The 143,335-nt window shown below is 44.1% G+C and overlaps 7 protein-coding genes and 1 pseudogene across 23 annotated transcripts; 3 read left to right on the top strand and 5 right to left on the bottom strand.

The window, feature by feature from the left end:
- Positions 1 to 24,912: 24,912 nt before the first annotated feature.
- On the bottom strand, positions 24,913 to 58,902 carry LOC110488365 (poliovirus receptor). The gene is made up of 7 exons (XM_090228460.1): positions 58,444 to 58,902; positions 35,306 to 35,415; positions 34,746 to 34,989; positions 34,113 to 34,412; positions 33,612 to 33,729; positions 32,834 to 32,982; positions 24,913 to 25,643 (listed from the first exon to the last, which is right to left on the bottom strand). The coding sequence occupies exons 1-7, from the start codon at positions 58,529 to 58,531 to the stop codon at positions 25,093 to 25,095; spliced, it is 1,560 nt and encodes a 519-aa protein (XP_090084586.1). The 5' UTR covers positions 58,532 to 58,902; the 3' UTR covers positions 24,913 to 25,092.
- Positions 58,903 to 65,179: 6,277 nt separating this feature from the next.
- Positions 65,180 to 70,199, bottom strand: LOC110488364 (transcription factor 19). The gene is made up of 4 exons (XM_021560592.3): positions 69,969 to 70,199; positions 68,468 to 69,093; positions 67,310 to 68,294; positions 65,180 to 67,098 (listed from the first exon to the last, which is right to left on the bottom strand). The coding sequence occupies exons 2-4, from the start codon at positions 68,724 to 68,726 to the stop codon at positions 66,777 to 66,779; spliced, it is 1,566 nt and encodes a 521-aa protein (XP_021416267.1). The 5' UTR covers positions 68,727 to 69,093; positions 69,969 to 70,199; the 3' UTR covers positions 65,180 to 66,776.
- Positions 70,200 to 71,119: 920 nt separating this feature from the next.
- LOC110488362 (uncharacterized) lies at positions 71,120 to 86,816 on the bottom strand. The gene is made up of 9 exons (XM_036970907.2): positions 86,597 to 86,816; positions 82,104 to 82,162; positions 81,707 to 81,727; positions 81,274 to 81,546; positions 80,630 to 80,929; positions 80,130 to 80,417; positions 79,653 to 79,831; positions 76,650 to 76,748; positions 71,120 to 76,395 (listed from the first exon to the last, which is right to left on the bottom strand). Exons 2-9 carry the CDS (start codon positions 82,147 to 82,149, stop codon positions 75,973 to 75,975), a joined length of 1,629 nt encoding a protein of 542 aa, XP_036826802.2. The 5' UTR covers positions 82,150 to 82,162; positions 86,597 to 86,816; the 3' UTR covers positions 71,120 to 75,972.
- Positions 86,817 to 87,634: 818 nt separating this feature from the next.
- Positions 87,635 to 93,166, bottom strand: LOC110488363 (tubulin beta chain). The gene is made up of 4 exons (XM_021560590.3): positions 92,908 to 93,166; positions 89,879 to 89,987; positions 89,428 to 89,538; positions 87,635 to 89,256 (listed from the first exon to the last, which is right to left on the bottom strand). The coding sequence occupies exons 1-4, from the start codon at positions 92,962 to 92,964 to the stop codon at positions 88,199 to 88,201; spliced, it is 1,335 nt and encodes a 444-aa protein (XP_021416265.1). The 5' UTR covers positions 92,965 to 93,166; the 3' UTR covers positions 87,635 to 88,198.
- A 1,160-nt stretch (positions 93,167 to 94,326) lies between these two features.
- Positions 94,327 to 103,853, top strand: LOC110488361 (flotillin-1). Its single transcript, XM_021560588.3, is given in 13 exon segments — positions 94,327 to 94,515; positions 95,155 to 95,217; positions 95,461 to 95,536; positions 95,674 to 95,764; positions 96,329 to 96,472; positions 100,507 to 100,626; positions 100,771 to 100,866; positions 102,141 to 102,293; positions 102,536 to 102,717; positions 102,979 to 103,024; positions 103,334 to 103,471; positions 103,692 to 103,763; positions 103,765 to 103,853. Coding segments are annotated over 12 exon segments (1,194 nt in total). The 5' UTR covers positions 94,327 to 94,515; positions 95,155 to 95,174; the 3' UTR covers positions 103,798 to 103,853.
- Positions 103,854 to 107,266: 3,413 nt separating this feature from the next.
- Positions 107,267 to 124,465, bottom strand: LOC110488359 (zinc finger protein 384). 15 transcript variants are annotated; one of them, XR_016493724.1, is made up of 13 exons: positions 124,295 to 124,465; positions 122,935 to 123,002; positions 122,382 to 122,631; positions 122,050 to 122,172; positions 121,594 to 121,632; positions 116,811 to 116,962; positions 116,532 to 116,608; positions 116,128 to 116,352; positions 114,356 to 114,573; positions 112,837 to 113,004; positions 112,232 to 112,310; positions 111,842 to 112,000; positions 107,751 to 109,619 (listed from the first exon to the last, which is right to left on the bottom strand). XR_016493724.1 is itself a non-coding variant. In XM_036970899.2 (12 exons), the coding sequence occupies exons 2-12, from the start codon at positions 122,995 to 122,997 to the stop codon at positions 109,221 to 109,223; spliced, it is 1,734 nt and encodes a 577-aa protein (XP_036826794.1). In that variant the 5' UTR covers positions 122,998 to 123,002; positions 124,295 to 124,465; the 3' UTR covers positions 107,751 to 109,220. The 15 variants fall into 15 exon arrangements, 13 of the variants coding, with proteins under 13 accessions (XP_036826800.1, XP_090084580.1, XP_036826794.1 ...); XM_036970899.2 differs by lacking the exon at positions 114,356 to 114,573; XM_036970900.2 differs by lacking the exons at positions 114,356 to 114,573; positions 124,295 to 124,465 and adding an exon at positions 123,673 to 124,190.
- A 1,853-nt stretch (positions 124,466 to 126,318) lies between these two features.
- LOC110488358 (carboxy-terminal kinesin 2-like) lies at positions 126,319 to 132,449 on the top strand (annotated as a pseudogene). Its single transcript, XR_016493726.1, has 7 exons — positions 126,319 to 126,375; positions 126,802 to 126,834; positions 130,327 to 130,493; positions 130,961 to 131,131; positions 131,334 to 131,445; positions 131,604 to 131,865; positions 132,105 to 132,449. The product of XR_016493726.1 is annotated as a carboxy-terminal kinesin 2-like (transcript).
- Positions 132,450 to 135,963: 3,514 nt separating this feature from the next.
- LOC110488357 (zinc finger and BTB domain-containing protein 22) lies at positions 135,964 to 142,526 on the top strand. 2 transcript variants are annotated; one of them, XM_021560580.3, is made up of 5 exons: positions 135,967 to 136,164; positions 136,791 to 136,840; positions 136,931 to 137,163; positions 137,555 to 138,460; positions 138,621 to 142,526. In XM_021560580.3, exons 3-5 carry the CDS (start codon positions 136,936 to 136,938, stop codon positions 139,581 to 139,583), a joined length of 2,097 nt encoding a protein of 698 aa, XP_021416255.2. In that variant the 5' UTR covers positions 135,967 to 136,164; positions 136,791 to 136,840; positions 136,931 to 136,935; the 3' UTR covers positions 139,584 to 142,526. The 2 variants fall into 2 exon arrangements, with proteins under 2 accessions (XP_021416256.2, XP_021416255.2); XM_021560581.3 differs by lacking the exon at positions 136,791 to 136,840 and having other exon boundaries at positions 135,964 to 136,164.
- Positions 142,527 to 143,335: the final 809 nt, after the last annotated feature.

Genomic DNA, 143,335 nt, shown 5'->3' with positions numbered 1-143,335 from the left:
TCATTTGTTAATTGACCTGCCGGACAAAATAAAGGTAAAACGTTATTTTAAAAAAAAGTGAAATACATTGTCGGTACAGACAGAAGAGGACTGTCCAGCCCTCGGAGCCTGGTTCCCCTCTCTAAGCATCTTACCGATCACTGTACCTGTACACAGCCAATCTGTAAACAGCACACCAAACTACCTCATCCCCATATTGTTATTTATCTTCTTGCTCTTTTGCACCCCCAGTATCTCTACTTGCACATCATCTGCACACCTATCACTCGTGTTAATGCTACATTGTAATTATTCTGCCTCTATGGCCTATTTATTGCCTTACCTCCCCTACTCTTCTACATTTGCACACACTGTACATAGATTTTTTTTTCTATTGTGTTATTGACTGTACGTTTGTTTATGTGTAACTCTGTGCTGTTGTTTTTGTCGCACTGCTTTGCTTTATCTTGGCCAGGTTGCAGATGTAAATGAGAACTTGTTCTCAACTGGCCTACCTGGTTAAATAAAAAGGTGAAATAAATAGGTGAAATAAATAAAATAGGTTGCTTCCTTCTAGACAGTTTTTCCTAGCCACTCTGCTGCTGCTGCCTCTGCATTGCTTGCTCTTTGAGGTTTGAGGCTGGGTATCTGTATAGCACTTTGTGGCAATTGCTGATGTAAAAACGGCTTTCTAAAATACATTTGATGGATGGATTCTGGAACACATCTGCAGACTAGCTAACACTGCCGTTGGACATTTCACAGCGCTCCTCATACCGTTTGGCACTCTCGGTCTGACTAAGAGCAATGGATACGAAGGATGAGCGTTTCTGAGGAAGCCATCCAATTCATTCAGACACACTAGTTCTGTCAGAAGTCTCTCCGGAGAGCAGTAAACCATGGAATCATTGGGCCATTTAAAAATCTACTACTGTATGTACAACGTTCGTCGTCATCAGAGTCTTGGGGTCAAAGGTCACAGCTCTTGTTAATCGGAGCGCTGACGCTTGGTTTATGAGCAGTGCTTGATGCTAATGGTTACTAATGATACGGCCTAATTACTGTGGTGGCTAGGCTAGCGTGAAGGAAGATGAGCCCCAGACAGAAACACACAAACACTACTGGCGTGGTAAAATGGAAGCCGTTTGAAATACTCTAGTCGGAGTCAGAGATAGTTACACTAGTGGAAGTAACACGTGGACGTCTATGGGCTCTGACAGATACTTAGAGGCTGCTCTCGCTATCACACACAACCAGGAGTATACCACACACACACAGACAATTCTGTTAATCAACAAAAAATGTCAGGCCACATGCAATCATTGTCGCACCTAATTATGCATTCAAGCACATGGTATCTGTCACAGAGCACTTGCAGGCCACACACCAGATCTGGGATAACTATAGTTTTAACTATGCTTTATGGAAAGTAACTACACTGCTCAAAAAATTAAAGGGAACACTAAAATAACACATCCTAGATCTGAATGAATGAAATGTTTTTATTAAATACTTTTTTCTTTACATAGTTGAATGTGCTGACAACAAAATCACACAAACATTATCAATGGAAATCAAATTTATCAACCCATGGAGGTCTGGATTTGGAGTCACACTCAAAATTAAAGTGGAAAACCACACAACAGGCTGATCCAGGCTGACCTGATCCAGGTCATGAGGTCTAGCATTGTCTTGCATTAGGAGGAACCCAGGGCCAACCACACCAGCATTTAGTCTCACAAGGGGTCTGAGGATCTCATCTCGGTACCTAATGGCAGTCAGGCTACCTCTGGCGAGCACATGGAGGGCTGTGCGGCCCCCCAAAGAAATGCCACCCCACACCATGACTGACCCCCGCCAAACCGGTCATCGGAGGATGTTGCAGCCAGCAGAACGTTCTCCACGGCCTCTCCAGACTGTCACGTCTTTCACATGTGCTCAGTGTGAACCTGCTTTCATCTGTGAAGAGCACAGGGCGCCAGTGGCGAATTTGCCAATCTTGGTGTTCTCTGGCAAATGCCAAACGTCCTGCACGGTGTTGGGCTGTAAGCACAACCCCCACCTGTGGACGTCGGGCCCTCATTACCACCCTCATGGAGTCTGTTTCTGACCGTTTGAGCAGACACATGCACATGTGTGGCCTGCTGGAGGTCATTTTGCAGGGCTCTGGCAGTGCTCCTCCTGCTCCTCCATGCACAAAGGCGGAGGTAGCGGTCCTGCAGCTGAGGTTGTTGTCCTCCTACGGCCTCCTCCACGTCTCCTGATGTACTGGCCTGTCTCCTGGTAGCGCCTCCATGCTCTGGATACTACGCTGACAGACACAGCAAACCTTCTTGCCACAGCTCGCATTGATGTGCCATCCTGGATGAGCTGCACTACCTGAGCCACTTGTGTGGGTTGTAGACTCCGTCTCATGCTACCACTAGAGTGAAAGCACCGCCAGCATTCAAAAGTGACCAAAACATCAGCCAGGAAGCATAGGAACTGAGAAGTGGTCTGTAGTCACCACCTGCAGAACCACTCCTTTATTGGGGGTGTCTTGCTAATTGCCTATAATTTCCACCTGTTGTCTATTCCATTTGCACAACAGCATGTGGAATTTATTGTCAATCAGTGTTGCTTCCTAAGTGGACAGTTTGATTTCACAGAAGTGTGATTGACTTGGAGTTACATTGTGTTGTTTAAGTGTTCCCTTTATTTTTTTGAGCAGTGTATTTTGGGTGGGGGGACAAATATTTACTTTGGAGGTGACAGCAACTATTTCAATACATTCCCCCCAAAATTAATACTCCTTTAAAACTATTTGAATACAGATCTCAGGAAGTGACTATTTTCAGAAACCATTAGATTTTCTGCTTTCAACGAATGGCAGGGCTGTATCTGGAACTCTGTTGAAGGTATAAATATAATGAATAGCAAACGCCATATCTCCTATACTATTCCAATCTGACAGTCATTTCTGATCTACACTATACATTTCTATCTGAACATTCTGTAAATATCCATTCTTCTGAATGTTCATTGTCCCAGGTTTACATAATCAAGTCAAACGAAATAACCAATTATATTTTTTACAGATACAGTAAAAAGTTGTGATGCTCAACGACTGTACGCCACTGAAGATGTTGAAAGCAGCAATTAATTTAATGATACCTGAAAATACTGCAGAGAAATTCCAAAGCCATTTGCAAACAGCAAGTTGGATGCTTAGGAAAAACAACTGCAAACTTCTGTCCATGGTAGGGAAAGTGTTTCAAACACACACTATACCATCTTTAAAGGGATAGCTTACTCAAACCACAACTAACATGATTTTCTTCCAACCCTTGGCTGTGGTAAAGAACACTGTTTTGGGATTTTTAGTTTCCTTTAGACACTTAAAAGCAGTATTTTGTATGTGTTAGCATTCTCAGTAACATTTAACATTAAACTGTTCTTGTGCCTGTGTAATAAAATAATATATAACACTTGGTAAATGCATTTTAATTGCTTAATGACCTGAGAGTTTTTATAAGTACTGTACACAAGAGGATGTGACTTCCTTATTCCACTTCCTTATTCAACAATTATAAAAGCAATTTCCAAAGTCCTATGTAACAACAATGTTGCTATTGTAATAATCACAAAATTACAACACATAAGAATTTGATGTCACGTGTCAGTGTATTACGTTGTGTCTCACTCATTCGGAAAATATATTTGTTAGTCATTTGGAATCTGCAACAGTGGTTCACTCTAACGTTTTGGTGATTCCATGTTCCTCATGCATTTCATTCTAGGCTATAGGCAATTAAGATTCATATCTGAGAGAGCCCTCCAAACCAAGTGCTATTGGTCATATATTTACACTAATTTATGTAACTACTGTAGTGTTTGGTTCTTCATAAAATATTTTGTCAGCCATCAAATATATGTATTTTGTTTTCAAATAACTTGCATATATTCAAATACCTTCAAGTATTATTTGGTTTTCTGAGACCTGTATTTGAATATCAAAGAACATGTGTGTATTTGAGTTGAAACTCTATATAAACTATATTCACTACCTCGAGTATGATCCTTTTTTCATTTTCTTTCAAATAAACTACAAAATACAACTATTTTCTTCCCAGGTCTGCCACACACACCTATGCATATGGTGCACACACACACACACACACACACACACACCTTAAATCAACAGGGTCATTAACACAATAAACTGTGCTGTCCAGTGTCACCGTGCCTAATTAAAGTAGCTTTATACACCGTCACTTTCTCGTGTCACTAAAGTAGGAAGATAAAAGCATTCAAGACTGCAAAGACAAAGATGTTGCTCAAAACAGCAGGGGGGGGGGGGGGGTTCCAAAGAGGAAAAGGAAGACATCCTGTGTGTGTAGGTGTAATTCACTGGAAATACACCTTTAACGTAGAACCTGCCTCAACTGCCAAGCCTTGTGTGCTAAAAATCTAGAAATTGCAATCCTCTCCTGTCTATGCACATGGGAAAACACACAACGCATTTTAATGGGTCTTGTCATTTGGGGGGGGGGGGGGGGGGGAGATTATGCATAAGGGGGCGCAAAACTATCTCCCTGACATCTTGGCAGGTTAGCGCAACCCTGGCATTCCAAAGCGAGGATTTTGAAGCATGTCAAACCCGGTTACCTGTGGATACCGGAGGCAAGCGGAGTGCTAACGCTGGGGAGACGACACACAAACACCTACACAGGTGCACACACCCACACAAACATACGCTCAGATACACAGCCTCGGGGCTACGTAGCACGTTGGTAACAAGCGTGCAATGCCAGCCACTGGGCTGCAGCCCTAAACATCAAGACTGCAACAGAAGACCCATACAGGACCATACACAGCACACTTCTCCAGTGAATATCATACATTTACAACAACAAAAAACACACTGGCGCAGGGAAACCTCACGTTTCCTACCATACACTGTAATACCGTTGACCTAAATAGTTTGACTGGTTGTGTGTAACAAACACATTACTGTAGCTTACATTCTGACAGTGCAAAAAAAAAAACACTAAAAAAACATGGGGATATTACCAAAAAAATGACAATACTTAAGTGCACTGCACTTAAATAGGAATGAATTTGGAATGCACCAGATGGCATTTGCATTGCGTGCCTTGCATATATAGTGCATAACTGCTACGTTTGAATGGGTTTTAACCCACGTAAACGATCACAGGCTCTTCATAGCCCTCTTTTACAGTTTGTGAAATAAAATCTGGCACAAGTGCTGTATAATGAGTCATACAGTCTTTATAGAATAATCTCTGTATGCAATTTCTGTGCCTTAGCATAATTGGGGCCAAAAGTCATGAAAGAATCCTGCACATTCCTCTCACCATCGCTCTCTTCCCAGCTCAATGGTAATACAATGTGCTCCAACACCCTTACAACAAACACAACCGAGGTCTTCTTGAATAAAATGGTCCTCTCTACATAATAAAAATACTATTGATTTTCTACCATGTGGCTAATGTGCCAAATAAAACAAGTTTTATTGCCTGGTTGGAGGAATGTGAGCTGGTGTCAAGCGGCCGTATGACAACTGGGCTTAGAAGGAATGTGATGTTAAGGCATCCGACATGAAACAAACAGTGATTTATATTCAAGGCCATGTTAGCGGTAGCCTCCGTGCTCAGGCAGCCTAGCTAAGCTAACGCTAACGCTAAGGCCTAGGAGGAGACTGGAGCCTTTCAGGGGCAGCCAATGGCGGGAGGAGAGGAGGGAGAGGAGCGGACACCAGAAACCCTTTGACGGAGGTGAGATGGAACACACACACACACACAGTGAGAGAGAGAGATACGGCTACACACACAAGCACACCATCTCCACCTCTACTCAACAAAGCAGAGGGGAGATGGAATAGACACAAAAACAATTAAATATCTACAGTTTACACACAGACACACAAGCCCTATTCAACAGAGCATAACTCTGCAGCTCCACAGCCCTTCAACAGAGTTGAAATATACACATCCCCTTCTTCCTCCACAGCCCTTGGGCAGAGGGTAGGAAGCCTCCCCAGAGACGGAGCATGTTTCCACTGCTAGAAAGTGACTACAGGAGAGAGGGCTACTCAGTCAGGAGCACAGAGGGGGGTGGAGAGGGAGGGGAATCAGGAGAAATGTGGAGAGGGATGGGGGGGGGGGGGGGGTTGATAACTCACCAACTGGGGAAATGTGAGCAGCAGCCCACACCGGACCCCAATGGCCCCTCAGGTCACACCAAGCGCTCTGTAGTCCTCCACCGATCTCTCTCCATTTCTCTTACTCTCTCCATCTGGCCTTCTCAGCTGTACGGGTGCTCTGAACGTCTCCATCCTCCTCTTTTTCTCACTCTCCTCCGATCTATGTCTCTCTTTCCCATCTGCCGTGTGTGGAATGTGTGGAATGTGTGTGGATCTGTGTGTATATTCCACCAATGTCATGTCGGTCTCCTTCCACACAGATGATGATGGGGTACTGGCATGGTGCACTGGGGGGGGGGGACTGGTTACACCCCCATCTTTACACCCCATGACACTCAGTCACTCAGTCCCCCCCCCCACCACTGAATATTAACATGGATTCTGATTAACATGGCAAGGTGTGTGAGATGCATGCAGAACCGTGGGACACACACGGACAGACGTAGGCATGGATCCAGAATGTACAATAGATCCCATGCACACAGCAAGGGGTTGCATTGGTCATTCCTCACACAGCAGAGCGCACACAGAATTATTACACGCTGTAGACACACACAGCCTCTGCATGAAAAGAAAACTAGTCCATCCTGAATCCTCAACACACAGCAGAAACAGACACAGTGCTGTTCAACTGTCAAAAACGCGCACACAGGGGCGCACGCAACATACAAATTAAGTTGGTTGTTCGGCAGCACGCAGACACGACAGCGCACGTTGCTTACTGTACATACAGCAGCAGACACGTACACAGAATAAAGCGAGCTGGAGCTCACAGCCTCCTCCGTCCTCCCAGTGAACACGGCACATCAACACACTGACTGAACCAGGCTCCCAAAAGCATTAACACTCTTGGGCTTTTTGCTATTTCATGGCAAGCAGCAGGTTGTTCTATTATTCATAGTAGGAGAGAGAAAGAATGAAGAGGAGTGGGAGAGACACAGAGAGAGGGGGAGGACAGAAGGAGAAAGAGAGAGAGAGCGCGCAAGAGAATGGGAAAACACTGAAACGGGCTTTTTGAATTCTGGGCCTATAATCATATGCGGCACATTGCATTTGGCTAAAGTGCCTGAACACATGGGAAATCCAAACCAACACACACGGCGGCGGCGCGCCCCGTTGAATAAACGTAAGAGCTTTAATGTGCACAACACGCAACAAACACTGAGCACACACCGCAAATGATTATCGTCGGCATGGAGAGCATATGCGCGTTAATAAAACGTGCTCACACACTGCGTATGGAAATGCCTTTATGCGCTGAACAAACTGAAGACGCTCTGAGCACACAACGCAAGTTCAGGCGTGTGTTGTGAACATACCCGAATGCACAGAGGACCCGTGTTAAATAAACAGAATTGGGGGAGTTCCAAATGTCACATAAGCTATATACAGAGCGCTAGGATTGACCGTTGTGGACTCTGCTTTCCCCCAGAACAAACACTCTCTCACACACACACACAGTGATGCGAATCCCAGCAGGCACTACAGTAATCATCTCCGTGCCGTTAAGTGCATAGGGCAAGACGCCAATGACCCGAAGGCGAATCTTCTTGGTCCAAGACATGATCCGGACAAACAAGCACTCCACGGAATACAGCAACACACAGCTAAATAAAGGTGTACTTCCTTTACAACAACGGGTATGACATAGGGAAACCCAGGGGGCAGAGGATACAGAGACCCATAGACCCACATGGCAGTTTGAATATGTGTGGTAATTCACTGACTTGCCCATTGGGTAACGTGTCGCCTCATATGGCCTTGCAGACAACGCTCAAATCAGTCAGTCTGTGCGAGAAAACTACATTTTTACTGTGCTGCCAAAACAATGTAACTAGAAAAAAATATGAACTGGTGATAACGTTAAGACTTTTTAAATGTCGTAATTTCTGCACAAGGTCTGTTTTCTTCAGTATGCAGCCCCAGGGTAGAGTGTCAAACTCATTACAAGGAGTGTCCGCTGGTTTTGGGGTTTCCCCTTTCAATTAGGCCCTAGACAACCAGGTGAGGGGAGTTCTTTGTAATCAGTGACCTTAATTCCTCAATCAAGTCCAGGGGAGCAGCACAAACCTGCAGACGCTCGGCCCTCAGGGAAATGAGTTTGACACTGATCTGTATTATTGTGCTGATCTCGATGATTTTCCACAGTACTTAAATTTTTTTTTAAAAAGAGTCACCTGTTAAACAGTGAACATTGACAATAGTCCATTTTGAGTTGAGCCCTTTTCTCATGTTCTATGCTACAGGAATCGTGTTATTCTACTGTATAGGATTCATGCACTGCAGGCTACATTGAATTTGATTGAATAGATTGATGAGCTTTGAATTTAATTAAAGCTAGTATTGTATAGTACTGCTATTCTAACTATGGGACAGCACACTTCGTATTAACCAGATCCTGATCACACTCCCTAGTCATATTGAATAGATTGGGCCTCGAATTGAATTAAAGCATTTTGTACGATATTGTATAGCTTTAACTGAGTATAGCATTAACATAGTGATAAAGATCCCCCGTTGCACTCGTCGCACCATTTAAAATTCCCTCTGGCCTGAAGGTCGTTCTCCCGCCTCCTCTTTATGGGTGACACACAGCAAACGGCGAGACGCGCTCTGCCAGGCGAGTGGCGACCCAGTGGGAGAGAGACAACCAGACTGCCAGCCCGTTCAGATGGCATTCCCACGACAGACAGAAGCCAGGGCACATATCACAACACTGACGCCAGTACAGCGGGAAATGGGTCGTGGGGCGTAATAACGAGGGTACAAGGCAGGCACAACGGAAAGGGTAGAAATGACAGTAAAATATAGGGGTTTTACAGTGCTGCCACCCAGTGATGGGGACAACAGGTCATTAATTGTGGATAGAGGCATGGTTTGACTTCCCTATTAGTTACTGTTTCCGTGGGGGAGACTGTATAGTCTGCTGTTGCTCTCAGTAACAACTGTCATGACATATAGATCAGTGGCGGGGTGAGAGAGAGAGAGAGAGGGTGAAGAATGATAGAAAGACAGAAAAAGATGTAAGAGAGATACAATGCATGTGCGTTTGTGTACCTAAAACAAAGACAAAGCAATAACCCCATTCCTCCTCAAAGGAATTGACAATGAAACCGAGATACAAAAGGTCCGACAATTCTTCTAATGGATATTCGCCTGGGTGCGCGGCTCCACATGGGTGCCCATTACCCAGCAGTCAGTGCTTTGAGACCGCGGGGCCGAACCCGCCCACTCAGGATTTCGTGTGTAATCAGGCCGAGCAGGTGAGCCACGCTCGGCTCGCCGTCTCTACTCGTCAGGCTAACGCAAGCGGATGGATGGATGGATGGATGGATGGAGTCTTGGACGGGTGATAGAATGAAGGAGTGACAGCTGGGTCAACGGCAGGGAGGGAAGAATAGAGAGATGGGAGTCATAGGATGGACTCGTTTACTAAGATGGTAAAGACGGTGAGAGGTAGTGGCAAGATGTCTCCATGTGTGCTGAGGGAAGAGGCCTTGAGAAGCGTAGACATGATGAACTGGATTCTGTTAGTGATGCTGCTGTGTGAGAGGGGGAGACAGCGTGGGCGTATGTGTCCGCGAGACAGAGCGATGGGGAAAACCGAGGAAGAAAGGTAATGAAATGGAGAAGGGGAAGAGTAAGAGGGAATGTGTGTATGAATATTTATGTGTTTTACTGTACATACGTGCGTGTACACTCCAACAATCACGTGTACCGTGAGTTAACCACATAAAGATAGACGATGTGGATTGAGTGATGTGAAAGCGGATACGAGACTCCATTATATCACCCTGACGTTTGTCGAGGCAGTGGCTAGACGAAGATGGAGGGAGGGATGAAAGACAAATTAAACTGATCTCCCGGGTGAAGATCCTGACAACGAGATATGATCCGTCGGCTGGATGAGAGATGCAGAGGGGATAGACTGACATGACAATACCTCAATTTCCCCAGTCTTCAAGATGAGAACGTGAGTGAGCGTGTTCAAGAGGTCGACGGATGGATGGATGGAGAAAATGAGAGAGAGCAAGACAAGATATGAAGCAATACGGTGATCTGCACAATGACGAGTGTGAGAGTGACTGATAACGCAGAGAAAGGTGACAGGGAGAGGCGGTGAAGGGAGCGAGAGAAAGACAGGTGAAAAGATGGATGATAGAGAGAGATGAGAGATGAGAATGGACAGAGGGGTTGAGTGGCTCTTCACCACGCACTGAATTGGTAGGTACATATTTAAGGAATGGAAAAGCTCTCTCTCTCTCTTGATGCTCCCTCTGATGGAAAGGTATAGGATAAACAATCCAAGCTGTTTTTGTTCAAACTCGTCCTCACATTCTCTAGAAGCTGATAAGATGTTGAACAAACAAATTCAAAGGCATTCCCACAAAACTGTAGAAACGTTCTGTTCAGTACAACGCATACATAGAATGGGACAAAACACACACCCTATACACACACGCCCAATCATCCACCCACGCACACAAACACACACAAATCTACAAACAGACCTACACACATCAATCAGCAACCCCCCCCTCCACACACACACACTCCCTAGTCAACCCATCTTTGATTCCCTCTGCAGAGATGATGATTAGAAGAAAAAAACCTACAATGGAAAATCAACCCAGAACGTACAGAAGCGAGTCATTTTTTTCCTCTCCATCTCTCCTCCTGGTTATGATCTAGCGCAACTCTGGAGTGGGAGCTGCCTGTTGGGAATCATTGCTGGCGGGGAAAGTGCTGGATTAAACACGGAATTATCTGCAGAATGCCTGGAGCCACACACACACAATCGCGCACACACCCTCCACTTCGCATCAAAATCATTTCCGTCTCACAGATCTATTCTTAGGCGCAAGAATATCCCCTTCCTCACACATACTAAAACTCATACAGGACTAGCGGAATGTTGGAGAACCAGTGGCGCTGTTGTATAGCGCTCCTTCCGTGGAGCGAGGCGCCAATCTCTGTTACCAACCACTCTAAGAACACCAATTAACCATGACTGGATTGAAGAGACGCCACGGAAACAGGGTTATTGTGGTCTGTCGGATGGAGCAATGGGCCGATGACCCAGGAGGCTTGCGAGGGACATAAACTTAAGTGGAGGGAATGGAGTTCGGCACTATTGTGCCTCTGGAGAATCGGTTTGAAACTAAACTCTGTACATAGCTTGGTGAATAAATAATGAAAGTTAATTGGGGGACAGAATATAAATGTAATGGTACTCTAAATATAGTGTTCTGGATGGGGGAGAAAACATCATGGCGGTGGATTTAAAGGGGCACTCAACAGTTCTAACAATAAAGTGGCACCTCACCACTGTTTTGGGAAACAGCTAAGGGATAGGGTGGGTTTACAATGACATTGTTAACAAACAGGAGAGTATAACAGGCTTATAATTCAAATTCTGATTGGTTAAGACAGTTGAACTAATCTCATGAGGCATATATAAAAAATAAAAAAAAACACTAAAAATCTCTGCCTCGCTCAAAACAGGGCTGCCAGACAAGCTCTTCATTGCTCTACACGAATTAGCGTCAACCAAAAATGCACCAGAATCTCTCATAGCTTCCCGTTTAACATTTACTATCCAGTTTTCTTTAGGAGTGTTATATTTTTCAGAGAAACTACAGTATTTCTCAGTATACTAGCAACAAGCATAACCACCAAACCAGACAGGCAAATTCAAGGCATCTGATACCACCAAGGACACATCTACAGTTTTATACAGAGCCATCACTGAACTCACATTTCTTAGGCACAAAGTAAATCCACCTTCAAGAAAACAATAAAAGTACATCTACTGGATCAACCATATGACTGGGAAGATACTAGTGTTACTCGAAATTCTACTGAATATTAAATGTATTACCTGTCAGCTTTTTAATTCTCTAATGTCTACTTGTTAAACGATTGTTATGTCTTTTTTGTAAATGGTAATCGTTTGCAATCTCTTTTTAGTTCTGTGTTGGGACCCCAGGAAGATTTGCTGACATTATGGCATCAGCTAATGTGGATCCTAATAAAGTTATGTTCTTCAAAAATAAATGGATATACAGTGAGGGAAAAAAGTACTTGATCCCCTGCTGATTTTGTACGTTTGCCCACTGACAAAGAAATGAGCAGTCTATAATTGTGATGGTTGATTTATTTGAACAGTGAGAGACAGATTAACAACAACAAAACATCCAGAAAAACACGTCAAAAATGTTATAAATTGATTTGCATTTTAATGAGGGAAATAATTATTTGACCCCCCCCTCAATCAGAAAGATTTCTGGCTCCGAGGTGTCTTTTATACAGGTAACGAGCTGAGATAAGGAGCACACTTTTAAAGGAAGTGCTCCTAATCTCAGCTTGTTACCTGTATAAAAGACACCGGTCCACAGAAGCAATCAATCAATCAGATTCCAAACTCTCCACCATGGCCAAGACCAAAGAGCTCTCCAAGGATGTCAGGGACAAGATTGTAGACCTACACAAGGATGGAATGGGCTACAAGACCATCGCCAAGCAGCTTGGTGAGAAGGTGACAACAGTTGGTGTGATTATTCGCAAATGGAAGAAACACAAGAACTGTCAATCTCCCTCGGCCTGGGGCTCCATGCAAGATCTCACCTTGTGGAGTTGCAATGATCATGAGAACGGTGAGGAATCAGCCCTGAACTACACGGGAGGATCTTGTCAATGGGGTACAACTTCACCGCATCAAAGGGATGATGGACAGGGCCATGTACCATCAAATCTTGGGTGAGAACCTCTTTCCCTCAGCCAGGGCATTGAAAATGGGTCATGGATGGGTATTCCAGCATGACAATGACCCAAAACACACAGCCAAGGCAACAAAGGAATGGCTCAAGAAGAAGCACAATAAGGTCCTGGAGTGTCCTAGCCAGTCTCCAGACCTTAATACCATAGAAAATCTGTGGAGGGAACTGAAGGTTCGAGTTGCCAAATGTCAGCCTCGAAACCTTAATGGCTTGGAGAAGATCTGCAAAGAGGAGTGGGACAAAATCCCTCCTGAGATGTGTGCAAACCTGGTGGCCAACTACAAGAAACATCTGACCTCTGATTGCCAACAAGGGTTTTGCTACCAAGTACTAAGTCATGTTTTGCAGAGGGGTCAAATACTTATTTCCCTCATTCAAATGCAAATCAATTTATAACATTTTTGACATGCGTTTTTCTGGATTTCTTTGTCAGTGGGCAAACGTACAAAATCAGCAGGGGATCAAATACTTTTTTCCCCCTCACTGTATGTATCATCCATTTCAAAGTACAAAAATGGATAAACGGTGCCTTCAGAAAGTATTCATACCCATTGACTTATTCCACATTGTTGTTACAGCCTGAATTCCAAATGTATTAAAATGTATTTTTTGAACTTTTTGCATATGTATTGAAAATGAAATACTGAAATATCTAAATTTACATACACCCACCGTTCAAAAGTTTGGGGTCACTTAGAAACGTCCTTTTGTCCATTAAAATAACATTCAAATGGATCAGAAATACAGTGTAGACATTGTTGTTGTTGTAAATGACTATTGTAGCTGGGAACGGCAGGTTTTTAATGGAATATCTACATTGGCGTACAGAGGCCCATTTTCAGCATCCATCACTTCTGTGTTCCAATGGCACGTTGTGTTAGCTAATCCAAGATTATCATTTTAAAAAAGGCTAATTGATCATTAGAAAACCCTTTTGCAATTATGTTAGCACAGCTGAAAACTGTTGTTCTGATTAAAAAGTAATAAAACTGGCCTTCTTTAGACTAATTGAGTATCTGGAGCATCAGCATTTGTGGGTTTGATTACAGGCTCAAAATGGCCAAAAACAAAGACCTTTCTTCTGAAACTCATCAGTCGATTCTTGTTCTGACAAATGAAGGCTATTCCATGCGAGAAATTGCCAAGAAACTGAAGATCTCGTACAACGCTGTGTAGTACTCCCTTCACAGAACAGCGCAAACGGGCTCTAAGCAGAATAGAAAGAGTGGGAGGCCCCGGGGCACAACTGAGCAAGAGGACAAGTACATTGGTGTCTAGTTTGAGAAACAGACGCCTCACAATTCCTCAACTGGCAGCTTCATTAATAAATAGTACCCGCAAAACATCAGTCTCAACGTCAACAGTGAAGAGGCGACTCCAGGATAATGGCGTTCGAGGCCATTCTCTGTCCAGTGTCTGTGTTATTTTGCTCATCTTCTTTTTATTGAACAGTCTGAGATATGGCTTTTTCTTTGCAACGCTGCCTAGAGTTTTCTTTAAAAAACAAGTACATTTCTAAGTGACCCCAAACTTTTAGCGTACACTACCAGTCAAACGTTTTAGAACACCTACTCATTCAAGGGTTTTTCTTTACTTTTACTATTTTCTACATTGTAGAATAATAGTGAAGACATCACAACTATGAAATAACACATATGGAATCATGTAGTTACCAAAACAAAGTGTTAAACAAATCAATATATTTTAGTCTTCAAATAGCCACCCTTTGCCTTGATGACAGTTTTGCACACGCTTGGCATTCTCTCAACCATCTTCATGCGGTAGTCACCTGGAATGCATTTCAATTAACAGGTGTGCCTTGTTAAAAGTTCATTTGTGGCATGTCTTTCCTTCTTAATGCGTTGGATCCAATCAGTTGTGTTGTGACAAGGTAAGGGGTATACAGAAGATAACCCTATTTGGTAAAAGACTAAGTCCATATCATGGCAAGAACAGCTCAAATAAGAAAGAGAAACAACAGTCCATCATTACTTTAAGATATGAAGGTCAGTCAATACAGAACATGTCAAGAACTGTAACTTTTTTTTCAAGTGCAGTCGCAAAAACCATCAAGCGCTACGATGAAACTGGCTCTCATGAGGACCGCCACAGGAATGGAAGACCCAGAGTTACCTCTGCTGCAGAGAATAAGTTCATTAGTTACCAGCCTTAGAAATTGCAGCCCAAATAAATGGGCTAAAAAGGACCGTAACCTCACAGTCTTCAAATAGCCACCCTTTGCCTTGATGACACTACTAAAGGACACCAATAAGAAGAAGAGAGACTTGGGCCAAGAAACACATGGACATTAGACTGGTGGAAATGTGGTCCTTTGGTCTGTAGTCTAAATTGGACATTTTTGGTTCCAACCGCAGTGTTTTTTGAGACGCGGTGTGGGTGAACGGATGATCTCCGCATGTGTATTTCCCACCATAAAGCATGGAGGAGGAGGTGTGATGGTGTGGGGGTGATTTGCTGGCGACACCGTCTGTGATTTATTTAGAATTCAAGGCAAACCAGCATGGCTACCACAGCATTCTGCAGTGATACACCATCCCATCTGGTTTGGGCTTAGTGGGACTATCATTTGTTTTTCAACAGGACAATGACCCAACACCTTCAGGCTGTGTAAGGGCTATTTGACCAAGAAGGAGAGTGATGGAGTGCTGCATCTGTTATTTTAATAAATTACCAAAAATGTATAATAAAAAAAAACTGGTTTTGCTTTGTCATTATGGGGTATTGTGTTTAGAACAAAAATATTTAAACAATTCTAGAATAAGACTAAGGTAACAAAATGTGGAAAAGGTGATGGCGTCTGAATACGTTCCGAAGGCACTGTAAACGCCTCATCACAATTCTCTCTCTCAGCGATCTACAGACCGTTCCTTGGAATTCATGGTATAGGTTCTGCTCTGACATACTGTACACTGTCAACTGTGGGACCTTATATACACAGGTGTGTTTCTTTCTAAAAATCATGTCCAAACAATTGAAATTGGCCAGAGTCCAATCAAGTCGGCATTTTCAATAAACATGACAAAAAAAAAACAAAAAAAAATACATTTTGAATTCCGGCCGCAGCACAACATGTGGAATAAGGTATGAATACTTTCTGAAGATATCCGCAAAAGCAGATTGCCCCCTTTAAATAATATAAAATTCAATCGTGAGCTTAAGATAGTGTACTGGACGGAGGAGAAAACATATATGAAATGGTAGTGAGTTTAAAGCCCTCTAGACATTATATTGCTGTGAGCATTGGTGCAGCACTGAGCATGACTATCACTTCGCAGCCAACATAAAAAGGTTTCGATAACTGGTGCTCTGAACATCATTTCGCAGGGAACGATGGGCACCAGAGAAGCGATGGTGCAGTGGTGCGTTTCAGGGGTGTCGGTCTTATCTTTTCAAGCCAGAGAGGGAAGAGAAAGAGAGCAGCCGTTTGGTATCTCTCACCCTTTGGCTTTTGTCACCGCTGTGCAGAGAGCCGAACCAAAAATGACATGTCCAGTCTCCAAGTGCCCACGGTCAACTTCCTCTCCCTGTCTCAGTGTCACTTCCTTGCTTCTCTGTTCCGAACCATGTCATTGTAGCTAGCGAGCCAGTGCTACCCATTACCCACTGCCTTGGGATCAGTTAGGATTAGCTACTGTAGACCGCATAACACCACATACCGACAGGTGACCACTTTGTGGGTGGTTGGTAAATGCTGATTCCAGATCAGCTGGAAAGCTATCACTGGACTGTCCATTACCCACGGTCCTAGGATCAATTAGCTTCACCCACATCACCTCAGATACTGACAGGTAACCACTGTGAGAGGTTAGTGGAGGCTGATTCCAGGTCAGATGGTAAGCCATAGCACCTCAGAAAACACATTGAATCCTGTTGCTACATTTGCCTTATCAAAAGGTGCTTCACCGAGGTAAGCTCCCTCTGAGTTTTCCCTCATGCGCAGGTTCACGCGTAAGATGCCACACCTGCGAAATGTGAAATCCACTGCTGATGAAGTCACAAGTCTTATTTTAAGTAACGCATGTTCTAATTTCACAAAAACAGCGAGGGACATGTGATCTTTCACACAGGTATCACACATTACTGTAGGCTTTTCCTGGCAGCTGCTGTTTTTAGAATTACCTCGTACCCCTGCACATCGACTTGGTACTGGTACTCCCTGTATAGGGCAGCAGGAAGCCTAGCGGTTAAGAATGTTGGGCCAGTAACCCAAAAGGGTCGCTGGTTTGAATCCCCAAGCCAACTAGGTGAAAAAAATCTGCCGATGTGCCCTTGATCAAGGACCGTAACCTTACTTGCGCCTGTAAGTCGATTTGGATAAAACTTCTGCAAAAAATACTGAGTGTACAAAACATTAGGAACACTTTCCATGACACTGACCAGGTGAAAGCTATGAGCCCTTATTCATGTCACCAGTTAAATCCACTTCAAATCAGTGTAGATTTTTCAAGCCTTGAAACAATTGAGACATGGATTGCAAAATGTGTACCATGTGTACCATTCAAAGGGTGAATGGGGAAGACAAAGTATTTAAGTGCTTTTGAACGGGGTATGGTAGTAGGTACCAGGCGCACCGGTTAGTGTGTCTGCTGGGTTTTTCCCGCTCCACAGTTTCCCCCGTGTATCTAGAAAAGTCCACCACCCAAAGGACAACTTGACAACTGTGGGAAGCATTGGAGTCACCATGGGCCAGGAACTCTTGACACCTTGTGGAGACCGTGCCCCGACGAATTGAGGCTGTTCTAAGGGCCAAAGGGGTGCAACTCAATATTAGGAAGGTGTTCCTAATGTTTTGTACACTCAGTGTATATAGCCATGTTATTTTTACTCGTTATTGGTTTTCACTGTGTATTTATTCCTCGTGTCACCATATATTTACTGCATTGTTGGAAAAGGACCCGAAAGTAAGCATTTCACTGTTCGTCTACACCTGTTGTAGCATGTTACAAAGCATGTTACAAATAAAATGTTACTTGATTTTGATTTGAGCTCTCAGGTGCTGTGACATCTGACAGCAAAACTTGCCAGACAGACACAAATGTGACCGTTTCTGATGAGAAACTGAGAGAACATTCAGGAGGCGGCGAACTAGTCAACCAGTGAGCAAATCCTGTCCATCTGTCCATCCCGCTGAGAGACTGACCTGGAGAAAAGACGCTTTAGGCCATTTATCTGACAATCTATGTCAATCCATTCAGCCTGAGTGGCGCGGGAAAGGTAAGAGAGCAGAGCAGCTAGGCTCCAGGGCGGTCCACACAGGGCTCAATGAAAGCCCTGCCGGTCCATTAATACTGGCCAGCCAGAGTCATTAGTGGCCTGTCGATATATTGTAGGCAGGCAAGCTGCCGGCAGACCCGAACTTAGTAGACTGTCAAGCGTTTCTGCTAGCCCTGCCATCCTCTGGCTAAGGTCCCAAACCCAAAGGTAAACAAAGAGATACAGGTCATGTGGGCGAGACACTTATTGGCGAGTCAAGGAAAATGATTTCAAATATTCCCGGCATTCCAGTGCAATTTTATGGTCTACTTAATATAAACAATGACATTCCACAAGTAATGCCATGGGAGAATGTGTTAGGCTGTTTATTTTACAGTTTTAGTATCTCAGTTTCAATTTAATTTATAATTCATTTCTAATTTGGCATGGAATTTTTACATGCCTGGGAATTCAGACATGCCTGTCTTCCATTCATACCGGGGGATAAAGGGCCTTTTCTAATGAAGAAAATAATTAGCATAGACAGTGACCTACAAAATCCATAACAATTCACATTCTCTAACACATAGGTCTCGTGAGGAAAGAAGTTCAATCTCAGTCACTGTTCAAAACAACCTGGAACTAATTGAATAATATGCAAACACATTTTTTTGTGCGTGTCAGCTCTACCTGATTACACAATTTTGAAAAACTACATTCCATTACTTTAAAAAAATAAAACGAGGTCTAGTTCAATCGTTATGCGCCCTGGTGCATTATTTAACATTCAGCCTGTGTGCCCCGCCAAAAACAATTGCTATCCTTCCACCTTGTCAGTTGACACCCAAAGATTGTAGATTGTCTGAGGTAATTGTTTGTTGCTTGTCATTCACAATGTCTAACCTTTCAAAGCCTTTACATGCCAGCAGACTTGAGGTAGGTTGACTTTCGGAAACTATTATTCCACACCATGTACAGCAGGGATCATCAGCTAGATTCAGCCACGGGGTGATTTTTTGTTGAGCGGATGGTCGTGGGCCAGACCATAATTAATTACAAATCATTTGCAGACTGCAAAAAGACCAAAGAGATCAATTATGTTATAGTCAAATATTCTAAAACCTTGCTTACGTTTGCATATGATCACATGAGTCTTTCTATTTTGGGGCCAAATTGGAGAACCCTGGGGCAAGTTGGAGAACCCTGATGTCCAGAGATCTTCAAAAAGGTTATTTTTTTCACTACCGTTCCCTTAACTGAAACTATGCCATTCATGTCACAATCGCCTGCATTAGATCAACAAGGTTAAAAGGTCCGAATGAAGAAAGGGTTTGACAGAGTCCCGCAAAGAGGCGTAGTCAAGGCGACAGACGAGGACCAAAAAGTGGCCTCAGGAGGACCATAAACGATCTCTCTCAGACTACAGTCAAGGATGTTGTGGCAATGTAGTACCACAGGTTTGTCTGAATAAGACACATTATTTAAGTCCATCAATATCATTTGGAACTGTAGCCAACATTAAAAATAACACCATCCAGCCCACTTGTTGTAAACAACTCATTCAGGGAACCCATCAATGCATCTACTTGAGAAACTGCTCGTTGTCATCAGTAGTCTTGGCATGATGGTTACGCTACGTTTATTATAGCATTGTTACACATCAATAACCCTTTGGTATCTCTAGCACTCTGGGTAATTACACTGGTCTAGATAGGGATGTTGTGGAACAATGTGATAAATGTAACATAAAGAACAGACAGTTCTCTGTGTAATACAGTGGCGGTTGGTGCCGTTTAAGATGAGGGAGGATGATTATTTTTTTTATGAACATGGCCTTATTACTATTACAGCATATTGGATGACTTTTCATACTCCATTCACCCAGCTCAATGTAACATTGATAGGTTTAGGCTATTACATGACTCTCATTTTCCCTGTGCCCATCATGAGGTCGCTACAAACTAGCCCAACGTAGGTGCTCAGGTCGAGAGAATTTTGAGTAATAATGGTGACAGTGACACATTCAATACCACCTTGCACAGTCTTGCCTGCATCTAGCTGATCTAGGGTGTATTCATTAGTCCAACGGTTGCAAACAAGAGTTTCTATTGGACAAATGCAGGTATGTTTATCCCCGTTTTGTTCGCTACCGTTTAAGAAACTTTTTTTTTTTCCCAACAGAATCAGCACAATGAATACACCGCTGATCACACACAAACAGTTCACTTTCATACCAGACACACACAAACAGCTCATTGTGTAATATCTATAGATAATTCCTTCTCTCATCTGTGCTCTCCTCCTCTCACCTTTTCCCTTCGCTTGTGGACTTCAGTGCAGAACACATCCACTGGTCTGTGACCAGGCAAAAATTAAGCTTTTAAGCCAAATCTTCATACCATGACTGCTACACACAGCCTACATCGTTGTCGGGTTATAGTCAACATAGGCATAGCTACTAGAACTAAGGCGTTAGTAAACCCGCTACAATCATGCAGAACAGTGTGGTCAGCAACAATCAGTTTAGCAGTTACACCAGCGAGCCCAGGTGGCTATAAATGAATAAAGCCAAAAGCTTACCTTTACTTGGGAGAGTTCCAGTGTCGAACAGCCATAGCCAGCTAGCTAACATAGCATCCCTCTCGGTTAGAGCCGGGTGTTTGAGTAGGCTAAACGATCTAGCTGCATTTGACACTAGCTAAGTAAGTGAAAGTGAAAAGAATATATACTATGAAATATAGCTAGCTCTCTCTCCCTCTCTCGTTCAAAACTGTTCAACTAGTATTTCTCTCAGAGTCGACTACTCACCACATGTAATGCACTGCAGTGCTAGTTAGCTGTAGCTTTCAGTACTCAATTCATTCTCTGATCCTTTGATTGGGTGGACAACATGCCAGTTCATACAGCAAGAGGTCTGATCGGTTGGAGGACGTCCTCTGGAAGTCGTCATAATTACTGTGTAAGTCTATGGAAGGAGGTGAGAACCATGAGCCTCCTAGGTTTTGTATTGAAGTCCATGTACCCAGAGGAGGACGGAAGCTAGCTGTCCTCTGGCTAAACCATGGTGCTACCCTGCAGAGTGCTGCTGAGGCTACTGTAGAGCTTCATTGCAAAACTGTGTGTTTTAATAAATTATTTGGTCACGTGAATATATTTAGTTTAATCTAAAAAGGAAAACTTTTGTTTCACTATTTTGTTTTTCTGAAATTCACTGAGGATGATCCTTCTCTCCTTCCTCCGAGGACCCTCCACCAGTGTAGTAATGAGAATCGTTTCAGTTCTATATCGAGGCAGACCTAATAACCGCAAGGGCTAAAGCAAAACATTGTCGATATGCATGCTACATACACAATCAAATTCACAGACGGACCACTACGCTGTCGGAACGTCACACACAAGACTCAAATCATATTTAGAAATCCATCATACTTTAATAACACCAGAATACAAAAATAAATGTGACAGGACAAACTGGAACGAAACACCCACAATGTCAGATGGCGATACAGAGAACATCGTTATACTAGCAGCTTGTAGTGAGAGACAAACATCTGGGAATATAGGAGCATTTTAATATTAGTCATATTCTCCAGGTCATAATCCTGTCAATATTGTGCTCAAGTAAAAAAAAAGAAAATGAAAAAAAAAACCCCACTGTAGAATTTAGCCGAAAAAATGGAATATCTTATTATGCTAGCAACTGGGCTAACATGACCACATCAATTAGTCATGCTTGTTGCACGTTATGTACGATTTATTTATACTATGTACACGAGGGACACGGGGAATACTGCATGTGGTGGAATTGTGAATTTAAGGCTTTGTTTGGTTGTCTTGAGATTAGAGTCGAGCGTGAATTGTAGGCTGTCGTGACCCATTAGGCTTTTTAAAATGACCACCACCACTGCCCTTAGACAGGGAGAGTAATTTCATCCCAGAAACGTAGCTTTTTATTCCATGTGAAATTGGTGAAATTGGTGCTGGGTTTACTTCTTAAAAACAGGGAAATGGGGAATTAAAGGTTTTAAGCCTCTGTAGAGAGAGATGTTCTCTCTCTCTGTTCATCTTAATAGCAAGATGGAGAATGATGATGGAGCCCAACGAGGAACAATCTTGCCCCTGCTAATGGGAGGCATTGCACTCAAGGTGTGTGTCAGGTCAGGGAAAGATATTTGTGTGTGTGTGTGTGTGTGCGCATTCTATGGGTGAAACAGATCTTGAGAGAGGGTGATTATATGCTCTCATGTGAGTTTATCTGTGGAAGAAAGAGAGAGAGAGAGAGAGTGTTTGTGTGGAGAAGATGGTGAGAGCAGCTTAGAGTTCAAGGCCCTCGATAATATAATGTACCTCTATGTACCAGTAGGCTACAAGATACTGTAATTACATGTGTGTCAATGCATGTAAGGTCATTTGTTTTCATTGGTTATTTTGCAACCAATTCCCATAATAGTAGTCTGTGTTAATGGACCAATAACATTTCTTATCGGAAGCCTCGAAGATAAATACACACTTACTTCATTAAATTGATTTTTTTACATCAACAAATACACAACCAAACACTTCACATAAGACTGTTAAAATGCTTATATCCATTCGCACAAAACATCATCAGGAAAACAAACCGTTAATTTGGACACAGTGGTGAGGATCTGATTATGTGATATGAATCTGTGATAAAAAAAAGGCAAAGGAGGAGTCGTCGAACACAATATTTTCAGAGCAGCGGCCCGGATACCAATACCCAATCAAGTTTTCATCTGTCAAGGGGTGGCACAGGAGACCACTCCAAAGGCCCTTTGAGTCACTCCAACTCCGCCAGTGAAATATTCATGTCCATGCGGGTCCTCGTGCTAAGCAGTTTCCTATCACCGTCCCCCAACCCCTTCATCAGTGAGGTTACTGTGCATGAAATGAGTGATGAATGACTCCGAGATAAAATCAGGATAGGCTTAGCAATCCATATGTATGAAATTATGCAAAAACAACTCCTGCATAATATTGAGCTATTACGCGGTGAATCAGCGTGTGGGATATACACACACACACAACTCAAAATATACTCGCCGACACAAATCTGTTCAATCACGCTACACACACCCTTGCACAATTGACACACTCGTCAGCATACCCACGCGCGGCCGCTGCTTTAACGTGTACGCCGCTAATCCGACAGTGGAACATACTGCGGGTGGGGTTAGCTCCTTACCCTCGTTCCAGGTCTGGCAGAGAATCAAATTCAGTCCACTCAGAACTCGAAAACACATATGCCGGTCAGGCTTAGAACTAATGGGCCTTGCACATGGTCAGAAATACCCCCACACACAGTCACAGGCATATTTAATGTGTTACTGCCCCCTTAGAAGGCCAGAAGAGATTACACAGAGACGCAGCAAAAAAATGACAAATATAAATACTCTACTAAGTATTCCGCCCTGCTAAAAAAAAAAGAGAGAATATTTCTAAGACTAAGTAGATAATTGATCATAGACAGTCTACCTCATACCACCTCATAATTCCTACTGTATTCGGGAGCAAAATATTGTAATTTCAGCCTTATGTGCAGCTTGGTTTAACTGGATTAAATCGCACAAGTACTCAATACCAGCCTCTCTCTCTATCCCTCCGCACAAGGTAACGCGCAACACTTTTATGCTTCTTCCACTCCTGAATTAAACATGCGGGGAAGGAACAGCTTGTTCTGGTAAAAACAGAGAGGGAAATATTCCGCCTCTGCCTCTGATCCTCGAGCGTCGGCAGCGAAATATCTCGTTGCCATTAAAAAAACGGCGCATTGATCGACTTGCCGGGGAAATGGAGGGTGCTCCCGTCTAATTGGTCAAACTGACAGGCAGAGCAGGAGGCCCAGTTAGAGATGGGTGTGCCTGTCCATCTGTCAGTGGGTCTGTTATCTGTCCCTAGGCAAACTAGACAAGCTGGTTTTGGACCCTAAGCATGGTAGGCTAGCACACCTCGGACGGTGCCAGCTGACCCGCTGACCCCTGCTTAGCGGTGAAATTCCACCAACATGAACAGAGCCAACATTCAGGTGGAATTTTTTTTTTTTACGGATCTGGTCGCTCCACTTCTCTCGTTCAAACCCCACCCCCAGCTTTGTCTACCATGTCGCTGGTCTCCCAAATGTAAAAGAAAAGAATCACAAAGCCATTAGAAAGAAGGAAAAGTGCATTGAAAATAAAGTTGGAAACTAAGTTGGTGAGACGAACCTCTGCCTAATAGTCATTAAAACCAAACGTGCTTCAACGAGGCCCTTAAGGCCCAAACATCTTGACAATACAAAGACCATTACATAACGCTGTGTATGAATGCCTGTGATGATGCACATTAAGCAAGACACAGCTTTGTTCCTTGCCCTCCACACCGCGGTTCACCGGAGAACATCTTGAAGCTGTAGCAGTGGTTATAGAACTAGTGTGACCATCTACGAATGCGTCTAAAGTTTTCCCATGAAGGTGACATTGAACGGTACGTTTCCTTACCAAGAAAAAGTCTTTACGGTGTTCGCAGTTCCGTGGATTAGTTGGCTACTAAATGCGGTCACCCGGTCACGTTTCACTTGCTAAGCTGAAATGGAGTGGTAAGCAGCATTGAAGAGGAGATACAGCGTTTGATTTTTGGGGTAGACTGACTGACTGACTTCAAGACGTCTAGTCATTCAGCAGCGCCCTCAAGTCATCACTGCTTGTCCATCAGTTACAGAACAGTTTCGACTCCTTGTTTTGTTTCTGTGGTGGTTTCTTTTAATAGAAAATAATCATAAGCGAAGCATGTCTCTAGAGTAAGCAGGGGAAGGGTGGTTGATGGGATCATTCCAGACAGGTGGTTGGAGGTTGGTGGTGAACTCTCCTCCCTGTCCTCAGCTCTCCCTCCTGGACCCTGTTGGTTGACCGTCCCTCTCTAGACGTAGATGGCAGTCCGGGAGATGACCGACCCGTCCCGCTGTGACTCCATGTCGTCATCCAGGTAAATGCTGACCCCTCCCATCTCGTCGTCGCGCCGGTGGATGTGATAGGCTGGCGCCATGCCCACGCTGAAGCTGTCGTAGCGCTCCTCTTCCTCCTCCAGGCTGCCGTCGAGTGCGTCGAACTTCCTGCGCTCCGCCTCATCCATTTCGCTGCTCAGCAGGATGTCGTGGGCGGTGGGGTTGGAGCCTGGCGGGCTGTGGAAGTCGTTAACCTTGGCCAGTGCTCCGGGGTCACTCTCGCGGTACGTATAGATGGGCCCATTGATGTTGAGCCCAGTGCCTCCATTCTTGTTGCCAGCTCCGCCGAAGAGGCGGGCTTTGTTCCCGTAGGCCCCTGGCTCTCCGTTGCCGGGGTAGCCGCGCCGTTGCCGGCGACTGCGGGTCACCAGGACGGCAATCAGCGCGCTGACCAGCAGAAGGGCCAGCAGGCTGCCGATGATAGCCCCCGCCACCACGCCCGCGTTGGACGGGTCCACTATGGCCTCTGCAGAGGGGGGAGGAGGGGAGCAAAAGGTAGAGGGAGAGAAAGAAATGGAGGGAGGAAAGGGAGGGGGGTTGGTTGGTTTTTAAATGGGCCTCTTTCCGTAGGAGTAGTACTGTTGTTCTGGTGCTCTCCTGGTGAGATGCGGTCAGTGAGGTGGTGGTGTCTCGATCAGTGCTGTAGCGATTTGACTGGGATTGATTCCTCCCCTTTAGCTGCAGTTTTTTTGCAGCCCCCCGTTGCCCATTTCTACGGTCCTACGGTTGGTGTGAGCCAAGTTTGAGCCGGTCCAACTCTTGTTTCGGTAGAGAAACAAAAAAATGAGGAACACATTTTGTGACACACGATGTGACGAATCCCGGGTCTGAGATTTTGACCGAGGCGTACATCGGGCACAACAACGCAGGGACAAGAGAGAGGGACAGGGACAGAGATAGGGAAGTGAAAAGGGAGTACAGAAGTGGTAATGACTGGCACTGTGGTCATGCATGATGAAATACATCAACATACTGCTGCCCCCCCCCCAGCACCAAATGGGTCAGTTAGTTTAACCCCAGGCTATGAGCGCTCCCCCACTGTAAACCAGGAACCAGTCCAATGGAGGAAGTCAACTCAGAGCCACATAACGCTATAAGAGGCTGAAGCCCACCTGCAGTTTGATCCATTCCAAACTCCGACCTCATACAGGGCAGCTTGGAATGCCCTGCCAAGACAGAGGGCTTAGGAGATGCTTGGCCTTGATGTCTATATCTAATTCTGGGTATGGGGAGGCGAAAGCATCAAAGCCATGGCACAGGGAGAAATAGGACAGGGGTAGTTGGGAGTCGGGACTAAATCAACCGGAAAGGGGTCAAAATGATCACATCGAGCTTATATCACCGCCTATATTACTGTCGCGACAGAGAGATTAGGGGAAGAGGAGCACAACAGCAGATACCACCTGAACAATATTTTCCTGTTTAGGAGAATCACAAAAAGTCAAACAGGAAAGAGATTCTCCGAACAGGAAAGAGGCAGGGAAAATAGCATGGATGTGGGATGATATTGAAAATAATGATGAGTACGATTTCAGGTTCTAGCTGTACAGTACAGGTAAAGTACCCATATGTATAGAATTGTATATATCCAATAATAACCTACGGTTGACACACTCTTGGTGCACTTAACTCTTGTCTATTAAAATCCCTCCAGGTAATGTGTGGAGCGTGAATGTACAGAGTCGTGCTGCCAGTGTGAACTCTGTCAATGGGGGGGGGGGGGGGGGGGGGGGGGTCAGAGCACCTTCCAACCTCTGCATGCACATTCACCTCAAATCTCCTGTCCCATCAACCCCAAATTCTCCCTTTCGCTGAAAGTCTCCTGTGTTTCCATGACAATCTCAATCATTTCACATTCAAGGAGACGACTCGGAAGCGCGCCAGGCATTTCCTCAATCACTCCAATTCCCTCGCTTTCTTTTCAGCCATACGGGAGCGGACACAAAGTCTCTCACACGCAAAATGTATTTTTTACTCCTCCATTTTAGTCCACAGCCAATTTAATCCCCGGTCTCTCTTCGGATATTGAGTTTCTAAATGATTTATTTCTGAGAACGCCAGGCAGATGTGCTGAAACTAAAGCAGAGAAAAGATGCCTTACTGAATGACAGCCACTACCTCACCCTCGTTTCATCTGGAACCTTTACGTGTCCTTTCAGTAGTACATTCTCTCTCTCTCACACACACACACACACACACGTCTCTGCCTCGCTCTCACACACACACTGTGTTGTCTCTTTAATTCTCTCTCTCTCACACACACACACACACACACACGTCTCTGCCTCGCTCACGCACACACACACACAGCAGTCTCTGCCTCGCTCACACACACACTGTGTTGTCTCTTTAATTCTCTTTCTCACACCACACACACACACAGCTGTCTCTTCTCTGAATTTAATTGAGCTGCTCCCTCGCCCCCCTACAGAGGTGAGGAACGCTAGGAGGTATCCCCCCCCTCGGTGACATCCCCCCTTAGTCACTCTGCTTCCTCATCCACCACGCCTTCTTACCAGCTGCAGTCTCTATGCAGCAGTAAGACTGTATTCACCCAGTTGGCAAGTACTCTTAAATGGACTTGCTGGCTGATTTTAGGATGTGTCGATACACACAACAAGGGAAGGGTGAACTAGTGTAGCTCCGAGAGGGCCCCTCCCACTCAGACACACCACCACAACGTCAGCTCGGAGGAAATGAGCCTCTGCTAGGAGTTACTGAAAAGAAATGACTGCATCGTAAAAACAAAGAGATGCTGTGAGCAGAGATGGGTGAATCTGGATCGGGTATTGATTCTCACCGTGCCTGGTGGTATGTGGCTAGATGTAAACGCACCGCAAAAGGCTAAAACACCCTGTTGATGTGTATACTCTGCATACTGGATAATATAAACCTTCAGCAGTCCGTCAAATATTATGGGGTTACCGTCTAAACACATCTGATTGGTTTAGCTTAAAGCTTATTTTTTGACATTTAATTTGAACATTTATTTAACTAGGCAAGTCAGTTAAGAACAAATTCTTATTTACAATGACGGACTACACTGGCCAAAACCGGACACCGCTTGGCCAATTGTGAGTCGCCCTATGGGACCCCCAATCACAGCCGGTTGTGATACAACCTGGATTCGAACCAGGGTGTCTGGAGTAACACCTCTAGCACTGAGTTGCAGTGCCTTAGACTGCTGTGCCACTCGGGAGCCCCCCACCAGGCTTATTTAGACACCAATTCCACAGCGCATACATAATGTACACATGTTAGCATCTGCTTGTCTTAAGACTCAATAAATTCATAACATGAACGTCTCTATTTTTAGATAAAGGACTGATTCTCAATCAGCTCTGTGACTACTGTGCTAAGACTGCACTATAACACAGGCACATTTATTTTGAGACCCATTTTAAGTTGGACAAATCTGCTGCGATGATTGAATCCAGACCTCGGCTGTTGATAGAGATCAACAAACAGACACAGTTAATAGCAATGTAGCAATCTGCCTCAAAATGAGGTATTCTGTGTTTCCGTGAGTCATTCATGGGGAAGCTGAAGAGCGAGAGAGAGAGCGAGAGAGAGAGAGAGGAAGGAAGGAAGGAAGGAAGGAAGGAAGGAAGGAAGGAAGGAAGGAAGGAAGGAAGGAAGGAAGGTAGAGAAATAAGTGTGTGGTTTCAACTTCATTCTCTCAGAACAGAGTGAAGAGGCAGCAAAGCTGGGGTAGAGGGGGAAAAGCAATCCCCAGTACTAGTCCTGAAGGATTTAGGGCACTCTATCTTCCATTGGCTTCCCATTGATTAATGATGGGGGATTATTGAGACAGATAGTCATCTGCTGTGCCATAGAGCTAACCCTCTGGCTAATTGAAAGGTAGCTTCATGACCCTGGAGGATTACAGAGCTGCGCTCCTCCAGCCTGAGGCTATGCAGATAGGGGAGCTTGTTTGTGCTGGGTCAGGGCAGTTGCATTTATAAGCCAGGAAAAATGAGGAAAATGACAAAGGCACAAAATGGCAGCGTGTGAGCGGTTACGGCAACGGCAAAGCATTCGGGATTAGACTTTATCATTCAAATTGAAATGCAGCCGCTCACAGGCAAGGCAATCATTGCCCTTTGCTTGGGTCTTTAGACGCCTGGCACGAGAATGCCAAAGCAGGCGTATCGTTCGGTCGTCCTTCGACGTCAAACGGCTGAGGCAGAGTGGAATTGGGGAGGGGGTCTCTCCTGAGAGTCAGGTTGCTACTGGAGGTAGGGTTGGTGGAGGACCTGATTGAGAACATGGCCCCAGTTCAGAAGGAAGCACAGGGTGGTTGTTGACATTTGAATGAAAGTCAAACAAAGTCTTCCTGACAAGTAAGTAATGCACTGAACCACACACATTGCTATCAGAAATATATACTCAGATTCTTAGTCAGATGCTCCACGCCTCAGGCTTCATTCAATCATTCATTGTGTTTTGGCAAGGAGGTAAAATATATATTTTTTATATACATCTTTAAAATTGACCAACCTTGGACCTCAGCACTCCACCTGACTGGGTTAACTTGCAGAGCTTAAAAGGGATAGTGCAACATTTTGGCGACGAAGCCCTTTTTCTACTTACCCAGAGTCACATAAACTTGATGTGCATGCTAGCTGTTCCAATATACTTCTAGTCATTGTGCTAGTTAGCTAAACTACCTTCAACTTCCTCTGCACGCAGACATATAAAAATGGCATCCATGAGTTCATCTGACTCTGGTTAGGTTAAACAAGGGCTTTTCCTCGAATCGCAAAAAAATAAAAAAAACTCACACTATCCCTTTAAGCTCTGCAAGATAACCCAGGCAGCTGGAGGGCTGGTGTCCAAGGTTTGTACATTTTGCAAGTTATTTGGGGCTAGTTCTTTGGGGTTAGTTCTTTGTAACACACGTCTTCAGGCAAGGTTACTGGGTCACATTGGACTAGCTCTGCAAATGGGCAGATGTTCATGGTAGATATTCTCCAACTTGTTCATTTGTACCTTCCCGCCAGGTTCTCCATGGGGGCAGACTTAGCCTCTCTCTTGGTGCCACGAGGCAGTCTCTGATAAGCCACCGTGGCCATGTGCCTGCTCTCTCCTTATCTCCCTCACAGAGATGAAACCTCACGGTCTGGCAATTCTCACTGCACCCCCTGCACTGTTCTTGGTGACAGGGGTATTGAGTAGCTTGGATGAATAGGGTGCCCAGAGTAAACTGCCTGCTACTCGGTCCCAGATGCTAATATATGCTTATTATTAGTAGTAAAAGCTTTTTGGAAATCTGACACAGCGGTTGCATTAAGAACAAGTTTATCTTTAATTCTATGAAAAAACATGTATCTTTCATCAAAGTTTATGATGAGTATTTCTGTTATTTGATGTGGCTCTCTGCAATTTCTCCGGATGTTTTGGAGGCATTTCTGAACATGGCGCCAATGTAAACTAAGGTTTTTGGAAATAAATATGAACTTGATCGAACAAAACATACATGTATTGTGTAACATTGAGTCCTGGGAGTGTCATCTGATGAAGATCGTCAAAGGTTAGTGATTAATTTGATCTAAATTTCTGCTTTTTGTGACACCTCTCGTCGGTTGGACAATGGCAATGCTTTCTGTGACTAGTTGCTGACCTAACATAATGATATGTTCTGCTTTCGCCGAAAAGCCTTTCTGAAATCGGACACTGTGGTTGGATTCATGAGAATCGTATCTTTAAAATGCTGTAAAATACTTATATTGTTGAGGAATTTTAATTATGAGATTTCTATTTTGAATTTGGCGCCCTGCACTTTCACTGGCTGTTGGCGAGGTAGGACGCTAGCGTCCCGTACGATCCCAAAGAGGTTCTTGGCCACAACTGAGGTGGGAAACAAAATCTGCTCAATGGAGATGGATTAATCTAGATATGACAATTTATTAAAAGGGGAACAGTGGCCTCCAGCCAGCCCAGCCCCGAGGAGGACGTCACCGGAACGAAGGCTACAATACAGTAGGCTACTAGCCCCGGGTTTATGTAAGCAGACATTTCAGTGCCAGGATATCCTCGGTCTAGCTTCGTTTATTATTCTGTCCCTGCGGAGGCTTGTGTGTGGGTCCAGCGGATGGCTTGCCTGAGGAAGTGGTGTGTGTGTTCTTCTGATCCCTTCAGAAGCGTTCCCAGTGAACAACGACAATAACGCCATGCACCGAGTCAGCTGGACCACCCACTAAGGAGGGGGAGGGGGGGGGGGGGGGGGACTTGGAGAGAAAAGAGGTCGCGACACCCTGCCAGGCCATTGAAAGTTTAGCAGGAGTCATCTCAGAGTTCTATGGGACTTTTCTGTTATTGTTTTCCCCGGCTCTCCCTCCCTACACGGACAGATCCAGCTGGCGCCTTGTCGACACTAACGCGCCAATCTCTGACACGTGCCCGCTGAGCAAGTGTCAAGCGAGAGAGTGGTGCTTTTTCCTTTCATCAGCAGAACTCTAGTTATTGTGTTCACTCGGAGGACGTGGGTCACGTGACCGAGCGCGCCTCTTTAAAAACGCAGAGAAGGGACTTTGTGCTCGCCACCCTCGTTACAAACCGAACCTTAAAGGGGTGTTATAAAAGCCCCCCCCCCCCCCCATCAGAAGTTAAAGGGAACACAGAGAGAGCTTTTAACAGGATTCATGAGTCAACATTTACAAAAAAGGTAACTGATTGTGTGTGTGCTACAAAGTGGTTTCATTTCAAAGTTGCTTCGTTTCAACTGTGTTCCTGCGCACAAAACTCATCCTGCCATGGGATGAAACAGGGTTCAAAGCCAAGGACAAAGTCAATGGAGGTTGGACCAGGTTGTTTTCCTGGGTACTTGCAAAGATGTGGGGCTGGTGGGAGTGCCAGCCAGTCCTGATACCGTAGTCACAAGGCAACGCTGCCAGCATCAGAGCCTTACTTCTACCCCACCTCCCACACGTTTCAGCAGAGTGCGCCTACAAAGCACCTTTGTTCTCAAAGGCAGACAATTCAAAATCTCTAAAAGAATTCCCACGGATTCTAAATGTAGCTTTCGCGTCGTCTTTGGCGAGAACAAGCTCTAACTGCGTTGGTTCCACTGATCTAAAAAGGCGGCGCCCATTTTGACCAGGCAGAATCCACAATGTAACAAAGTCAAAGCTCGCCAACGGAAGGCTGCTCCGTGTTAATTGGATCAATGTGGGAACGCATGGGCACAGAGAGAGGAGAAACCGCAGCATCTCTCAGAATACATCCATTTGAAAAGGAGGAAAGATCTGTTGAAAGTGCATGCAGAGGAAGAGCGGACTCTTTAATTGAAGGGGGGAAAGACCTACACTCAGGATGTTAGGGGGGAGAAAAGAATACCCGACAAACTGGCTCACACCAACTGATTTCCCCGCATGAATAAAATAACCCTTCTCAGAACCCCTACGAGCCACACCTTCACCCAGTTACCTGCCCAGCAGATGACAGAGTAAACGTTCATCTCTGACAGTGTAAATGATGGAAAAGACCAGCCTGCAGGAGTTTAGCTCTGATCCCAGTGTGTGTGTGTGTGTGTGTGTCCACAAATGTTTGTCTGTGTTGCACATATGCTCGTGGGTGGGATTGTATCATTGTGTGTATGTATCATTAAGTAGGAGTAGGGAGGCAGCTGTCACATGCTCAGTGGGTTTGACTCACCGATGACCGCTGTGGTGACCTGGTGCTTGCTCACTCCCAGCCGGTTCTTCACCTCGCAGACGAAGGTGGTGTTCACAGCCTCGTCCACCTTCCGCACGATCAGCTTGTTGGCGTTGATCTGCACCGTGTCAGGCATAGGACCTGACATGCTGTGTGTGGGAGGGAGAGGGGGAGTGAGAGAGAGAGAGAGAGAGGAGAGAGATAAACCATTTTGGAAGAACCACAGCCATATAACCCATTCCTGTTCCATATTTCCCTTCCTAACTCAGAACTTCTACTGGAGGAGCAGGCTGTCGGCTGCAACAACAGTCTATCTATCTAACAGCCATCTGTCTAGCGCCACGAGACGAAACAAAGACCATGTGGTAATAATCAACAAGAGGAGAAAAACAAATTAAATATGGTTTTCTTTTCCATTTAACTGCTGCAGAGATACTTGTGTTCCCCATTAAGAGATAAAAGCAAGCTGCTGGGCCCCAGAGGACAAGCAATATTGGTAATCTAGCAGATCAGAATAGAATTGTTAATTGATTGTTTATGCCCGACTGACTCCTCCTGTTGTCTGGGATAGACAGGGGAGACTTTGTCTCAAGTCACTCTTCCATCTCCGGGTGAATTAAGACCAAAATGGGGAAGGATACTCCAAAAGTCTGGGACAGTCATTAGACGGATACTCCAAAAGTCTGGGACAGTCATAAGACGGCTACTTCGTAAATCTGGGACAGTCATAAGATGGATACTCCAAAGGTCTGGGACAGCTATGGGAAGGGATACTCACACTGTCCAAGTGACGGTGGTGGGGGCAGGGTTGCCAGTGGCCTGGCAGGTCAGGACAGCGTCGGTTCGGCCGACGTACCAGTTGTTATCATAGCCCACTATGGACACAGTCGGGGGATCTGAGAAAGGGGAGAGAGAGAGGGGAGAGAGAGGGGAGAGAAAGCGGTTACTGCAAGTGAACACTGATTACCTACTGGGGTGCAGGAGTGGAAGAGGTTCTCACAACAAGAGTTGAGATGACTAGGGACTGATGTCTCACGCTAGGTTAAAACAAACACAGACCAGCCCTAACGTGCTTCTGAAATGCAGGTTGTGAACCATGCTTGTGTGATGAATAACCCAACCTTGTCTGAGACCTGAAACCTACTGCCTATATTTTTTTAAGTGTTTTTTTTTTTATAAGATGGTTATTCAAACAGTTATTTGAGTAATGCCTAGGCTTCGGCTCAGAGGGTTAACACTCTTGTGCCGTGGGTTTCGAAAACCAGTCGTTCACGCTTACACTCGACGGCCAACTTCATGGGGAAGGTCTGGGGCTTGTCCTGGGTGCGCTGGCTGATTATGCAGGTGACCTCCTTGCCGTTGTCCTCTGGCGTGGGCACTATGAGGTACTTGCTCCTCACCGTCACCGTGCCGTCCGGCCCTTTTACGGAGGTGGTGTTTTCAGTGCCACCGACCGCTCCCATCCACTTGATGGTGGCCGCTGGCTTGCTGTCGGCAGCCTCGCACTGGGCCACGACCACTGGTTCACCGCTGGTGCTGGCTTGGACGACAACGGGAGATGCCGAATTCTTGGGTTTAGCTGAGAGAGAGAGAGAGAGAGAGAGAGGAGAGAGGAGAGATGGGGAGCGAATGCATGAGTGAGTTTTTATTTGTTGTGCACATACAGGAAGTGTGATCCCTCTGAGAGTTGGATAGAAGACAGAGTGCAAGAGAAAGGCAGGGGCGATTCAGCTGGCGAGGATGGAAAGCGGGGCGATCGATGCGGCGGCTTAACAAGGTGGGCGCATTGGAACTGATGCGTTTCGTGACACCGCATTCATTTGAGGACACCATTAGTCATCGCACCGGAGCCCTCTCTTCGCCGAGTGCAATTAGGGCACAGACTGACAGAAAACAAACACCAGCTGCTCACCAAGCATGACCAGATTGGTGGTGCCTTGCTCATTGCCGCTGGGGTAGGTGGCGTACTCGCAGGTGTACCGCCCGGCGTCGGCCATCTTCAGGCTGGTAATGGTAATGGAGGGGCTTGTCAAGGTGCCTTTGATGAAGCGGACACGCCCAGTGAAGGGAGATTCGGGGAAGCTCTCGCCGTATGTGGGGTGAAAGACGGCAATGTTGTCCCGCTGGCCTTCCGTGGGCTCCCATATCCACGACACCTGCATCCAAGAGGAATGACAAGGAATTAGAGGGTTGCAGGACGGCAGTCAATGCACATTGTGTCTATCCACATGTCCAGTCGATTTCACATATCCAGAGGTATGATATAGCATACAAAGAGAAAGGACACACTGACAACAATTTCAATGCAGAAATGTGTTCAACATTGTTGCAACATTAAAAAAAAAAAACTCTAGACAACATCTTCACAGTACTGTTCTCCCTTTGAGGAAATTTCGGAGGGCAATGTTTGTCTTTCTCCGCGCCAAGGCTGACGTGCGCGGCGGGCTCTCTCATCAAGTGAGATCTGGCTACCTGTGTGAGCTTGGTGTTTCCTCCGTCGACAAACTGACAGCGGAGGTCGACCGACTCGGTGGGGTACGCCTCCACCTCCGTCTCCACCCTCACCCGCTGACACGAAGCAGCTGTGGATGGATAGAGAGAGAGATAGAGAGAGAGAGAGAGACAGAGAGAGAGAAATAAGCATTATCAGCCTCTCATTTTCTGGTTTACAGGTTTACAGAACCACCTCCCCTTTCACTACCAGTGTATAGTACAGATTGATCAGTACAGTATGTCGCCAGTCAGCTCGACAAGGGTGGGCAAATAGGGTGACTGAGTCTTAGCGGGTGTGCATCTAACTGTGCCAGCGCTGTGATTGTGAGGAGTGGCTGGGAACAACTCATACTAATACTGAGTGTAGAGTGATTGAGCAATGCATACGTAAGTGACTATGCCTGCCTGCCTGCCTGTCCGCCCGCCCCCCACCCCCCCTCCCGCAGGGAGACAATGGGGCCGGGGCTGTCAAACTGATTCGTCTGGACCGAGAGAAAAAAACAGCAATCAGCTCAATTTAGAGACTTTCTTTCTCAGGATCTATTTGGATTGCACCTCATCGCCGCCCCCCTCCCCATCGACATCTTAAATCACTGGGATCAAAATGAACCATCCAGTTTCAGGATATTATTCACAGTGGTGAAAAGCTCTCTCTGTCGCAGGTATAAGTGCCAAACTGGCCACATTGCTGAACGAGAAACAGCCTTTCCAGTTTGGCACTTACAGTGCATTCACAAAGTATTCAAACCCCTTGACTTTTTCCGCATTTTGTTACGTTACAGCCGTATTCTGAAATTGATTAAAAATAAATTTAAAAAATTCTGTTTCCATTGATCGTCTTTAAGATGTTTCTACAACTTGATTGGAGACCACCTGTGGTAAATTAAATTGATTGGACATGATTTGGAAAGGCACACACCTGTCTATATAAAATGTCAAAGTTGACAGTGCATGTCAGAGCAAAAAACCAAGCCATGAGGTTGAACAAATTGTCCGTAGAGCTCCGAGACAGGATTGTGTCGAGGCACAGATCTGGGGAAGTGTACCAAAACATTTCTGCAGCATTGAAGGTGCATGAACACAGTGGTCTCCATCATTCTTAAATGAAAGAAGTTTGGAAACACCAAGACTCTTCCTAGACCTGGCCGCGCGGCCAAACTGAGCAATCTGGGGAGAAGGGCCTTGGTTAGGGAGGTGACCAAGAACCCGATGGTCACTCTGACAGAGCTCCAGAGTTCCTCTGTAGAGATGTGAGAAACTTCCAGAAGGACAACCTTCTCTGCAGCACTCCACCAATCAGGCCTTTATGAAGCCACTCCTCAGTAAAAAAAAGGCACATGACAGCCCGCTTGGAGTTTGCCAAAAGGCACCTAAAGGACTCTGACCACGAGAAACAAGATGCACCGAACGCACTGTATACCTGCATCATCACACCAGACTATTGTTTATAAGTATCGAAATAGAAGCCTCTGACTCACACAATTACCACCCAGCTCATTTCCTGTTAATGGCTTTCTATGATTTCCAGTAAACTGATGTCCTTGTACGTCAGCCTTTTAGATAAACAAGGTATAACTACTGTGAATCTTTAAAAATATATATATAAAAAAAATTAAAAAAGGTCAACCCAGCGAGATGACGTTGCAGGCAAGTAAACACAGTGGGTCCATTTCGACAACGACTACGAGCGTTGAAGTGCGAGGCTCAACTTCTCAGCCGTTTTGATCCTGTAGCTACCACACTGTAGCAGCGTGGAGTGCAGCCGTGTACGTGCGCAGATACTCTGTGCGACAGTGTGAGAGCCAAGTCTTGCATTGTGCTCATCTCAATATCTGCGGTGCCGCTCGTTGCAACGTCATCTCGCCGAGTCTACCTTTGAGCATGCTCAGCGGTGCTGTGCATGAAAGACCCGGCATGGGCATCGCCTTGAACCGGTGCCTTCTGCAGGCTAAGCTAAGATGAATACGTGGAGGCAGGTTAAGATTCTCTACGTCTTTCGTTCAAAAGCACTTCAGTGTGAGCTTGGAGATGGCAACCACAGGAGTTCCTTTGAAAAACAATGACTTCCAGCGTCAACAGAAAGCGGGTATTAGATCTGAGTGAGCGCACTGTCACGAAGGAGAGCTGTGCTTCAGTTCAATACGGGCTGACAGACATATGTAGAAGACCAGAGAAACCCCAAATCATTAGGCCCGGCTTCTTACTGGGCAGTATTGACCGTCATATCATGGAAAAGGTGTTATTCTATAGTCCTGTTATCAAGTCTACTGCGTTCATGTAGACATTCTTTCTCAGAAATATTCCTTGATCATTCCTGCATTAGTCAGGAATCATTAGGGATCATTAACATCACTAGGCAAACGGGAGTGAGCGATAGCCTATTGTCACATGGTTCATTTAACAGGCAGACTTGAGCCTATGGAATACACGCAGAGCCAACGTCACATGCATCTTCCGGCTTGTAAAGCAGCAGTGAGCAGGAAAGAAAAAATAATTACCACCTCAACCATAATCAGTCGTGTTATCCACACTGGGCCAATTACAGATTTCACGCATGTATGTCTCCCCTGCTGCCTGATGGCTTTTACTAACGCTCACCTCGTATGTACAGTATTTGGCAATGTTGGCCAAAGTGAAATGTGGTTAAGAGAAAAGGCTGTGGAAATGAGAAATTATTAGAGGAAGCTTCACGACCTGGAGTCCGCCTCATTTAAAAGGCTTGGTCGGTTCTGTACGCGGAGCACCCTTGACATTTAACAACCCGAACAAGCAAAAATATAGTTAGTCAAGCGCATAGGCGTAATTACCGATATTTCTGCCAGAACGATGTGAAAATGGCAAGTGGGAAATGCATACAAATTAATAACAAGGGTTCAGGGAGGAGGCGCTCTGCTGGAAGCACTTGAAGAGCCGTGTTATTTCAGGCTGGATTGGAGACAGAAGAACAGGTACGGGTTCTGGCTGAGTTGTCAGGCAGCCAAAATGAAGAGGGAGAGAGAGAGAGAGAGAAGAAGAGAAGAAAGATGGAAAGGGAGGGAGAACGAGGGAAAGAGGGAGAACGAGGGAAAGGGGAAGAAAGACAAAGGGAGGGAGGGAGGGAGGGAGCAACAGAATGAGGGAGAGAGAGAGAGAGAAATAGAGATTGAGGGAGGGAAAGAGAGAGGGGGGGAGGAGAGAGAGAAGGGGGGAGGAGAGAGAGAGGGGGGGAGGAGAGAGAGAGAGAGGGGGGGAGGAGAGAGAGAGAGGGGGGAGAGAGAGAGGGGGAGGAGAGAGAGGGGGGGAGGAGAGAGAGAGAGGGGGGGAGAGAGAGGGGGGGTAAGAGAGAGAGGGGGAGAGAGAGAGGGGGTAAGAGAGAGAGGGGGAGAGAGAGAGGGGGTAAGAGAGAGAGGGGGTAAGAGAGAGAGAGGGGGGGAGAGAGGAGGGGAGAGGGAGAGGGGGAGAGAGAGGAGGGGGAGAGAGGAGGGGGAGAGGGGAGAGAGGGGGTGGGGGAGAGAGAGAAAGAAATGGAGATGAGGAGAGAGAGACAGCCAAGGCCTGCAGAGGCGGTACTAGAGGAGGGTGGAGGGCATAGGCGCAGATAAACTACAGAGTGAGCTGAGAGAATGGGTGAGTTGCATGTGGGCACTGTTATTTTTCTTCTCTTTTTTTTTTTTTTTAAACACCAAAATAGATGAAAAAAGAAAGCAGGAAAGAGGATAGAGTGCTGCTGTGTACTTTAGCCCAGAATATGTCGAACACGAAATGAGTCGAAAGCAAAGGCACTTTTCCCACCCGCCACTCTTTATGTGACTGACCCCTGTGATGAGCATTGGTGCAGTGATGCCATCTCTGCCATATTAAAGCAGACCTCCGGTGAGCCGGCCCCCATTCACCCCCCCATCTGAAACCATTAGCTTTGCAGGTACACTGATCACAGCCAAATGGGCCACGCTAGAGGATTAGGCCCTGGCAGCTAGGGTCTCCCTCACTCTCTGCCACTCACCTTGGTATCCCTCTCTTCTATACAAACACACAAGGCACACCTTAACATGGGCAGAGCACAAACTCAACACACAACGTGCAGGGACAAAGACACACCTCGCAAAGATAGACACGGACACGCACGCACTCAGAGGGACACGCACTCAGAGTGCCTCCAGCTGTTTCCCCCGGACTCTCCTGTCGATCGGACAGACACTAAGCAGACTGATCCTCTCAACTCTACTGCCGGCGAGCTCTCTCGCTCTCCAATTCTCCCTTTCTCTCCCGCTCTACCTCCCTTCTGTTCAGCCCCTCCGCTCCCCCTCGTTCTCTCTTCATCTCAAGGTCAAAGTAGCGCTCTCTTCTTTGCATTCCCCAATCCCTCAGTCCCCATCTCTCTCTCTCTCTCATCTCCACCACTTTGCTCCATGTCAGTGTGCCCCTCTTCATCCTCCGCGTTTCTTCCTTTTATCTCCCAGGGTCTCAAGTCGTCTCCCTTTACCTCCAATGCCCCGTCAAGTCGTTCATTCCCTCTTAAGCCTCTCTCCTGCTTGTACACACCGACTCACTTTCTCCCCTCTCTTTGTGGCGTTCTGCTACCTTGTTAATTGTTTTATTCCGCCCGACTGTCCTTGTAAAAGGGAGGATGGTGATATGTATGGAGTGTGTGCACAAGCTATATAAAGAGAAAATGAAAAAGATTCAATGTGTGTGTGTGTGTGTGTGTGTGTGTGTGTGTGTGAGAGAGAGAACTGGCGATTGCAAGATCTGCATAGCATACAGTGTGTTCCACTCGGAGTCAATCCTCCTCCCAGAGGACCCAGAGTGGTTCAGTAGCCATGCATCACGTCTGTGGAACGTCTCTCCAACCAACACGGCTACAGCTCTACTCCCCAGCCCTCCTGTGATAAATGTATGTGGGCCCTCAGCGCTCCCTCTCACAAACCTGCTAACATACCCCCCCCAAACACAGCCTATCTACATACAGACAGGAAACAAGAGATAGTCATTTGGCTAGAGAGACACGCTTATCAAACATGCATGAATGTGGACGTAGGATATGTACGTCTTCGTACTTCTATATACAATTATTTGATCATTCCTCTTCACAAAAGCCCAAAACACAGCCCTGCAGCCTTGGCGCTCCATTCTGCCCAGTTAATAATTCATCTGTCTGGTTAAGAGGAGAGAGCGCTCCCTCTTAAATTATTGACAAGCAACATCTACACTGCACCTGACCAAGGGGAGGAGGACTAAACAGATGGGGAGGAGGAGAGGGTGAGGGTGCGGCAGGAATGAAATGAGAGAGGGGGGGGGGGGGGGGGGGGGGGGAGTATGCCGAGTTTCCCTATTATTTCAAAGCCTCGTCGATGCCTTGTTGCCACGGACTCCACTGCTTCGGTCACCGGGGGCCGCAATATTAATTTGAGAGCCATTAGAGTCAGTGGCTTGTCTGCCGGCACACCGCACTGGAAGTTAATGAGTGAATGGAACAGAGGCAGCGCAGGGTGAACGTCAGCTGACAGAGAAAAGCACTTAAGGCGAATTAAGTCCAGTTGCACAGCGTTGCGCCAGGTGACTTTGTCACACGTCAACGATCGTCTCTATTAAGAGTGGTCAACGACAAGCCCGACCCCGCCCACGTAAATGTCTTTGATCGAGGTCTGTTGAAAGAATGGACGTCACGCCTTCCTTATGTCCTTGCAACAAATACGAAAGGGAAAAGATATGTAGGAGCTGGAGAAATGGGAAGGGAGAAGTCCTTTGTGCACATTTGACATTGTTTGGACAATGCCTTTTTTCCCCTGTGGTGGGATGAACCCAGATATTCCCTATTACCACATGGCAAAGCCATAAACAAAAGCCACACCACCACAATTACAGGGCACCCACACCGGTTCCTTTGCCAGAAATCCCAGACTATGGGCTCCAAGTCCCACAATCCATCCAAAAATGACACTTCCCAGAATTCCACCTTGGCTTTACATGATTTTCAATTAAGAAAAAGAAGAGAGAAAAAAAGACATTGTATTGTCACATACACTGGATAGGTGCAGTGAAATGTGTTGTTTTAACGAGTGTTTGTCAACTACGGCAGTGTTTCCCAAACTCGGTCCTGGGGACCCCAAAGGGTGCACGTTTTGGGTTCTCATCAAGCGTTGATGATTTGAAAATCAGCCGTGTAGCTCTAGGGCAAAAACAAAAACCTGTACCCCTTGGGGACCGAGTTTACGACATGTTTCTCTACAAGGCTGCCGTGAAATATATATCTGTGTATGTATATCTGTGTATGTATACGTGTAATGTATATCTGTGTATGTATACGTGTAATGTATATCTGTGTATGTATACGTGTATGTATACGTGAAATGTATATCTGTGTATGTATACTTGTATGTATACGTGAAATGTATATCTGTGTATGTATACTTGTATGTATACGTGAAATGTATATCTGTGTATGTATATCTGTGTATGTATACGTGTAATGTATATCTGTCTATGTATACGTGAAATGTATATCTGTCACGTGCCGGAGCAAAGAACTATCTGGATAGGGATTAAAGTCAGCGTTTCAGAAGGGCATTTATTCCTGAATCTACATTTAATCTTATAACTAGAAATATGGTGAATAATAAACTCGCTTTGCGAGGGTGAGAAATAGAACAGGGTAGGGGAAGGTTGGGTGGGGGTTGGGCTCCATTTACAGTCAATCATCACATTAAGAAAACCACCCAGGAGGAGAAACGTTGAACTACATTAAGGGCAAGAGACTTATCCACTAGAATGAAAATAGGCAGCTTAACCCAAGTACAGTTGAAGTTGGAAGTTTACATACACCTTAGCCAAATACATTTAAACTCAGTTTTACCACAATTCCTGACATTTAATCCAGGTAAAAATTCCCTGTTTTAGGTCAGTTAGGATCACCACTTTATTGTAAGAAAGTGAAATGTCAGAATAATAATAGTAGAGATTATTTATTTCAGCTTTTATTTCTTTCATCACATTCCCAGTGGGTCAGAAGTTTAAATACACTCAATTATGTATTTGGTAGCATTGCTTTTAAATTGTTTAACTTGGGTCAAATGTTTCAGGTAGCCTTCCACAAGCTTCCCACAATAAGCTGGGTGAATTTTGGCCCATTCCTCCTAACAGAGCTGGTGTAACGGAGTCAGGCTTGAAGGCCCCCTTGCTCACACACGCTTTTTCAGTTCTGCCCACACATTTTCTATAGGATTGAGGTCAGGGCTTTGTGATGGCCACTCCAACACCTTGACTTTGTTGTCCTTAAGCCATTTTGCCACAATTTTGGAAGTATGCTTGGGGTCATCGTCCATTTGGAAGACCCATTTGTGACCAAGCTTTATCTTCCTGTTTTGAGATGTTGCTTCAATATATCCACAATTTCCAGCCTCGTGATGCCATCTATTTTGTGATGTGCACCAATCCCTTCTGCAGCAAAGCAGCCCCACAACATGATGCTGCCACCCCCTCCAATTGACTCAAATTATGTCAATTAGCCTATCAGAAGCTTCTAAAGCCATGACATCATTTTCTGTCATTTTCCAAGCTGTTTAAAGGCACAGTCAACTTATGTATGTAAACTTCTGACTCACTGAAATTGTGATAAATGAAATAATCTGTTTGTAAACAATTATTGGAACAATTACTTGCGTCATGCACAAAGTAACCGACTTGCCAAAAGTTTGGCAAGTCGGTTAGTTTGTTAACAAGAAATTTGTGGAGTGGTAGAAAAATGAGTTTTAATGACTCCAACCTAAATGTATGTAAACTTCCGACTTCAACTGTATATATTACAGACCGATCACTCTTCTGAACACAGATGAAAAGATCCTGGGAAAGGTTCATGTAAATACATTTGAGGAATAATGGAGGAATAATTAGTCCTGCTCAGACTGGGTTTATTTCATACTGCATTGTTACAGTTCAGCCAGTAAGCCATTAAAAACGGGTGATTAACATACTGCGGGTTGTTCTAGACTCATCCGCTCAATTGCCTGGTTATTGATTTTGTACAGTGGTCTTATCTGATAGCCTCTAGTACTCCTGTAGTACTCCATCGGGGGGGGGGTCTTATTTTACCTTTATTTATTTTACCTTTATTTAACTAGGCAAGTCAGTTAAGAACAAATTCTTATTTTCAATGACGGCCTAGAAACAGTGAACTAGAAACAGTTCAGGGGCAGAATGACAGATTTGTGCCTTGTCAGCTCGGGGGTTTGAACTTGCAACCTTCCGGTTACTAGTCCAACACTCTAACCACTAGGCTACCCTGCCACCCCAATAACAGCGAGGAATAACAGCGTGAACCACCGAGGACAGAATACCCCGCACCGCAGATGTTGGCCTACGTCGGTTGCGTTTTCTTTTAGGTAAGCGGGCACAAAATGCAGCTCAAATATTGCGCAATTGCTTTCTTTCTCCTCCCCCCACCCCACCCCAACCTAGCATAGTAGTGGGTGGTAGGCCATCAACGGCTTGTAAACGATGTGGATTCAAATAGCAGCTGATTCACTCCAGGCACTGGGCTAGCCCTAATGAAGATACTTTCCCTGTTTTGCTCCAGTCAACCCTCAACTGCTTGAAATGATGATGATACCATCGGTTAGCTAGCTGAACACCAGGAAACTACTGTATTGGCACACTACGACCCTGAATGGGAGGCAACATGCAGCGAGTGCACTACTCAACGGAAACGACCTCCGTTTCAACTCCAGACGGCAGTCAACGGCCGCACACCATTTTCTGCCAATACAGCAAACCTGACATGCACTGCCCAGTGTTTTCATCCACGCGCCTTAGGTATAGATTTGGTGACGTTAGATATTTAGAACCGCAGCAAGGACATTGTTGTGAGGGTAAAACAGCGGTTCAGGAGTTCAGTTGCGTCAGAGCCAACCTGGTAGAGGTTTCTCTCGGCCGCGTGTCAGGAGTTTTCACTCTGGGCCGGTAAATCACAAACACGCGGGCCGTGAAATAATGCCGGCTTTGTGATTTAAGTCCTCAAATTAGGGGTCTTACTGCTTTTAGCCCTATTTGGCGATTCACACCGATTAAAAAAATAAAATAAAAAAAAAATCCTCTGGCTCCTGGGCTGGGGCCGGGCTGCTCTCTCTCCCGTTGATGACATTCATATCTGGCTATGCTCTGATCCCTGGATTTCCCGGATCGGGGGCACAATCTGTCAGGTTGGGGAAAAAAAACATAACAGGAGAAATCTAATTAAATAGCATCAGTTCCTTGGGCTAAAATATACTCCTCGTGTCGAGCACCTGTGAACGAGACGGTAGAAGTGTCCTTTTCACCTCGACTCCAATAAAACAGACGCGACTGGCAGGTCATAAAGCTGCAGTCACTTCTTCCTCAATAAAAGGACAGATACGATTGCTTAGATCACCGTGGCCAAGGTCCCTGGATGTCACAGTCCAGCTGATCACACTATGCACCTAAATGAGGTGGGGCGTCAATAGTCCATAAATTCAGTTTTGGTTTCTGGTGACTCTCTGGCCACAACAAACGTCTTAACTTTCGTCTCAGTTCCATCTGTATAGCAATCCTAAACTATCTCTCTCTCACACACACACACACACAGACGAGATATTGTACCAGTGCCCTTCAATCAAAACATATCAAAATGTCCTTGGGGGAGATTAGTCTGGACGAGAGACTGTTCAAATCCCTCCCCTCTCTCGGCAACAATATCAATATTTTCATGACTCAATCAAGCCAACCGTAAACAAGTCGTAAACAGAAGGTAATTGGATCCCCAACCCAGATCCTGATTTCCAGGAACCCGTGGTCGTCAGGGAGATGTGATGGAGTCAGTGTGGACGAGGAGAAGCAGCTGTGAAGCTGAACAACAGCTGTTCTTTCTCAGTCACACATCTGGTGACAGCCCGCTCATCACAGAGCAGACAGACTGCCATGGGTGGGTGGATGGGGGGGGACAGACTCTAGGCATGTAGGCCTATACAAGGATGGATAATCGCATATTAAATTTAACATATTTGCAAAGCTATTATTCTATCCTCAACAGCAATGACGAAGATATGCCTTCACATACAGATGATCACGTGTGAGTACAGAATCCGAGGTAGGGCAGTTTGACAGTGTCGATATGCCGACCAGTGAAACTAGCGTACGAGGATGAAGAACGACTCTTAAAATGTACAAGACTACAGGTTTGAATGGAGAGCTGGTAGGTATGCTTCGACAACATTCTAATTCTAAACAGGCTTCTCCCCAGGAAACCTTATCACTTGCTAAGCCCTCCCGTCTCTCTTCACTCCGCCTCCCTTCAGTCCCATCCACTGCGTCTTTCAGTCTGTCCTTCCTCTCGGTCACTTGCTTTCGTGTTTCCCCCTCTCTCGACACCACATCAGTCTCCACCTCAAAAGACAAAACAGGAAATACCCCGCCAAGTCTGGAGAATAGCCATCCATCTGCATTTCCTTTAACACCTTGCCAAGCCTCTGTCACAGCACAGATAAGGCATGCAAAGCGATCATAAACGTGACAGACGCACACACAAACAGAATAACAAGGTTATATGGTTGCTCAAACCATATACTCACTGGACAGTTTATTAGGTACACCCCGTTCAACGAAAATGAATCGCTCCTACAGACAGTGAGTCACGTGGCTGTGGCTTGCTATATAAAGCAGGCAGACAGGCCTGTTTACTGTTTAACTTTAACGTTAGAATGGGCAAAACAAGTGACCTAAACGACTGAATGTGGTATGATCGTTGGTGCCAGGCATGCAGGATCCAGTACCTCCGAAACGGACAACCCTCCTGGGTTTTTTACGCACGACAGTGTCTAGGGTTTACAGAGAATGATGGGACAAACAGAACATCCAGTCAATGGCAGTCCTGTGGGCAAAAACAGCTCGTTGATGAGAGGTCGAGGGAGAATGGCAAGAATTGTGCTAGATAAGAGGCAGGCCACAGACAGACAAATAACGGCACAGTACAACAGTGGTGTGCAGAACGGCATCTCAGAACGCACAACTCGTCGGTCCTTGTCACGGATAGGCTATTGCAGCAGACAACACCGGGTTCCACTCCTATCAGCTACAAAACAAGAAGAAGCGGCTCCAGTGGGCACGCAATCACCAACACTGGACAACTGAGGAGTAGGAAAACGTTGCCTGGTCCAACAAATCCCAGTCCATGTTGCGTCATGCTGATGGCAGAGTCAGGATTTGGCGTAAGCAGCATGAGTCCATGGCCCCATCCTGCCTGGTGTCAACAGTACAGGCGGTCGGCGGTGGTGTAGCGCCGTCCAATCTGCAGCAACTGCGTGATGCCATCACGTCAGCATGGACCAACATCCCTGTGGATCGTTTCCGACCTATAATACATTCCCCGTACCCGGCACTAGATGGGTGTACCTAATAAACTGGCCGGTGAGTGTACTCAGTCACTGTGGTCTACCAAGGTCTTTACCCTGTCTGATTTTAAACATAAACATCCTCCTATAAAAATACCGGTGAAGCGGTGCTCTCCACATTCACCCACCTTTTTTTGGGTAAATGCGCCCTGCGTGGGTATCAGTTTACAGAGTCAATGGAACTTGACCCCTTTTCATGAAGCAGCATGTTTCACCACTATGACGGTGGGACTGATTCCTCACATTCATCAAAAACCCGGGCAGAAAGAAAAAGACCACTAAAACAAACTGGTCAGGAAACTCAGGCGGGTCTATTTTCTGTGTGGTCTAACATGCTAGTCTGGCCAAGGTCTGTGAGCTGAGCAAATGGCCGCACGCCGCGGGGTGGTCTTCACCAGAGGAAATGCCCCTGAAACGAAAAATAGTGTTTTGTTATTCTCCCGGTTTTATCTTGGTGTGTTTATTTGGTAACCGAGGTCCACGCCGAACAACTGAGCCGTCCCTCTACCCACTCAGCACTCTACCCTAACTCAATGGGCAGCTGCACAGAATCCTTGCGTCACCTGACTCACGGATAGAGATGCACAGGGTGTGTGGAGTCTATCCATTTCACTGTCAGCTGGATCAGTAGCTCTGCACCGATACAGCTCAATTCAATTCTAACCAATGAGGGCTGTAGAAGAACCCTTGCATCATTTTAATTTACTGATGTCGATTCACAGGGCGTTTGAGTCCATCCGTTTCAGTGTCAGATCAGTACATCTGAACAGATTGCCGCTCAGTTCCGACGATGCGAAACAGCCTCCGACTCTCCCCACTGGCTTCTGTGGAAATCTCCCACGCCAGGCCTCCCCATTCATCATCACCCCAGTCTCGCCCCTCTCTGATGTGCTCTCCCAGAGTACAGACCTTCATCACTTCAGCTCATTAAGGAGAACCGAAGACACCTTCCCTGTCAGCTTAGCACTCCCCCCTCCCCCGGTCTTCGATTACATTACTTATGAGGCCACCCCACCTCTCTGCCTTCTGTTCCGTCCTCCGTCTCAGTGACAGATCATCTCCTCTGTTAAGGCAGTACAATTCCCTCCATTATCTCTCCCTTCTCCGACTACTTCCTTCCGTCTGCTGCGGTCGTTTCGCTCTTTCCTGCTGTTCTTACTCGCTGTTAGCATTCACCCCATTCTGGTTCTTCACACAGCTCCCTCCACCTCTTTCTTTTCCCTCCATTTCCTCTCCTCTGATTTCTTCCTGTCAGATCTCCCTATTCATCAACACCTGTGTGTCGTTATCCCAGTGGGTAAAAAGAGGCAGATTGCCCGACTGTTTTCCCTATGCACAGTTTCGAATTCAGCCGAGCATCCTCCGAGCCAAACCTGCACCCCAGTATGAAGCGCCGTACTTCTGATTCCGGGTCAGCTGTTATGGACACCTCGTCAGGAGGATGCCTGCGTGGCGAAACAAGGCCTCCGCTCGGGCTCCCGGTGTGATTGCTAATTAGGCGCACGCCAGCGTCAGCCTGTTCCTGTTCCTGTTAACTCCAGCACGGTCCCCCCCTACAGTGTCCCCGGAGTGTAGGTACTGTCTAATGAAGTCCTGTAGCCATCACGGCTAATGGAGCCGTCACAATGCTTATTCCAACAGTGCCGGAGCATGGACCCTCTCCAGCATTCGCTGCCTTAGCCGATGGGAGGCGGCACCGCGGCACAGCTTATCTGGCAGACGACTAGAGTGACAAAGATCCAGAGTGACAGTCTGTGTGCGAGTGTGTCTGTCGGGGTCAATGGCAGCGGTGTCACAGGAGATTCGTAGCGATATGATGACACATTAGCCCACATTTGTTCTGGAAGGAAGGAGTGTCCGCTGAGCAATACTACACTAGCACTGAGACGGTGGCCCAGGATAGAGTGACTGTTCCATTCACAGTCATTCAAAGTGTCTGCCCCGAGACGCCAAATTGGCTCCCTTGTTCCACTACTACCCCAATGGCAATGAGCTTGGCGGAGGCGGTGTGCCATTCACTGAGGTTTAACTCATTGTTGACTTTACGTTGAACTTAATCTGTAATCTCTTAACCATTTTATCTGCAGGCTGACCGCACTAACGAAGAATGGAATGCCAGAAATGGTCACTTCATGTTGGTCGCGCTGATGGAGGGCCCATTGCATTCCCTCCCTCACATTTGCTCTCCTTCACTTCCCTCCCGTTCACATCTGAATAAATAAACATGGGGTGGAGGTGTGGGAAAGTAGGGCACTTCAACCTGGATGTGATGTACCAGCCTCTCTCATTTGCAGAGAGAGGACAAGGAAAGACAGTGTACGTACACACAGAGAGAGAGAGAGAGACAGAGAGAGACAGAGAGAGAGGTGTTACTGCGAATTGGAGCAACTATGTGAACACTAATTACCTACTGAGGTGCAGGAGAGGCTTCAACACAGGGGGAAGGAGAGATTGAGAGCATGTCTGCTAAAGAGGGGAATGGTTTGAAAAAGGCAAATAATCCGGCAGTCTGTGCTAGAGTGAGCTAAAGAATACAATATAACATAAGACATGGAGGGCTGGGTTTAAGAGGTAAACTGACAGTCACTGAGTCAAGGGAAGTGAAGAGGTGCCCTGAGAGGGGAGGTGTAGAGACAGAGAGAACACGGGAGGTGTAGAGAGAGAGCGAGGGAGAGAACAGGGGAGGTGTAGAGAGAGAGGGAGAGAGAGAGAACAGGGGAGGTGGGGGGCGAGAGAGAGAACAGGGGAGGTGGGGGGCGAGAGAGAGAAAGCGGAAGGGGAGCGTTTCGACATGAAGACAGGGGGTACAGAAGGGCCACATTTCCACAAAGTACATTAATCTATGCCGGCTTAAGTAATTCATTTGAGGGCAAAAACATTCCTGTGGGCATGACATGCAGGCACCGTCCCCCTCCTCCTTTACTCTTCTGCTCCCTCCCAAGGCGGTGTCTATTTAAATCGGGGAGTGTCATAGCTCTAATCGCGGCTGGCGTCACAGTCTCCTCTTCCCCTCACTCTCCTCATCCCTCTGTCTGCTCACAGCCTGCAGCATGTTTAGCCCGTCTCTGGGAGAGAGCAGGAGAAAAGAGAGGGAGAACAGAGTGGGAATAAAGTAGTCCCTCTGCCCCGGAGCGTCGGGCCTAGTGATGATGATGAATTAATGAAAATCGCTGACAAACTCTTGGGCTGCAAACGAGAGTAAGCACACGCAGAGGGGACGTGACGAAGGGCAAAAAAAGCAAAAAGCATTGCGTCTGGATATAGGAATGAATAGAGTTGGGCCGCAGCCAACCGGGCGGCGCCTGAGGGGGTTTGGGGGATACTCCGGGGAGATGATTCCAGAGGCAGAACGTGGACGCATGCCCAGAATACTCCCCCTTCAGCTCCCCAAAATACTGGCACGCGCTGCACCCATGCACACAGAGTAATCATAAACACAGCTCGGTTGCACCGCGAGGCCCCAATAAAGGGGGGAACCGGGGAAGGAAAAGGCCCTCGGGGGCCCGCGGGGTGGTTTTTAGTTCAGGGGAGGTCTTCAGCAACACGCACTAATGCTCTCCACAGGCAGAATGTGCAGCGATACGGCAAATAGCAAAGCTGGACAGAATTTTTTTTTTTTTTTCCATAGGTCTTCACTCATCCGGTTTCTTCAGCGACAACTCCAAGGCACAAACCCCCTCAGAGTCTTCTGCATCACATTCTCCTCAGGTTTCTCCTGTCATCGTCCTTTCTCTGTCCAAGGGAGATACCGGCGCCCACTCCACCGTTACCTTATCCTGTCTGACCTCTATCTGGTATGTGTCACCGTCTTCTCTTCCCACACATGGAGAGCGGTCTGATTCGACCCCACAGCTCAATACTGTCAAGGCTCCATTAAGACTGGAAACCATTCGGATTTAGCACCAGGTTCCTCACAGAGAGGAGAGAAAAAAAACATGGTCGGCTCTTCTAATCTGGTGGCAATTCTCATCCTGGGTATATAATTAGCAACTGAGTGGAAAAGGTCACGAAATTCAGGGCCTTTTACCAGACGCAAGGAAATAAAACCAACGATAGTTGGACGACTGCGCGGGTTTGGGAAGTCCCTGGGGATTGCGTTGTCGGCCTCGACTTCGTCGGTGCGCTATCATTAGCAGCATTGTTATTTCCATACATTAACAGGGCGGCTTAAATATGGTTTTTTTCCTCCCACCCAGATGAATAACATTTCATTCTCCACAGTCGTGCTGGCCTTGAGAGTTCAATTAGTGCTACGTTGCTCTTACAGAACTGTCCTTATAAAAAGAAAGTGAAGTACTACGCATCCTGTCTCTCTTACCTATTGACGATACCGCTTCACAAACATGGTTTCTACTAAACCAGGTCCAGCCCGAGCTCCTGTCGCTACAGTACATTCTAGATATAGATGTTCCGTGCCACAAGGACCATTGTTGGAAACTGAATCTCATCGGAGTGAAGCCCACTTGTCTTTCACGCCATAATGGAAGAACATTTAAACAAGGTCTAATGATGGCGGCGACAGGCTGTGTGTGTGGGGGGGGTGGGGGGGGGGCACGCAACAAACAGCGACTGTCTAATGGGGTCAAAACCCCAGCAAAGTAGCTATTCACCTCCATTCATGAGCGGGAACAAAAAAAACAACAAAAAACAGGCGCCTCCTCTCTGGAGTGCCGTTTCGCAGGATAAAACACAAAAGAGAGCCACTTAAAGGTTGATCTGGATCCAGATTTGTTTTTTTGTATTCATCATCAATGAATCCCACGGGCTACAGTTCGGGGCAGAGGAGAACAGATCCCAGAACAGCAGGAGAGCTCGTCTCGTACAGGTTCAACACTCAGGCTTCAAAAGCGACTCTCTCTCTCTCAATGCTCTGTCACAGTGATGGTGGGAGGGAGAACATTCGCAATCTATTCCGTCTGGAGAGGCCAGGGCTCCATTTTTCCAGATAGACTACATGATGAATAGGACAGCAGATGACCTGTCACACAGTCCACGGCGCAGGGCTTTGTGGACTTCTGAAGGCAGGAGGGCAAAGGGCACCAGGCAGGAAGTCGTACCTGCAGGACAGGTCAGTCTAGGTCCGCCGGGTCATCTTTTAAAAATGTCCGCTCAGTGCAGACACACCCTATATGCACAGTGCAATATACCCCTCCCCCCTACTAAAGTCTGCAGTCTGAGTCAGGCAGCAGTAGGGGTTCTGAGAAGCTCTGACACGCCACGTTAATTAATCATCAAACGCGACACTGCAATTAGTCTGTGCTACATTGTTCTGATTTATGGTGCAAAGACAATGTTTGAGCTGGCATACGTTTTCAGGCAGAAGAAATACTTTTTTTTTTTTTTTTTAATATATATATCTTCATTCATTATGAATGGGGAGACGCGTCATCTTGGCTACGGGTCTAAGTGCTGAAAAGAGGCACGCTATTGAAAATCCTTTTTTGTGTTGTTTAAAATAAATATTAATTGTACGAGGAAATAAATTAGATTAGCACACACAGACCAGTGAGAACAGCGAATGAACAAACAATACTAACTGTAATCATCTTTGGTCGTTATGGGGTGTCAACTGCAGGGGCCTTTTCTCAGTGAACTCTCTCTCCCTGAGCACACACAAACACAGCATTGAGAGGGAACAGCGAGGACAATGTAGAGCGAGACAGCTGCAACATCACAGATGGGGGGGAAGTCCTTAGGGGAAGATAGTTGAAATAAGCACTTCTTCCAGCCATTTGTACTATGATATCTGGGTTCAACAACTCAGGCTGAAAATCATGTGTCAGAAGGAAAGGAGCAGACAAATAATCTATGGCAGAACTGGGAAAGTCGAGAACGAGATATGGAGGGCGAGTAGCACCTTCTCTTAGTGCGATAATATCTATGTACATAGTTTGGCAAAATCAGGGCATATTGATCAAGACGGTAAACTCGATTGAATTGAGCAGGGGGAGAGGAAGAGGAAGTGAGATGGTCCAACTAATCTGCTCTGCTGTCTGAACTTGGGGGGGGGGGGGAAGGTGTGCAGAGGAATGGCGTGAAAAGATAAGAGAGAGAGAGAAGGGATGGATAAGGAAATGGTGGCTGGAGAGGCCGAGCACAAAGAGAGAAAGATTGGACGTGGCGAGAGGTGGAGAGAGAGACACGGCAATAGATGGAGGCTTGTGGCCTCGGTCTGAGGGTCACCATTACAGATAAGCACTCAAATAAACATGACCATGCCTGACCCGCTCAGCCACCGAGTCAGCGAGAGATGGAGGGATTTCAGGGGGAAAATATGAGAGAGAGAAAGGATCAACGCAACAGAGAGAGCCATGGAGGGTGCCAGGGTTTCATCTTAGAGGACGGGCTTTAATGTGTGAGGGAGAGACAGAACGGGAGTTGGAGAAAGACAGAGGGCAGAAAGCCAATTTCGCTTTTCACAAGTAATCACGCTGGTAAGCCTTTTACAGGAAAAGAGAGCGAGACGTTTTTTTTTAAAGTTTTTTTTTAGGACAGTGTCATTCCAGACAGCATTTCTCAGCACTGAGCAGACACTCGGCAGACTGTGGGGCTTGCTGCACATCAACAATAAACCAATCAATAGAAACCAATTCCTGCTATCGAGGCACATTATGCCTGGCTGGAGCATAAATTCCTGGGAAAATGTTGGATGAAACCTTTATCATTCACCTTTGAGCGGGCCAAGGAATCTGTTGCATGCCTGAAAGGCACAAGTTAACACCTTCCCGTTACTCACTGATTACCTGGTCGCACTTTGAACAGAGAGTAGGAGACGTGAAAGAGAAAAGATTGAGCACACGCTATTGTTATTTACTGCTGCTCTTTATTAATTTGTTACTTTTATAGTAATATATATATATATATATATATATATATATATATATATATATATATATATATATATATATATATATATATATATATATATACACACACACACACATATATACATATATATATACTTGTAAGTAAGCATTTCACTGTAAGGTCTACGACACCTGTTGTATTTGGCGCATGTGACAAATACAATTTGATTTTGAGAGGGCGAGAAGATGGAAGACAAAGAGGAAGGAAGGGAGGGATGATGAGCATAAATGCAAGAGTGGAGAAAGACAACAGTGAGGAGAGAGGCTGAGAGAGCGATTATGTTAAACAACCCCGCGAACCACCGTAATTGTGCCGTCTCGCTCCACTGGCCATGTAAGGCAATGGGATGAGTGAGCGAATGGGTAACCTTAACCTGCATTGATTCAAAACCCTTGCTACAGTGCTTTCCAGACAAACAGTATATCTGCTGTGGACGGAAACCACCGCATACACAAATACACACAAACAGCTGCCAATGAACTTGTGAACCTTGCTGCGAAGCTAATCTGGAAATTCTTCAAATTCAGACAGAAAGGCAGATGACCCCCAGCAGTGGCGAAGCTTGCATTCTGATCACCAGGGGCGATGCGATGAGCGCCACACCATGTGACACACACCGACTGAGCGATAGCGACTGATAATGATGGAGGTGGGAGGCCTGCCATGTCTTCCCTTTGGCAGAGTCCAGCCTGCATCATCCGTGAGTCACAGACAGACAAAAACCTGAGCGGAGGAATTCATGCCATCCCCTTCTGTAATCCACCCAAACAAACAAGCCGGCCAGGGGGGGCTTGGATAAGGAGGCGTAACGCGCTGTGGGGAAGCAGGCGCGCCAACGACGGCGTTACTGCCATGCCTTACATAGCATGCAGTCACCTTGGCTTGTTGTGGTGCTCCCCAGAATGCGCCACTGGCGGTGGGTTATGTACTGCATATCAGTGGGTGAAAACAACCAGAGTCAGTGGAGGGTCGCTGCCATTACCACGTGTTCTAGGGTCGGTGAAATGGTACACACTAAAACGCCTTAACCGTTTTCCCTCTACCGTGCCGTCATAAGCCTCGGACCCGTGTCTTCCTTCATAGTCTCCAGTGGGCACAGTCCAAGGAGGAGGCCTCCCGCTCCCTCTGACACGCTCGGAGCGGATGATTCCGAGAAAACCAGAAGCATTCTGACACTCAACGGGGAGTGGCAGTGTTCACAGCGCAATAAACCCAGAAGCTATAAAAAGTTCCAGGAATAGTGAGAGGTTGGCAATTCCCCCAAACGTGTCGAGTTCAATATGGAGGCTAGATGGTGTTATTCTGATCATTCTGTGTTCCAGTTGGATCAGATCATGCCCGTGTCTGATTAACTGTGTTCAGTGCCATGTGCTTGGATGATTCTGCCAGCCACCTGTGTACGAATGTGTGATGCTGCAAACAGTAAGTCACCTTAGCATGTGCTCACATTTCCCACCCGTTTAAACGGTCTTAACTATTTAAACATTTGTGTAGGCCTGGATTTTATACGCCAGGTACATCGGATTGGGCCTACAAGAAATGGCATGCAAAAAAAATGTAACGGAGCATACTTGAAAAGAGAATGCATCTTATTAGCAACCTCTGCGGCAATCACTCACTCAGTGTGAAAACTGTGCGAATATAAGTCACCCCCCCCCCCCCCCCCGAAAGTGATCACCATAGAAACCTCCCGAGCGTTTAGGCTCTCGTCACATTTCTAAAAGCCTCTGTCTGCACTGGAAATAGACTCTAGGGTTAAGACTGCCGGGCCTAGACATGCATGTCAGTTTCATTTGCCAAACCCACTGGAAAATGGAAGCAACATTTTATGTTTTTGTTTGTTACCAAAGACAACATGGGGCATTTGCCACTAGTTGAGTAAAAAAATTATATATATATATTTTTCGCTCAGAGTCATAAAAATGCATCCTGGCAAAAAATGCATATTTTCGTTTTTCCATGCATGTCATTTTATTCCATTCCATTTTTTGCTTGGATGCCTGGGGTTGAGGGAGCTGCACAAATGAAAATCAGAAGGCGAAGGAAGTGGTAATAAGATCTCTCGACAGGAAGCAACTAGATCCATTTGTGTTTAGTCCTCAAGTTCAAGTTGCCTATAGACTCAACAAAAAGGAACTGATACAAAAGCGGTGGGGAAACGTGACGGTGCTCAGCTCCTGTTTGATCCGGACCAGAGACCGTTTATTCCACATCATAGAGGGGTTACGACCTCGACCGTGAAGACAAATCCGCATGTGTTTTTGTCATGCCTTTCAACAGCCAGACAGAGCGGTCCCCAGGTCTGCAGAGACTAAATGTCGTGATGAAGTGCTCGAAGGAAAGCACACTGAAGTGGCGAGGACAAGCATTGTGCTGCAGCTGTCAGGCACAATTTTCAAATCAACCCCCGGAATTGCTGAGGGATATAAAAGTAATTAATAAGGCTTGCACTGGCCCAGCGGAAAGAAAAAAATAATAATTATACTCTGTCTGTTTTAAATAGAGAAGTGCCGCGAATACATTTTCACCCCGACCCTGGCTGAGAGAGATGTTGGTGTTCAGAATGAGAATGACATGTTTAACGCAGGAGAGTCGCATGGAGCCAAGTCAGACATTCTGATTTAGGCAGAGGGCACATGGACGGGCGAGAGAAGAGGTGTTTTCCTAGCCCACTCAGAAATCCATCTCTTTAGCCTCCGTTTTATCTCAAACTGCAGGTGGGTGGAGAGGTTTTTGAAGACTGGGAAAAAAAATCTGTAGCTTATCCGCCACCATCTCGGTTGCATCAGCAAGAGGTATTGACCTAACCAACTTTCTGCAAACGATTTAGAAGTTACTCAATGGTGGAGAGGGTATTTATGGCGTACACATCTCATTACTCCTCCGTAAGACTACTCATGTATGATTCTATTTGCATTCGTTAAGTCACGGCATTTCTTCACCCATTTATGCGGGTGCAAATCTATTCCATTTCCCTGTAAGATTATCTGGGTTATTCCACAGTAATCCTTGGAGACGGTTTAAAAATTAATTACAATTATTTTCTTTTGATAATGCTGTTATAATAGAGTTGGTTATTGTCTTTGAACACACCTGAAAACCTCTACATGCAAGAAGGAAACGGTGGATACAATTCCCCTACAGCGAGAGGCATGATTTGGTTGAGCTGAGGACGTGCAGGGACTTTTTCGCAGTTTGAGTTCCCCACCCCCTCTGCCAGAGTCTCTGACAAACCAGACATCTATAAACAATGGGGCCCAGAACTCAGTGGGGAGATGGAGGGGGTATTTGGGCCTTTTAATTCACCAATGACTAAAGCCTCTCCAACAAAGGGCCCGGACGGGAGCTGGAGCACAGTCTGAAAATAGGCTAGAGAGAGAGAATGGGCATGCTGTGAAAGGGCTGGAATTGTTTTATGTGGGTGTGGGTATAGGACGGGGGAGTGTTTGTTAAATTAAGTCTATTCGTGATGCTTTAAAACATGTTGCTTGAGCTCTGAAATAGTAAACATTCAGAAATGGTTTCGCTTCAATTCATACCGTCAGGTCTTACTATACTGACACCTGTTTGTAAGGATTTGTATGGGCATAAAAAGAGCAAGAAGAATTCCTAGAGAACTGGAATATGCTTTGGGTTCCAAAAAAAATACACGACAGCACACAACGTTTTTTTTTTTTCTCACAGCCCTGGCCTGAATTCAACACTTATCAAATAGAACACAAGCAACAGACACGATGGGACACCTCAATCCCCCAAATTCATGCCTGGCAGTAAAGGAGTATCAATCAAATCTATTTGACCTGTAAACCCATGCAAACCTCTACCCAGAAACTCATAATAACGATTAAAAGAATCCGGCTGCAGTAAATGTAAACACAAATAGACTAGGGCTACGCAACACTGTGCATGCACTGTGTGATCAACCATCAAATCCCTCAAAAGTCAAATAGCCCTAAACCCTAACAGGCTACAAACACGACAGCTGTACTCTCTCAGGTCAAACACCAGTCCAACCGTATGTGACCTCATGCTTTTTTTTTTCTTCATATCCATTCTCAGGTTTTGATAGTTAGGCTTGCAGTCAATGCACTCTTTAATTGTGCTGTATGCAGGTGAGTTCTTGGATACATGACAATTGCCATTGTTATAAGGCTAAAACAAAGAAGTGTTGAGGGTATATGTAGTTGCCATCTTCCTTTGTATTTCATCCAGTTACCATCTTAAATTGTACAGTTTTGACATTGAAGATTTGGGGCTACGATAGAGGACACCACACAAAACGACCATCAACCATTCGTATTGGCTGACTGTTGTTGTACAGCAACACCCTGTTTCTCATTTTCTGACTTCATTTCTGCTCGTGTAAATGATCAGCTAGATCACTATTGTCTGAATGAAACTTGTTACCTGAACAGATCTGAGGAAACCAAAACAGACCAGAAGAAATCAACCGGGGGGATAGAAACGGAACATGCACACCGGCAAGGTGATTCAGAACAATCACACCTGCTGTCTAAGCGCTCTGAGAAATAAATATCCCGGGAGGCCACACCTTGCACGCATAACATGGTGTACCAAAACTCGGGACAAAAGGAACCAGGCGGTATTGTGTACAAGTCAACTTCCACAACAGGTCTTGAGAAATCCACCACCGTCACCCCTGAAATCGTGTATGACCGTGTGGGTGAACCACACAATGTGCATGCTTTTCACATGGGACGGTGGATGCCTCTATATGGCACACGTCGGTTGCCGATACCGAACCTTTGAATGAACGTGACCCATAGTAACAGAGAAAGAACACGCAGAGAGCGGTAGGCTAATAAAATAACCTGAGATGACAGAATATAAGTAAATGTTCATGTTTCTTACCTTGAATAATCAGAAGGATCGCTGCTGTCACCAACAAACTGTTTTTCATTGGTGATGCGGGGCAATGTTTAGCGTATTCTCTCGCCATTCTAAAAAGACGGGGTGGACATGAAATCTCCACCACCACACCAGAACGCAATGAATATTCCTTGACTGATTTCTCAGGGGGGAAATCTAATAGAAATAAACCGCAAAACAGACCGGAGTCGGTAAGTTACGGGTACGGACCGTTTGCTCTTCAGTCCGACGTCTTATTTCCTCGATTTCAAATTACAGTGCCTCTTGACAGTCGCACAACAGCATTCAAAACCCCTCCCGATGTGGTGCGGACGTATCGCGTACAGGTAGAGGTCTACGGTGTTTGTTACTGCTGAACGGGAAGAAAGTCACAATAGTGTTCCACTCAGCATTCCCACGCATTCTGGGAGATTGATTGTGATGTCACAAAATCGTCACAATAAACCACCAAAGCGATCTGAGAAGTTAAGAACATAAATGTGTCTGTAAAACTTCAACATAGGAAAGCATATAAAATATTTTTGTTGTATTATTCCAATAGAGAACATTCTTTCTTATTCCACTGACCTATATGGTTTGTGGATAAATATAGGTCTCCATAGAGATCCATTTTCGCTGTCTTTTATATACATTTTCCCCTGTATGATATGACATGAATGATATCACAGTAGTGGGCTACACAGTGGATAATTGGGCTATTTTGAGTGAGCGGCAACAAATGATTAATATGTACTGTATATGCTGAGACCACAGGTTGAAAAGGCAGCATAGATAGATATCAAAATGCTTCCGTTAAATTGATCACCACCAACACTCATTACTATGCAATTCAGGAACGTCCTCAAAATAATATCTGCAGAACAAATATTAAGCTGACCAGCTGTTTCATAAGATTTTGTCTTTCATTAAAATAAAATAAAAGTAAACAATTTTAGTCATTTAGCAGGCGTTCTTATCCAGAGCGATTTACAGAATTGAGTGCATACATATATTCATTTAAATCCTCTGTTGATCAAAGGCACTCACCAATAATATCAATAAGGGCAACTAGTCCAAAAAAAATAAGGAGCAGTTGACAATTAGTTGCTTGATTTTCATCATCAACAAGCTGCACAACATGTGGTATTCAGTCTATTGATGATTATAGACTGGTGTTGTTCGTCCTAACGTAATTTCTCAACTTGTATCCGAGATGTCACCTATTTAAATATCTATGCATAAACACACCGTCATAACCTCCTTATGTATGTATGTGTATACATGTCGCTCAGAGGAGAATGTTGCCTCCGAATATGGCCCTGTGATTGGTACGGCCACAAGCTGTGAGATACTCTGCTATTAGCAGCTCATTATCATAGTGTTCACCAGCTGACTCACTGTCTTAGCAATACTCTCAATCAAATCATTAATAGTGGTGGAGCATCGAAAACCTTCTGTCCTCTAAACTAGTGACCACCCCGTGTGTGGGTGTACACAGCATACAAATTACCAACTACAGTGTGCCATCTGTTGTCAATTTGATGCAATTGCGGCCACATCCATCGCCTTGCGTTCAGGTCGTCCTGGCCTTGGCTCCTCAATCTCCTTCCAGGCAGGAATATAAATCAACTACCACCCCCTATCTGGCTGTCAGCTCAGACACCTATTGTGTTATTTACCCAAGATGCTTTGTTCCACCACTGGAGCTAGGCAAGCTAGCAAAGTGCTCTCTCCCTCATTGTTTCCTTTGTACAGGAGTCCATGAATTGTATATGTGGTCCTCCGTTTTCACTCCCATTCCAACAAGCCCCAAGGCCCATATGGTTGCCATCTGATTTGTGTGGATATAGATTTGTATGTTTTTCTAAGAGGGAAGCGAACCCGCAGGTTGCCAGATAATCTTTCAATCTACAAACATGTGGAGCGGTGGGCGAGAGGTGGCTGTCCATCACGATAAGGAGCCTGCTGACATGGCTGAGATTGGAGGTTGAACACAACAAACAGCAGGAGACCAGAGCTGAGCTGGATGCCATCATTGTGCCTGGGCAAAATGGAGGCAATGTTCACCATCACTCAACCAAGGGTGGATTGGGCTCGTCATGTCATCTGCAACATCTAGCCGACACAAATGTAGGTTTAAAGGGTCTTAGTCAAAAATGATCCTTAACTTTAGCCCTGGGGTTTATTGGGGCTTTATTAGGGTTTCTGTTAAGGTCATCTCCATAGAGACCAAGTGGGTGGAGCAACAAAGTTATTACCTCCAACTACCGCTAGATATTGTCTTAGATGTGCTGGTGAACTTTAAACACGGAAGTAATGCATTGTTTCAACTAATAAAATGTGCCTTTCTGTCCCCAAAACTCTGCCAATTGTCTGAATGGCACCACTGATGGCTCAACCCAACATTCTGGAAGAAGGCCACTGTGACATGCAGACCAACAGAAAGACCATGCCTATAGTACCTCTGGAAAACAAACTCCCCATCTAAAATCTCATTTGGTAAAACCATGTCATCAAAAGAGACGACTATAGTAAATGCACATGATGTTTGGTAGCCTCTTCCGTCCCCCCCTCTCTCGGCCCGACCATGTCTGTGCCATTTGAGAAATTGCCCCTGTGGCCAGAGATTGGCCCAGAGGAACCCGATTGATTAAACAAGCTGTCGCTTAATGCGATCGTGTGTCAGGCGGAGCGACACGTTTGCCCGCCGTAAGTCTTAGCCGTGGCGGCCTGCTTAATTTTGTTGAAGTGTTGATCTCACATCTCCCTCTTCCTCCCGCCATCGTTTCCCTCCCCGTGATGACTTCCTTCGTCCCCCTTTCTTTTCATGCCATCATTAGAGTTGAACCCTCTCCCTTTCCCCTCCCCTATTAGCTGAGCTGTAGCTAAGTGTTGCTTCAGTAATGGTACTCCAAAGGAGCAGCAGATAGTTCTGTTCGCTTTAATTAAAGACATTAAAGGGCTGGAGAGACATGGAGCCCCGGGGAGGAAGGGTTCTCACCCCTCCTGAAGTACTCTCTCTTTCCTCCCCTCCCGCTCTCATTCTATCTTTCATTCTCTCCCGTCTCTCTCTCTCTCTCTCTCCCACTCTTTTCTAGTCTTCTTCTGCTATCTGTTTCTCTCTCGGTGTCTCCGCCACCTCATCCCTGGTGTTCTCCGACTCATGAATACCTTCATTAGTTTAGTACCGTGGACTTTGTTTACAGTTAATTAGTGTTTTCCCTGCTCTTTTATTTCCAGTACGCTTGTTGCCGGATTTAAGACGTTGTGTGGGTTTGAGTTTCAGGCACAAGGGTGGTAGCTGTGTTTTTGTGAATATATACTGAGGCCCTTGTGTGTGTGTATCATTTGTCTCACCTGAAGTGTATACATTCATGTGACACACACAGAGAGGCTTTTGTCCTCGTGCTGAGAGAGCCTCTCCTAGAAGTCGGTGTTGCATCTGGTGCGTCTTGTTTCTCCACGTTTTGCCATTTTTTTCCCCACGTTTCATTTGCATCTGTTCTGTTCTCCGTACGGTGTCGCTGGCCCCTGTTTGTGTGTCCGCTCATCCACTCCTCATCCACAATGCACAGCTCACACGCAAACACAATGGCAGGCAGGCGCTCTGATCGTCTCACATCCGCTCAACACTCCTCCATAAATAGAAAGCCGGCTCCCCAGGGGGAGAAAACAATGTTTGGAGGACAGATTAAAGGGGGGAGAGCTCATTGAGGCAGGGGCTGGCTGGCTAGATGTGTGAGTCTGGCGAGATTGCCAGTCCGGTTTAATTTCCTCACATTCTCTCCCAGTGTGAGAGAGCCTGTGGGTTTTACATCCCTTGTACTTGACACATGTCCGCTGCTTGGCCCCTCTGCCATTTTAAATAGTAGGCATTTTACTCCCATCACATATAGACTTAGCTAAAACAATTACTGAGAATGGATTGAGACACGAATACTCATTTATGTAAGCAGCAGAGCGGATGCTGAGCAAGTGTATCACATAATTGGCAGTTCAACAGCGGTTTACCCTTGTGGAAGAAGACTAAGTGGGCACTCCTTCACAGCCTGCAATAAAGCAACTTTGCCATTGCTACCATTTACTTTTATCCACGGAGTCTCAACTCAATTGTTATGACTCAGAAATAGCCATGTGGGGAAAGTGAGATGGGAGCCTGTTGATGACAACAAACATACATTTGTTTTGCATTGACCCCATGGGTGCAGTTAAACACAATCTTGTTTTCATATTAAGATTCACGATAATAACTATTCTAGGGGCGTTAACCTCACAACCCCAGATCACTCAAACGCTAGAGGTTTGATACAGCCAAATTGTTTTGAATTATAATCCACTGCTCTTTGTGATGTTTTTTTACCCCCTTTTCTCCCCAATTTCGTGGTATCCAATTGTTAGTAGTTACTATCTTGTCTCATCGCTACAACTCCCGTACGGGCTCGGGAGAGACGGACGACGCTAGGCCAATTGTGCGTCGCCCCACGGACCTCCCGGTCGCGGCCGGCAGCGAGTCTCTGGTGGCACAGCTAGCGCTGCGATGCAGTGCCCTAGACCACTGCGCCACCCGGGAGGCCTGCTCTTTGTGATGTTAACCTCACGACCCCTAGATCAATCAAGATGTTACAGTGCAGATACAAGCCCACTTGCTTTGAGATTCAGATGGACTGGAGACTGATGGCTGTTCTGTTCACCACCTGTGGACTGAGTTCAGAGAATGAAGCATGCCACCCACTGTGAGATGCTGCTGTGTGAGTGATGGCCTTTGTGTGTGTGTGTGTGTGTGTGTGTGTGTGTGTGTGTGTGTGTGTGTGTGTGTGTGTGTGTGTGTGTGTGTGTGTGTGTGTGTGTGACTGGTCATTTCATTGCATGTTGTGATACCAGTACAGTATGTGTTGTATGCTCAGGCAGCATGTTAAAGCCTCTCTGATGAGCCGAACGACAGATTGGCCGCCATTAAAATGTCATGTCCAATTACTGCCACATTTCCTCTCCCCTCCCTCTGACATCAGGGCCGTCCATCAAAGTTGGTTATCTGTGACATAAAGCCTGGTCATGTGGAATGATCATCCCTCTACAACGGGCCAATTAAAAACGTGTAATATGTGTTTCAGGCTGATTTTAACCCAAGTTAAGAATTTGACAACAATTTTGTGACCATGAAACATGGCCATGAATGTATGAATGAAATATCTCTATCCCATTGCCCGCCTGTGGTGATAAGTAAAACAATTATTCTCCCCTCGGTTCTGCTAAACGTAATTTATTTAAACTTTTTAGAACCGTACTCTTAGAACCTGTTTTCACTGGCCGTGTTTGATTAATTATTGAGAAAGAGTTACAACTTTTAACTGGAAGCATTATAGCGCCAAGAGTTCTATAATGCTATCAGACATTTATTTTCATGGCCCATTAATATTGTTTGACTGTAATTGATACACTCATTAAATTGAACACAAGGCTTACGAACGGTGGGCTCATTGTGTTCCAGGCACTTACCTCTCAGGCTGTACTATTGCGTAATAGGGTTTTCCCTCCTCTTCTGACTGGTGCTGGAGGCCCACCGAATCAGGGTCAGGATGGGGTCAGGATGGGGTCAGGAGGAAATAGTAAGCAGACAGGATCTTGGGGGAAGTGGCAGCTGCTCCAGAGTGATCCCATTAGGCCTCAGTAAGCCTGTGTGTCAGCCACACCACACCTCTCAGGCACCAGAGCACGTATGGGTCAAACTCTCGCATCTGGACCTGTTTGGCTGGGGTGTCTGATAATATTCTGTGCCAATAAGTGTACTGTAATCCATCCATCCCAAGCCAGCCTATTTTGTCCCTCGCAGTAACTTATATCAATTTTGAATTCTCTTTGAATTGTGTAATGAAAACATATGATTTTCAGTGAAAATAATTGGGAATGACTTCATAAATGTATCGACTTGGGTAGTTTTATACCAGGCACTTATAAGTGATGTCAACAGTCATATAACGGAACAACACTGCCCTCTGCTGGTAAAAAAATAAAAACGCAAAATAGCTTTTTAGCTCAATATTCTCATTAACACCCTCCCAATAACAGTATGGTATTTTCCCTCAGACTACAATTATTTGAGTCAAATAGATTTTCTTCTCACTACTGTCCCATTTCCAATCCCCTCCAAGGTTCCAGAAGTAACACTTGTCTGCCGCTTTGGCTGGCCCAAAAAAAAGTGTTGCCATGGAAACACGGACAATGTAATTTTCGCCCATGAGGGTCTGGCGGCGTTTCCCCCCTCTGTAATCTGTTTCCTTGGCCGTCTGTGAGTCTGTCTGCACATATCTGACTTGGTATCATGTTAACCAGGGCTCTAGGGCACACCTCACTAACCTGAGAGCAGACATGCTCCAATTGGAGAAAAAAAATCTGGATGAAAACCTATTATAAAAGACCAGAGAATGTTATCACGACCCAGAGCCATAGATGGATGTGTACCCCCAGAGGGCCGAAGTCTGAGTCATGGTAATATCATGGTGAATTGAAAAGAAGCTTCAGCACACACGGGCGATCTTGATGCTCCATGAAATCTGTGAAGCTGTTGCGTCGAGATCCCCGCTGTGCTAGTTTCTTTTCAATATAGTAGTTTTTATCCAGGCACTTGGTAACTCAATAGCCAATAGATGTTATACATTCACAAATAAGCATCATGGTGAACAGAACGGACTTGCGAACTACAGATTGAAAAATATATCAATACAATATATTCCATCAATACATTTTTGAAATACCTTTTATTTCTTCCCTGGTTAACTTTCAAGACAAATACCAATAATCGGAGAGACATCCAAGTGAGCAAACCCTACTCCTGGAGATGAAATGGGTGAGCAGGCTTTTGCTCCAGCCCTATTATATCTCACCTGTTTCAGCCGATCAAGGGCCTAAGGAGCAGCTGATTACTACAATCAGGTGAGTTATAGGGCTTGAACAAAACCCTGCACAAGGGAAGCTCCTCAAGAGTGTCGGTCATGCCTGCTCTACAACTTGATGAAGGAAAACTCCACCCACAAATCTTCTGGTATTTGTTTAATTAGTCCATTGTTGACATGTTTTCCTGACCAGAAATCAAGGGGCGGCAGGTAGCCTAGTGGTTAGTGTTGGGCCAGTAACTGAAAGGTTGCTGGATCAAATCTCCAAGCTGACAAGGTCTGTTATTCTGCACCTGAACAAGGCAGTTCACCCACTGTTCCCCGGTAGGCTGTCGTTGTAAATAAGAATTTGTTCTTAACTGACTTACCTAGTTGAATAAAGATTCCAAGATATGTAACTTTCAAAATACAGAAATCCTCCCTGTATGATTCATCTTGGAAAAAAGCAGAATGCATCATATGGGGATGATCTGTCATTTAGAAGTGACATATCTTGAAAACGGGATTGCTGACGAGCAAAATATGGTTGAGACTATGTCAACAATGGACAAATACCAAACTAGTTTCTGGGTGGAGTTTCTCTAAATCGACGTGTGTTATGGACAGACATACATACGGTACACTGTTAAGAGACGTAAATCAATGTCACCAGAAAGCTTACGTTAATTGGAAGACGAAAAAAACAAGTCCGTGTGTTATAGATCTGAATTCTCATATCAAAAGTCTTTAAGAGAAGATTAAAACAACTACTAGACGGTAGGAACACAGAAAACCCATGCTCCTCCTTGCGTAAACATCTTTACTCAACAGGATAGAACCAAGCTAAGCATATCCTTGCGCGATTATTTTTGGTGTGTGATGAGAGTATTGCAATGCATATTGTGTAACTGCAGGTACAAATTCGGTGAATTCTCCAATACCACCTCCATTTGCCCCAATCAACAGCGGGTTATTCACAACCCGATATCGAAGTACTTAGCACATGAAGTTATAAACCTGCTGTCTGTCACTGTGCATCTACTTGTTTCCCAGACTTATACTGTACACCAGAGAGTAGCTCGTGTGGCTGAAATAGTTCCAACACAGTTCATATCAGTCCCCAGGGTCTCCACTGTTAACCCGAGTCCTAGCTGTCACTCTATTTGTCAAACAGCTGCGCAAACAGAGCGAACGTGGATGAACACTTTGAAAAATGTCAAGTTTAGGACCGCCTCTAACTATCACGTAGATGAGACCCACCCCACTGTCCATGACAGCCTGAAGTCGCAGCTAAAAACCTCCACAAACACTGTACAACATCTACTTTTTTTTTTAAATTCATACAATCCCCATTATACAACAATCGTCTTTTTTCCTCTCTCCATAAACAAGCCCCAAATTCCCTGTGGTATGATTAAGGCATTTAAGTGTGTTCTAGTTTAGGGGCTGTGACCCACTCCCGCTGTATCAGCAGCAGCCACAGTGGAAGTCTGCGTTGGGGTCCAGCAGGAGGTTCTTGCGGTCGCAGTGCAGGCAGTCCAGGTGGTACCAGGCATCGCAGTCGTCACACTGGACCCACTGCACCGTGTCCTGCTGGGGCAGGCGGCAGCGAGGCGCGGCACAGGGCTCCACCCCCTGGGATACCACCCCCTCCTCTTCGTCTTCTGAGGAGGACGAGGAGGAGCTCGAAGAGGAGGACGAGGAGGATGTGGAGGAAGAGGAGGAAGAGGAAGGAGGGGGAAGGGAGGGCCGCGGAGGAGGGTGCTTCCTTGGTCGGCCCCGCCGCTTGCTGGAGAGAGGAGAAAAGCAAGGTGTGAGTGTCACTTGACTTTCAATATATTAACTCGATTTCACAAAAAAATATATAATTTGAGAATGTGAAGAGAGAATGGAGCATATATATTTACAGAGAAGGAAAATGTCAAATGAAAAAAAATGACTATGATACGATAGAGAAATATCACTGTAGTTTGGATGCTGTCACATGAGGGCATTCTCACCCAGTGGTGACATGAAATCTGGCAAACTGCCCTGGCCGTGCTCTCTCCTCTTTGCAGATCCTAAGGGACGGGGACACCAGCGAGTAGCTCTCTCCTCCCACCACCATAGGGGAGTACACTGGGGAGCTGTGAGCCCGTCGCCTTCCCCTCCCAGAAGATGGCGGCGGAAAAATATTCTGCTGGCGAAACACAGAGACGTTCATATTTGGGCCAGTCCTCTGATGGTTTGGGTCGATCTCCCGCCTCTGATTGATGTTGAAAGATACGTGGTTGAGTTTGCCGTTAGCAACGATTGCGTGACCGTTTGCAATCGGTTTAGGCACAGGCTTCAGTTCGAACTGGCGTCGTACATCCTGGTCCGTTTTGGCTAAAGAAGCGTGGAAACCCTCAGACTCAGACTTGTAGAGGCGTCTTCTCTTCGTCCCTCTCTGGCTGTCCTTCACGCTTCGGTGGTTCCTGGCCTCGTCCGAGCTGTCATCCTCCAGAAGTACAGTGTGGGCTGACTTGCGCCTGCTCTTGGATGATGCCGGGAGTGACTTGGATGAGACCACAGAGGTAGTGGGCGGGAAGGGAGGAGGGGTGGAGGGCGGGACCAAGGATGTGAAAGGCGGGGAGGTGGAGTTTGGGTCTGTGATACTGCCGTCACTCCTCTTAAATGTCCAAGGACTCCCATTGATCTTGCTCAGGCTTCCAATGGAATTCAGAATGACAGTCGCCCTGTTGATTGACCAAGTGGAGAGATCCAAGTTGGCCACCGCCTTGCGGTCCAGGCTCGTTCTGATTCGGTTCTTCAGGTCGGAGGAGAAGGTGCCGGCCTTGGGGATGGTGATGGCGTCAAAGTCCAACGGCCGCACGCTAACCTTCTGGAAGAGAAAGTAGAACTCTGGGCTCCCTCGCTCTGATTGGCAGCCGAAGGTGAGTGTGTCGCCATCTGAGAGCTCCCATTGGACACTGGGCTGCAGACGGACCTCATTCACCCAGGTACCTGGCATGGGAAGGTGGGGGAGAGAGCTCATTAGATGAAAGGTTTGTAGAATAGAGATGAATGAGACCTAAGGAAACTAAACACAAGTGTGTGTAGTTCTAGAACATGTAGATATTTCTTTATAAATAAATTAAAAAGTGCACTATAATCATGTGGGATGGTGTGGAACTCACCATGGCTGCTCCGGTCCTTCAGCTGCACCTTCCAGCCCCCCTCGGCCGCCCCCTCCACCTCCCTCTCAGCATGCAGCTCGGCATGGATCCGGGACACGGACGTCGAGTCCAGGGTGACATCACACAGCTCTGCCGCACGGCCCAGCCGAAACACTGAGTGGGTCAGCGCCGGCCGGAACGTGTACAGGTCCTGGGCCAAATCTGTGGAGGACGAGCCGATTCTCAGCAGCTGGAAACACGGCTGGACTCCGGACAGCATGGCCACGACTCACCGATCCCCACCCCAGTCAGTAACAGCTACTTTCTTACATAGAGCTATCCATGGCTTAAATAGCACTTAAGTCAGTAAATGTGATAAAAAAGCCGTTTGTAATGCTGGTAAAGGCTTTGTTCTTAGTATGTGGTGTTGAATGAATTTGAACAGAGTAAACATTAAAACTCTTGTTTTAAAAGTGAAAGTTAAAACCTATATTGTATACAATCTATAACCTGCACGGTTAGTTGCTGAGTAACGTCCTCTAAATATCAGTTGTAAATGCTAATGGTTACAGTTGACTAAGCTAACTAGTTCAGAAATGGACACTAAAAGGCTGGGGGCTAGAACTGGCAGCTTGAGGTAGTTCAATCTGAAAAGAAGAGGGAAATTCTAAGACAGCATGCCCATGATTCACCAAACTATATATTTAAAGCCGAAGCAAGGTAATTTAAGCATATTTGTTCATTTCAGTCTCCTCCATCTCTCCTAACCGAAGTTATTTGTAAGGATCCTTTTTCTATTAATAATGGAAAATTAACAGTTGTACAGAAAGACTCGTGTGAAGGCTAAATTACCGGGAAAACTCCAGGTCTGGATGGCAACTCCAGGTCTACAACAAAATGTCACTTAGGGACCCCAAAAGGCTAGGGCCAGCTCTGACTGCATGGATTGGTATACGTGGGTATGAGCCACTGTGGCCCCCTCATGATGAGTTCAGATTGTGGCCCCCACCCCCATCAAAGTTGCCCACCCCTGCCCCATCTAGTGCATTCATCTGGATCTGAGAGAAGTCACATAAATGAAAAATATGCATCAAAATAGACTTTTACATGTAGTTGAACAGTAGTAGGTGCTACCTTGGCGTTATGATCACTCACAAATATGATGCACATTGTTATATGATAAACTCAAATTGCATGTAGGTAGCTAATAGCTAACGGTACTGGATGCCTGACAGACAGTGCTCGTGATTTGCTCGTGTAGCCCAAAGCTCGTGCCATGCTATGGCACAGGGACAAAGCAGGGGACAGCAAGTGAATCACTTTTGTTAGCTAGCTAAATTACAACGACTATTTTTGCAAAGATGACTCTACAAATGTGAACAAACTGTAATATATCGTTACACCGATTAAGAGGCGCATATCATTAGGAACTCAAAATACACTACTAGGAAAAGTTATTTCACAATCGAGGCGTATACAGCTGGATAGTTCCTGTAATCCACATTGAAAGTCATAACGTTACCTCCACAAACGTGGGTCGAATCTGGTGCACTTGAATTATCTTCCACTGCCTAAATATGATGCTAACGGTGCCGATTGTTTAAAACTGTGGATATACTTTTGTATTTTGATCACTTTTGACTTATGTCCAATTTAATCGTCGTTCTTTGCTAAACAGAGGTTTTCGCGTTCTTTTCCCCAGGAAGTCCTTTGAAATTTGGCGCGCCAGCCGGGCTTTCTTGCGCGAGATTCCACGCCACTTCCGCCCGCCTCCGTGCTGTCACTCACAGCTATGGCACAGTTTAATGAAACTCAGTCACTGCACAGAGGTAGCTAGCTACCTGCCCTGCTACTTCATATGAAACTTTTAGTTAGTTTAGTTAGTTAGTTTAGTTAGTTAGAACAGTGCACTGCAGCACCTGCTGTAACTACAGATTGTAGGCCTACTACACCAGATAATGTTATATAACCAAAGATTTTTGGTTTCCATTACTAAATGTTACTGGTTTTCCTATACAAAACTGCTCCATAGATCTTTCAACTAACCTGCATTTGGCGATAGGCCCACTCTCGTCGTTCTCTATTCTGAAAAAAATAAATGTCCCTGTCCAGTTGCAGGTGGTTCTACAAAAAATAAAAGAAAACTAAGAAAGGTTCCTCACCATCTTAGCTGCCACGCATCTTTGCCGGAACTAGTAGTTTCTAGGCGACAGTGCAAGTAAAATAAAGATACATGCAAGAGGCATATCTCACTCGATACAAATCATGGATTTACTATTTGAGTTTTCTCTGGTGTTTGTAGAACCACCTGCAACTGGACACTGACATTTATAAGATACCTGTTTTCCTGAATCGAGAATGAAGACAGTATCGCCAAATGCAGGTTAATCGAAAAAATTGTTGGTATAGTTTTGTATGTAGGCAAACCTGTAACGTCCAGTAATAGACAACAAAAATCATCTGGTGTTACAATCTGTAGCTACACCTGCAGTAGGCCATATGTCTGCACATTACAGGAGGAAACTCGATTCACTTCCAGAATTTGACTTCATTATGGAAATGACTTTCCCAATCCTGCTACACCAAGGTTCCCTAGTGAGTTTACCTCAGCTTAATATTTTTGGTCCTTATATTGGAAGAGTATATTGCAGACAAGGCACTGACACAAGACACGATAATGGCATCCTTTTCCATTGCTATCTCTTCAAAATCCTTTAATGGATATTGCTCATTCATTACAGAAAAAAACAACGTATAAAAACAATTATGTGCATGATGCCAAAAGTATTACATTTTATAAATTGTTAATTATAGCATACAAGGGCATAGTTGTTTCTACATGATAGCGAAGTATTATAAAAGTCAATGATAATATAGCTAGGGAACCAACAGTAAGAATTCTGGACTTAAACCTAACAGACAAGTTTGGAAAGTCATTCATTTTAAATTAAACAAAACAATCAAATGCAATAATAACAACCAAGGTTAGCATGCATTGTTTAATTTGCAGAAGCAGTTTTCCTGAATATATCTGACATTTTCCCACCAAGGGATCTGAAATAAACCTGCCAGGTAGGTAAATCATTCAGCTGATTTCAACTATGTACTTCGGGCTAGTGAACTCAACCCTGAAGTAGGTAAACTGGACATATATTGCTGAATACTAAATACTACTGAGTCTTGTTTAAAGGATGCACATACATGGTAGGCTCAATAATGAATGGTCAAACTTTGTCGTCAAAATCACACATTCTTTTCCTGTATATAGCATAAAGTCACCCCAAGACTTTACTGGGTGACCATTTGCTTGCATACCATGTAGGCTGACATCAATATTAAGAAAATAGAATTTAATGCAGGTGCAGGTCTACAAAAAACTTGACCTCTCTTTCTAGCATTCCGACGAGTTTTCTCCCTTTCTTCTTAATGTTTTTTCAAGAGAAACCTTTCCTACGTCGTCACATCATAGTAATAAACTACCCATTCAAATGAACCTAAAAAAAAGAAAGAAACTGGTACACTTGAAAATTGCAGAGCTGATTTTGTCATGGCTTTTGCGGGTCGAGGTGTACATTATTCCAGTCTTAGCCATAGTAATATTGACATTTGAGAATACCTCATTGACTGCATGAACAGACACCAACAGGATAGGACCTACAGTGCAATTTAAATGGTACAGTATTCCTGCTGTCTCACAGGCAATATACAGGTCAGCATGCAGCAGTAGCTCTTGGGAATACTACAGCTATGACAGCAGTTATCTGCATAAGAAGAACAAAAATATTAGTTATAGTCGTGATACTACGAGTTCTGACGAAATGTTCAAGCGCGTCAAGCATTTTTCCAAAAACATTCTCAGGTGCTGATACTATCGCGTGATAGGTAGATGATATGTGATGCAACAGAGAGCGGAAGAGAACGGGAGACAGAAAAATAGGCATTTTACTGCTATTACGTCTTCTCAGCCACTCAGTCTAAGGCATCTCATATATTATGTGTATCAGTATCTATCTACTGTGAACTTAGTGAAAGGATAAAAGACGCAATTCAGGGATATAAAATGTTGCATAACTTTGCAGTAAGAAACAGTATTGGCGATGCACATGCAATATATCTAGGCTATATACAAGGGTGCTTGAAAGTGAGCTTTGGGTAATGTTTGTAAGGTATAGTATGTGTGAATGAATTGTAGATATACTTTTTTTTTTACCCAGTTAAAAAATATAATAATAATGTTGGTGCTACAGCACGGATATTGCTCAAGATCCAATCAGAAGTCAATTAGCTAAAATAGGAATGGGTCAAATATACCTCCCCAGACCATGGATTCAGTAGCTTGTTACCTGATATGGAAGGGATAGCTTTAAAGATTAGGTGGCTTTTACATTGTCTTTAGTCAACGTTGTTATCCATCCTAATCTAATCAGTGCAAATTCAGCACCAATTTAACACACATCTATAAAATTGTAATACTCCACAAAACCAAGATAATAGCCGATAGAATATCAACAATCAAGTAGCTACATCAGATATGATTCATTTATACATAAGATATTTATGCTGTCCAGTATTCTTATGTTGCAAAACAATTAAACCTTCATTTTAAACAAAAAAGCAAAGTAGAATTATACTTGTATTTTGCAGGTATTATTTACAACAGCTGCAATAAAATAAAAAAACATTTAAAAATGTTTTTGTTACACGGGGACTTTTTGTCATGTAATTATATTTGTGCTTTTTCTTTCTGACACCAATCATGTTTGACTTACTCTCTTGAGTTCCTCTCACGGACATCCTAAATCGGTTACAATACGAGGCAGCGATATTGCTAGCAGATGCTGTCCCCCACCAACAACTACACCATGTCCCAGAATGCCTGGGACTGTTACACCCCTTCATTACCTTTGCTTTGACATTTTTAACATGGTCAGCTATACACCCACCTATTATCGACATACAGAATATAATGCCTTCGTTAATAGTATGCAGAACCTGATTGGACTAGAGTTGAAACCAATGGGAGGCCTTAGTGGAATGGTTTGTCAGATGTTGTAATGGATGTAATAATATACTGTTTCTGAAGCAAATGGACTGAGGGTGGATGTCTTTGTAATGTATATTTGCAGCAAATGGACTGATGTTATCTGAATGGTCGGCGAACGGTTCTGTGTTTTTCCTGTTCAGACTGAACAGATCGAATAGATCTGGGTTACAACTCGAATAGAACTTAAGACAATACAATCATCACGAAATTTAAGCAGTTCGGCAATCCCGATGCTGGATAAGAATGATGTTCTATTCTGCATTGTGACTTTGCCGCGTCATTGTAGTCTAGTCATTCATCCTCGCCTATCTGGAATACAACGCGTTTGCAAAAGATGCTGCACTGAATTGAGATGAAGCAGCTACTGTTCTTCGTTTAGAGGTTCTGGGTGGGATGTGTGGTTCAAATAAGTGACTCTGGCAATGTATATTGTGTTAAAAGAGAATGCATAAAAACCTTCCCCCATAAAGACAGTGATGAATGCAGCAGCAAATACATTGAATCTTAATAACTTGCTGGCTTTGTTGGCGCTCCAGTCTCACTCAGTAAGCAGTGTTTTCAGTCTGTCAGGAAAGTAAGTTGGCTTAATTGTTAGCATTTATCAATTCAGCGTTCAGTTCCTTTTGGCTAACAGGGCCATGGAGTCAGGCAAAATAGGAAGGAAAAAAGGACATCATGCATGTAATTCCTTCTCCATAGGTCTGCCTTACTTACTTGCCTTTATTAAAGGGCAGCGATCCAAACGTTCAGGTCCCTTCCAAAGGGATCATTGTCATGTCCCATCTGTCAGAGAAGTTCTAGAAGTCTCTGTTCCAAGGCTTGTTCTGCAGTGGCTGGGGTTCTAATGAGAAACGTGATGTGGAGGGGTTTAGAATGACCTGATGTGAAGTTCCCGTTGTATTAGTTCCAGGTCATTTGTTTTGCAAGATGAGGGATGTAGTAAACATTTACTGTGCTGGGATTATGTCATCAAAAGTGGCAGAGATTGGACACCTTGTTACATGCTCAGGGACACTACTAGCTTTCTTGCATAGCATGGTGTTATTCAATCTACTAGCTTGTGTCAGTTAGCAAGAATGATGTAAGAAGATCTTGGGGGTTTTAGCTCTCCAACTCTGCTATTCTATAGAGGCTATATGCTGAGACAAGCGCTTTCTCTGAGTTGGTGCCAAAGCCTAATGCCATGCCTGTACTTTCTGTTAATAGTGTCTCTCTGGATGTAATGAAATTGTAGCGGTATAGGCCTATGTCAGATACTCTGGGTTTATGTTTGTCAGAAGCATTTTTTTTACCGAGATGTATTAAAAAATAAAGTTGTCTTTATTGGTCTTGTTAATCTAGTATTACAATGTTATTTGTAGAATGAATTTGGTCTATTACCATATATCATATAATTTGCTGCTATGTCTATGTCCCCACATACAGCTGCTATGTCTATGTCCCCACATACAGCTGCTATGTCTATGTCCCCACATACAGCTGCTATGTCTATGTCCCCACATACAGCTGCTATGTCTATGTCCCCACATACAGCTGCTATGTCTATGTCCCCACATACAGCTGCTATGTCTATGTCCCCACATACAGCTGCTATGTCTATGTCCCCACATACAGCTGCTATGTCTATGTCCCCACATACAGCTGCTATGTCTATGTCCCCACATACAGTACTGGTGGTAAGAGCATTCAATGCTAATAAGAAATATAGATCAAATATATTTTCGCTCTGTCAAAAATGTTTACATTTTTGTCATTGGAAGAATTCTGGGATTCATTTTTACAGGGGTATAAAAAAAAGTGCACTCATTCCTTTTGGGCTGCATGGTACTCTTAATGTATTTTCATGAATCATCATAATGCCTTTTCCCTTAGTCCACCAAGTTATCTTAGATATTATCTTTGTCTCTGGTTCTTAGGCCAAAGAGGCATGCATGCACTATGCAGTCATCAATACTATAAATTGCCTCTTGGGCCAGCTAAGGCTAAATCCTGGCTTTTAAGTCTAATTTAAATGCACGTGTAACAGGGGTCAGTCTGCTGCTAACAGCTTAGCTTCCTCCACTGTCCGACTACCCCATACTGGGCTCGAACCAGTGATCCTCTGCTTCGCAACACACGTGACCGCCCTGCGTGACATCGTTCCAATGTGTTGAGCCTCCCAAAAGGTATCAATTGGATGGCTCCATCCGCGACATTTCAAGCTAGCTGTGGAGTGAGCTTACGGTACGTTCTTAACTCTGTTACACATGCATTTCCTGTATGCACAGAATCAATATATTCTAATGAGCTAGGGTCTTGTATTTTTTCTTTAGAGATTAAGTCGAGTGCATTTAGACTGGCAATTTTTACACCAAGCATTTTTGTGTAGTTTTAGTTTATAAAAGCAGTGATCGGGATTTGGGTTATGTCTGCGTGAGGGGGGGGGGGGGGAGTAATTGAGGCTGAAGAGTAAAGATTGTCAGGGTGTCCGGTGGTTTTGTGCTCAGGTGGTGGTGCTCTCTGCAGTGGCATTGGGAACTGACGGGCTGATAGCGTTATCGGCTGCCTCAAGTGCTGCAGACAGCTCGGCGCCACTGGATGCCCTTTCTGGCGTGGTGACACCCATCAGGTCTTCTTCAGGGGCGTCGGCCTCAGACCGGGCCTGGGTCACGTAGCTGGGGCTCATGGCCGAGTCGGGGGTCCGGTTGGCACTCTGGTCTCCCTCGGGGATGATGGTGGCGGCCACGCTGTCAGAGTTGTTGAGGAGCAGCTTGTGGGAGGTGAAGGTCTGGGGCACGTCCGTCTCACATTCGCTGTCCAACGGGAGGGTGGAGGAGTTGAACTCTACCCCCGAGTCGCTCATCTCCAGGAAGTTCTTGTCCGAGGAGAGAGTGTGGTAGCGACCTGCTTTGGATACCTCCAGACCCTGTGGGAGGAAAGTAACGTGGAACATGAATAATTCATTTCGTATGTGTCTGCAAATGTAGTCTAGGTACTGCTTGGCGTGGAGACTGGTTATTTTCAGACTCTTATAGACACATTACCCCAGCATTTCTGTTTGTTCATCTACAGTTAGAACATCTGCAATTATAATGGTGGGATGTGTTTTCCTCTTGCACCTTAACATGCTCACCGATAGACCACTTCCCACCACATTATGTGTCCCTGAGCCCTGCTTACCTTAATGGTGACCTCCGTGCTCTCTGTAGCATTGCTGTTGTCCCACGTAGACGTCAAAGTGGATTCCTCAGCGAACCGTGTATAGGCCTCTTGAACAACCTACCGACGACAACACACGAGGGTCGTATTTTAGCAGGAAGCCGCGGCAAGCACATTACAGTAGCAATCACAGGTTCACTTCACCATGTACGCTGCGAGTCATAACGAATACATACGGGTAAATAGGAGTTGGCACACAAAAAGCACATGTACTGCACGCAAAGCTCTTATATGGATTTATAAGATCATCGGGTGTATATATAGTGACACATTGAGAGACTGGAGTTGTTGGCTCGAAAATAACACCCTGGAAGTTTAGAGGGAAAGGCTTCAGGGAACCATCGTTCTTGAGGGACAGGGAATCGCATACTAGAGTGCGTCAGGAGACAGATTGAGGTAGATCAATCGATTTTCATGTCGGAACACGCCGGAAACTGCTGTTGCGACCGCAAAGCCAATCAGACAAGCTGTCCAGGTTTGTCGCTTAGTCTCCAGAAATCTATGGCTAAATCCATAATGAAGTGGGACATGAAGCCTCGCTGCATTTGAATAGTTTTGTCTAAACCTCCAGAGGGAACACCTTAGAACAGTAGAGGCCCCTCACATCATGTCACAATATATTCAATACATGTCAATTATCTACGGTACACCACGCTCAAACACAAAAATTTATAGCATCAGGTGTACACAAATTACACCGACACACACATAGACACAGACAAAGACGAACAAACATAGAAACGGCACACCTTTGACACAAATTATGTTGGGCTAGTAGCTGATTAAGCAATAATAATAATAATAATAATAATTGTAATCAAGAATAAGATCTTACATGGATGTACAGTGCCGCGAACTTTGAATAATTACTACAGTGCTTGAATTGGCCCGGCTTCCCAAACCCAGATTAAGACAGTAACTGGACTAAAAATCACCCTCAACAGAGATTCTCCATTGAGCATGCATTTTAGACCAGGAGTAATCTGTGTCCAGGAAACCCATCCAATGCACGATGCTCTTGATGCAGTAATTAATGTGTAGGTCTATACACTCACTCCACAGTATTCCAATACTAGAGAACACTAATTGCTATTATACCAGAGTGTACGGCTGTGATAATCTTAGTCCAGGTGGCAACTTAATCCAGTGTACTATACAGCCTAATCCCACATTATGTCTGTGTACTCTGCATGTGCTGTATGTGTGCTACTAACTACGTGTAAAAATCCTGCAATTCACAACGTACCACAGCATATAATCAAGAAAACAAGTGGTAGATCTAGTCCAGTATCACCATCCCAATTAATATGTTAATCGCTACTGCCCCGATCTTAGACAAATGCACAGCAAATAAATACACACACACACACACACATCAGCACATACTCACACATACACATAAATACATGTTTACCTTGTAACTCCGCCTCCAACAACAATACATGTGCATGTGTGCTTGAGAATAGCTGAATCGTATTGGACGGCTGCATCTGTATGCTTATTTGCACTGAGGCTAGGACTGCAGTTATCATGAATAAGTAACTGCTGCAGTTATTTGTCCGTTTGGAGATTTGGCGAAAGGAGGGAGGGGTGAGGAATGGATGGCACAGACAAATAATCACTGACGGTGGTAGGAGGCCCACACAGCGTAGTGACGCTATGACCATCCCCTGAGCGTTAGTACAAACACCAATACAGATTCATCCACTTAACACTACGGAATGAAGCCAGAACACAGTTCTCTCACCAAGCAGAGGCTCCGTCGGAGGCTCCTTTAAGAGGGAGAAACGTAACGCAAAGGCAAAACGTTAACTAGATTTTACCCCCAATTTGTAATTAGGCCGACATCTATTGTGTGGACCAATTGAGATTGAGATGACGGGTGGACAATGGCAACACTGTGGGCTGCAGACAAAACACTTGAAAGTACAACTATGATGGAATCTGCCATAAGGAGAGAGTGATGACTGATGATATATGGGTGATCTCATTTTGTGTGATTCAAAGCACCACACATGCAGGAAGCCGACATTGGGCAGACCGGTTTCGTTCCTTGGTGAATTCCAGCAAATTAATCAAAGTAAATTAGGACCTGAAGTCTAATTAAAGCTAATTATCGGAGGTTTATATGTCAAGACTAAAGACGAACACAGGAACGCACACTGCTGGAGGAAAAGAGAGCGGGACAGGCAAAGGTGCACACAAACACACACAAATACAGTTAGATGTACACTGGCATCTTTCGTTGACCATACTTAAAAGGATAGTGCAACATTTTACAAAACCCCGTACTGGTTACCTTACCCTGTAAGCAGTCTATGGACAAGGTATGACAGCAACCCATGCTTTGGTTTGGTTGAACTTTTTTAGCATTTGTGGCACAAATCCAATGCAAGTCAATGGGTACAACATTACAATTTTCCCGCTTCATGTCCAAATCATCTCTGAGTAACTACATTCATTTTCAAAACCAATTTGAAGATACTTTAGGATGGATGGGACATGAAGAGCGGAAAATACTAATGTTGTTCCCATTGACTTGCATTGGGTTTGTGCCACAAATGCTAAAAAAGTTCAACCAAACCAAAGCATGGGTTGCTGTCATACCTTGTCCATAGACTGCTTACAGGGTAAGGAAGCCAATAGGTCATTTTGTAAAATGTCTCACTATCACTTTGCAATCTGCGACTTGTGTAATAGGAATATGGCGTTATCATTTTGGAATCATACTGAGCCATTGTCGCAGTGTGCGATGGTCTACGAGTATATTAGGCCTGGAATCATTGTAACAGGGTTCCAAAATACATGAAAATGGCCGATAATTGTTTGTAAATGAAGTGTTTCGACGTGAGAATAGCATACATATATGATAAAGCAGATGCTGTTTAACTATAGTACAGGGGTTGGATCATGGTGTCTTAATGTTTTCCCCCCCCCCGTTGAGGAGGCGTTAGGGTGAGTTACCTTGACGAATGCATCTCCATCCCCCTTGCCCGCCTGCTGGGCGATGAGGGCAATTTGCCGCGCCTTCTCCGCCCGACGGCGCACATTTATCAGGCAGGAGAGCAGACACACCAGCAAGAGGAGGACCAGGAAGCCCAGTAAGGAGAGGATTGCAACATACAGCGTGGGTAACTTATAGGCTAAAAGAGAGAGGAAAGAAGAGAGAGAGGATGGAGAAAGGAAAGACATAAGGGTAGAGGATTGACAGGAATATGATAAGGAAGATATGAGAAAGACAAGCAGGCAGAAAGGAACACAAAGAAAAGAGGAAAGATGGATGAGAGGCGAATGTGGAGCGTTACAACATCAAAACAAGAGAGTGAAATATACAGTGCCATCGATGACAAGAAGAAGAAAGGGAAAGGAAAGAACATTAATAGAGGTGATAGATGGATCTATATGTTAAAGCCCTAGTCTCCTCCCTGACCCACGGTTTACCTTCCACCTCCAGGTAGATGTTGGTCACAGGGAACCCCAACAGGTCTGTCACTCTGAAGAGGCCCATGTCACTAACCCGGACCCTCTCCAGAATGCACACGGAGCCTTCTACAGTCAGCCTGCCGTCCAGTGAAGGGTCCAACGGCACCACCAGCTCTCCTTGCTCTAGTATGACCCGGTCCTTCCGGTCCCAGTCTGGAGTGTACATGAGGTTGACTTTGGTGTGGTCCACAAACAGGTTGATCTTCAAAGTACTGCCATATGATAGGTGGACGAAGTTCTGGTGCTCTTTGGAACAAAGTGGAAAGAGAAAAGTTTGTCAAATAATTCTGGTTGCTCTTATTTTGACTTGTGTCTTCAAGCTTTGTCAATCCTATTTTACCCACACCACTAACCACAATTTCAAACCCCCTAGATCAAGCATTATCTCCCTCTGACATTGCCCACTGCCTCTCGGACATTGACCACTGCCTCTCGGACTGTGGTCTTCCTCATCTCACCTTTCACGTTCAGGCATGACCTCCCCCTGACTTTCCCATCGCGGTCCAGTACTGTGAAGCTTCCCTCGTCTGTCCCCCGCACCATGCCTAGAGTCACCCTTTTCTCGGACACACTCAGACGACCCTTGTACTCCTCTGGGGGGGTGGAAGTCTGGTTGAGCAATACCACTGCCGGGGGCTCCGTGGTCTGATTGGCCTGAGCTTGACTGGACCTGAACTCCAGGGTGATAGGGCCCAAGATGTCACTGAGTGGGATGTGGTATGTCTCACCGTACTTGACCACCTGCTCCAGCGCGCAATCTGCCAGAGAGCACACAACAGCACAGCACTATCACTCAGGGCTCTTTGGGAGTATTTTCTTCCTATACAGTTGCATTCGCATCAGAACAATGATCGTAATCGATTGCAGACCAAATGCAACTACGTCAATAATGCAAAGAAACGTTCATTTCGATTGACGTCTGCCTCTGAGGGTTACACAGTTGGCGCAGAGTTAGGATACAACCTTAGACAGTGAATGTGTTGGATAAACAGTGGTTTTAAGAAGTATAGAAACAAGTCGATTTGCAACGTTGAGAAGAAAAGTTTGAAGAATTAGAAGAGCTGAAGATGAATGAACTGTGCAGCAAGAAGAAGAACAGTACCCCTGACGATGAGGATGATGTGTTTGACATCGGCAGGCGCCTCGGTGTTCTTGATCACGTACATGCCCTCGTGCTCCTCCCCCACATCCTCCAGGATGAGGTGCTTGAGGGAGTTGAGCTGGGCCCGGTGGCCCACCACCCGCCCGTCCCTCATCAGGACCACCTCGGCGGTCCGGTTGGAGGCGGGCTTGAACAGAACATCAGTGCTGACTAGGGATGGGAGTGGGATGTGCACATCCTCGCCGAAAAAAGCAATCTTGTGTTCTTCTTTGACTGAAGAGAGAGAATGTAAAAGAGGTAGAGATTGACAAGGGTATGCAGAGTTTAAGGAACAATATGTCAGAATCAGGGTAAAGTTACTGATGGTATTCACACTTCATCTTTAGGTTTTGACAGTCACTGAAAAAAATCAGTAGATCATGCGTGACTTTACCTTTCAGGGATGCAGTCAGAACTGTAAAGTAGAAGATAGGTTTATTTTAGCATTTCTTTACGTTCTTTGTCAATGTTTACAAAGATCCTTCAAGAAGTTAGAAATCATTTGTACTACTGGATGAGAAACTACTAAACTTGGCAAATATCACAAAACGTTTGCAATGTAAACGGCCTACATTCTCACTGCAAAAATAGAACTGCTGTCAACATCAAACCCTCCATAAATTAGTGAGGGGAAAAAAGAAAAAAAAAAGTAGCAGATACTAAATGACTCGAACCATTTTGTACTCATTTGAATCAAATCTGATATAATCATGTGACTGTGTCAAACATTCTTTATGCTCTTTCAGCCTCTCAACCTAAATCACTGGTGACTAACCCGCCAATATGCTTACCAGTGCAGAACACGGCTCCAAACACGGCAACACCAATTGTTTTCATCTTGATTGAATCTCTGAAAACACAATATGGATTTAATTATTGTACATGCATGCACAGTATACAAATACCTTTCTAACTAAATTGTAGAGATACAGTATGGAGATTAACAAAACATTTAAAAGGAATAGTTTAAATCTGGACATGCAGAGCTCAAATGTAATAATCTACTCCTAGTAAATTCTACTGTAACTGGGAGTCTGCCATGGTAATGACATCATTTCCTGAGGTTAATTAACAGGAGTGGTGTGTAGTTCCTCAGGGCATTAGTCAGCTCTTTTGTGTGATGAGGCTGACCACTATTAGACTAGAGTGGACATGAGCCTAGGCTTGAGCCACCATTCTGCCTACAGCGACAGGAGATGGGGAGTAGGAGAGGGGGAGGATCTAAGTGGCTCCAAGGATCCTAGTGTACAACCATGAAAGAACACAGAGTGCTGTTTAATAAGCATTGCCTCTTTCAGTGGCATAAATGAAGAAATTACAGAACTGTCTATTTGCATCTCATATTCGGGGCACAGGCTGAAAAGGCAATTTGTTTCCAATGGGTAATATTTAGTACACTAAAAACTAGGGGTTCAACAAGGGTTCTTCTAAGATCCTCAAAGTTCTTTGAAGAACCTTAGGGTTCTTGGGATTGAAAATGGCCCAAATGAGGAGGTGGGGTTCATTGAGGAACCTCCTTAGTTGGTGGGGGTTCTTGCAGGAACCTAACAGCCCAGATGAAACATTTGGATTCAAGGTTGAAAGGACAGCAGGCACAGGTACTCAATTTAAGGTAAGGTCTGTCCCTCGTATGATCTAAATTCATATTGTTTTATGATGATACCATCTATCTATTCATATTTGTGCAAATCTTTCTAAAACAGAAAAAGGACACAATTCAATGGATATCAACAAAGAGGTAAGAATATGTATGCTATAAGAATATGTTGACTGCTAGCTGTATTGGGTGCAGATGACTGAACTGCTCACTTTTGTGTCTGTGTCTTCAGGTATATAGAGGAGGAGGCACACAAAGGTATGTCAATTGGTATTGGTATGTTATGCAGATCACATGCACCAGCTTCCTCCCTTACCTCTTCATTAAATATCCCATAGGCCTCTACATTATGGACAAGATGTGCATATGAATACCATTATCAAAACAGTTTTTTCATTCACATCTACCACAAAAACCAAGGTATGAACACTGTCGTATGCATGTTTTGTTAATCATCTGTATAATTACTATTTTGGGGATTCACAGACTTCACCCTCCCTACACCTCTGATGAATATAACAGGAAACATGTGCGATCACCATGCACTGCAAAATCATTCTGGCTATGGATACGGAGAACATCAACACATTAACATCAACACGCCAGAGGATATACCCATTGGACTTGGGACTCTACTGGGAGTTTACCTCATATTGAACATTTTTTATTTTGCCTTGCCTCTAAAATCATAATTAACACTGACAACTAAAATATTGTGTTATTGTTGTTATTGTTATGCATATTATTATTGTTAATTATAATAATAGGTGAGGGGAAGTAGTTCAGAAATGAACCCCAAAAGGTTCTTTTCAACCCCAAAAGGTTCTCAAAATGAACCCCAAAAGGTTCTCAAATGGTTATTCGAGGATCCATTAAAAGGGGTTCTTTGAAGAACCCTTTCAAACTTTTTGGGTAGCCTTCCACAAGCTTCCCACAATAAGTTGGGTGAATTTTGGCCCATTCCTCCTGACAGAGCTGGTGTAACTGAGTCAGGTTTGTAGGCCTCCTTGCTCGCACACGTTTTTTCAGTTCTGCCCATGTAACAGTATAACTTTAGACCGTCCCCTCGCCCATACACGGGCACAAACTAGGGACCCTCTGCACACATCAACAACAGTCACCCACGAAGCATCGTTACCCATCGCTCCACAAAAGCCGCGGCCCTTGCAGAGCAAGGGGAACTACTACTTCAAGGTCTCAGAGCAAGTGACGTCACCGATTGAAACGCTATTCAGCGCGCACCGCTAACTAAGCTAGCCGTTTCACATCCGTTACACCCACAAATGTTCTATGGGATTGAGGTCAGGGCTTTGTGATGGCCACTCCAATACCTCGACTTTGTTGTCCTTAAGCCATTTTGCCACAACTTTGGAAGTATGCTTGGGGTCATTGTCCATTTGGAAGACCCATTTGCGACCAAGCTTTAACTTCCTGACTGATGTCTTGAGATGTTGCTTCAATATATCCACATAATTTTGCCCTCCTCATGATGCCATCTATTTTGTGAAGTGCACCAGTCCCTCCTGCAGCAAAGCACCTCCACAGCATGATGCTGCCACACCCGTGCTTCACGGTTGGGATAGTGTTCTTCGGCTTGCAAGCCTCCCCCTTTTTCCTCCAAACATAACGATGGTCATTATGGCCAAACAGTTCTATTTTGTTTCATCAGACCAGAGGACATTTCTTAAAAAAGTACAATATTTGTCCCCATGTGCAGTTGCGAACCATAGTCTGGCTTTTTTATGGTGCTTTTGGAGCAGTGGCTTCTTCCTTGCTGAGCGGCCTTTCAGGTTATGTTGATATAGGACTCATTTTACTGTGGATATAGATACTTTTGTACCTGTTTCCTCCAGCATCTTCACAAGGTCTTTTGCTGTTGTTCTGGGATTGATTTGCACTTTTTGCACTAAAGTACGTTCATCTCTAGGAGACAGAACACTTCTCCTTCCTGAGCGGTATGACGGCTGCCTGGTCCCTTGGTGTTTATACTTGCGTACTATTGTTTGTACAGATGAACGTGGTACCTTCAGATGTTTGGAAATAGCTCCCAAGGATGAACCAGACTTGTGGAGGTCTACAATTTTCTTTCTGAGGTCTTGGCTGAGTTCTTTTGATTTTCCCATGATGTCAAGCAAAGAGGCACTGAGATTGAAGGTAGGCCTTGAAATACATCCACAGGTACACCTCCAATTGACTCAAATGATGTCAATTAGCCTGTCAGAAGCTTCTAAAGCCATGACATCATTTTCTGGAATTGTGAAGCTGTTTAAAGGCACAGTCAATTTAGTATATGTAAACTTCTGACCCGCTGGAACTGTGATACAGTGAATTATTATAAGTGAAATAATCTGTCTGTAAACAATTGTTGGAAAAATGACTTGTGTCATGCACAAAGTAGATGTTCTAACCGACTTGCCAAAACTATAGTTTGTTAACACGAAATGTGTGGGTTGGTTGAAAAACGAGTTTTAATGACTCAAACCAAAGTGTATGTAAACTTCCGACTTCAACTGTATCTCTTCAGTTTCACATCCCGTGTCTCTCTTCCTCACATACTCGCGCGCGCGGCATCTTTTTTTCAATTTCTATCGCTCGGCGGTAAAACAGTGTGCAGTCTGTACACCCGTGGTGCGACAAGGGCGTGTCACGCTTCGCTGTATGGGCTATCCCAACATGATAAAACACAGCTTTGGTAATGATGAGGAATATACTGCACTGAGGAATTTGGAAGACCTGGGGAGACCCCTTCTCGTTCCAGCTACGATTTCTGTCATCCATGTGGATTTTGGCAACGCTCGCACTCTCTTTTTTTGCGCGCATCACACGCGCACAAAGGCTCCCTTTCTCGCGTCCCCCGTTCACCCCTTCGCACAAGACCAAGTGCCATTGAAAAACCTGTATTCTCTCTTCAGTACATTGAGTATGTGACCAGACCAAACACTTACTTAGCGACTATGCAAAATTTGCCATCTGTCGTTCCCATTAATTACGTAGCCTAACGATTGGGTGTCCTGGCAGGGTGTCCACGCATGAACGCATTGGGCAGGACGTCAAACAAATATTGAAGAATAACCAATTTCACATTCAACTACTTACCATTCGTTCATCAATTATATAAACGATTGAGGGGGAGGGTGGATCAAATGTAATAGGCTTATGATTTGTCTTTTTTATTCCCAGACCTATAATAAACTGCACCTTTGATGGGGAGAAGAATAGCCTAGAAAAAACGAACCCTCCTCATATTGTCTGTTCTGGTGTTCATTGTAAGGATACAGGCTAGAATCTGAAGGTGCAGAGACGCCGTTTAAGCTTTCGAAATAGCATAAATAGCCTATGAAATGCTGCCTGGTGCCCAACAATAGTCATTGTCCCCGTTTCAAATGTTCTATTATTAGCCTTTGTTTATGGGAAGTGCTATTCTCTACATGTAAAATAATCATGAGATTTTATGTTTTGTAGGTGAAGATGAAGGTAATTACTGTCCTCCTACCCGTCTCTGCTGCATTACCGGTATCACGCCCTAAATGACCCATATTAGATATAGCTGTTAGACATGCATAAAAAACAACCAGATAACCTGCCAGCAAACGAAAAAACTGCAAAATTTAACCCATAAATTTCTCGATGAAATAAAAAACCAGTGAACTGAATATATATAGATGCATCAGAATTGCTGGTAATTACCTTTCAGACAGGCTTGGATCCGAAAACAGCAGATGGGATTTACGGGGTACAAAAAGTAAGGTTTTCTACAAAATGTTTGTTTTCTTCTTCTTAATATCTTCCCCCTCTCCCTCACCCCCAACCCGTCAAAGAAAGGGACTTCAATGGTGTTACGAATCGGGATTATCTGGAGAGCTTCGGTAGCTATCGGCTTGTGGTCTGTTAATGATCGGTGGAGCTCGTGCCATTTCGTTCGAATCCGGATGTTCGGCTCTGGAATGCCGCCACTCATATTCATGTGGGATTATGATATGGTATTATGACTTCACATCTTGTTTGCCTTGATGTTTGATGAAATAACAACAAATATAACACATTTATTCCAGGAAAGTACCAACAAATTGAATATATATATATAAATATAATTTTACAACTTTAGATATCCTGTAGGCTACAATATCTCACGTATAGGTGGGTGAGTTACAGTGGTGACTGATGAATTAAACAAATTCAAAATGACCCTCCATTCACGACCTAATTAGTTTTTATTTTATCCGTTTTGACTCTTTCCCCCCCTTCTCCTCCTCCTGAGTTCTTTCCCCGCTGGTGGTGAACTGTTTGTACTAGCATCATTGGAGCCAAGGGATACTCCAATTCCATACCTGTTGTTTAAGAAGTACAATGTGACAAATACAATCTGATTTGTCTGTCACTGCTTATGCCTCTTTTTGGGCCCCATCACAGATCCAGGTTGAGGAATCCACATATTCTAATCTAGTGCTGGACAAGGTAGCAATATTTTTGGAAGAGCATTTGGGGTTGTCTGCTTTTTTCAAGTGCTTATTCATATTCACACTCTTCTATAATTATATTTGACTATTTTCTTTGCCCAACAGTTTATTGATTTATTATTTGTTTCTATTGACCTGATTTTCAAAATGTTGCAATGCAACGGTGTTACAGTAAGTGTTTCTTATAGATTCCTTGTGAGTGTATTTTTCCTTCATTATACCACACTAATATGAATATTTTCCTTCCAATAATAACAACAGAGAGAGGTTTTCTAAAAATGCCTTTTTATTTCTCCCCGGAGGCACCTTGCTTTTCACTTTCTCAAGGATCAAAACAATTATAATACTTTTTTTTTTTTTTTAAACATGCAAGAAGGTTGCAGTTTCAGTCCTTCATAGTGCAGTACAGATGTCGACAATACCTGACACTATAGCAGGGTTTGGACATATAGACGAACTGGCTTGACCTAAAATAACAATGGCTTCTCTTTGAAAATTAGTTCAATGTGTAAACATTTACTAAAATGTTCTGTACACACAAATTTGCTGATGTTCTTTCAGATAATCTTGTTTCAAAACCTTGCTATTGTCTAATGGAATTAAATTCCTAGACAACTCCATATTGTGTTCCAGGTCATTTTCTGATATGATCCTCCATTTATGGGTGTGCAATTGGGCTCCTCCTCTTCTCAGCTACGTATAGTATTCCTCCGATTTTCTTTTCGTACTTTTCTTGTTTTTCACTTTTTTTGTGGTATTTTGAATTTTTTTCAGACTTTTTGTAGGACTTTTCGTCATTCTTCCTCCTTGCTCGTGTTGCTTCACTCCGTCTTTAAGCATCTTCCTCAGCCTCCTCCTCAAACTCTCCCTCCTCCTCGGCGGTGGCGTCCTGGTACTGCTGGTACTCAGACACCAGGTCGTTCATGTTGCTCTCTGCCTCAGTGAACTCCATCTCGTCCATGCCCTCTCCGGTGTACCAATGGAGGAAGGCCTTGCGGCGGAACATGGCGGTGAACTGCTCAGAGATACGCTTGAACAGCTCCTGGATGGCCGTGCTGTTGCCGATGAAGGTGACGGCCATTTTGAGGCCTCTTGGAGGAATGTCGCAGACGGCGGTCTTGACGTTGTTGGGGATCCATTCAACGAAGTAGCTGCTGTTCTTGTTCTGGACGTTGAGCATCTGCTCGTCCACCTCCTTCATGGACATGCGGCCACGGAAGACAGCGGCGACAGTAAGGTAGCGACCGTGGCGCGGGTCACATGCGGCCATCATGTTCTTGGCGTCGAACACTTGCTGAGTGAGCTCAGGCACGGTGAGGGCACGGTACTGCTGGCTCCCCCTGCTGGTGAGGGGGGCAAAGCCGGGGATGAAGAAGTGGAGACGGGGGAAAGGCACCATGTTGACGGCCAGTTTACGGAGGTCGGCGTTGAGCTGACCGGGGAAACGCAGGCAAGTGGTGACTCCGCTCATGGTGGCCGACACCAGGTGGTTGAGGTCTCCGTAAGTCGGCGTGGTGAGTTTGAGGGTCCGGAAGCAGATGTCGTAGAGAGCCTCGTTGTCAATGCAGAAGGTCTCGTCTGTGTTCTCCACTAGCTGGTGGACTGACAGGGTGGCATTGTAGGGCTCCACCACAGTGTCTGACACTTTAGGGGAGGGCACCACGCTGAAGGTGTTCATGATGCGGTCGGGATACTCTTCACGGATCTTGCTGATGAGCAGGGTGCCCATGCCTGAGCCAGTGCCCCCACCCAGGGAGTGGGTGAGCTGGAAACCCTGGAGGCAGTCACAGCTCTCAGCCTCTTTCCTCACCACATCCAGGACTGAGTCCACCAGCTCTGCTCCCTCAGTGTAGTGGCCCTTTGCCCAGTTGTTTCCTGCACCGCTCTGACCTAGAAACATCAGAGGAAAGGAGGGACATAAAGACCTCAAACACCTGAAATGACAGGACTGTTTCATAATGACTTTTTCCCTTGTGTTTCATTATCCTATATGCCAACTAAACGTGATATGTCCCTTCAATGTCCAAGCAGTGCTAAACTCAAACCCCTCTAGTTCCTTACCAAACACAAAGTTGTCTGGTCTGAAGATCTGCCCGAACGGTCCGGATCTGACAGAGTCCATGGTGCCGGGCTCCAGGTCCACTAAGACCGCTCTGGGTACATACTTGCCACCTCCATGAGAGACAACGATAGAGAGACACACACCAGCTCAATACTGCAGGGAACAATGGGTTATTTGATGTCAAGGGGAGAGGAGCTCCTGTCTGTCCACCAGGGGGAGGACAAAATACATCACGTCCTGTACACCACCACTAGTCCACGAATTGTGTGACCCTATCCAGTATCTCCTGCCACATTGTGATGTTCACCCATTACGTTACATTAAGGATAGAATTTAAATGAATCTCAATTTCAATAGAATAAATGCATATATGTACATGTCTGTGTAAGCACCAAAGATGTTCTTCGGTTGAAAAGTTATTTGTAACTGTAGAGGGTAGAGATGTGCTACCTGAAGCCTCGTTGTAGTAGACACTGATCCTGTCCAGCTGCAGGTCACTGTCTCCATGGTAGGTGCCTGTGGGGTCAATGCCATGTTCATCGCTGATCACCTCCCAGAACTAAAAAGGTTGAGACATGTCAACCGAGAGGCTTGAATTGACACAGGCCAGCACTGCTAAAGTGCTGGTTGCGCTCAGTGGCTGAACTACCAACAGAATGTGGAGTGGTGTGAGGTCAAGTGGTTGGGAAGCTAGTGGTAGTACATTTGGTTATTGTTGTTACTATATTATTACATTAGAAATGTCATGAAAAAAATGACTATTGCTGTAAAGGTGAACAAGACCCTATACCATACAAGGTATCCTCTACAACACAAAACATACAAAACATCATGCAAGACACTCTATTATGTTAAGTTGAAACATATACCATATGGATATTCAATACACAACATAATTCCCAAACTATTCCAAATGTTATCCAGTTGGGTTGTCTATCCTGGCACAGATGTGTGCTCCTGACCTCCCAGCTACCACAGGTGGAGAAAAACACTCCCTGAGAATTCTCTCAGGGAGTATAGAGGCAAATCCAAGAAATAATTGCCTTCGCAGTCACAAGGCATTGAGCAGCACGTTCAAAATCGCATTTCTATAGCTGAATTGGTGCTTTTCAAGCTAGGCTACAGATTCCCCCCCCCCCCCCCCTTGTGCAACGTACAGTGCAAGGACAGTTGTGGTGTGCTCGGTGTATTCGTTAGTTCAGCTTCGCAGTCACACTGCAAAGCTATGGTGTGTGTGCGGTATTGCGAAGTCTGAGAAGTGTGTGTAGATGCATGAGTGTGGATGTGATGCCTGCACACATCCATGCGTGCATGGTCGTGTCACTACTACTGATGTCACTTTTCTGACCTGGGAGGGCTGCAGCAACAACAAGGGAGTAATGTGGAGAAACATCTAGTCTTGGAGTGGAAGACCAGCTCAAGAGATGGGCGTAAAGAGCTGCTTCAAACAACTCTATACTTACGTTAGAATATCTACCGTCCATGAAGACGTGTTATAAACGGCTGAACAAGAGAGAGAGGGAGAGAAGCAATACTCTGTAGGCTACCACGTGAGCGGGCAAAGTGGAACCATCCCAGAGGAATTAGCCCACTGGGACAGATTGATGCGAACTCAACTGACCCTAATCTGAAATAGAGAGAGCGAGAACCTAGTTCTATATGAAACACCTCTTTGAGATTTCACCCCACTTTACCATCTATTCTTGACCCTCTGATTATCAAGAAATATTAGTGAAATGGCCCATTCTTGTTCACCGTGCTGTCTGGTAATACACATTCGCATTTAACACATCAACAAGTTAGGGCTACCAAGTCAGCCTATTGACACACTCTGTTTCCCATCAGAATTCCATTCACCACAAAGGGTAGGTCTGAATAGACTTATGTAGCTATTTGCTATAGACAGCATATTTAAAGAGAGTTAATGAGGCCTTGTGGATATTACATTATGTTGATGACGTTTCACTGGCCCACTGGACATGGCTGGTGTTGCCAAATGGTGTTGTGTAAAATAACTAAAGTTGTGGATAAAAACATATAGGCTACACTTAAGTGTGTACTCGACTCCTTATCACAAGCATGAGTCATTTAAACGATGTCATGTGCTCTCATAGTCCACAGCCTGCTCATATCCCTCCCCAGAAGTCCCCTTCACAGTTGTTGGCGTTATATATTTATTATTTAACTAGGCAAGTCAGTTACAAAAAAAAATCTTATTTACAAAAAAAAAAATATTATTTACAATCACGGCCTACCTCGACCAAACCTGAACGACGCTGGACCAATTGTGCACCGCCCTATGGAACTTACAATCACAGCCGGATGTAATACAGCCTGGATTCGAACTAGTGACTGTAGTGACGCCTCTTGCACTGAGATGTTGTGCCTTAGACCGCTGCGCCACTCGGGAGCCCGATCATTAATCTCTCCCTTGCCTGCTTCAGCAACTTTCCCCTTTTTCCCCCTTAAATTAAAGGACGTTGATTCAGCCCCAATAAGACAGCTGTAGTGTCCCAGCTATTCTCTTTAAATCACCATCACGTTAATAATGGTTTATTTTACTGGTCTATTATGTGTAGTCAGCCAAGATGCGACGTGTCAATGCGCAACAGGGCATGCGTTTTTGTTGTAAAAAGCCCATTACTCTTTTACAAGTTATGTTTAAAGTTTGACTCGTGCCACTGCCTAAAGATGACTCAATAGTATTATAGGAGGCTATCTAGAGACATAGCCTAATTAACTAAATGTGTAATGCAAGGGAATACATATAGTCTACTGAGACTAAAAGTATAGGAAATGTAAACTTGTGTAAACTCTTTGCGCGTCAACATCTGTAAACCGCGGGGGGTGAACTAGCCTTTGTGAAGCTATAGTTTTTCTACCGTGTCATAACTTTAGAACTAAGTGTCTTGTGTATAAATGTCTAGTTGTTTTTTCATCTGTGTTTTAAAGTCTTCATTTTAGACATCTCTTTTTCGTAGTCTATTGAAGAAAAGGCTATTCCAGACACGAAACAATGAGCGTGGCAGAAAAAGCAGACAGACGCCCAGCGAAATCACGTCTCAATAGCCCCGGGGATATCTTACCATAATAAAATAACTGTCTGCGTTTTTCCAGTTGTGCTTTCTTCTAAGACTAGTTTACATTGGCAAAAGATAAATGTATTTCCCATAAAGAACAAAAACGACGTAAAAGCTTTACAAGTGGACTGAAAAACAGACAACAAAAGGCATATTCATTCCGGCACTCTTCATCCATTGGGAACTTTAAATGGCCTCATGTTAGAAAAAAGAGACCATAACGGAATATACTGCATTGAATGTTCAACATTTAGGCTAAGTGGATTTTTAAAAACTTAAAATACCCATAGCCTAGAATACAACTTTTTGAGAAGCAACAAATAGTTTTTACAATGCATTATTTATTAATTCCCAAATGTAAGCCTAGACATTGTTCGTTTAAGTTTTTAAGATTCTTACCTTGGCCCCAATCTGGTTACCGCACTGCCCGGCCTGAATGTGTACAATTTCCCTCATTCTGTAAGCGTGTAGTAATAGAAAATACAAGAGAATAAATTGAAGTGCTGTTATGTCGACGCTGTTGACACACTCACTACTGTGAAATATGTGGATGCCACCTTTGAGTAAGGCGGGACAACAAATGTAAAAGTCTGGACAGTGGCCAACCCGAAGTTTGCGCTAATGATTGGACAAGGACTTCGGAAACCCAATCTTGATTGGCTGAGGAAAGAAAATCAACGGGGTTTCTCTACCGTAAAGAAAGGGGCCGGAAGTAGAGAGGGAGTGCCGCGTCCCGTCCTGTTACTGCCCTGTTTTAGCTGGCAGGACATGGAGTCAGCGCACTCGCTATCAAATATGTTCTAATCTAGATGATCATGAACTGTATGACTTGCCTCGAATCCTGTAAGACTCATATAAAATAGTCTATTAATGCAAAAAGGTATTGTTGGAAAATAATCCCCCCCCCCCGATTAGATGTGAAAATAGTTCCTAGAATAAATCAATAAAACAGTGATATTATGTACAGCAATTGATTCCCTTAAATCAGATCAGCCAAGACAAATGACGTACATATTGATAACCTTACTACAATAAGTCCAAAATGATGTTCATCATCCTACATTTTGAGTTGAAAACAGATATAATGATCATGCAGAATACTATCTTCTGCTGTTTGGTTATAACATCCAATGGCCAAATATATATATATATATGTAACCATGCTACGTGCTGTGCTGATTACCCCGGTCACTGCGTCTGAGGCCTTAATAAGACAAATATTCAACGGGGTGGTTGTATGAAGCAACACATTTAAGCTCCACACCAATCAAATGTATATATAAAGCCTTTTTTTTTTTTACATAAGCAGATGTCACAAAGGGCTTATACAGAAACCACGCCTAAAACCCCAAACAGCAAGCAATGCAGATGTAGAAACGCGGTGGCTAGAAAAAAAACTCCCTAGAAAGGCAGGAACCTAGGAGGAAACCTAGAGAGGAACCAGGCTCAGAGGTGTTGTCAGTCCTCTTCTGGCTGTGGCGGTGAAGATTATAAGAGTACATGGTCCTTAAGGCCAGATCGCTCTTCAAGATGTTAAAATGTTCATAGACGACCAGCAGGGTCAAATAATAATAATAATAATGGTTATAGAGGGTGCAACAGGTCAGCACCCCAGGAGTAAATGTCAGTTGGCTTTTCATAGCAGAGGGGCGGGGTCACATCAAATAAACAACAAATAAAAAAGTGCAACTAAAGAGCAGAAATGCAATACTTTTGTTGATCTAGCTAAGTAATTCGATATTGTATCCTAAATACTGAAGTATTTCACACTGATCACTGAATGAAATTAAATTCACCACCGCAACACCAGATGGCGACAGCACATTTTGTAATGGGCGTGAGACGATGGATAGACTCTTTTGACGGGAAGGGCTATAACGGGACAAACGCTTCATATATACATACAGTCATTGGACAGACGATAGCAAGAATAACGCTTCTGTATTTTGAGAGCAAAAACAATTATCTATACATTTGCATTCTGCATTAGTTCATTCTGTCAAATTGGTAAGTGATTGGACATACTTCGCCTAATCATTCGATTGATTTGAAGCATCTCGGATTGCAATGAATGTAAACAGCAGTGGGGTCTGGCAAAAAGGATAGTGGAATTGGACACATTTGTATCATTTGGTAACGAGTTGCTACACCCTTGCATGTTTTATTTATATCATATTTGCATGTGTGTTGATACATTTGTTGATACATATATTAGCTTGTCTTTCTATGCTCTTTATCAGCAAAATGTCCCGAGTGATGATGCGCAACATTTACGCAAATTAAATTAGCAGTCAGTGTTGTCTCGAGAACTTTCTCAAGGCTCCTCTTGGATTTTCATGGAGAAGATCACAATAGTTCTAATACTGACTACCAGCTCAAATTCGGATTAAATCTGAATTGAAATATAGAAAACGTTTAGTCACATTTGTTACTTACAGTAGCTATATGAAATTATTATTAGGCCTACTGTATAGATTTCAGTCAAAGCTGTCAAGTATGACTGATGAATGAAGCTATAAAAGCTTGAGCAATATGCCAATGTACGACTCTTAAGTAGACCACTGTCTGGCCCATTGCCAAGCATTGAAGCTTTGTATATGAAATAGTTTAATTACATTTTGTGTGTGTATTTTTTTGTATTTCTAGAATCTGAGGGAGAAAAAAACATGTTCTACACATGTGGTCCAAATGAGGCTATGGTGGTGTCAGGTCCATTCTCTAATCAATACAATTCTATTCTCCATTTATAAACATATTACATTAAAGAGCTCTAAGATGGTAGTAATACTCGCATGCGTATCTCACCATCCTCTCGCTCTCTCGCTCTCCTTCTCTTGCTCTTTCGCTCTCTCGCTCTCTCTCGCTCTCCCTCTCTCTCTCGCTCTCTTGCTCTCCCTCTCTCGCTCTCTCTCTCTCGCTCTCCCTCTCTCGCTCTCGCTCTCTGTTTCTCAGGGCTCTGCCGTTCTCCTCCAGTAATGATTTCTGGAGGCAGAGTGTTTGTGCTTCCCTGTGTTCAGAAGATCCAGAGGTGTGGTCTCTTTTCCTGTTCACGTCTGCAAACACATATATTGGCCGTGCGTTGCCATTTGCCATTGTTTTGGGATATCATACTACAGCATTGTGGAATGACTATCTCTCTCTCTCATTTCCCCTCCTCTCTCCCAGGATCTCCCTGAACACTCTGACGCTGAACGTGAAGAGTGATAAAGTCTACACCCGGCATGGGGTTCCCATCTCGGTCACTGGTATTGCCCAGGTTTGTCTCTCCATCTTTCTCTGTCTCCATTTCTTCCTGAGCCAATGTAACGGCACTATTCTGTTACATCACCTTTAAGCCTTGTGTCAACGACCGCAGCAGAGCTGTGCTCAAAAGTTTACCTCCACAGTCAGGTGGGCAATAATGGCCCCAGTTTTGAACACAAACGTAAAGGCTCTCTTTAAGTAAGTAGGTATCAAGTAGCTAATTAAAACACGCCAACTGTTTTGCTTATATCATTCATTTATACACAGGTCTTAAATGATTAAATACCTCACTCGCTTGTGCTTTGGACAGAACTGAGTAACCTTGCCTGTTGGGAGTGTTAGTACTACTACTACTGCTGTGTAGTCGGGTAGTATACAGCAGATGCTTCTGTTTGTTTAGCAATGTGCACACCTGAGTCATGCTCATTAATCACCAACAACAGACTAAAACAGGGAAACAGGGAGGGACTACCTGAACTTGCTCATAAAATGCACATTTTCTGTTTCAAAACATTTCAAAATGTTTTCGGTTGCGTGCCCTAATGAACTATTAACCTGTGTGCTCTCCTCCCTCCAGATGAAGATCCAGGGGCAGAACAAGCAGATGCTGGCCGCAGCCTGTCAGATGTTCATGGGGAAGTCGGAGGGCGAGATCGCCCAAATCGCCCTGGAGACGCTGGAGGGTCACCAGAGGGCCATTATTGCCCACCTGACTGTGGAGGTAAACTTGACCTTTTTAGCACAGCCGTGCTGCGGTCGTTGGTCCAAGGCGAAGTCGAGTACCTGCCGAGTACCCAATCACAATGCTTGTTTTGACCAACCTGTTGTAGAACATCTGTTTTGCAAGATGTCACAAACAGATCTGGGATCAGGCTACATTATAGCAGCTCACCCATTTTAGTGCAATATAGAAACATTTTGGCACCATTTGCCTTCTTCACGGTTGCATGAGGTTAACTGGATAGCACTCTTACTGGCCACATCTGCAGTTACAGATAAACAAACAGCACATTATAGCATATCACTGATTTCAATGCTTTAAAGCCATGACCAAACCCAAGAGCTATGGCTAGAGATACACTCCCCTACCCATTTATTTGGACAGGGAAGCTAAAACTTTTAATTTGGCCCCATACTCCAGCATTTTGGATTTGAGATCAATTGTTTAATATGAGGCGACTGTACATAATGTCACCTTTTATTAGAGGGTATTTCTTTATGTACACCACCGTTCAAAAGTTTGGGGTCACTTAGAAATGTCCTTGTTTTTGAAAGAAAAGCAAATTTTTTGTCCGTTAAAATAACATCAAATTGTTCAGAAATACAGTGGAGACATTGTTAATGTTGTAAATTACTATTGTAGCTGGAAAAGGCTGATTTCTAATGGAATATCTACATAGACGTACAGAGGCCCACCCACAAAACACCAGTCTCAACGTCAACAGTGAAGAAGCGACTCCGGGATGCTGGCCTTCTACGCAGAGTTCCTCTGTCCAGTGTCTGTGTTCTTTTGCCCATCTTAATCTTTTCTTTTTATTGGCCAGTCTGAGATATGGCTTTTTCTTTGCAACTCTGCCTCGAAGGCCAGCATCCCGGAGTCGCCTCTTCACTGTTGACATTTAGACTGGTGTTTTACGTGTACTATTTATTGAAGCTGCCAGTTGAGGACTTGTGAGGCGTCTGTTTCTCAAACTAGACACTCTAATGTACTTGTCCTCTTGCTCAGTTGTGCACCGGGGCCTCCTACTCCTCTTTCTATTCTGGTTAGGGCCAGTTTGCGCTGTTCTGTGAAGGGAGTAGTACACAGCATGTATGAGATCTTCAGTTTCTTGACAATTTCTCGCATAGAACAGCCTTCATTTCTCAGAACAAGAATAGACTGATGAGTTTCAGAATAAAGTTCTTTGTTTCTAGCCATTTTGATCCTGTAATCGAACACACAAATGCTGATGCTCCAGATACTCAACTAGTCTAAAGAAGGCCAATTCTATTGCTTCTTTAATCAGAACAACAGTATGCAGTTGTACTAACATAATTGCAAATGGGTTTTCTAATGATCAATTAGCCTTTTAAAATGATAAACTTGGATTAGCTAACACAACGTGCCATTGGAACACAGGAGTGATGTTTGATGATAAAGGGCCTCTGTACACCTATGTAGATATTCCATAAGAAATAATCCGTTTCCAGCTACAATAGTAATTTACAACATTAACAATGTCTACACTGTATTTCTGATCAATTTGATGTTATTTTAATGGACAAAAAATGTGATTTTCTTTAAAAAATAAGGACATTTCTAAGTGACCCCAAACTTTTGAACGGTAGTATATGTACCATACGCAAAACAGCACATTGCATACTAGAAATGGCTTGTGACATACCATAACAAACAGACCATAACAAACAGACCAAAACAAACAGACCATAAACAGACCATAACAAACATATCATAACAAACAGACCGTAACAAACAGACCATAACAAACATATCATAACAAACAGACCATAACAAACAGACCATAAACAGACCATAACAAACATATCATAACAAACAGACCGTAACAAACAGATCATAACAAACAGACCGTAACAAACAGACCATAACAAACATATCATAACAAACAGACCATAACAAACAGACCATAAACAGACCATAACAAACATATCATAACAAACAGACCGTAACAAACAGATCATAACAAACAGACCGTAACAAACAGACCATAACAAACATATCATAACAAACAGACCATAACAAACAGACCAAAACAAACAGACCATAAACAGACCATAACAAACATATCATAACAAACAGACCGTAACAAACAGACCATAACAAACAGACCATAAACAGACCATAACAAACATACCATAACAAACAGACCATAACAAACAGACCATAAACAGACCATAACAAACAGACCATAACAAACAAACCATAACAAACAACAAATCAAACCATATTATATATTTACAGTCGAGCCATAGTCATATGAAAATCTATTTCTGGCTATGTGTTCAACTACATAGTAGCATGATGGAGAGGGAGCACTGCATCTTTTCATTGTCAAAAGAAAGTACAGTGCCTTGCGAAAGTATTCGGCCCCCTTGAACTTTGCGACCTTTTGCCACATATCAGGCTTCAAACATAAAGATATAAAACTGTATTTGTTTGTGAAGAATCAACAACAAGTGGGACACAATCATGAAGTAGAACGACATTTATTGGATATTTCAAACTTTTTGAACAAATCAAAAACTGAAAAATTGGGCGTGCAAAATTATTCAGCCCCTTTACTTTCAGTGCAGCAAACTCTCTCCAGAAGTTCAGTGAGGATCTCTGAATGATCCAATGTTGACCTAAATGACTAATGATGATAAATACAATCCACCTGTGTGTAATCAAGTCTCCGTATAAATGCACCTGCACTGTGATAGTCTCAGAGGTCCGTTAAAAGCGCAGAGAGCATCATGAAGAACAAGGAACACACCAGGCAGGTCCGAGATACTGTTGTGAAGAAGTTTAAAGCCGGATTTGGATACAAAAAGATTTCCCAAGCTTTAAACATCCCAAGGAGCACTGTGCAAGCGATAATATTGAAATGGAAGGAGTATCAGACCACTGCAAATCTACCAAGACCTGGCCGTCCCTCTAAACTTTCAGCTCATACAAGGAGAAGACTGATCAGAGATGCAGCCAAGAGGCCCATGATCACTCTGGATGAACTGCAGAGATCTACAGCTGAGGTGGGAGACTCTGTCCATAGGACAACAATCAGTCGTATATTGCACAAATCTGGCCTTTATGGAAGAGTGGCAAGAAGAAAGCCATTTCTTAAAGATATCCATAAAAAGTGTCATTTAAAGTTTGCCACAAGCCACCTGGGAGACACACCAAACATGTGGAAGAAGGTGCTCTGGTCAGATGAAACCAAAATTGAACTTTTTGGCAACAATGCAAGACGTTATGTTTGGCGTAAAAGCAACACAGCTCATCACCCTGAACACACCATCCCCACTGTCAAACATGGTGGTGGCAGCATCATGGTTTGGGCCTGCTTTTCTTCAGCAGGGACAGGGAAGATGGTTAAAATTGATGGGAAGATGGATGGAGCCAAATACAGGACCATTCTGGAAGAAAACCTGATGGAGTCTGCAAAAGACCTGAGACTGGGACGGAGATTTGTCTTCCAACAAGACAATGATCCAAAACATAAAGCAAAATCTACAATGGAATGGTTCAAAAATAAACATATCCAGGTGTTAGAATGGCCAAGTCAAAGTCCAGACCTGAATCCAATCGAGAATCTGTGGAAAGAACTGAAAACTGCTGTTCACAAATGCTCTCCATCCAACCTTACTGAGCTCGAGCTGTTTTGCAAGGAGGAATGGATAAAAAAATTCAGTCTCTCGATGTGCAAAACTGATAGAGACATACCCCAAGCGACTTACAGCTGTAATCGCAGCAAAAGGTGGCGCTACAAAGTATTAACTTAAGGGGGCTGAATAATTTTGCACGCCCAATTTTTCAGTTTTTGATTTGTTAAAAAAGTTTGAAATATCCAATAAATGTTGTTCCACTTCATGATTGTGTCCCACTTGTTGTTGATTCTTCACAAAAAAATACAGTTTTATATCTTTATGTTTGAAGCCTGAAATGTGGCAAAAGGTCGCAAAGTTCAAGGGGGCCGAATACTTTCGCAAGGCACTGTATATCAACATAGGCCCTAACTCTGTTATTTCCCCCATCAGGAGATCTATAGGGACCGCAAGAAGTTCTCGGAGGAGGTGTTCAAGGTGGCCTCGTCTGACCTGGTCAACATGGGCATCAGCGTGGTCAGCTACACGCTCAAAGACGTTCACGATGACCAGGTGTGCTTTCTCTCTCTACTTTCAATGGAGACTCCATTTTTCCGCAGATGCTCCAATAAAAGGTAAATAATGGACACTAGATGGATGCCAGGTAAATAATCGACCCTAAACTAAAAGCATGCTGTCTTCCTCTCTGTGGTTCAGGACTACCTCCACTCCCTGGGGAAGTCCAGGACCGCCCAGGTGCAGAAAGACGCCCGCATCGGAGAGGCCCAGTTCAAGAGGGATGCTGTGATCAGGGTGAGCCACCTCTCCCTTATCTCTAGTCTCTCATTCTTTCTACCTTCTCTCCCTCAACCCGTTATCCTTTACCTTGCTCTTGTTTATTTCGGAATTCACCATCATATTTTCTTTTGCTTGGTTTTCCTTAACCATTCTTACTTGATTTTTTTTTTGGGGGGGGGGGGGGGTAGACCAACTTGAATATTGCAGATAGATTGTAGTTTCCATCAATGTAATCAATGTAATTGTCTGCATCATTTACAATCCCCCGTACATATATATATAGAAATATATATATATATATATATATACATGCTGCCAAACATACTCTCGTAAAACTGACTATCCTACCGATCCTTGACTTCGGCGATGTCATTTACAAAATAGCCTCCAACACTCTACTCAGCAAATTGGATGCAGTCTATCACAGTGCCATCTGTTTTGTCACCAAAGCCCCATATACTACCCACCACTGCGACCTGTATGCTCTCGTTGGCTGGCCCTCGCTTCATATTCGTCGCCAAACCCACTGGCTCCAGGTCATCTATAAGTCTTTGCTAGGTAAAGCCCCGACTTATCTCAGCACACTGGTCACCATAGCAGAACCCACTCATAGCACGCACTCCAGCAGGTATATTTCACTGGTCACACCCAAAGCCAATTCCTACCTTGGCCGCCTTTCCTTCCAGTTCTCTGCTGCCAATGACTGGAAGAACTGCAAAAATCAATGAAGCTGGAGACTCATACCTCCCTCACTAGCTTTAAGCACCAGCTGTCAGAGCAGCTCTCACAGATCACTGCACCTTTACATAGCCAATCTGTAAACAGCCCATCCAACTACCTCATCCCCATACGGTTATTTATTTGATTTATTTTGCTCCTTTGCACCCCAGTATCTCTACTTGCACACTCATCTTCTGCACATATATCACTCCAGTGTTTAATTGATAAATTGTAATTATTTTACCACTATAGCCTATTTATTGCCTTTACCTCCCTTATCCTACCTCATTTGCACACACTGTATATAGACTTTTTCTATTGTATTATTGACTGTATGTTTGTTTATCCCATGTGTAATTCTGTGTTGTTGTATGTGTCGCACTGCTTTGCTTTATCTTGGCCAGGTCGCAGTTGTAAATGAGAACTTGTTCTCAACTAGCCTACCTGGTTAAATAAAGGTGAAATAAATAGATACATTACTTTTCTCTTTCCTGGTACTCCATCTCAACCTTTCCTTGTCCAAACTCCTCTTGTTTCTTTTGCCCCTCTCTCTGTGTCTCTCGCTGTAGGAGGCCCATGCCATGCAGGAGAAGATCTCAGCCCAGTATGTAAATGAGATCCAGATGGCCAAGGCTCAGAGGGACTATGAGCTGAAGAAAGCATCCTATGACATCGAAGTCAATACCAAGAAGGCGGAGTCCGAGATGGCCTACCAGCTACAGGTATGTCCATGATATTATGCTAAGACACGGATGTATTGTACTGCACACCCAATCTCGTTATTTGTTTGTTCTCAAAATGGAAAGCAGCTCACCAAACCAATTGAAACAAAACAACACAAAAGTAAAACACGGAATACGCAACAACAACAAAAACCACATAGAGGTCAAACATAACCTCTTAAAAATGGTCACAAAGAGCGCCACTGAGATCTTGGTCTTACCGTTTGAACCCTCCCTGTCAGGTGGCCAAGACCAAGCAGCGCATCGAGGAGGAGAAGATGCAGGTGAAGGTGGTGGAGCGCTCTCAGCAGATCATGCTCCAGGAGCAAGAGATCACCCGCAGGGAGAAGGAGCTGGAGGCCAAGGTCAAGAAGCCCGCTGAGGCTGAGAGATACCGCCTGGAGAAGCTGGCCGAGGCCCAGCGGTGAGTAACGGCCACAGGGTCTCCAAAAGACCTTTCACAAATTATATATTTTAGTTTGTGAAAGATGTATTGCATAGACAATGAAAATATACTAGATAATTAATGCGTTCTATGGAGTATGAGACAGACAAAAAAAAACACATATACAAACTATACTGATACTATATACTATACTATACTGAATATGTACTATATCCGTAATGTATACCTCACTGGCCAACCAAGGTGTATGAGATCAAATAAATGTTTCTCTTCCCACAGTGCACAGCTCATCATGGAGGCAGAGGCTGAAGCAGAGTCCATTAGGGTGAGTGAGCATCACATTGTTCGAGATAGATTCTGAAAACGACATTGTTAGTATAGGACTGTTACTGTTTCAAGCTTGTTTTACCCCTAAAAGCAGCTCATTCTTGTGTCTGTGACTCGTATAAGCAGAGAGAACTTTAATGGTAATAGGAGAAGTCCACGTTCACCACACTCAAGCCATTTTGCTTGCTCAAATCAATACTACTAAATATTGCAGTCAACTTAAGATAAGTTACACCCAAGGAGGCTGGAACAACATAGTTTGATCGTCATAACAAAATGTTCTTCTCTCTTTCTCTCTCTCTCTCAGATTAAGGGAGATGCGGAGGCCTTTGCTGTGGAGGCGAAGGGGAGAGCCGAGGCGGAGCAGATGGCCAAGAAGGCCGAAGCCTTCCAGCAGTACAAGGAGGGAGCCATGGTGGACATGCTGCTGGAGCAACTACCACTAGTGAGAAACAAACCTTTGAAGAGACAGAGCTCAAATACACATATGAGATGTGGACGTTTAACGATCGCGTAAAATCCTGCATGGAATCGAAGATTTGCATGAAAAAGTCATAACACTGATAGAAAGTTAGTTCGTGCACATAGTTGTAGAGCCCAAAATCCGATCACCGGGCATAGAAACTGGACGGACACCTCTCGTATGTGCCTCTGTCCTCCTCTAGATGGCGGAAGAGATCAGCAGGCCTCTGGCGCAGGCTCAGAAGATCACCATGATATCCAGCGGCGGCGGCGAGGTGGGCGCGGCCCAGCTCACAGGGGAGGTGCTAGACATCATGACCCGCCTACCAGCGGCGGTGGAGAAACTGACCGGAATCAACATCTCGCAGGTGAGACGGCCTAACCAACGATGTGCGTGATGTATTATATTACAAGATGACTTCTATTTGTCTGCGTAACAACATTCTCAGTCGGTCTCCAATTAATTATACCAGTTGTTACCCCCCAAAATGATAATAATAATGTTTTATTGTCACATACACCGGAGAGGTGCAGAGAAATGTGTTGTTTTACAAGGTCAGTCATGGTAGCACAGCGCCCTCGGAGCAAATTAGGGTTAAGTGGCTAACTCAAGGATATATCAACAGATCGGGTATTCAAACTAGCGACCTTTCAGCTACTAGCCCAACGCTCTAGAGTTATATTTCACAGGACAGGATATATGAATAACTTGCCAGATAACTGTGACAAACACGCATGTACATGTATAACTCTTCATTTGACGGTTTATGAAGAATGCTAAAGGTTAGTATGTGTCATCGTAAGTACCATGTACAAGATAGCATAGCATGCCGACTGCAGGTTAGTAATGTTTGTATTGTTGGTAAACCTAGTTGGCTAGCTCCTACTTTGTGAGTCCTTACTCCTTCATTTTCTCTCTCTCTCCAAATCCCCCCCCCCAACCCCACCCTCTCGCTCTCTGTCTCTCCATCTCCCTCTCTCTCAACCTGTCCCTGCATCCTCTAGGTGGCGACTCGTATGGGCTGAGGAGAGGCTCCGGGTGCTCAGGTAGACCTATCATCATACCCCTGCCTGGCTGTAGTGTCTGCGTATGTGTCTACTGTCACAGCCTTACCTTCTCTCCTCAAGTACGTTATGCCAACGACATATCTGTTTCTATGGTCAACCCTTTCTATCGATCCCCTCTTCTTTCCATGTGTCTTAGTGCCCCTTTTCTCTGCCTGTCTCACCTTTCACCTCTAACCCGTTTTCTATTTGGCCCTGGATTCCTCCTCCTAACTGCCTGTGTCCACTGCCTTGCTGCCAAGCCCTAAGTGCATCTTAACTGGCGAGTTCAATGCAAGCGCGCAATCAACTCGTCCATCCAGTATTTTCATTCTCAGCGCTCGGTCTTACTCATCAGAAGAAAAGGGGACCTGACCAAATCCATGTTTCAGTCTTTCATTGTTTTTAATGTTACTGGTTGTCGTTTTAGTCTGACAAAATGTAATTGGTTAAGAGAAAATGTCATGGCTCTGTGGGCACTAAGTTTGAGTAACAATGAACAATGAATGTAAAAAATATTCACCATTCAAAGTATCCAATATTCTAATCTATACCTGCAAAGGCTCTTGGGAGAAGTAGTCTGAATAGGCCAGTCAACTTGTTTCTCAATATATTATTATTTTCTATGGATTTCTATCTGTGAAATGTGTGCTTTCCCATTGATGTGTGTCTACAGTCACTGTTACGACATGTAACGTGCGTGTTTTTGATGTTGTTTTCGTTGTACTTTCTCACACTGAATTATCCTATTTAATCAATATTCGTCAGAAAGGACCTTCTAGTCAAGCAGATTATGTAGCAGTTCTCACAAATGTGACTTGCATTACTTTTGTCCAGAGTGCTAGGGGACTGGTTTACTGCTCTGTTATAGCTGTCAAAATGTAATATGACGTTATAATCTTGGAATTATTGCACTTCTGCCTAACGCTACGTACTGTAATGTCAAGCTGTACTATTTATGTTAATTGAGATGTACTGTTAGCATTGAAGCTACATTATTCTTAAGGTGGTCCTCAGATCAACGGAAATAGTAGCTGTGATAATGAATAATAAAGGGAGCGATTTTCAGTTAGAAAAATGTTGATTGTCGTCAGAAGTAGAAAGAGAGGAGGTGTCATGTAAAAAGAAGAAATTCGGAAAGCATGTACTCTCTTTTTGGGAACCTTTTGAAGCCCAAACTAAAGCTAGCTGTGTCGTATTGTACTACTAATAGAAATAACTACTAATGGACATAACAGCATGATATACAAGCATTGAGTACATGGCACATACAGAATATACATCCATTGTTGCCCTCAGAACAGCCTAATTTCATTGGGGCATCAACTCCACAAGTTGTTGAAAGTGTTCCACAGGGATGCTGGCCCATGTTGACTCCAATGTTTACCACAGTTGTGTCAAGTTGGCTGGTGGACCATTCTTGATACACACGGGAAACTGTTGAGTGTGAAAAACCCAGCAGCGTTGCAGTTCTTGACACAAACCAGTGCACCTGGCACCTACCACCATACCTCGTTCAAATGCACTTACATTTTTTGTCTTGCCCATTCACCCTCTGAATGGCACACATACACAATCCATGTCTCAATTGTCTCAAGGCTTAAAAATCCTTCTTTAACATGTCTCCTCCCCTTCATCTACACTGATTGAAGTGGATTTAACAAGTGACATCAATAAGGGATCATAGCTTTCACCTGGATTCACCTGGTCAGTCTATGTCATGGAAAGAGCAGGTGTTCCTAATGTTTTGTATACTCACTGTATTTCATGACACTGCATTTCACCAGAGGAAAGGCAAGTGGTCATTCCTCATCCCCGTATGCATTGGCTGGTGCAATCAAGTTTCACCTCTGGGGGATTAATAAAGTACTATCTTATCTTATCGTCCAATCAATGTCTCAGATCAGTATGTTCAATGGAAATCCTCCAGATAGCACAGCGTGCTAGCCCTGTGTGTCTCATGGCATTGTCGGGTCTAGTGAGATGACTGATTCAGTATAGGAAGTGAGGCCGACAACCAACTTGCCTTATCCCCCACACACTGTCACCCTTGACCTCATCATCACCACACAAGATCGCATCTTATGTACTGATGATGTTACACAGAATAGTCTGTAATGTATTGAATTGTATATTTAATTTCATAGATTTTTTTTGTTGTTGTATTTATTTATGGGTTTTTTCTATGTAATTTGTCAGGAGCCTGAAGGCATGACCCATAACAGGTACTCCCGCTATGGATAAGTAACCAAACCAGGGACTGAACCAGAGGTTCAAAATATGTCCAAAGCATCAAAATAAGGGATATTTTGGATGTTGTAATTACTGTAGAACTGCCTCTACAGTACCTGTTTTAGTGAAGTATGTTAAAATGTCTGTTCAATTTAGCTTAAAACATGTTGTACTGTACTCAAAGATAAGAAAATCATATCTAAAATCAGCTGTTTCTGTCAAGTTGTCACATTTATCATACTTTCTTAAAGAACCTTCTGAGCTCAGCGTCTTGGTCTGGCTTTGTCAAAAAGCGTTTACCTTCAGTTGCATCACAAGACAAGAGTAATCAAACCTCCTTATCCTGACTAACACAATGTTACCCTGTTTCTGTGTTGCATCTTACTATAACCAGGACACAATCTACTTTCATGGTTGCCTCTTGTTTTACCAAGAAATAATACCAACAGTTGCTGTATTATATATTCTTAAATGGCATGTTTCAGTGAAAACCAAACCAAGCTTGGGAAAAAGTTACATACTATACATTTAATGAAAATAATGAGATGAATTCCATGGACTGGTTTCATGTCGTTTTCTTTGAGTTATATTAGAATAGTGTGTTGTTTACTTTGTTTTTGAAGACTTGCCAAAATTGTAATGTGTCTCTGTATTGTTTTCAAATGGCTGTGCACTAGTGTCATGAGGAACCTCAGACATTTGTATTTTGTAGGAAACATATACCCTTAAATGATATCAAATACAGAATTCCTTTGATTCTATTAACCACAACCCTCGTCTTCTTTGGTGCTTGTGTGTATGAAGGTTGTGAAATGGGCATGGCACAGGGGACACTAATGGCAAATTAGGGTCCCTAACACAATAACCCAGCATACACAATATTCCACACTATTTCAATGTATAATTTACCTGTGTACTGTACATTGATACAATACCTTCAAACTGACTGGCCACGGCATGCAGGAAAAGGTGAATCGGACAGAAAGATCGTCATCTCGACTGTCTCAATTTATTGTCCTTACGAGGAGAAACAGTCTGTTCATATGAATGTGTACTGTGCATATACAGCGAGTGTAGCATAAGGGTAGTTAATAACGGCATTAGGAGCGATAACAATAAGAATAATGAGAACTGTGTTATTTCAAAAGACACATAATGAAGTACAAGGAGTATACGTAAGATCACCGGCCAATCACAAGCCAGCTCAATAAATACACAGAGCAGAATAGAGCTCTGTGATTGGACGGGTTACAAATACATGTCAACGATTCATACTTTTGAAGTTATTTTGTTTTCTTTTTCATATGTATTTAGATCTGTTTTTTCTTTACAGAGGCAGTACATCATTCCCTTTTTTGAATGAAAAAAAAGTCACTTCTATATACAGTACCAGTCAAAAGTTTGGACACATACTCATTCCAGGGATTGTCTTTATTTTGACTATTTTCTATATTGTAGAATGATAGTGAAGACATCAACACTATGAAATAACACACATGGACTCATGTAGTACCCATGTAAAACCCTGGAATGAGTAGGCATGTCCAAACTTTTGAGTGGTACTGCATATCTACATAGATTACAGTATCTTCCAATGGATAATAATGAGGATAACATTGATAGTTGCGTACAATAAGAATAACGAAGGTACTAATACTCTGTATGAAAGGTTAAAAAAAAAAAAAAAAAAACCTGTTAAAAGTACCTCATTGTTTCAACACAATCTGCCTTTCTCCCCCATACCCCTTGCTTTGCAAGAATGAGTTGGGAATATAGAAAATGATCATTCTTAAATACAAAATCTGCTCTGTTTCTTGATGTTTCTTCTCACTCACTTTCCTTGCACAATCTTTTTACTTCCCCACGTCGTTGGTAGAAAAATACATACATATGATAATATACATACAACTAATAAGTGAAACAATGAGAAACCATGAGGGTAAAAATACAAGATTGATCAAGTGCCTTCTTTATATCAGCCCCCCCCCCCCCCCCTCATCTCTTTTCGATGTCTTCTCCTTTAAGTGCCTTCTTTGAACCATTCATAGATCATCTCTTCATTCAATACTGGACTACATATCCCATACTTCCTCTTCATCTCAGGTTTCCTCTTCACGCCCTCCTTTCCTTCTCTGATTGGGTCTTGCATCGCCAAACCTCATTCTTCCATCCATTCCTTCGCCAACCACAAGGCAGTGTCGCTTTTACTTAGTCCTTTCTCCCTGTCAGTGTAGGCTGGTGGGAGGAAAAATCGGAGAACGGCCTCATTGAAATAGCTGGAATCAAACACATTGATTGTGTTTGACACAGTTCCATTTATTCCATTCCAGCCATTACAATGAGCCTATCCTCCCATTTAAAGTGACCCCAGCCTCCAACTCCCTCCCTCCCTCTCCATTCTGTCTATCTTCTGCTCTGTTCAAACTCCTCTCCTCCCCTCTGTCCATCCTCCCGCTCTATGAGTTCATGTGCTCCACCTGGATGGCTGAGGTGGACACGGTCAAGCAGAGGTCCTTATGGGCCGATAGATCAGCCACGCTGACTGGCTTGTACTGGATCTCGCCGGCCGACACCGTCTTGTACTGGTGCAGGTCGAAGGAGCATGGCACGCCCTCCGTCTGTGGGTAGCTGCCCTGCTGAGGGTTGTTGGGGTTCTGGGACTGGTTCTGCCCCGGGTTCTGGCCCGCCCCTCCAGGACCACCCACTACATTTGCCCCGCCTCCTCCTCTCCCACGGCCCCTCCCCCTGCCCCCTCCTCCGGGGGTGTGGCCCTGAGCCTGCTGGGCGGCGATGGCTGCCGCCACCGTGAGGGGGTCAGGGTTGTGCTTCCGCATGTGTTTCATCAGGTAGGTCTCCTGGAGAAGAGGAGTGGGGAGAAAGATGGTGAGGGAGGTGGACAGTGCAGTGAACTCTTACTATGCAGCGGGTCTTGGGGACAAAATGCAAGGGATTGGCAGCACCTACAGCTGAAGTCGGAAGTTTACATACACTTAAGTTGGAGTCATTAAAACTCGTTTCTCAACCACTCCACAAATTTCTTGTTAACAAACTATTGTTTGTCAAGTCGGTTAGGACATCTACTTTGTGCATGACAAGTCATTTTTCCAACAATTGTTTACAGACAGATTACTTCACTTATAATTCACAATTCCAGTGGGTCAGAAGTTTACATACACTAAGTTGACTGTGCCTTTAAACAGCTTGGAATATTCAAAGAAAATGATGTCATGGGTTTAGAAGCTTCTAATAGGCTAATTTACATAATTTGAGTCAATTGGAGGTGTACCTGTGGATGTATTTCAAGGCCTACCTTCAAACTCAGTGCCTCTTTGCTTGACATCATGGGAAAATCAAAAGAACTCAGCCAAGACCTCAGGAAGAAAATTGTGACCTCCACAAATCTGGTTCATCCTTGGTAGCAATTTCCAAACACCTAAACGTACCACATTCATCTGTATAAGCAATAGCACGCAAGTATAAACACCATGGGACCACGCAGCCGTCATACAGCTCAGGAAGGAGATGCTTTCTGTCTCCTAGAGATGAACGTACTTCAGTGCAAAAAGTGCAAATCAATCCCAGAACAACAGCAAAGGATCTTGTGAAGATGCTACGGAGGAAACAGGTACAAAAGTATCTATATCCACAGTAAAACGAGTCCTATATCGATATAACCTGAAAGGCCGCTGAGCAAGAAATAAGCCACTGCTCCAAAACTGCCATAAAAAAGCCAGACTACGGTTTGCAACTGCACATGGGGACAAAGATCGTACTTTTTGGAGAAATGTCCTCTGGTCTGATGAAACAAAAATATAACTGTTTAGACATAATGACCATCGTTATGTTTAGAGCAAAAAGGGGGAGGCTTGCAAGCCAAATAACACCATCCCAATCGTGAAGCACGGGGGTGGCAGCATCATGTTGTGGGGGTGCTTTGCTGCAGGAGGGACTGGTGCACTTCACAAAATAGATGACATCATAAGGAACGAAAATTATGTGGATATATTGAAGCAACATCTCAAGACATCAGTCAGGAAGTTGAAGCTTGGTCGCAAATGGGTCTTCCAAATGGACAATGACCCAAAGCATACTTCCAAAGTTGTGGCAAAATGGACAACAAAGTCAAGGTATTGGAGTGGCCGTCACAAAGCCCTGACCTCAATCCTATAGAAAATTTGTGGGCAGAACTGAAAAAGCGTGTGCGAGCAAGGAGGCCTACAAACCTGACTCCGTTACACCAGCTCTGTCAGGAGGAATGGGACAAAACTCACCCAACCTAATGTGCGAAGCTTGTGGAAGGCTACCCAAAACATTTGACCCAAGTTAAACAATTTAAAAGCAATGCTACCAAATACATAATTGAGTGTATGTAAACTTCTGACCCACTGGGAATGTGATGAAAGAAATAAAAGCTGAAATAAATCATTCTCTCTACTATTATTCTGACATTTCACATTCTTAAAATAAAGTGGTGATCCCAACTGACCTAAGACAGGGAATTGTTACTAGGATTAAATGTCAGGAATTGTGAAAACTGAGTTTAAATGTATTTGGCTAAGGTGTATGTAAACTTCGACTTCAACTGTACATACAAACTCAGTCATTTGTAGTCTATGCAAATTACTGGAAGGAAATATGGGCCAAGCGTATATAAACTACAGTAGAGGGGGGAGCAGTGTTTTTAACTACATAGCCAAACGCCAATCTGTACAGTCCTATACAACACTATAGGTTACCATCAAGCCAAACTACTGCGTGTACTTGTTCATCTACTCTTCTACTGGTTGTTCAACTGTTTTCACTACCAACCAACTTACAGTAACCTGAAGTACTGTAGTCCTTCAAGTAATCTAATATTGCAGTTACTGAAAGAAGTACATACAATGAATTAATCTCCACAATGCTCTAGCCCCTCCCCTAAAATATGACATTGCTGAACACCACTTTCATTCACCAGGCCCCTCACAAGTGGGGAGGCCCCGCATCTAGAAAGCAAAAGTGGGTGTGACTCTTTTAAAAGGGGTTGGACTTCATGTAGTTGAGGAGGTAGAGGTTTTAGGGTGATTGGCAGGCGTACCGAGGTGTAGGCGCGGTTGCACAGGCCACAGGAGTAAAGCTTGGCGTGTTTGACCGTGTGAGTGGTCAGGTGCACCTCCAGACTGGCCGCATCTGTGTAACCGCGGTTACAGTTGTGGCACTTATACGGCTTGTCTTTGTTGTGCTGCCGGCGGTGAGACTGGGGTAAGCAGCAATGTAAGAGTTAATACATTATGATTATTGTGACTATAACGTTATCATGCCTACATCATATCATTATGCTTATGTTATTAACTGTACATAATTCATTTAAAGATAAGTTAATTTTTGCTATGAGAAACTTACAACCAAATAAATTGAACTTGAGATGATTATTGTCCAAATTTGAGATCTATTGGACTTGTGAATTGGATGTAGAAGTCCTGCCTACCTGTAAGTTGGACAGCTGAGTGAATGCTTTCTCACAGCCAGGATGGATACACTTGTAAGGTCGATCCCCCGTGTGGATCCTATGGAAGTGAAACACAGTCTGTAATGAACTACAGCTCCCCGAAAACCCCAGTAGCCTGACTACTTTCATTACAGTGTCACTCACTCCAAGGAACTGACAGGAAAGATGGAAAGAGAGAGATCCAATCCCAAATCAACCACACTATCCAATGGTCTGTCTTGACGGCCCCTCATAGATAGAGTTTCCACCATAATACTCACTGGTAAATCCAACCAGTCCATTCAGATGTCAAAGTGTAAGGGATAGGTATATTGGCAACAGCCTCATGTCCAAACTGATGCTGACATGAGGGAGGAGCTAGAAAATGTAGCAAACTCTAATGAGACTTGTAATCACATCAATTTATCCTAAACGCTTTATTAAATAACTCTGTGGGTTGTTTTGAAATTGAGCAAGAAGATAAAAGAATGAGAGACAACGATTGAGAAGGAAAGAGAGAAAAAAGCAAAAAAAGAGGAGTAGATGGAACTAGAGAGGGTGTGTGATGACATGACTGCCCACTGTCCCTGTTTAGTAGTGTTTACCTGTGGTGTTGCTGTAAGTGACTGAGCTGCCTGAATGTTTTCTGGCAGAAGGAGCAGGTGTAGGGCTTGGACCCGCTGTGGATGCGGATATGCTGGGCAAGGTAGCTGGAGTTGGAGAACGATTTGGAGCAGTGGGGACACTTGTGCGGTTTGCCCTCAGTGTGGTTTCTAACAAGGGGATGGGGAGATGGAGAGAGAAAAAAGAGAGAGATTTATAATGTATCAAATCAGCGACAAATTATCCTGAGATCAAATCATAATCAAATCACCCCAAATCAAGTTTAGAGCAGTTTGATTGACAGTGTGCACTTTTTTGTTGTTGCTGTGTCTGAGCTGCAAAACACAGTACGAAAACAGACAGCAGGCAGTCCCCCTTTCCTTTCTCTCTCTCTCTCCACCTATGGTATGCTAACGATATTGTATGGTAATTCTACAGGCCTACAACTTAGACATTTGAGTGAAGGCATGTGCTCGCCTTTCTCTTGAAACATAAGGCAAAAAACTGTGAGGGGCATGTGAGGGAGGAAATGCAATAGAGAAGGCAAGGGGAGCACTTTATTCTAACAGAACAGTGAGGGTGGGAGGAAGGGAAAAGCAATTTATTTAATTCCTCAAACATTCAAGAAACCAAAGACTGGTTGTAGAGATGGTGCACAGATAGAACTGAAAGTGTCAGGGAAAGGCATCCAAATAAAATGAAGAACTCAATATGGAAAGATGTAGTCTTTGGATATCTAAATGTACAGATAGAGCCATATTATTTGTCTGAAATAAAAACATTTACGTTATGATGCTCTTTCAGGGATAGTTTACCCAAAATGACATCATTTCCCCAAAGATGGACGTGACTTATTAGTCTTTGCTATGGTTCTCCAGCCATCTAAAAGGAAGAATGCAATCTGTCACTTTCAAAGAAGTTAACCCCTCTTCAGATCAAATGTGGTGTTCCACAGGGATCGATGCTTGGACCTCTATTATTTCTAGTTTACCAAACGCATAAAAACTACTTTTTCAGATTGTGTTTGTCAATAACATAAGCAACTTTAATTCCCCCCAAAATCTGAAAAATACACATAAAAACTATAGCCTCCAAGATAGCAAACAACGCATACACGTATTGTGATCTCCCTTGAATAAAACCACGGCACTCAATCTGTACTACACTTGAAGCCTGAACTGTGCTTTTTTGACCTCCCCTACACATTTTGTTTTTAACCTAGCACTGAATGTTGTGTCAAAAATCTTTGTCTATGTCTCTGGTAATGGTTATATACGGTATCACTGCCTTCCATATGTTCCTGCTTGTATGTACAGTACCAGTCAAAAATTTGGTCACACCTACTCAATCTAGGGTTTTTATTTATTTTGACTATTTCCTACATTGTAAAATAATAGTGAAGTCATCAAAACTATGAAATAACACATATGGTAGTAACCAAAAAAGTGTTAAATGATTCAAAAAATATTTAGCATTGATGACTGCTTTGCACACTCTTGGCATTCTCTCAACCAGCTTCACCTGGAATGCTTTTCCAACAGTCTTGAAGGAGTTCCCACATATGCTGAGCACTTGTTGGCTGCTTTTCCTTCACTCTGCGGTCCGACTCATCCCAAACCATCACAATTTGGTTGAGGTCGGGGGATTGTGGAGGCCAGGTCATCTGATGCAGCACTCCACCACTCTCCTTCTTGGTCAAATAGCCCTTACACAGCCTGTAGGTGTGTTGGGTCATTGCCCTGTTGAAAAACAAATCATAGTCCCACTAAGCCCAAACCAGATGGGATGGCATATCGCTGCAGAATGCTGTGGTTGCCATGCTGGTTAAGTGTGCCTTGAATTCTAAATAAATCACAGACAGTGTCACCAGCAAAGCATCCCCATACTATAACACATCCTCCATGCTTTATGGTGGAAAATACACATGCAGAGATCATCCTTTCACCCACACCGCGTTTCACAAAGACACAGCGGTTGGAAACAAAAATCTCCAATTTGGACTCCAAACCAAAGGACCACATTTCCACCGGTCTAATGTCCATTGCTCCCAGTTCTTGGCCCAAGCAAGTCTCTTCTACTTATTGGTGTCCTTTAGTAGTGGTTTCTTTGCAGCAGTTTGACCATGAGGACCTGATTCACACAGTCTCTCTGAATAGGTGATGTTGAGATGTGCTTGTTACTTGAACTCTGTGAAGCATTTATTTGGGCTACAATCTGAGGCTGGTAACTCTAATGACCTTATCCTCTGCAGCAGAGGTAACTCTGGGTCTTCCTTTCCTGTGGCGGTCCTCATGAGAGCCAGTTTCATCATAGCGCTTGATGATTTTTGCGACTGCACTTGAAGAAACGTTCAAAGTTCTTGACATTTTCCAGATTGACTGCCCTTGTCTTAAAGTAATGATGGACTGTCGTTTCTCTTTGTTTATTTGAGCTGTTCTTGCCATAATATAGACTTGGTCTTTTACCAAATATCTTATGTATATCACCCCTACCTCAAGCTGGTTTAGAGAATGCCAAGAGTATGCAAAGCTGTCATCAAGGCAAAGTTAGGCTAAAAGTTAGGCTAAATTAATCCATATGTGTTATTTCATCATTTTGATATCTTCACTATTATTCTACAATGTAGAAAATAGTAAAAATAAAGAAAACCCCTGGAATGAGGTGTATCCAAACTTTTGACTGGTACTGTAAGTGAACGTGTGGAACCGAGAGCGAGGAAGCAGACAGTCAGAAAAGTCAAATGAGGGATAAGGATGAGATGGATACCACAAAATGAAGAGGGCACACGCAAAGAAATCAACAGAAGCAAGGATATAACTGAACAAATTCATCAAATTTCACAAAAAGCAATTTGGCAAGAAAAAACATGTCAAACAGCACACACTCTGCTTAGAAAAGTGGTGACATTTCGACAAGAGAGGAAAGAGGTGGTGCTGCTTTGTCACACGTCACCAGAAACATCACTATTGGGCTTGTTTATTCTAAATCTGCAGTCATAGATGAAGTACAATAAGACGTTTTTAAATCAGTATTCTTGGGGGTAACAATGTATTATTTGCATTGTCAAAATAAAAACCCATGTATCTAATGCAGAGTAGTTACTCATATTGTAATGGTCAAATTCAAAGCCAAATGTGGAAAGGTACATTGGTATCAATATCCCTGAATTTGTAATGATAGTCTTTACTACCAGCCCTTCATTCTTGTGTGAAGGCCTATACTCTGCAGTCACACACCTATTCCCTGAAATCAATCATCACACACACTCACACACGCCAGGGAGGCAGCAGTACCGTGTGTGCTGCTGTAAGTGACTGAGCTGCCTGAATGTTTTCTGGCAGTAGGAGCAGGTGTAGGGCTTGGCCCCGCTGTGGATGCGGATGTGCTGGGACAGGTAGCTGGAGTTGGCGAACGACTTGGAGCAGTGGGGGCACTTGTGCGGCTTGGCCTCCGTGTGAGACTTGGCGTGGATCTGCATGTCCGACTTACTGAAGAACGTCACCGCACACATCCGGCACCTGGAATATGGGTATGAGAGAGTGGCAGGTGGTGGAAATGGAGAGAAAACAAGAAGAACAGAGATACTGTATAGACACGGGGATACGTTGAATGGGGAATACATTACAGGTTCAACTTGGGTAACAAATTGTGAGAGTTAAGGGGTAAAAAGTATGTAAGCACAAAGCCTCTAATCTACCTGTATGATTTGGTCCCATCTTTGTTCCCATGCTCATCCTCATCATTTGATAAGTCATAATGGTCGGCAGTGTGGTGCTGTAAACAAACAATATTTGTTTTTATAAACAACACTTTGCTTCACTAATCCTGAAATAATGACACTACATTACGTAGCCTTAACATATTTTATCACTATGGATTGGATTGACTGGGGAGTTGATCTAAACACAACATAATACTCAACATAACTTCTGTAGAGGCTTAGTTCTTATGTGACATCCCTTAGACTCTCAATCACCTGTCCCCCAGCAGCCAGGTGTGCCAGAATCAACGCATCACTTCCTGGGGGGAGGGTGGCGCCCGCCCTCGACATCATTGACTTCTTCTTCCTGCCCCGCTTCCCGGGCGTTGGCATGACAGCAGGAGGGATGACCAAATCCTCTTTCTTGCCTGAAACAGGTACAAAAAAACGGGATGGGGAAAGGAGGGATGGAGGGAAGGGGAGAGAACGGGGGGGATACAGCTTTGATTAAAAGACACCAAACACCACACTACATATCCCTTGGGCCTCTTCTTGGTGAGTATCATCCAAAACGGTGTCTCCTGGTATGCAATGGTGAAAGCAACAACGTGTAAGTGGTATACAGTGCCTTGCGAAAGTATTCGGCCCCCTTGAACTTTGCGACCTTTTGCCACATTTCAGGCTTCAAACAAAGATATAAAACTGTATTTTTTTGTGAAGAATCAACAACAAGTGGGACACAATCATGAAGTGGAACGACATTTATTGGATATTTCAAACTTTTTGAACAAATCAAAAACTGAAAAATTGGGCGTGCAAAATGATTCAGCCCCTTTACTTTCAGTGCAGCAAACTCTCTCCAGAAGTTCAGTGAGGATCTCTGAATGATCCAATGTTGACCTAAATGACTAATGATGATAAATACAATCCACCTGTGTGTAATCAAGTCTCCGTATAAATGCACCTGCACTGTGATAGTCTCAGAGGTCCGTTAAAAGCGCAGAGAGCATCATGAAGAACAAGAAACACACCAGGCAGGTCCGAGATACTGTTGTGAAGAAGTTTAAAGCCGGATTTGGATACAAAAAGATTTCCCAAGCTTTAAACATCCCAAGGAGCACTGTGCAAGCGATAATATTGAAATGGAAGGAGTATCAGACCACTGCAAATCTACTAAGACCTGGCCGTCCCTCTGAACTTTCAGCTCATACAAGGAAAAGTCTGATCAGAGATGCAGCCAAGAGGCCCATGATCACTCTGGATGAACTGCAGAGATCTACAGCTGAGGTGGGAGACTCTGTCCATAGGACAACAATCAGTCGTATATTGCACAAATCTGGCCTTTATGGAAGAGTGGCAAGAAGAAAGCCATTTCTTAAAGATATCCATACAAAGTGTCGTTTAAAGTTTGCCACAAGCCACCTGGGAGACACACCAAACATGTGGAAGAAGGTGCTCTGGTCAGATGAAACCAAAATTGATCTTTTTGGCAACAATGCAAAACGTTATGTTTGGCGTAAAAGCAACACAGCTCATCACCCTGAACACACCATCTCCACTGTCAAACATGGTGGTGGCAGCATCATGGTTTGGGCCTGCTTTTCTTCAGCAGGGACAGGGAAGATGGTTAAAATTGATGGGAAGATGGATGGAGCCAAATACAGGACCATTCTGGAAGAAAACCTGATGGAGTCTGCAAAAGACCTGAGACTGGGACGGAGATTTGTCTTCCAACAAGACAATGATCCAAAACATAAAGCAAAATCTACAATGGAATGGTTCAAAAATAAACATATCCAGGTGTTAGAATGGCCAAGTCAAAGTCCAGACCTGAATCCAATCGAGAATCTGTGGAAAGAACTGAAAACTGCTGTTTACAAATGCTCTCCATCCAACCTCACTGAGCTCGAGCTGTTTTGCAAGGAGGAATGGGAAAAAATTTCAGTCTCTTGATGTGCAAAACTGATAGAGACATACCCCAAGCGACTTACAGCTGTAATCGCAGCAAAAGGTGGCGCTACAAAGTATTAACTTAAGGGGGCTGAATAATTTTGCACGCCCAATTTTTCAGTTTTTGATTTGTTAAAAAAGTTTGAAATATCCAATAAATGTCGTTCCACTTCATGATTGTGTCCCACTTGTTGTTGATTCTTCACAAAAAATACAGTTTTATATCTTTATGTTTGAAGCCTGAAATGTGGCAAAAGGTCGCAAAGTTCAAGGGGGCCGAATACTTTCGCAAGGCACTGTATAACCCCATAACACTGAGGCATTTTAATCTCTTCACCCATGTCATGACTATCCTGTGAGGATCCGAATGGGTCATATCAGCTTGGCAAGGGATAACAGTAACCACAGAGGGGGGAGAAGGGAGCTGGTGGGTGGTTGACACCTCACACCCTGTTGTATATTAAAGGAGAGGAGATCTAGAGTCTCCCTCTCCAAAATTCACACAGGAATGTTAATTTGTCTCCAGAGACCGTTTTCCCGCTGAAACTCTTAACATGTTAACATATAACTAACATAGAACGTGTGGAATGGTCAGAGATGATCTAAAGAATAATAATGTCATATGGGTTGTTATTTTGTGATGTCATTAAAAAGGTTATAAAGGAAATACTGTAACTTGAAAAGTATATACACTACATGTACGAAGTCTCCATCCTCTACTTTGTATATGAAATATGAAAAATGATTCATGTATTTTTGTTAAGATAGGAATGTGATTTTAGGAGCCATAAGAGATAATTTATCTTGAATAAACATTGCACAGTAAGTAGCCACGCACCGAGTGAGGTCAGATAGCATGTCAGCTTGACATAACCATCCCTTTTGACATGAGTTCATAAAAGGATTGGTAAAGAAATTAACATTTAGTCCAGGAAAGACCAGGAGTTGCAACCCACGTCTAGCGTGGTTTGAACCCTGAATCTCAACACGAGGTTGAAACAATAACGTCACCTTCCGGACAATCACTGGTACGGCTGATTAGCTGTCCGGAGTAAAATCTCTTTGAAAGTGAATTTAAGTTGGACTATTCTTTCAAATCACCATAGTGCGCTACTCTCATCACAGCACTGGAACCATCGACACGGCTGGCTAGCCTATCTTCAAAGAAGCTTCAGGAGAAAATGAGAGAACAGAGAAACACCTTTTGGACAATCAGAGCCTTACAAGCGTGCCGAGGAAAAGCCCAACACCCTTCCTAAGGAGGCCTGGTTCAGACAGAGAGATAAACGGCAAACGAAGGCATTCACTTGTAAATACATTCATGATTTCTTACTCCAAACGGGCGGCAGTTCGTGTGCAAAGTATATGATTACTGTGAGAGTAGTTCCTAAAACGTATTAACGATAAGTGTCTCTTTCTCTCTCTCCCCCTCCATTCCATCTCCTTTGTAACAAGCCACCATAGGTTGTGTCAGTCCGCTAGGGACCTTTTCCTAATGTAGTAAGTGTGTATGTTTATCCTGTGTTATTTATTTACCAGCTAACTTAATGATAATTAAACCAATTTGTGTAGTACCAAATCATAAGGCTGGGGTTTTGCAGATGCAGGAGGTTACGACTGTTCAGAATTACTTTCTTATTTAACCTTTATTTAACTAGGCAAGTCAGTTAAGAACAAATACTTATTTACAATGATGGCCTACCGGGGAAGAGTGGGTTAACTGCCTTGTTCAGGGGCCGAATGACAGATTCTTACCTTGTCAGCTCGGAGATTCGATCCAGCAAACTTACTGTCCCAACGCTCTAACCACTAGGCTAACTGCCACCCCTGGCTAGCTTGTCTTCAAAGAAGAATGATGATATGATATGAGGTTATGATTAATACGTTGACTGTTTTATGGTTTTGATAGGTAAAGACCTTTAGAGTTTAATTCGGGAGATGGTAACTCTTTAAACAACCGCTCTTGTGGTGCCCCAAATTCCTAATGAGTTAATTGTTACATGATTAATTTAAAATCGGGTAACAATTAAACATAGTTAGTTGATTCGATAAATAACAGTCAACAGATTAATGAAAGTAATGTCACAACACCCATATATTGAAATACCTGACAGACTTCATCGCTGCAAAAATAATAGTTTACACTCAACTGCCTATTTCGACAGCATTGCACAGTTACACAACTAACCAAAATTGATTTTGCTTTTTGAATGGGCCAGATGTTGTCGTTTTTTATATTTTGGACATTAATCCAAGACAATGGTTTTGATCAATCTTTGGATGATCACATTCATGAATGGAATAGCACCACCAGAGAACATGGCGGTGTACTCCAGATCACTCCATTGGTCCTCCAGATAACTTGCTTGGACCATTAGTGGATGTGCATCAGATCATATTCCTAGACTTTCAGATATCATTTTTGGAGTCTCAGATAACTCAGATAACTCTACTAGACCATCAATAGGTCGCAGATCTGATCATCTTCATAATATGTTGTGAGATTTATAGTGTGAGCTTAAGTCCAGTAAAACATTACATCCAAGACATTTTCTTTGCAGCTTATAACAGGCCTTTCAGCAGCGTTTCTCAAACTAGGGGGTCGCCTGATTTGAAAATGGTGTGGCGAAAGAAACTCTGAAATAAACAACTGCACTTGGTTCATAGAACTGGGGTTACGTCAGTAACCTCCGATAGCCGCTAGATGCGCTTGTAATAAACAGAGTGGTTTCTGTTTTCTCACTACAATTGTGGCGCTATCTTTTAAAGGATTTAAGCTACAACATATGACCCCATCACTGAAACATAAGACGTACAGTGGTTCCTCCATTAAAAGTTGCGAGCTTACACCGCGGGACTTAAAGGTAATTTGTGGTTTAGTACAGTACCCTCCACGCAGACAAGTCATTTAGAAAGCAACTCAACTGCACATCCAAACCAGCAATCAAACAGTTCAGAGTGCAAGTAAACACAACACAACCACAAGACTGAACCTGGGCTACGGTTGCAGGGCTTTGCTGCTAAGCAGTAGGGATGGTTGATGGCATATGGGGAGGGAGTAGTCAGCTAGTTGGGGCAGGGTGGAGGGGAGATGGAGGTGGGTACTCACTGTGGCTGTAGAAGTAGAGAGAGGAGTGCTGGCTGCTCTCTGACAGAAACCGAGAGAAGAGAACACACTCAACACACGGAGCTCACTACCCGGCTCGCTCCCTCTCGCTCACACCGCAGAGGGTGGGGGGGGGGGGGGCTGGATCAGGTCATGGGTTAGTGGTTGGCTGCTGGCAACGCGTTGCAGGGGTTAGCTCAAGCAGCAATGAGTGTGTTACTGTGTGTGAGTGTTGAGTCTAAAAGACTTTAGAACGTGGTGCCCCCCTTGCTGGGCAAGCCCATATCAACCATATTTTTTTAATGCTCCAATGAATGTACAGTATGTGTGTATGTGCCAGTGAGTCTGCTACGGTTGTTGATAAGCCAGGACAGGTTTGCAAGCTGCTCAGGCACACAACCTATCATAATGTGGGGGGGAAAGGTAAACAGGTTTGGGGGGACGGGGTGGAGGTTTTACCTGTGTTTGTGGGGTGCAGTGAGGACACTATCATGGTGGTGGCAGGGGGTCCGGACACAAAAGATTGTGTGGAGGTGGGTTGAGAGACCAGGGTGCCTTGGGGAGTGGTTATCACTAGCCCCGCTAAGAGGGAGAGAGAGACTGTGACCTGACTGCACCACGCCCCTCCAAGAGAGAGCTGAGGCACACACTAGACACCCAATGAAATACAGAGAACGTTTGACAGACATCACTATAACATGATTAAGCCAGACAGAAACAGGGAAGAGATACACATAGAACAACCACAGAGGATCGCCAGACAAACGGACACTGGTGTTTCGTCTTCTCACCTGCCGTCATGATGCCCGCGGACTGGACGGGCACCACCGTGATATTCTGTGAGGTGTGCGGCTGGTGCAGGTGCCCACCTATGGCGTTCAATTGGACGCCTCCACCTTCCTGTTTGGGCACCACCCGGCCTCCAGCGTCCATGGTGAGCACGGCGGTGGGATAGTGCGAGGAGTGAGGGAACGATGGAGAACCCTTATTGTCTGGACTCAACTGCTCCTTCATCTTGTTCAGGAACATGGCATTTTCAATCTATAGTGGAGGTGGAAGGTGGATAGGAAAGGAGAGGAGGGAAAGAGAAAGACAGGCAATAGAGAGAATGGGTGAGATGCCAATGGGAAATAAGTAGAGGTGGTAGAGGTTGATAAGGGAAGTGGGAGAGAGGAGGGGTAGAAGTTATCATTTAGGGAGGCTCATTGTTTTGTTACTTACACATGAATTACAGTGAATTGTATGTTTTTCCATCCTCACCTAAGGTGTAAGCTCATTATTAGTGCCAACTAAAATGTATTATGTACAATTCAAGATAAGGTCCAGTAATAAGGTTTCTTCTACCTGTCCTTGTACTGTAGGAACGGGAGACCAAAAGTATGATGAGTTGAAATGGGAATCTTCCATTATTTCTGTAATTGAAAAGCAACATGACTTATAAACACCTGCTCGCTCGTTGTCGTCAATTAAAATGAGACCATGCCCATCTCAACTGATGTCTGGCAAAAGTTATTGGTCTCTTGCAACTGCTAAGCATATCCAAGAAGTTGAGTAAAAGAAAGAGTTTTTCTCAAGGGAATGGGGAACGTTGAATGATACAAATGTTTTTTCTTCACTGGTATGCATTTTTCCTGCCAATAATTTAACTATGATTTAAAAAAAAGTGTGAACCATATTGTATGGAGCCATATTGTATGTAAGAGTCCGTGGCCCCCAGACAGAGTGTTGCTGTTGGTCAGGATTGTAAATGGCATGTTATTATTCACATACAAGTAAATGCATGCAGAGCGCAGTAGTGGGGGTGTACAAGAAAGTATGTTTCATCAATGGCTACTTAAAACTTATAACAGTCTACAGATGAGATAACAAAAAATTAGGGATACATTATATTGCATACATAATAGAATATTTAACAGAAATATTCAAATATGCCATGCATGGAGTGGGCACTATAAATATTAAGGAATAATGAAAGTCAAGTCTGTCATTGAAAATCATCCAGCTAGTAGGTGTAGAACAGTGGAAGTTATTTATTGTAGATTTGTAACTCAATACACCAGCAACAGAGAGGTGTCTGCTAACCATTCTGAAGTGGAACATTGAGTTCTGTCAAGTTATAGTAAGTCCTATCCCAGGCCAGGGCACACACACACAAGACAGCTTGCCAGCCAACGGGATAGCCGCCGACCGTCACCTAACGTTACAATAAAACACTCGCCTACCCTTTCTTTCAGCTAAATGTCTGGTGGCAAGCTTGATAGACTGCTATTGATGTTAATTATCTAGCAACAACAGGAGTGAAATCTGAGCTAGTTAGTTAACGTAGAAGCTAGATAGCTCCTTGAGGTTAGCTGACTAGCTAACTTGCCTCCATTAATTTCAGCTTTTGTTAGCTAGCTTGCTACTATGCGGCCTATTTTTAAAGTCGACAATAAACAAATAAACTCCCGCTTGAAAACAACAATGCCACAACCCCTTAAGCCTCCATCCCTCTCCCTGTTCATCACACTGAGAAAATAAAAAAACAAAAAAAACCTCACGAATAAAAAAAACACAGAAAAAAACGTCGACGCCAATGCCCCTGTGCGAGACGCAGCTTCATGCAGACTTCCGGCTGTCCAGATAGAGGAAAGCAGCAGCTCGTATGAGCTGCTCTGTCACACAGAAATAATTAACGATTGAGTAATAACTCGATGTTAATTACCGGTGTTGTCGATTCCCTCTCAACCCCGGGGGTCCCGCGGGTCGGGACAGTTCGGAAACTCAGTCCAAATCCGCCCGAACCCTCAGATTTGCCGATTTTTTTCCACTAGATTTTTTTTCTTTTTCCCTCTTGTGGGTCTGCTCCGCTCTACACTTCCGGTGCCGATGCATTGATTTCCGGTCCTTGGAGTCCTGTACAGAACTCTTAAAATGTATATAATCATATATTATATGAATATTTAGTTTAATTTATGACTATATGGAATTTACTGTCGGTAGCCTTCCACTATCAATGATGGCTAATACAGGTATGCCACAGTACAGGCAAAGACACTGGTCCCCAAACTGGAATCCTGGTCCAGTTTCCAACAAGGTGCAAGAAAAAAAAAGAAGCTCCCCCATCAGATATTGTTCCCCCACTATATTGCAGCGAACAGAGGGAGCGGGAAGTGCACCCTGGTCTCCGGCGTGAATACCCTGGTCTCCGTATCGAGTCTATAGGTTTAACCCACTTGATGGGAAATGTAATGTGGCTCATATAGCGAGGATTGCTACACTGCCCTCTCTGAACGGGAAGCCACGTCCCCTTAATTCGACTAGACTCAGCCCCCTCATGTCCCGGACTGTGTGTTACGATGACCCAACGGCCACCATCCCACTTCTGACACCAATGTAGCGAACGCAAAGAGCAGGAAACAAATCCTGGTCTCTGGCATGAAAGTCAAACACTCTAAGCATTGCCCCAATATGGTTAACCCACTTGGTGTAAATTGTACCATGGCTCATATAGCGAGGATCGCTACAATATACTGTTCTCTATCAGATACTGCTTTCCCATCATAAAGGCCTACTGTTGTTCCCCCATCATGGCCATAATTGACATTGCTGCATGTGAAATGAACAACAGCTGAACATGATGGCCTTAACCTGCTTCATTCCTGCTGAGACATTACCACGCACCAGGCAACCCTAAATAGCCTGGGATACATGGGTCCAAGTCAGCAAAATATCACTAAAACCATCCAAATGCAAAACCACCTTCACCAAAAGACCTCAACCCATAATAACCTTACTGTGTATAGAATACGTGCCCCAGATCACCCACCCAAGGAGCAACCCTGCTTAGCTTCAGGGGCAACCCAGCGGGTGGGATGGCATGGCTGCTGGCAATCTATAGGAAACCAACTCCAAACATTTTTTCCTCTGATGGCTCAAAAGACTAGGAGTTTCCAGGGAGGATCTCACCAATACTACTCTGGGTGCATCCACCCGATGCAACCCAAACAGTACATATGCAGCCCCAGCTGGTCTTTGATCCCTGTTATAGCTCCCTAACAACAGCTCTAACATAATGTGATAGGAAGTGAAAAGTTGTTATTGAGTATACAGGTATCTTAAACAATAGTAGCCTATCTGATGGGGGAACATAATGGGTGAACAGTATTTGCTAGGGAACAGTACATGATGAGAGAACAATGCATTTTAGGTCCAGTAGGTTTTGATCATTGTGAAAATGTATAGTATTTTATATCCATAACATAATAATCATAATTCATTCCCCCCCAAAAAGTTTGCCAATGTGTTGTGGAAATATTGTGGGTAAAAAAGCTAGATTTTAATGAGTTCAAACAGATAATGAAAACTGGTTTACGTAATAATTCAAATGTAGACTAGAAAGTGATTGTGTGAATCCATCTTTGTTTTTGTTTTCTCTCAATTCCTTCTTGACTGTATCTGACCGAAGTTCCATATTAATTTTGCTCATATGTCCATATTTCATTTTATAGAGACAAGCTGATGATTCAGAGCTATATTTGTATTTTATATTCGATATCAGAATACATTTCATTGATCCAACGACTGATCTGATCAATGGATTTTCTGTATTGGGAATGGAATTGGCGAAAAATTGCCCATCCCTTGAACGACTATCATTTACGTTGGATTGGGTAGTAAAGCAAAATGAAGGCGGGATTGTGTTTCCTGTAACGGGATGTTATAGAGTCAACCAATTACATTGGACGGTGTAAATTCAAACGGGTGTGGTGTCTGTAGCGAAACCAGTGTGAAAAGCGCTGATTGGTAAGTAAATATTGCTCAATTCAAATTTGTGAAATGTCTTGTTTATATGTTTGTAAGGCTGTTGAATTTTGTATGTCTGTTATGGCTTTGCCGTTCCCTCAGCTTTATCACGACTTGCTGGGTGTGTAAAGTTAGCCAACTAAGGTTGGCTATTTAGTTAGCTATTGTAAAGTAAGCCAGTTAATTTTAGTTACTCTAACCACATATTATTATAGTAAACTACACTCCTGCTAGCTTGCTATTTTCACACAAATAAAACATGGATCTCTAGCTACATGAATCTATACGAAGTTGCAGTTCGTAATTCAACCCACCATTCTACTTGGCTTGCTAACGTTAACGAGCCAATGGTTTCTTTTTAACTAGCCATATGTCATGCCATTGATTCCATTATGGTTAACGTTACATGTTGACCCCTCTGTTTAGGTACATACAAATCCAAGTCATATGAATAAAGAGGTGAGTGGGACTCTGATATAACTAGCTAGCTATCAACCTAACGTTGGGTGAATTGGGTGATTTTGGATATCATCAAGCTTAGGCCAGGAACTAGTCAGTTTACTCTCTCTTTCTCTGTTGACAACTACAGAAAAACATGTAGCTAAATGGAGTGCCTTCTGCAATCTGTTATCACGTTGTAACATTAGATTAAAAAATATATATATATATATTTCACTAACAAATATTCCTCCCTCTGCTGCCTACCAGTCATGTCTGGTAAAAGAGTCCTCCTCTAGCAACAGCAGTGAAAGCATGAACTCTGACCAACAACCTGTTCAGGTGTGGCTATCTTCTGCAAAACTGTAATACAGGCACTGATGACAAACATGTTAAAATACTTTATACAGTTCAAACAGTTAGATGTGTCCGGTTTCCAATGTGTCCTTATTTACCAGTAAAAAAAAAATGCCTCCTTTAGAAAAAGATGCGAAGGGTTGATTCTGACCCAAAGAGGAGACAGGCCGTTAATGCGATGGGAACAAAGAGGCCCCCTCCACTCAAGCGAGCTGTTAGTGACTGGTCCTCTCAAACACTTAATTGACTGGCTTGGTCAATGTCATCACCTCTTGTTTATTATAGTTTTAGCACAGTCTTTCTGTAATTCCTGTATGTGGTTTAATTAAAAAAAAAATATTAGGTCTCTTGCTCCTTCCCTTCCTCTCTTAGCAGTCAAACTGATTCGCCTCACAAGAGCAGCCACTATAGCTGCTGCTCCGTCTAGAGGTGAGGTGCTGTGTATTGAGAAAGATATAAATATATTTATAGCTAGCCGTACCAGTCTACTGTCTTGTTTGTAGGGCTGACCCAATTTAGTCGACTGGTGATTGTTTGGTCGACCGAGATTTCTTTAGTCGAGCAGTAGAGAAAAAATCACTGTGGAGGCTGTGGGGGTGGCACAGGCCATCTGTCTAAGATGTGCTACTGAAATTGTAAACTCAGCAAAACAATAAACGTCCTCTCGCTGTCAACTGCGTTTATTTTCAGCAAACTTAATGTGTGTGAATATTTGAACATAACATGAACATAACAAGATTCAACAACTGAGACATAAACTGAACAAGTTCCACAGATGTGACCAACAGAATGGAATAATGTGTCCCTGAACAAAGGGGAGGTCAAAATCAAAGTAACAATCAGTATCTGGTAGAGGTCGACCAATTTATGATTTTTCAACACCGATACTGATTATTGGTGGACCAAAAAAAGCTGATACCGATTAATCGGTCGATTTTTAAATATAAAAAAATGGTCTTCACACAGTTCGCAACGAGCCAGGCGGCCCAAACTGCTGCCTATACCCTGACTCTGCTTGCGTAGAACGCAAGAGAAGTGACACAATTTCCATAGTTAAAATAAATTAATGTTAGCAGGCAATAATAACTAAATATGCAGGTTTAAAAATATACACTTGTGTATTGATTTTAAGAAAGGCACTGATGTTTATGGTTAGGTACACATTGGTGCAACAACAGTGCTTTTTAAATCACCCGTTTGGCGAAGTGGGCTGTGATTCAATGATAAATTAACAGGCACCACATCGATTATATGCAATGCAGGACAAGCTAGATAAACTAGTAATATCATCCACCATGTGTATCTAACTAGTGATTATGTTAAGATTGATTGTTTTTATAAGATTAATGCTAGCAAGCACCTTACCTTGGCTCATCACAAGTGTAATTACACTGTTTAGCTCACATCTGAAGGCTGTGGGGGGGATATTTAGGACGTACCTTTTAGCTCACATCTGAAGGCTGGGGGGGGGGGGGGGGGGGGGCATTTAGGACGCACTGTAGATCGCTACAATATCCCAATGATTATGATCACACTTCATCAATTCAAATATTATGGCGACACTATAGGAAAGATGGTTTGGTATGGTTTAGATTAGACACTTGGGATTCAAGCTGGAGTTATCAGTGTGGCCCCATCACCTGAAAATGTTGAAATACTGTATCTTCACGCCTAGAATAAAAACCTCCAGGCTTCCGTCATTACTGTCAATTTATTGGGGGAAAATAAAGGATTACATGGGGCAGTTTTGGAGAAGGAAAAAAAAAAAACGAATCCCGTCCAAATTGTCCTCTGGAATAACGGACATTCTGGAGTAATAATGACAACCAACGTTCTCTATTAACACTAGTCCCGTGTGACTAGGGCTTTGGTCTGGTGCATACGATGCATACAGGTGTCACGTAAAGAGAGCAAGTGTTGAGGGAATAGGGCATGTTTTTTTCTAAACAAATGAGGGATTTAGGAAACAGAACTTTCCAGTCAGAAATGGCTGCAATTATGTTGCAGCTTCAGCAAAATGGACAGCGAGTGATAAACACTTTGATGTTCTGTGGTGGTCGCTGCAGCACAGAGAGAGACAACAGGTGCTAGTCACTGACACTCGCTGTGTCTTTTTACATTTCAATACAGCGCAGTAAGTCTATGCCTGGCCCAGCACAATCAAATAAATTGCAGGCCAGACTCCAGCTAGTCATTTGTGTGTCTTTTTGAATGATTTAATCCACCTGTTTGCTTAAAGCATCAGACAAACTCAGTGAATATAGTTGACTTGATTAAAACACATAGGATGTCTATATATGGAAAAATACACCACATGATTGGTAGAAATAACAGACGACTCTAGGTCGACCAAGATTTTTTTTAGTCTGGGACAGCTCTACGTATTTGCTATCATTTCGTGTGTGTGTGTGTGTGTGTGTGTGTGTGAGAGATTTATATATATATATTTTTTCCTATACCATAAAAAGGTTTTCAGAAGCCGCCCATTGCATCCGCCACTATAACAGGTAACTAACTACCCTAGTCTCTGTTTTTTCCACATAGTCCTTAACATTTTCTGTATCTTGTATCCACAAACATTCCCTTCCATATCTTAAGACATGAGGGTGTTGAATGTGTTTACTTAGCACCAACAGCAGCTGTTCACGGCGGCCTGCATGGGACCTCAAGGGAAAAGTTACTGACAGGGCGGGCAAGATGTCCTACTACCAGAGCAAAGTCAAAACGGTAGACCAGGAGAACGAGAGTCTGAAGGAGTCTGTAGCTAAAAGCAGACGGAAGGAAGTACAGATGACTTCAGAGCTACAAGAACTCCACACTCAGCTCGGGTACATGGAGCAGTACCATGGAGCATGCATAGGGTGGACCATTATGTGAAAATGGGTGTAGTGGCATGGGAAAGGGCATTGTAACCACATAGGAAAGAGTGACTTATTTTGCGTAAGGAACGTCAGAGGCAAGCGTTGATTTAGCAAAACAAGTGGGCGAATAGCTGACATGATTTCTCACCTTTCTTGAGTCCTATACCAGTCATAACTTTATGCATACATTTAGCCAGTAGTGAAGTAATAATAACATGATAGTATCACTACATGTTACACTTTTGGTCCCTTTGGTGTGTTTGCCAATCTTAGCCAGTTTTGGTCTGTGTTGCAGCCACTATGAGCAGGAGCTGGCTACCCTGTCTGGTGTCAAAGAGCAGCTGACCATTGTAGCCAGTGAGAAGGCCTCCCTGGAGAAGACCCTTATACAACCTCACTGAGGAGCACAATGTTCTTCTGGGCTTGAGAAAGAGCCTGAAGGCCGAGCTTCACAATGTGCAGGTAGAACATCTTCTTCGGTGGAATATTATGGCAGACTACAACCCAAAAAGGTGTAATGCCCCGACCAACTGGACAAGGGGGGGAAAAATATATTTATAAATCCCGTACGTGACAGGATAAACATACTTAATCCAGCCAAAATAAAGCTATCAAAAAACACATTGACAGAACTTGTTCTCCCACACAAGAAGGGAAATAGCACGCAGGCCTACTCATTGTGACAACTGGTCACCTTGACTGCTGTGACATGAGATGAATGGTGTATAGCTGTATTGGATGAGGCAGTCTTGCCTCTGCTCCTTGGTCAGAAATAGGAAGGAAGTCTGGCATAATCATTTTGTCCAGCCTCATTCAAACCCACTGCCATTACGTCTCTTTGCCAGAACCCCCTTTGCAGCCCTATATATATATATATATATTTTATGTGCATCTGTTGGATCAATGTCTGACTTCTCTCTTCGTACCAGACCCAGCTCTCTGCAGGGCTCCACTCTTTCCCGTTGCCAGACAACCCTGAGGGAGACCCAGGACACGGTCTGCAACTTGGAGGAGACTGTGACCCGCCAAACAGGGGTGATTCACTGTGGAGAGATGGATCGCAGGGAGCTCCACAACGCAATCCAAGAGCTCAAGGCAAGGCAAGTGGGTCATACAGTAGGGTGAATGCTCAATGCCCTGAATATAGGATTGCATACAATGAAATTGTAAATCTCCCGAGCCTATTGAATTAGTTTTTTTTCTCTTATATTTCTGCTTCAAACATACTGTATGTTCTCGTTGGATAGGCCCCTGTCCATTTCAGCTCTAAATAGGAACAAAACCACTCTATTATTTCTATAGGGAAACATCAGTGTTCTGCAGAGTGCGCCCCCTGCAGACCGGTGGGCAGATTGACCATATTCAGCTCCCGTCCCACGACAACAAGGCCCTCACACTGGCCAGGACTGTGGAGGTAACAATGACACACCTGAAGCACAATCTTGAAATAAGTCACTATATAATATAGTTTTTTGGTATGGTATGTTTTTCAGTGTGGTCCTCTAATCTTATTTTGCAAGTGTCAAAGACGGCAGAATTTATTTTCCTTATCACTCCCCCATTTCCATGTAGTCTCACATAGGGCGCTCTGGAGACACCCAGAAGAGCAACAACTTCACACCGGGCGTTTGGGCCCTCCACACAGCAACAGGATGTATTTGAGGAGATTTACCTCCTGGTGCAGACAGCCCTGGACGGCTACGTCTGCTGCTTCGCCTACGGCCAGACGGGCAGTGACAAAACCTACACCATGGAGGACATGCGTGAGGTCATCCCCCGGGCCGTGCAGCAGATCTTCCAGGCCTCCAAGAAATTACGGGAGCAGGGATGGCAGGTAGTGATGATACCGTTGGTTTTCATCAGTATGCGTGGTAGCTGTCTCTTCAGCTGAAACAGTTCTATTACACTGAGCACGGAATTTGAACTTGTTCATTTGACATTTACTGTATCAATGCGTTTCTGTTTTTCAGATGATGTATTTCCCATTGAAGTGGAATGAGTTGATGCTGGTGTGAATGCATGGTACTTGCAACATTTCACTTTTTTGACTGGATTCTTGTTCATTTTTTCCAGTTTACATTTAGTGCCAGTTTCATTGATCTTCAATGGAACTCTGCGTGATCTCCTCTACACTGGCAAGGCTGACAAGAGACCGGAGCATGAGATTCGCAAAAGTGCCTACAACGAGGTCACTGTCACCAATCTGACCTACCAGAAGGTCAACTCTGAACATGTGGTCATTTCAACACTCATATTAGCCTACATTTGACTGTTAGATGTATTGTATTTGTACATTTTAGATTTAAAGGTAGACTCAGCAATATGATGCAGAAAAAAAACCTCCTAGGGGGTCAATTGTTTTGGTCTTGTGGCTACCATGTTGTAAAAGCGTGAAGCGAGCCCATGCACATGCGCAGATGCTGTGTGAAAGCGAAGTTGTGCATCTCACTCATCACAATATCTGCGGTGCTGCTTGTGGCAATGTAATTTTGCTGAGTCTACCTCATTTAGATGGGATTTATCCAGAGAGACATGGATAATTGTCTAGAATTAATGTATAGGTATGTACTAGTGATGTTTTCACGACTGGATCATTTCGAAATGTTCCGTAAAATAACGAATGGCGAATGATGACCTGAACATGAGTCATGATTCCACGAGCTTCTCGTTCAATATGTCTTTCACCATAGGGAGCTTATTGGAGCTGTCATTTGTGACTGACTTGTAAATGTGTGCTTTAAACAATGTAGATTTTTTGATTGCTAGGCATACAAATATGATTATTTCTTGGTACATTTGAAACGAGGTCTAGTTTTGGCCGCAGCCGGACTATATTGTAAACCACTCTTGGCAGAATGCATTGCTTGTGAAAAGTAATCTCACGACTCGCACTAAATTATTCTGCCGCTCTGTCGTTCTCAACATGCTTCTCATGATGCCGAAAAGAAACTAGCGTCTGTGGGCGTGGCGTAGCATTTGGCTGGCTCAAGGAGTCTGGGCAGCCATGCAAGGTGACGGACACAATCATTTGCGAACTGCAGCCCCTCCAGGGATTTGTTTTGAGTTTGTTGAACGGAGTTGTGTCCATTATAACATTCAATAATCAATTAATTGCAGTCATCCTTACACCATTCGGCGCATTACCAGTTCTAAACATGTATTTTTTTCTTCTCTACGCTCATGATGTATTTTCCTGCGTGCATATGACAGACTGTTAGTTGGTGGTCGGAGCACGTCTTGAGCCTCTGAGCTGGGGGAGGGTGTATCAACCCTGCTGTTGGAGTCGCTGCGGCCAGCACTAGCAGGTCAAACGACCGACTAAAATGAACGAGTCAGTCAGAAAAAATGAATCATGACTCAAGTCTGTGAAAAGTAGTTAAAACTGCACATCACTAGTGTGTACAAATGCATACCAGTATTGCTGTACTATATACCATGGCTAACCCTGTAAAAAAACACACATTTCACTGCACGTATCTGGTGTATGGGACAAGAAAACATATATTGCAAAGTGATTTAAACCTCCACTACAGGTTTATCAGAGAACTGCTCTACCTCCCGTGTTTGACATGTAGGACACTTAACCACTATTGAGGTAATTTATTTATATATATATATACACACACACACACACAGTGGGGCAAAAAAATATTTAGTCAGCCACCAATTGTGCAAGTTGAGATGTGCAAGAAAAGATGAGAGGCCTGTAATTTATCATAGGTACACTTCAACTATGACAGACAAAATGAGAAAAAAAAATCCAGAAAATCACATTGTAGGATTTTTTATGAATTTATTTGCAAATTATGGTGGAAAATAAGTATTTGGTCAATAACAAAAGTTTCTCAATACTTTATATACCCTTTGTTGGCAATGACAGAGGTCAAACGTTTTCTGTAAGTCTTCACAAGGTTTTCACACATTTTTGCTGGTATTTTGGCCCATTCCTCCATGCAGATCTCCTCTAGAGCAGTGACGTTTTGGGGCTGTTGCTGGGCAACACGGACTTTCAACTCCCTCCAAAGATTTTCTATGGGGTTGAGATCTGGAGACTGGCTAGGCCACTCCAGGAACTTGAAATGCTTCTTATGAAGCCACTCCTTCGTTGCCCGGGCGGTGTGTTTGGGATCATTGTCATGCTGAAAGACCCAGCCACGTTTCATCTTCAATGCCCTTGCTAATGGAAAGAGGTTTTCACTCAAAATCTCACGATACATGGCCCCATTAATTCTTTCCTTTACACGGATGAGTCGTCCTGGTCCCTTTGCAGAAAAACAGCCCAAAAGCATGGGGGTGGAAACATCAGTAGGTATGTTCTTTGGATACAACTCAGCATTCTTTGACCTCCAAACACGACGAGTTGAGTTTTTACCAAAAAGTTATTTTTTGGTTTCATCTAACCATATGACATTCTCCCAATCTTCTGGATCATCCAAATGCTCTCATCCAAATGCTCTTCAGACAGGCCTGGACATGTCCTTTGACAGCTTAAGCAGGGGGACATGTCTGGCACTGCAGGATTTTGAGTCCCTGGCGGTGTAGTGTGTTACTGGTGGTAGGCTTTGTTACTTTGGTCCCAGCTCTCTGCAGGTCATTCACTAGCACTAGTGTGGTTCTGGGATTTTTGCTCACCGTTCTTGTGATCATGTGGAGCCCCAGATCAAGGGAGATTATCAGTGGTCTTGTATGTCTTCCATTTCCTAATAATTGCTCCCACAGTTGATTTCTTCAAACCAAGCTGCTATTAGCTATTGCAGATTCAGTCTTCCCAGCCTGGTGCAGGTCTACAATTTTGTTTCTGATGTCCTTTGACAGCTTTTCAATGACAGCCTGTGTAATGGGTTAACTGCCTGTTCAGGGGCAGAACAACAGATTTGTACCTTGTCAGCTCGGGGGTTTGAACTAGGCTACCACTAGAACCACTAGGCTACCCTGCCACCCCTGATAATGTTGCATTCCAGATCTGTTGCAGATGTTAAGCTGTTAAACTGAAATACTTCATTACATTTTTTTTTTTAAATGACTAGGTAAGTCGGTTAATAAGGATCAGACCCTTTAAAAAATATATTCTCTGAAAGTTACCCAAATCTAACTGCCTGTAGCTCAGGACCTGAAGCAAGGATATGCATGTTCTTGAAATAATTTGAAAGGAAACACATTGAAGTTTGTGGAAATGTGAAATTAATGTAGGAGAATATAACACATTAGATCTGGTAAAATATACAAAGAAAAAAAAGCATACCTTTTTTTTGTTCCATCTTTGAAAGGCAAGAGAACGGCCATTTAAATCACATAGTAGTTTAGGCGCAATTTAGATTTTGTACACTGCTGCCATCTACTGTATGCAGCATTTTAGACTGATCCAATGAACCACTGCATTTCTGTTCAAAATGTTGTATCAAGTCTGCCCAAATGTGCCTAATTGGTTTATTGATACATTTTCAAATTCATACATTTGCATGCTCCTCAAACAACAGCATGGTAATCTATCACTGTAATAGTGACTGTAAATTGGACAGTGTAGTTTAACAATAATTGACATTTTCTGCCCATACCAAATAAGTCTGGGAAATGTTCTTGTTATTTACAACCTCATGCTAATCACAGTAGCCTATGTTAGTTTATGCGTCCCGCCAAGCAGAACGCCGATCCCAAATGCTTATTTTAATGACCGCCTACTCCGGCCAAACCCTGACGACGCTGGGCCAATTGTGCGCCGCCCTAGTGGAAAAGTCGAAGCGAGAGCGCTCGCTCTCGCCAAATTATGTCTAGAATAAGCCCAATACATTTCTTTGGGTTTAATATGCAGTCCTAAACTTGTCTCCTACCTTCCCGTCTATGGTGGAGACATGAGCATCTCGTCATTATATACACCTCTGTGGTTTAATAAACATTTTACCAATTTGACTAAACGCCACAAGAGGTCGTATTTGTCATAGCTTGGTTTTAGTCGGCTGGTCAGTATGTCTGACATTTCGTCAAAGGCGGTGCATGACGGGTTGTCTGCCAAATATGATGGGAAACAAATCATATCATTGGAAATGTATATGTAATCAACGGAGAGACGATAGCTTGTCGGGATAGAGAGAGTCTGGCTTTACGTAATTGTTTCAAAGGTGCACATTCTAAAACGGTAAGTGGTGTTTAGCTTGCTAGCTAGATACGTTTTAGCAGGCTAACGTTAGCTAGCTAGAGAGACATTTAAGGCAGTTTTTAGTTGTAGCTAAATTATGCTCTCATGATAGAGAGCTTGAAGCTACTTATCTATGCTTTGTCATGAGAGAAACTCACAACACTGCCTTTTCAATGCATGTCCACCGTCGCAGACTGCTGACAAACCAGCTTGCTTTGTTATTCGCTATATTTAGCTACAAATGCTGGCTGGTTAGCAGAATTGATTGACTGCAAGAATGTGCTAAGCTACCTAACGTTAACTAATTGCATTACAATATGCTATGCATGTGGCAAAATAAAGACTACTACGCATCACGTTTTTAATTGTCTACTGCCAGTTGCTGTAGGCTGTTGCATTATTTATCAACAATATTGTTTTTTCTCCCAGTGTTCGTAAATGTTTTTGAGTCTCAAGCAAGGTGGTGTCTGTCATTCAGATACATTTGAGTCAGTGCATTATAAGAAAGCATCAGTAGTGATTTTTAAAGCTTACATAAAAGGGGTCTTGATTGGTTGATTGACCAACTAGAGCAATTTCATATGACTGTTTTAGGAATGTGTTAAGACTTTTTTTTGTTTTTGTAGGCAGTAATAAGCACTAAGGGTTAATCTCGGGAAAACGGTTAGCTACTTGTGTAAGTAAATGAAAGGATATACACTATTCATCCACCACGTCTTGTAATGAATTATTCCTTCACAAACTACATTTTCCATCTCTTCAAAAGCCTAGATGCATTCTCTGTCCATGGGGCAGGGCTGTAGCAGCAGCAGCTCAGGTGCCCCCTCTGGCTCGGTGGTACAGGTGTGCTTCCCCAGCTCCCAGGCGTCTGTACTGGACAGCCTGAACAGGCAGCGTGAGGAGGGCCAGCTCTGTGACCTCTCCATCCAGGTCCAGGGGCAGGTGTTCAAGGCCCACCGCTGTGTGCTAGCTGCATCCTCACCCTACTTTCACGACCAGGTGTGTGTCGTTTTGTTTGCTGGGACGTTGCATAGCTGGACTGAACAAAAATATAAATGCAACATGCAAAGTGCTGGTCCCATGTTTCATGAGCTGAGGAGGGGTGCCAAACTCTGATATACCCTCCCAGGCCCACCCACTTGGGAGCCAGGCTATCAATTGACTGATTTCCTTATATGAACTGTAACTCAGTAAAATTGTTGCATATTGCATATTTTTGTTCAGTATAGTTGAACTCTAACAGCCACTGATTGTGTCTCATCTAGATGGTTTTCATCCAAGGCCGATTGCAACTTGCTACACTGACGTGAGAGTTTACATCAATAACTTTGATCCTGTGCATTGATGTTGCCAACCATCATTAACGGTCTCATCAACCCCCTCCCCCCAGGTGCTCTTGAAGAACATGTCCACTGTCTCCATCCCTGCCGTCATGGACCCACTGGCGTTCGAGAGCGTCCTGAGCTGTGCCTACACGGGCCAGCTGCGCATGCTCCGCGAAGACATCGTCAACTACCTCACCGTGGGCAGCGTGCTGCAGATGTGGCACATCGTGGACAAGTGCACAGAGCTCCTCAAAGAGGGGCGGGTGACGGGGAGTGGTAGTGCAATCCAGGGTGTCATTGGGGGAGCGCAGGGGAACCCTGGATGCAGTAGCAGTGAAAGCTCCCTAGGGGCTGGGAGTGCCCAAGCTGGGGGAAGCAACACCCAGCCAGCCCCTCCCCCTCCCAGCCGCCCGTCCCTGAGTGAGAGCCAGTCTCCCAGCAGCACCAACTACTTCAGCCCCAGAGACACTAACTTCGGAGGGGGAGCGGCGGCCGCTGGAGCTGCAGGGGAGGGAGGCGTGAACTCCACCCCCAGCTACTGCACCCCTTCTGGGGGCGAAGAGGCTTTCCTCATCGAAGAAGAGGATGAAGAAGAGGAAGAAGAGCTCCTATACCATAGGAAGCGAGGGAGCAGCAGGAGGAAGCCGACGGCCTCTGTCTCAGACCAAGAGGTTGGAGTCAGCGACAGCTTCGGGGTGTCGTCCTACCAAGACGGGGACGCCTCCCCTCTCCAGAAGCGGCCCACATACAGCCAGCCCAGCATCATGCCCCGGAAGCAGTGGGTGGTGGTAAAAACGGAGAGGCCCCAGGACGATGACCTGATCGTGGTGTCGGGTGAGGAAGGACCAGATGAGGAAGAGGAGAGAGAGTTGGAGATGCTGAGGGAGAGGGAGAGGACGTTCAACATATCCAACATTAGGACTCTGTCTGCAGAGTTGAGCAGCAAAGCGGACCATGAGATGGAGACACAGGTTAGTCAAACCCTTGATGCAAAATATGTTTGTCAGTGGACGTGGCTAATTACCATTCTAACTTATCAGGAGGACAACTGTATTTGGTTGGTGCATTTGGAATGAGTGTCAGTTTCTGTATTTTTGTATCGTTACCAAACTGAATCCCTTTCTCTCATAGATGGATTACTGCCAGTCTTCTGAAGACTACCTCAAGTTTGATAGTGGTTTGATGGACCAGACTCCCCCACAGCACCTTCATGACAGCGCTGGTCAGGGTGGTGGCAGAACCGTCTCAGCCCTACTAGGCCAAGTCCAGTCTGCTGCTGCTGCTAGAGCTCAGCTCTTTCCCATAGACATGCAAGGCAACCAGATCCTCATGTACAGACAATCCTCTCTAGATTCCTCTCAACCCATAGGAATGGGAGGTGGTATGGCTGGGGCACCATTTAAAGGGCCAAACCTGGAGCATGGAGCAGTCCATTTGTCAGCACAGGGGGGTTTGGGCGGTGGCTTAGATGGACTGGACGGGGGTGGTGGTGGGAGTTCAGGGAAGGTGTTCATGTGCCACTGTGGAAAGACCTTCACCCACAAGAGCATGCGCGACCGTCACATCAACATGCACCTGGACCTGCGGCCTTTCAACTGCCCGGTTTGCGCCAAGAAGTTCAAGATGAAGCACCACCTGACGGAGCACATGAAGACCCACACGGGGCTCAAGCCCTACGACTGCCACGGCTGCGGCAAGAAGTTCATGTGGCGTGACAGCTTCATGCGGCACCGCTCCCACTGCGAGGGACGGAGTGGAGCGGCTGGCAGGAGCGAGGATGGGGGAGGGTCCGACCGCGCTGATGGGATCTCCCCACAGCATCTCCCTCATCTCCCTCTCTCGACCGGCGAGGCCGGTCACGGTGTCGTTGGTGGCAGGAATGGGAACTCTGTCTTGTCCCCACATCATTCCAGTACAGGTAGCAGCAGTAATGCGGTCTCTTGCCTTACCATGGCCAGTTCTGGAGTGCTCTTAGGGGTCAACTCTCAGAGCGTGATGCAGGGTCAAGGTTCATCTGTGTTTGGTCTGGGGGTCAGCCGAGGTGGGTGTGAGGAGGAAGTGTGTGAAGTTGGTGCTAATGATAGTGTCACTTAAACACTCGTGTTGTTCACCCGTTTGGTTAAGACAAGAGGCTTTGAAGAGGCATTCCAATGACCATTGGAAAGTGCCCCCTTTGGCAAATGGCTTGGGACCATTGTACAGTTAGTTCAGTATACTCTTACATTTCAAGTTTATTCTCTGTATGACTGTTTAGTGGCACATTCTATGTCAAGAAAACCAAAAATCAAGAGATAATAACTCACCAATGACAGCTTTGGCAAAATGTTAACTAGAGTTCGAGAGGAAAGTTGCTGTTGTAAGTGATGTGTCCTATGATATTATACGCCTTTTCTGCCAGAGAATGTGCATTTCAAGTAAAAGTGTCTGAAGAAGACACTTGCAGTACTGCCATCTTGTTTCACACTGGTGATGTGTCCACTATCCAATTTCAGTGTTGTGGTACAGTATTACTGTAAATATAATCCTATTATCAGTTACTAATCTGTTACCATTACGATAGGTGCAAAACTATACAGTGTATAGTGCGTTTTTACAAGTAATCCTCATAAGTATTGATGGTAGACAAAAGCATTAGTCTGGAGATTAGGTTTCTTACAGATCTTTCCTCACTCAAACTGCCAAATTCCAACGCTTGCCTTGAGACAATGACTACTATTAACAGTAGGGTGGCTAAACAAAGCAGTATCCACTGTGATTCTGTATGTTTTTAACCCAGGTTTTACCTTCTATGAAGGCTCTGGATGTATTTTTCTGCAGGAGAAAAAAACTGGTCTGGATCCAAGAGAAAGACGTGTTGTTTTCAGTGTATACTTATCTGTTAGGTCAGGATTGGTAAAATGTATGAAAGATGTAGCTCGTGTTTGCAGCAGTTTGATGGATGAAATTTGATTTGAAGTGAGCTTAAACTAGGTGTATATAAAGATATTTATGTTTAGATTTATCAAATAGGGAATATAGAACTATTTAACTCTAATTTATGTGATTTGACTGCCTTACTATAGCATACAGTGGGCGTAAGGTTAGAAATTGACACCCTTGATAAAGATGAGCAACAAATGACTGTATAAAGTAATTGAAATACTGAGCTATATTGTATCCCCCCCAAATAATTGGGAAATGATTTCATACTGATACAATTGTTCAGAGAGAGATTTTGTTTAACAAGTAGTATTCGTTCTCAAAAGGTAGGGCTCAAACTTATTGACACCCCTGTTTTCAGTACCTTGCGAGGACAACAGCACTGAACCTTTCTCTAAAATTGTTTGAGTTGGAGAACACGTTACGAGGGATCTTGGACCATTCCTCCATACAAATCCTTGATATCCGTTGTCTGTGCTTATGTCAAGTCCGGAGACAGACTTTAAGGTAACACGGCATCATGAACTTTACCCAGAACCAGGAAATGTATGCCAAAAACCTGGTTACCTCCAGTGATGTAAAGTACTTTAGTATTTTTTTTGTGAATATCTACTTTACAATGACAACTTTTACTTCACTACATTCCTAAAGAGAATGTACTTTTACCTCCATAAATTTTCCCTGACACCCAAAGGTACATTACATTTGGAATGCTTAGCAGGACATAGAAATTGTTAAATTCACACACTTATCAAGAGAACATCCCTACTGCCTCAATCTGGCGGACTCACGAAACACAAATGCTTCATTTGTAAATTATGTTGGAGTGTGCTCCTGGCTATTCATACATTTTTTTGTTTAAGAAAATGGTGCTGTCAGGTTTGCTTATTATAATGAATTTTAAATTATTTATGCTTTTACTTTTGATACTTAGTATATTTTTGCAATTACATTTACTTTATATTTAAAACAAAATACTTTTACTCAAGTAGTATTTTACTGGGTGACTTTCACTTTAGTCATTTTCATATTTCAGGTATTTTTAATTTGACTAAAGTATGAGTATTGGGAACATTTTCCACCACTGGTTGCCTCTGCCAGGAATATAAAACTTATCCACAAGTGGCTCTTCCAGCAAAACAATAACCCCAAGCACACATCAAAATCCACAAAGGGTTAATTTATTTTTAAAAATTTCAACAGCCATCTGTCTCCAAACTTAAACCATTGAAAACCTGTGGTTTGTATTGAAGAGGGCAGTCCATAAATGCAGACAAAGGATCTGGAAGGTGGAATGGTCTAAGATCCCTCCCAATGTGTTCTCCAACTCATAGCATTTTTTTTGATAACAGCTCAGTGCCATTATCCCCACAAGGTGAGGTATTGAAAACAGGTATACTTTATTTTCTCCAAGTAAGGGTAAAAAATGTATTAAACAAAAAGCAATTTCTCTGAGCAATTGTATTAGTATAAAATAATAATTTCCATTTCTTGTTACATACAGTATAGCTCAGTATTTTAATTGTAATTTTTGCTGATCTTTATCAAGGTTGTCTAATTTCAGACTTCACTGTATATAGATATAAAGTGCTTCTGGTCAATAGTGAGTATTATATTGACAGGTGTGAGTCACAGGCTCAAAAGAAAGAAGTCTAGACTCCCTGTTAATAGTCAAGTTGGCTGCTATTTGTGTGGGACTGAAAGGGAATTCCATTGACTGTTCAATAACTTGCCTGGCTGCATTTCATAGCATTTACACCACACAAGGAATTCAACTTCATGTACTGTAGCACCTTTTCATCAAATCTCAAAGTTCGTACCATTGTTTGAGGCTTAGCAGCCGTTATTCAGTTGTCATCTTTATGGCAGGACAAATACCTTTTTCATCAAGGGAAGCTTGTAGCTGCTGCACACTAGGTCTGACACAACGCTACTGTTCTTTGCATCTTCTGAATAGTGCATATTTTGGGTTACATTTTATTTGATATTGAACACGATTGTTGTTGCATATGCTTATAGAGCCGGAGTTGTCTTTCTTGGCCTACGGTAACAATGTCTAAGTACATCAATGTTATCTTTACTAATCTGTATCAAAAGGCAAAAATAAAACTGGTGTAATTTAGCAAGCTGTGCTTGTGTGATCTATTTCAGAAAAAAACATCTCAACTTCTCTTAAAGCCCTTCAGTTGTCTTGATACAGTCTTATATTCAGCTGACCCCTCAGATCTACAACAAAGCTGTCTTAGTCTCCAGCAAGCTTTCGCTGCCCTTAACCTTGTTCTAAACACCTCCAAAACAAAAGGTAATGTGGTTTGGTCAGAATGCTCCTCTCCCCACTGGTGTGATGACTACCTCTGAGGGTGTAAAGCTTGACAAGTACTTGGGAGTATGGCTAGACGGTACTGTCCCCTCAGCACATATCCAATCTGTTCTTGTCTATTAATGTTTTGTATTATGTCATGTTTTGTGTGGACCCCAGAAAGAGTAGCTGCTGCTTTTGCAACCGCTAATGGGAATCCTAATAAAATACCAAAAGCTGCTAAATGTAGACTGTTTACTTTATAATAAATCGCTTTCACCCCAGCTGACAAACCAACTCTGATTCAGATGACCATCCTACCCATGCTAGATTAGAGATGTAATGTTTACCATTCAGCCATCAGATTTACCACCAATGCTCCTTATAGGACACATCACTGCACTCTAAACTGGCCATCTCCGTATACCCATCACAAGACCCCGCTGGTTGATGCTTATTCCAACAGTGACATTCTGTTAAAGGTCCTCAAAGCATACACATCCCTGGGTCGCTCCTCTTTTCAGTTCGCTGCAGCTAGCGACTGGAACGAGCTGCAAAAAAAAACTCAAACTGGACAGTTATCTCCATTGCTACATTCAAATCATGGACACTTACTGACACTTGTGGC

Source organism: Oncorhynchus mykiss, chromosome 30 (genome assembly GCF_057628025.1).
Source record: "Oncorhynchus mykiss isolate SJ-2025 chromosome 30, ASM5762802v1, whole genome shotgun sequence".
In the NCBI taxonomy this organism is placed as follows: domain Eukaryota; kingdom Metazoa; phylum Chordata; class Actinopteri; order Salmoniformes; family Salmonidae; genus Oncorhynchus; species Oncorhynchus mykiss.
The sequence above is the reverse complement of the archived record's forward strand: the minus strand, read 5'-3'. Positions and strand labels throughout refer to the sequence as shown.

What these genes read in the sequence shown, in the direction of transcription:
- LOC110488365 (XM_090228460.1), bottom strand. Translation starts at nt 58,531, where the DNA reads ATGGCGAGAGAATACGCTAAACATTGCCCCGCATCACCAATGAAAAAC. An exon ending in CACCAATCTGGTCATGCTTG is followed by an intron (nt 34,413 to 34,745) that starts GTGAGCAGCTGG and finishes TCTCTCTCTCAG; the next exon opens with CTAAACCCAAGAATTCGGCA. An exon ending in CATGAAGTTGGCCGTCGAGT is followed by an intron (nt 33,730 to 34,112) that starts GTAAGCGTGAAC and finishes CCCCTTTCTCAG; the next exon opens with ATCCCCCGACTGTGTCCATA.
- LOC110488364 (XM_021560592.3), bottom strand. Translation starts at nt 68,726, where the DNA reads ATGCTGTCCGGAGTCCAGCCGTGTTTCCAGCTGCTGAGAATCGGCTCG. An exon ending in GAAGGACCGGAGCAGCCATG is followed by an intron (nt 68,295 to 68,467) that starts GTGAGTTCCACA and finishes TTCCCATGCCAG; the next exon opens with GTACCTGGGTGAATGAGGTC. An exon ending in AGATTTCATGTCACCACTGG is followed by an intron (nt 67,099 to 67,309) that starts GTGAGAATGCCC and finishes TCCTCTCTCCAG; the next exon opens with CAAGCGGCGGGGCCGACCAA.
- LOC110488362 (XM_036970907.2), bottom strand. Translation starts at nt 82,149, where the DNA reads ATGAAAACAATTGGTGTTGCCGTGTTTGGAGCCGTGTTCTGCACTG. An exon ending in TCTGACTGCATCCCTGAAAG is followed by an intron (nt 81,547 to 81,706) that starts GTAAAGTCACGC and finishes CTCTCTCTTCAG; the next exon opens with TCAAAGAAGAACACAAGATT. An exon ending in GTCATGCCTGAACGTGAAAG is followed by an intron (nt 80,418 to 80,629) that starts GTGAGATGAGGA and finishes TTTGTTCCAAAG; the next exon opens with AGCACCAGAACTTCGTCCAC.
- LOC110488363 (XM_021560590.3), bottom strand. Translation starts at nt 92,964, where the DNA reads ATGAGGGAAATTGTACACATTCAGGCCGGGCAGTGCGGTAACCAGATT. An exon ending in CTACTACAACGAGGCTTCAG is followed by an intron (nt 89,539 to 89,878) that starts GTAGCACATCTC and finishes TCTCTCATGGAG; the next exon opens with GTGGCAAGTATGTACCCAGA. An exon ending in ACCAGACAACTTTGTGTTTG is followed by an intron (nt 89,257 to 89,427) that starts GTAAGGAACTAG and finishes TGATGTTTCTAG; the next exon opens with GTCAGAGCGGTGCAGGAAAC.
- LOC110488359 (XM_036970899.2), bottom strand. Translation starts at nt 122,997, where the DNA reads ATGGAAGATTCCCATTTCAACTCATCATACTTTTGGTCTCCCGTTCCT. An exon ending in TTCCTACAGTACAAGGACAG is followed by an intron (nt 122,632 to 122,934) that starts GTAGAAGAAACC and finishes CCTCCACTATAG; the next exon opens with ATTGAAAATGCCATGTTCCT. An exon ending in TCTCTACTTCTACAGCCACA is followed by an intron (nt 116,963 to 121,593) that starts GTGAGTACCCAC and finishes TACCTGTTTCAG; the next exon opens with GCAAGAAAGAGGATTTGGTC.
- LOC110488357 (XM_021560581.3), top strand. Translation starts at nt 136,936, where the DNA reads ATGCATTCTCTGTCCATGGGGCAGGGCTGTAGCAGCAGCAGCTCAGGT. An exon ending in CACCCTACTTTCACGACCAG is followed by an intron (nt 137,164 to 137,554) that starts GTGTGTGTCGTT and finishes CCCTCCCCCCAG; the next exon opens with GTGCTCTTGAAGAACATGTC. An exon ending in ACCATGAGATGGAGACACAG is followed by an intron (nt 138,461 to 138,620) that starts GTTAGTCAAACC and finishes TTTCTCTCATAG; the next exon opens with ATGGATTACTGCCAGTCTTC.